This window comes from Hoplias malabaricus, chromosome 15 (genome assembly GCF_029633855.1).
Source record: "Hoplias malabaricus isolate fHopMal1 chromosome 15, fHopMal1.hap1, whole genome shotgun sequence".
Lineage (NCBI taxonomy): Eukaryota > Metazoa > Chordata > Actinopteri > Characiformes > Erythrinidae > Hoplias > Hoplias malabaricus.
Genome location: NC_089814.1, coordinates 34,480,134 through 34,624,312, shown reverse-complemented (window position 1 = coordinate 34,624,312; position 144,179 = coordinate 34,480,134). Strand labels below are relative to the sequence as shown.

The 144,179-nt window shown below is 38.9% G+C and overlaps 3 protein-coding genes and 2 pseudogenes across 4 annotated transcripts; 3 read left to right on the top strand and 2 right to left on the bottom strand.

The window, feature by feature from the left end:
• The first annotated feature begins 19,523 nt into the window (after positions 1-19,523).
• LOC136668072 (proteinase-activated receptor 2-like) lies at positions 19,524-22,373 on the top strand (annotated as a pseudogene).
• A 3,548-nt stretch (positions 22,374-25,921) lies between these two features.
• Positions 25,922-42,592, top strand: LOC136668071 (uncharacterized). Its single transcript, XM_066645318.1, has 11 exons — positions 25,922-26,091; positions 27,187-27,315; positions 27,495-27,569; positions 33,637-33,747; positions 33,909-34,019; positions 35,720-35,830; positions 36,224-36,334; positions 38,637-38,729; positions 39,240-39,332; positions 40,420-40,519; positions 42,353-42,592. Exons 2-11 carry the CDS (start codon positions 27,245-27,247, stop codon positions 42,590-42,592), a joined length of 1,116 nt encoding a protein of 371 aa, XP_066501415.1. The 5' UTR covers positions 25,922-26,091; positions 27,187-27,244.
• A 722-nt stretch (positions 42,593-43,314) lies between these two features.
• Positions 43,315-98,754, top strand: LOC136668358 (uncharacterized). Its single transcript, XM_066645837.1, has 64 exons — positions 43,315-44,834; positions 49,330-49,506; positions 49,830-50,003; positions 50,418-50,579; positions 50,760-50,933; positions 51,115-51,282; positions 51,526-51,702; positions 52,458-52,631; positions 53,794-53,967; positions 54,399-54,575; positions 54,894-55,067; positions 55,654-55,827; positions 55,956-56,132; positions 56,313-56,486; positions 56,643-56,810; positions 57,053-57,229; positions 57,985-58,158; positions 59,438-59,611; positions 60,043-60,219; positions 60,538-60,711; positions 61,281-61,454; positions 61,583-61,759; positions 61,940-62,113; positions 62,270-62,437; positions 62,680-62,856; positions 63,612-63,785; positions 65,065-65,238; positions 65,670-65,846; positions 66,165-66,338; positions 66,908-67,081; positions 67,210-67,386; positions 67,567-67,740; positions 67,897-68,064; positions 68,307-68,483; positions 69,239-69,412; positions 70,691-70,864; positions 71,296-71,472; positions 71,791-71,964; positions 72,551-72,724; positions 72,853-73,029; positions 73,210-73,383; positions 73,540-73,707; positions 73,950-74,126; positions 74,882-75,055; positions 77,542-77,715; positions 78,146-78,322; positions 78,655-78,828; positions 79,403-79,576; positions 79,689-79,862; positions 80,344-80,517; positions 80,917-81,093; positions 81,671-81,844; positions 82,711-82,884; positions 83,049-83,225; positions 84,027-84,200; positions 85,504-85,677; positions 85,838-86,014; positions 88,343-88,516; positions 89,812-89,985; positions 90,144-90,311; positions 90,656-90,826; positions 91,150-91,320; positions 93,765-93,926; positions 94,700-98,754. Exons 1-64 carry the CDS (start codon positions 43,357-43,359, stop codon positions 97,038-97,040), a joined length of 14,595 nt encoding a protein of 4,864 aa, XP_066501934.1. The 5' UTR covers positions 43,315-43,356; the 3' UTR covers positions 97,041-98,754.
• A 12,347-nt stretch (positions 98,755-111,101) lies between these two features.
• On the bottom strand, positions 111,102-122,760 carry LOC136668541 (olfactomedin-like protein 2A). 2 transcript variants are annotated; one of them, XM_066646127.1, is made up of 8 exons: positions 122,580-122,760; positions 119,251-119,511; positions 117,814-117,921; positions 117,326-117,505; positions 116,797-117,040; positions 114,474-114,728; positions 113,776-113,961; positions 111,102-113,649 (listed from the first exon to the last, which is right to left on the bottom strand). In XM_066646127.1, the coding sequence occupies exons 1-8, from the start codon at positions 122,643-122,645 to the stop codon at positions 113,036-113,038; spliced, it is 1,914 nt and encodes a 637-aa protein (XP_066502224.1). In that variant the 5' UTR covers positions 122,646-122,760; the 3' UTR covers positions 111,102-113,035. The 2 variants fall into 2 exon arrangements, with proteins under 2 accessions (XP_066502224.1, XP_066502225.1); XM_066646128.1 differs by having other exon boundaries at positions 117,332-117,505.
• A 17,275-nt stretch (positions 122,761-140,035) lies between these two features.
• Positions 140,036-144,179, bottom strand: part of LOC136668198 (nuclear receptor subfamily 5 group A member 2-like) — a 13,324-nt pseudogene continuing 9,180 nt past the window's right edge.

The window sequence follows — 144,179 nt, the reverse complement described above, 5'->3', positions numbered from 1 at the left end:
GAGGGCTTTAAATGGCCCACCACATCCTCCAAGTGCGACAGAGTCACCGGCTCAAACCTATCAAACACAGCCAAGCAAGGGGCAGAGTCAGAGGGGTCAACAGCAGGAGCTGTGATAAGAGCTCTTGCAGTAACAATCTTATCAATAAAAAAGTGCAGAAAGTCATTACACATGTCAGGAGAAGCTTCCAAACAGACAGGCTGAGGGGCCTTAAGAACAGAGTCAATGGTTTTAAATAGCACACGTGGCTTATGACAATTTGCCATAATAATATTTGACAAGTGTTCTCTCTTAACCTCTTTGATGGTGCTCTGGTAATGTCAGGGTGGTGTGATGAGTAGATTCAGGGAGGCGGACACACTCGCTATAACACGGAAGGTTTAATAAAGAGGAATAACAAAACAAACGGACTTGAAGTTAAACACGAAAACACGAAATAACACTAAACTGGACTGGGGCATGAAACAGGCAGGAGACAACGAACGAGGCACGAGAAACATGAAACCCAATACACAAAGAAACAAAACGAGCAAGAGAAACAACAGAATCCACAAAGAGACAAACAAACTCAAACTCAAAATGACCGATACCAGGAAGTGAGGGAAGAGGGCTTAAATACATGAACTAACTAGACACACCTGACACAGATAACGAGGGACAATGACAAAAGAGGCGGAGGTTAAAGTGAAACGAGGGCGGGGCTAGGAATGACAACAAACAGACAGAGCCACATGGAAGAGGAAAACAAAGCAGACAGTGTCAAGATGTGACAGACGGCCCCCCCAAGACGCGCAACTCCCGGAGCGCGAAAAACGAGACTCTCCAGGAGCTGGCGCAGGAGGGGGCCAGAAGAACAAGACAAAAAAAAAAACGAAACTAGAAAAGACTCAGGATGGAAAAAAGGGAACAAGGAACTAGACTTTAAACGGACATCGGACAGAAGTAGAAAGAGGAGACGGGACTCGTGATAATACAGGGAACTGGACATGAGGCAAGGGAACAGGGACCATTACATTAACAGGAACTGAGACAAACACGGTGACTGGGACCGGAATAGAAACAAAAACAGACAAAGGCACAGGGACAAGGACAGAGACAGGAACCAGAACAGGAACAGATACAGGAACAAAAATCACAGGTGGGTGGTACCCAGGACTGGCATGTGTCTGTGGGACTGTCCAAGGTGCCAGCCTGGGTACAGTTCTGGGGATTGGCCTCGAAGTCCTTGGGGCCGGAGCTCTCCTCATCCACGGAGGCAGACGGAACTGCGACGACGTCATCCACGGAGGCAGACGGAACTGCGACGACGTCCACGGAGGCAGACGGAACTGCGACGACGTCCACGGAGGCAGACGGAACTGCGACGACGACGTCCACGGAGGCAGACGGAACTGCGACGACGTCATCCACGGAAGCAGACGGAACTGCGACGACGTCATCCACCGAGGCAGATGATTCTACGACGTCGTCCATGGAGACAGGCGCGGCCGGAGGCGCCGCGCTGAGGAAGACAGGCGCGGCCGTAGGCACCGCACTCAGGGAAACAGGCGCGGCCGGAGGCGCTGCGCTCAAGGAGACAGGCGCAGCCGGAGGCACCGCGCTCAGGGAGACAGGCGCGACCGTAGGCGTTGCGCTCAGGGAGACAGGCGCGGCCGTAGGCACCGCGCTCAGGGAGACAGGTGCGGCCGGAGGTGCCGCGGGCACGAAGACAGGTGCGGCCGGAGGTGCCGCGGGCATGAAGAGAGGCGCTACCGGAGGTGCAGCTCTTACAGGAACCGGAGCGGCCGTAGATGCCGCTTTTATGGAAGCAGGAATTGAAACGCCCAGCGTGGCAGGTGCTCGTGCTGCTCGCCGAGCACGAGTTGAGGATTTAGCGGGTTTGGGCGCACTCTCGAGGGACTTCTTTGAACTTAGTTCCCCCGGAGATGCGCCCCTGTTAGCCTCATTTCCCATGTCCTGTGATCTGAGGCTAACAGCCCTTGTCCATAACGCCCCCCCAAAAATCTCCCCGGACCTGAGGGGGTAATTCTCTGGAGCTGGGGTTTCAGCCTGCTTTCTCCTCCGGCTCCGTCGATTCCCCCTGGAGGAATCACTCGATTCCTGAATCGAGTCTTCTGTTCGGGGGAAAGGAACCACACCGGACATGCGCTGAAGCCGTTGACTCCAATCCGAAGCCGCTCTCAACGCTTCCTCCACGGGATCTTTGCGGAACGGAGTCCGGCGAATTACACCTCTTCTAAAGGGGTAGTCCGTGTTAGCTGTGTCCATTTTTTGATCGGTCATTCTGTCAGGGTGGTGTGATGAGTAGATTCAGGGAGGCGGACACACTCGCTATAACACGGAAGGTTTAATAAAGAGGAATAACAAAACAAACGGACTTGAAGTTAAACACGAAAACACGAAATAACACTAAACTGGACTGGGGCATGAAACAGGCAGGAGACAACGAACGAGGCACGAGAAACATGAAACCCAATACACAAAGAAACAAAACGAGCAAGAGAAACAACAGAATCCACAAAGAGACAAACAAACTCAAACTCAAACTCAAAATGACTGATACCAGGAAGTGAGGGAAGAGGGCTTAAATACATGAACTAACTAGACACACCTGACACAGATAACGAGGGACAATGACAAAAGAGGCGGAGGTTAAAGTGAAACGAGGGCGGGGCTAGGAATGACAACAAACAGACAGAGCCACATGGAAGAGGAAAACAAAGCAGACAGTGTCAAGATGTGACAGGTAAGAACGCCAGCAGTCTTTTAACATTTGAAATGAAACCTGCAGCTTATCCTTTTTCCATCGGCGTTCAGCTCTGCGACACTTCTGCTTTGCTGCACGCGCTCGGTCATTGAACCAGGGCTCAGGAAGTTCAAATCCCCCCTCTGCCAAAAGTGCCTGTAGCTTGTTCACCAGCTGTTTAGCCTCAGTCAATGAGGGCACACTTCTAAGACAGTTGTCCACATAAAAACATTTTTCTACTGCCACCCGTACATCTTCCCCTGGCTTGCTGTGGTCAGAAACATGCCTCTGCAAGGCAAATGTTGCGCAGCAGAGGCTACAGGTAGTTCCGAATGGCAAGACTTGCCATTCATAAATAGCCGGTGGTGCATCCCTCTGTAAGTCTCTCCACAAGAAACGAAGGAGGCACCTATCTTCAGGCAGCAGTCGAACCTGATGGAACATTCCTTTAATATTACTACTTATAGTTATGGGATGCTCTCGAAAGCGCAACAATACACCAAGTAGGCTTGATGTTAGGGTGGGACCAGGAAGAAGCAGATTATTCAAATTAAGCCCGTTATAGGAGAAGGAGCAGTTTAAAACTTTACGGTTCTTTCCATTATGTGTTACCATATGGTGAGGGATATACCAGGACTCACCACCTTTCTGAATCTCCTCCTCTTTCACCCTTGTGACGTATCTCGCTTGTTCCAGCTTCTGCATTTCTATACAGTAAGCTGTTGCCCACTCTGGGTCCTTTGCTAGACGCCTCTCAGTACTGCGGAGGTGCATTAAGACCGCATCCTTTGGTGCTTGTAACTTTGGCATGTTCTTTACCCGCAGTAATGGGGTGGCATAGCATTGAATCCCTTCTATGTCCATCCGCAAAGTTCTCTCTTCCAACTGGGCAATGGCCTCTTTGTCTTGCCTGGAGCGGGACACAATTGTCTCACTTTTATAAGGCAGAATATCCAGCTGCCAGAGCTTCTCAACTTGCTGGAATAACTCTGCAGAAGGGGAGGAAGTAGAGACATGCAAACACTGGCTTGGTTGGAGATTATGCATTACATATCTAGTAGGCCCCTGAAGAGTCCAGCCTAGCCTAGTCTTTACTGCTGCTGGCCCACCAGGAGGACCAAGGCGCACTGGCTCAATTGAGGTGATAAGATGTGGATAATCTGAACCAATCAGAATGACAGGGTGTACTTTGCTGAATTTTTGCAATGGTAGCCCTTTTAGGTGCTTGTATTTTCTCTGTAGCATCTTCACTGGATAGGTGTGCTCGGCCAAACCTAGCTGATCTGCTGTGAAGACACCACTTATCTTAAAAGTCTTGTGTGGCTGGGAAGCAGGAGATACGGAGAAAGACACAGAGGCTCCATTAATGACTCTCATGTCTTGGTGCACTGTTCTCAGTGTAAGGTCTTCTGGCTTTCCCTGCAATTGCAGAGTCTGTGCAGCGGTGGCAAGCAAGATTGTGCGCTCAGAACCATCATCCAAGATGGCATATGTCTCCATACAGTGCTTCCCATTGTGTAAGATCACCTTGCTGACCTTTAACATAACTGAACTGCCACCTGATCGTCGATCCAGGTATAGCACATCATTGGTGTTGCTTACAGGGCTTGAAGTGGTATTAGCGGCTGGCTTAACATTAACATCATGGAGTGCGTCTAGATGTTTCCCTTTACATTGCTTACATGTAGTCTTAAGTCGACACTCAGCTGCCCGATGGGCACGTCCACAATGCCAACACTTCTTGTTAATTTTCACCCATGCTGTCCTTTGCTCTGTAGTCAGCTGATTGAAGTTGGAACACTGATTTAAATAGTGCCCTGAATTGGAACAGTATGGGCAATAAACCTGTCTTTCTCCTGATCTGATGGGTGATGACCGGAGTGGCTTACTTACAACATTGCCTTCAGGCTTTTCTATTCCATGGAGGATACTGGTAGGCCGATTAAATTTCAGATCCCTGCGATTTTCTTTCTTTGAGTCTCCATCCATTTTTCCAATCCCACTGAGTGTGTCAAACACGGTCTCCTGCATTTTTAGCTCATACTCTAACCACTCAGCAAAATGCAGTAGGTTGGGAATGCGGATACGCTGTGGGTACAGGTATCTTTTAAACTCTGCTCTCATATCCTGTGAGAGTTTCAACAGCAGCCGTGTCACGTGTGACCCACAATTAAGCTCAACACCAACACTCTCACCGATCTGGGCAAGCATCCCTACCAGCGCCCGCACTCTTAGAGCAAACCCCTTGAAGGCACCAGTGTCATTAGTGCGGATGTTGGGGGCTTCCATCAGTTCAGCGATGCGTCTAAGGGCCAGTTAGTGTGGTTGTCCATAGTGGTCAGTGAGGGATGCCATAGTGTCAGAATACGGCTGACTGGAGTTAGTATAGGAATCCGCAATTAGAAGAGCCTCCTCAAACTTAAGATGATCAACCAATACTTGGTATTTAAAGCGCTCAGTTGCGTCAGCAGGTAACAAGTTGTCCAGTGCTATCTTTAGCCTGGCAAACTCTCTTGGATCCCCTTTTGTGAACAATGGAATGCTGGGCTTAGGGCCACGATACACCCTCTCTTGTTGATAATGGACATCTCTGGGATGATGCCTGTGAACTACTGGTCCTTGGCCTTCTCCAGGGTGACCATTGAGTCACATTCAGAGCATGAGTCTGGCTCACAGTACTCAGGTGTTGGCACTGAAGGGTATTGTGGTGCCTTTTTTAATCTCTTAAAATGTTCTGTCAGTTCCTCCACAACGTTACTATGTGTAGTTGTAACAGGCTTGTGGGCTACTGTTTCTCCTGGAGGTGGTGGCAATGGCCAGTCATCCTCTTCGTCTTTCAGGGCACCATAATGGGGATCTGAGTACTGCATCAAAGGTGGAGGAGGTGGTGGAAGACTACTGTCTATTTTCTGCCTTAATGAAGTAAATTGGTGTAACACTACTGGATCGGAGTGGGGGGGGGGGGGCATGATGACTTGTCCTGTAGCATGAGCATCAATCTGTCTCTGCATCTGTGTAACTCTGTAGTGTAGTTGCTGGTTATCTTCCTGCAGCTGCTTGAGTGCCTCCAAGATCATGGACGTAGCTTCTGATGCTGTTCTATTCGGGGGAGCAGGGGTACTCTGATATTGAGGTCTGAGTAGCACAGGCGGACTAAGGTTCCGTGGCTTGACACTACCTTCTTCAGACAACTGTTTCATTTGTGATGGAAAGCAAGTGGCTCCATCTCAGCTACCCTTTCTCCGCCATAAGGGGGCTCCTGAATTCCAGTAGGATGAGGCATAGCATGTACAGATGAAGGACGTTGCTCAAGTCTGGGGTATGAGAATGCATAGTCATCTAACCAGGCGGGTGGTCTCCTATCACGTCTAGGACGAGCATCGTCCATGTGACTGGACTTATCTGTGTACATCATCAGCTTGATCCACAGTAATTTCTCTGCCGGGTTTCGGCACCAATTTGTTTTGAAGGGCTAGTTGTCTGGTAAGAAATTGTTAGAAACCGCTGTGCTGCATCTGATTAAAATGCCTTAGATGATGTAATCCAATAATTCTCTTTATTACAGCAGGTGGAATGATGGAGCATACAGAATAAATTGTGGATACTGTCGTAATGTAGTCCTGGTACACTTTTGTAGTGGCGGGTGTATGTGTGGTTCTTAAAGAAACACATACAGACAATACTTAATATCAACAAGGAACATATACATTTTCAGTCACTCAAACTAAACGGCTAATTATGGTACACACTACAATGAGAGATTTCTTAACAATTATAGGCATTAAAACAATGATGTAGCTGAAGGGGCACCGGCCCTATTTCACTTATGCCTTTTAACTGCTTTCATTATAACAACTTACTAATTATTATACAAGTTACATGTCAACTAAACGATACCTAATATACATACAATAAACATTATAACAAATATAGGTAATACTAAATGACTAGTATAACATTAAGCACACACTAATTGTTTTTTTCTTTACCAATTCAGTTACAGAGTTAAATACTACTGATAACATTTGGACATTATCTAAATGAGCTGGATGACAACAGTAATAATACTTACAGGTATATGAACGCACACAGTTAGAGAAAAAGTGTCCACAAATATTCCACACAACGATAAAGTCCTTTTCAGTCCACCAACATAGGTCCACTCCTTGACTTATTAAAACCGCTACTGAGCCCTCTCAGCTAGCATCCCTAAACTAGCACTCTGATTGGCTAAACAAGTGGAGCCATGAAGGGTGCATGCACTGAGAATGTGATTTCGGGGCAGCAGCCAATCAGCTCTTAAATTTGAGCCAAATCTTTAACCCTTTGTAACATGTACGCTTAGTTATTCACCTCAATTTAAGTACAGTTCTACACATTCCTGTATGAATGGTATAAACAGAGATTGAGTTTCAGTTTGATAAAACTCCATAATTAGTATTTCATTTTTTATTTCCCCTTTGTGAACTGCTCTTGTTCTTTTTTTCTTTTTTTTTTTGGCTTTTCCTTTCTGTGTCTTGTCAGATTTTCTACCAGTCTGACCCCCTGCACCTCTCTGTCTCTGTTTACACCTTTGCTCATAATTTGAATGTCCTCTCTGTTCCTCTGCATCCTGGGTTACTGGCCCATATTCCAAATTTCCTGTTCTCAGTCCCACTGCACCCTGGCTTACTGGCCCATATTCCGAATTTCCTGTTCTCAGTCCCTCTGCACCCTGGGTTACTGGCCCATATCCCGAATTTCCTATTCTCAGTCCCTCTGCACCGTAGGTTACTGGCCCATATTCCAAACTTACTATTCTCAGTCCCTCTGCACCCTGGGTTACTGGCCCATATCCCGAATTTCCTATTATCGGTCCCTCTGCAACCTGGGTTACTGGCCCATATCCCGGATTTCCTATTATCAGTCCCTCTCCACTCTGAGTTTCTGGCCCATATCCCGAATTTCCCATTCTCAGTCCCTTTGCACTCTGGGTTCCTGGCTCATAACCCAAATGTCCTCTTCTCTGTTCCTCTTCACCCTGCAATGTTTCTGTCAGGAGCGAGGGGCGGATTGAGGGAGGCGGACGCACTCGCTAAAACACAGCTTTTTAATAAAGGGAGATAACAAAACAAAGAACGAAAACATACAGGGAAACAAGGCAGGCTAAATTAAACAAGGGGAACTAAATAGGGCAAACCGGACTGACAGACTAAAGAGAAAACGAAGGAACGAGAGAGGAAAAGAAACTACGACACGAAACAACGACTAGGGAAACAAACACGGAGAAACTGTGGAGACAGATGGACAGATTCGAAAACACGACCGACTAGACATGAGAAATGAGGATGTGAAATGAGAAATGTACGACAAACAGGACGTGACACAAGAGGGCTTAAATACAGACACAAACGAGACACACCTGGACAGATAACAAGGACGGGTTAACACATGACACGGACGAGGGCGGAGACAAGGATATAAACAAAACATAGCCATGTGCTAAAAGCACATGGCCGGGGACAACAGACATGACGAGACGAAGGCGTGACAGTTTCTCCTTTTTGCTTTGTATTTCCACACTTGTGAGATGTATCTGACTTTCCCAAAATAACTGTCTTTCCCCAATTCCACAATGACTTTCCCCAAGCCTTAAGTAGAGACTCGTCCAATCTGTAAGAAAATCAAGAAAACACATTACTTGTGTTGTTTGCTGCTCAGTTATGAATATCAGAGGGGGTGACTGATATGTGAACCTTGAAATGTTGTAGCGATGTGTTACAGCTATGATCTCTAGGGTAAGAGCTACTTATTAATATAATCTTTGGTGTTGTACCATAAACATTGTTTAACGCATCTGTTTAGAGTGTAAAAAAGCAGATAACAGTGACTACATATTTATATTGTGATAATTTTACTTACATTAGTTTGCATCCTGATGTGTTCAGCAGATCTGAGAGTGCTTTCACTGACTCTCCTAGATTATTCTCACGGAGATCCAGCTCGCTCAGGCATGAAAGGTTTGAAGTTAGATTTCAGAGCAGTAGTATCTGTTATACTGCATTTCTTCAGCCTGCAAAGAGACATTTCATAAATCATGAACACTACATAAATTACTCAGCATCAACTTAACCTCAAACATTTACATTTATCCTGTAGCATTTGTGTTTCACAGAAAATGATAAAATTGACCAAAAGCTCTGCTGAGTAGGTCCTTTTACCTGATGTTGGAGTTACTTACAGTAGTTTCTGGAGTTTACACTCAGGATTCTTAATGAAAGTACAGAGCTCCTTCAGTCCTGAATCTCCTAGTGTATTCTCACTCAGATCCAGCTCTCTTAGGTGTGAGGGATTTGTACACAGAGCTAAGGCCAGATCAGCACAGGATTCCACCATTAAACTGTTAGCTAGGCTGTATAGGGAGGAATAAGGCAGAAGGATTAGAAAAACAAAACTACATATGGTGTATGAGATACAAAAAAATAAAACATGTACAATAACAGTGAATAATATCAAGTAATACAATTCCAAAAATATTAATGGCCTTTTCTTATTTAAATAATATATTAAGCATAATGTTAATATTACAGCCACACGGACCGTTGTAAATATCATAAATTAACATCTTAATAAATATTTGAGAAATTAACATTAATATAAAGATTCACTATTTTATATTCTGCTACAACTTTATTAGTTCCATACCAGCAGTAGTCTACTATATATATTTTACTTGCTTGTCTAAAACACATGTAGTTAATCTCTTTAATGAGAGAGTATTACTCACTTCAGTTTCTCCAGTTTACTGTGAGGATTCTTCAGTAAATTGCAGAGCTCTTTCAGTCCTGACATGTCTAGTTTATTCTTGTTCAGATCCAGCTCTCTCAGTTGTGAGGGGTTTAAATTCAGTGCAGAAACCAGGGCCTTAGAGTCTTCAGCTTTAATACTGTCTGACTTATACAGCCTAAAGAGGGCAAATAAAAACAGAGGACATCAGGAATATTGCAATGTGAAATGACTCAAACATATTCTTAAAATAATGACTCACAATTCAAGTCTTCTGCTCACTGACCCAATGCGACCAGGACCATGGGGGTGAGCTGTTATGCTTTGTCTCTGGCCTTTTGATTTCTGTCCTTGTGCTTTGTCTTGTTCTTTCCCCCATGTGCTCTGTGTTTATGTCAATCATGTGCTTGTGACTCCTCATGTGATCGCTTGCTACACCCCCTTCTGTCATGTGACTGATGTTATAGGTGTTTCTCCTGATCTCTTGCCACGTCCCCTTGTGTCACATGACCATTCACAGGCGTTTCTCACTGTGTGTATAAAAGCCCTGTTCCTTTGTCTTGTCTATCATTTTATGTGTATTTCTTAGTCGTGATGTTTCTTGCTTAGTTTTTTTGTAGTTTAGTCTTAGTTCTGTGCTAGTTTCTAGGTTCTCCTCTGTCTCTATTAATTCATTAGTTCTTTATCTCTGTTTAGTATTAGTTTATTCTGATTCATCACTGTGTATGTTATTAAACTCCACCTTGTACCTGCATCCTCCTTCTCCTTCATTTCGTCCCACATCCCAGCTCTGACACGTGACACATTTGACCCATCACTTTTGGATCTGTTTATGTGGGTCATTAGGAAAAGAAAAAATCTATTGAACCACTCCAGACCCGCTCCTAGCTCTGGCCTATAGACACAAACCATGATTCTGAGGCAATTAAAATGTGTATTTCAGTTTGGGGGCAGGACATTGGAGGTACATTTCTAAAAACTGCACAGTTGCAGCATCAGTGAGAGGATGGCTGCTGCTCACACTAATCTCAATTCTACATAAATGTGAAGCACAAACACGGTCACGGTTTATGTTCAAACTCGTTATATTTGCTAAATGTCTGGTCTAGAGCATTTCTTACTGCTGCTAGGAGACCGTTTACAGGTTGAAATCTGAATAGATTTTATAATTTTAAGGTGAGAAATGGCAGGTAAAAACACTTTTATCATACACTGGTCAATGTTGAGATTTTGTGCACTGTTGAATGTTGTGCACTTTTGCTTCCGTTGTTGCTTGCGTTGTTAGATTGTGCCCGTAGTTTTCTCCTAAATTTACAAAAGGTGAAAATTCAGCAGTGCAGCACTGTGACTGCCATCTGCAATCTCTTGCTCTCTCCTGGAGGGTTATCTGATCCAAATATTGCAGTGTCTTTGTATTAGCAACAAATCATGAAAGAGGAAAGGAGGATTTAAACCTAAACATGAAATCTCATTGGATGATATTGATTTCTGACGTGATTCATTCAGATGCATCATGTGGCCTGCTCTAGCATTACGTGCCTTCATTAAATGCATCAATGCCTAAGCAGTAATTCATAAGAGTGTTCAGATTGTGGGGGAAACTAATGCAGCACAGAGCTGTGGCTGATAGTTCATGTATGAATCAATTTATCAGTGGGTTCATTTGTCATAGTTGTACAGGAATAGGCATTATATATATATATATATATATATATATATATATATATATATATATATATATATATATATATATATCAGTTATTTTTTTTGTTTTACAAATTTTTCTCAAATCTGCAAATGAACTATCATCTAAATATCTGCGGTACCCCTTTAAAATAAGACTAAGATATAAGATATAATGTTTAAAAATGGTGTCAAAATCTGTTTATTATATTATTATATATTAGATTGTAAACACATTAGTAATCTTAACACAGACAGAGGAAAAACAACAGTGACATCTTTATTGCCTCACACTGAAAGTGTCGGAGAACTTACTGAAAATGTTGAGGTAAAAAATAAGCTCAGACCTGAGAATGTGAATTTAGTCATTTCACAGGTTAAGGTGCACACCACATTATAATCAATGTCTAAAAAGGCATTCCATCGTTGGTTAATTGATAAAACCTGGTGGTTAAATAATTCATCTCAAACATATATGTACCAGAGCTGACAGGGTTAATGTCGAAAGATGGAGGAGACAAAGTAAGGTTAGTATTCAGCGAGATCTGATGTTTAGTGTAGATAGATGAAGGGTCACTATTTGGCAAACAACAGGTCACTGTCACCTTTCTGTGTGTTATACACTTATCTGTGTGCTATAACAGATTATTAATTATTTTAATGTGTTTAAAACCTAATTAGTAACCATTAATTAACATTGTAAACCATTTATAATCCTTTATAAGTGTAGCCTTATTCTAAAGTGGTATTGAATTTATTTTAACAACAGAAATCTGAAAAGTGCGGAGCCCCTAAAGGGACTGGGGGAAAAATAAAAAAAGACTATTGATTTTGCGTTCCCTCGCAAATACTTTGTGGGCTCCGTAGTACTGTGCTTGCTGTTGATTATGTGCTTGCTGTGCGTGTCAGGTGAACTATGGAGCAGCTTGCTGAATGTTACTTTGATTTTGGGCTGAAATATAAAAGACATAACATCTCTTCTCAGCAAAAAACATGGATATGTTGAAACGTTTGTTGCTGTGTTGTTAATTGCTATGAAATGAGGATGAGAGAATTTAAAGTGCAAGCGCATGGACAAAGGTTACATGAACAGTATAGAGATACAGACAATGAACACAGTTTTCAAACAGTGGGAGAGAATGGAGCGTGAACACCTGAATAAATGTGTAGCTATTGGTAGTGTATTGGAGTAATGTGGGTATGTGTGTAAAAGTCAGTTCTGGCAGAAAATGGTATCCTGTTTTTACTGCAGCTTTTAAAAACACTGAATTCCCAGATAAAACGAAATGCATGGTGTAGCGACCGGCGCTGTGCCAAGTCTCTGTAAAAATCAGTCTCCAACGTGCCCTGCGATCTCTGTGTGTTGTGCCACTGCCTTACACCCTCCATCTTGTTATTGAATAACCGGATTTTTGTGAGAGATTTTGCTTGGTAAAGGTTTTTCCTTAAGATTTCTTAGCTTGACCCCTACCCCAGTCAATAACACTATTAATAAAAAAAGCAGCCATCCACACTTTTACTTGTTATTCACAACTTCCTCTGATGTTAAGCAGTTCCTTACAGATGTATGTACGATTCACACTGGCAACGAAACCCTGTGTTAGTAGAGATAAATAAATACATATATAATATCTGTTTCAAGTGGCTGGATTTCCCTGGAAACTGCAGTGTCCTGATGTGTTGACTAAGCCACAAAGACAATTGTGTATCATAAAACATTTGCAAAGGAGCGCAATGTATTTGAGAGGGAATGCAATTGTATTTGCGAGGGAACGCAAAACTATCTGCGAGGGAACGCAATTATGTTTGCCAGGGAACACAAAATCAATGGTCCTTTTTTATTTCCCCCCCCAGTCCCTTTAGGGGCTCTGTAGTAAAGGGGATTAAGTCAGATTCAAAATTCTTGTATCATTTTGTTTGTATATTAGAATAACAAGTTCAATATTATTATTATATTCATAATATGACATATTTAATATTCATTGTAATTAATGCAGCTCCACAGAATCATGAGTTCTGCAGCAGTGTGTTTATAGAGTGCAGTCTGAGTGAAGGAGTATCTACATGTAAAAGTGTATCTACATGTTCTTCAAGACACAACCAAAAATTATGTTACGTTTGATGTGAATGTGTGAATGGTGTTTTTAGCACTTATTTTAGTTATTGCATGTTATAACATTACTTTATATGACTGCTGTTTAATAGTGTTATTACATGTATTCTATATTGATGTTGTTAAGGATAGATGAGATATTATGTCTGTAAAGAATGTTTTCCAATACAAATGTATGTAATTTTATAAATTTCTTTCAAGGATGTTTAAGTCCCAGTGGAGGAAAACAGTTTGGAAAACCAAATGAATGAATTTCACAATGGTGTGTTTAAACCAGAGGATTATGTAGTGGAGGAAGGCCCGGGTATGCTGAACATTTTTAAAACTATGGATCCAGATCAAGTGATGGATGAAGTCCTCTGACTTTCCATTTTTATAATAAAAGAAAAAAAGTGGGGGGGCACCCTACATTCCACAGCAGTGAGATGTGACACACACACACACACACACACACACACACACACACATAGTCTGTTGGAGATCAAAAGGTCGCAAGACCCCTTTCCAGTTGAACCCAGGAGGTGCACAGAAGGGTTCATACTGACACTGGACCAACAGTGCCTCCAAGTGGACATTTGGGAAATAATATGTCACTAAAAGCTCCCCGTTGTGTCTCTCCCTCTCTCCCCCTCTCTCTCTCTCCCTCTCTCATTTATCGCAGTACCAAAAGAGTTATCTTGGACACTTACACTTTTCTTAATTCAGTTATACATTATCCAATGTATTATTATTATTGTTTAATCATGTGATATCATATGTCATTCCCAGGTGAATGTACACTAACATGAATTGATTTGACGTGAATTGATGTGTATTTCGAAATTACGAAGAAGACCAATTCCTTTGCATCAGTATACTCAATGTATTAACATTCAATTATACACGAGGTATTAACTCAAGAATGTTTTATCCGCCTAAGTAGAGTTAAACATTTTCTCTCTGAGGAATTTGAGACGGTCACGTGTACTTCCCAAGCCCAGTAGCCAATCAGAAAATGGCTACCTCTTAAGTGGGCTTAACGGGGCCACATAGAAAACAGTAAGACGACCAAAAGGACGTGAGTCGCAAAAAGTCAGAAAAGAAAAAAGTGTTGCTTAGAGAGTTGAGTTGCTGAACGGAGTCGATTTTAGCAGAGAGTCACTGAAAATATTTGCTTGTCTGGGATCAATGGAATAAAGAATGAGCTCTGACTCCGCACATTCTGGAAAAGACTCTGAAAACAAGAACTAACTTTAGGACTGGACAGGGGACGCTCTGGTCAGTTAGCCTTGGGTAATCTCAGATATTTGAGCCTTTAGAAATAACTCCTTCAGCACCAGCCTCAATTTACTATTGTTTGTTGTTTTCTTGTATCGCCCAGTCAAAGTGTTTTTACAAACAGCTGATCAAAGCAGGTGAAACCTTTTCGACGCCCCCTCGTTTTGGAGAATTCCCAATCAGGCCAGCAGTTCTTCAGAAGGAAATCCAAACTGACGTCACACCGTCCAAGGACACCGGAAGTGGCCTATTCACCCTGGAGGGGATTCCTCCATAGCAGGCCCACCTTCTGCCGTTTACACGAGGAGGACAGGACAGCCGAGAACCGGAGTGGAGATTGAATTTGCTGGACCCATTGGTTTGGTCGACCTGTGTCCACAGTAAGCTCCAAAAATATCATTTTCAGAGCTGATGTCTAATTAAGTCTCTTGGTAAATTTACATATTAATCATTGGTTTTATTTCATTTAGCGCAAACCATATTATTCACACAAGCCCGATAGCCTAGCCACTCATTAGACTCATAAGGGTTTCATCTGCATTGATCCTGTTTGTGAGATTATAATAATAGTGCTATGTTTATTAAATTATTATTATACCTTTCCAATAAAGTGTTCTTTGATTTGAAATAATACTGTGTAGAGAGTTTGTCCATTAAGTCTGAAGATCCTGAAAACTCACACCCTAGTGTGAATAGTATCCAAATTTCTGATAAATTATTAATATCGTTATTATCTAAAATTAATAATAGTAATAATAATTTATAATTAATAACCACAATTAAGCAGAAATAATTCAAATACTGTTACCATGCTACAATTATGTAATAAGAAAGAAAGTAACACAAGAGGTAAACTTCAACAAGAGCAACAACAAAAAAGCAAATTTTTTTCCTTTATTGTGTGGAGCTGTGTTATTTTTCTTTTTTTTTTTTTAGCTGCTTTTCCTTTTCCCAAACTTAGTGTATGTATTGAATTATGTACTTACGTAAACTTTTCTAGTCTGTAGTGTGGATCCTGCAGTAGAGCTGAAAGCTGCTTCACTTTAATATCTCCTGTTTGTCTTTCACTGAGATCCAACACCCTCTGTAGTAAGGGGTTACTGTCTAGAATGTGTTTAAGACACCCGCAGGCTTCCTCTGCCACATTTTCCAGCAGTCTATACTATAAAGAAGAGAACATTAATGACTTTATAGTGTTTGTATAGTTTTAGAACTGTCACCTCTTCATTATCTAACCACAAACAAACAGACATTTATTCTCCGTACACAGTACAAGAAGGTATACAGCATTTCTATAGTCCTCCCCTTTAGTCCACATCCCTGACAGTCTGGAATCATATAGTTGTCAATATTAACCTGGGCCAGTAAACCATGATCTATAAAGTGTATGAGCTAAATGAATGTTAAATTACGACATTATAAAATACTATTTAATAAGGGCCATAACTAATGGAATTGATTTTTAATTTTACATTTCTCACCTCAGTTTTTTTGTTTTCCCCTTAAATGTGTCAGTGAGTGCCTTCACTCCTTTGTCTCCAGGATCATTCCCTCTGAGATCCAGTTCTATTAATTGTGATGAGGGGTTTGATTTTAAAGCTGAAGCCAGAGCAGTATATCCTCCTTCTGTTACATTGCAGTATTGAAGACTAGAAAAAAAATATTTGTTGCACTTAATATAAGGTTACTGTGCTTTATCAAATAAACTTATGTTGTAATTTTGTATATGATGTGCAGTCCACTCATGCAGTCACATAATCACCAGAGGTTGCAACTGAACCCCGAAACCCAGGATCCTGGAGCTGTGTGTCAGTGTCACTACCTGCAGCACCACTGTGCAGTCCTGGTTTAAATATATATATATATATATACATTTTAAACCAAATTTGAATTTGAATGTGGAGATTTCTAACATTGGTTTGTTATCCTCTACTGCTATATTTACAGGAAAATAAATTATTCATTCATTTTCATTAACCAATTAATCCTCTACTGGGACATGGTGGGCCAGAGTGTACCAAGAATCACCGGGTGTAAGTCACAAACACACATGTGGACACCCACCCAAAAAATACCCATGTAGACACTGGGAAAACAGCCCACACACTGCACTGAGCAACCTGAAGCAGGACTTTAGCCCACAACCTCAGGAGCCTGGAGCTGTGTGACAATGGCAGGACCTGTTGCACTATTGTGCTTTTTAATGTGCTATTATATTTACAAGAAAATAAATTTAAAAATTACTATAGAGTAAAATACACTTAAAATACAATACCATGGCCTCTCTAAACTCCTCCCATGCTCTAGATTTAGCTTCTGCTGCTGGCTAATGGGAATTATTGCAGTGTGTAAATAAAATATTTACAAATAAAATTTTTACACTGTGGCATCCAATCCCATGAGAACTGCTCCTAAACATTTCAGATGTTCTGTGGTAAATTATATATATATCTCCTATGTACAACAAATTAAGTAAAAAAAATCACCTTATTTTATTGAGTGTAGACTCTGGATGGTTCATTCCAGAGGAGAGCTGCTCTACTCCAGAGTCCTGCAGATTATTGTGGCTCAGATCCAGCTCTTTCAGTTTTGAGTTCTTTGAGCGGAGAACTTCAGCTACAGATGAACAGCTATCCTTCGTTAATTCACAAGTGTTAAGCCTAAATATAAAATCAGATAAACAGTAATTCACATTTACGTACTGAACTGTAACTGAAAATAATTTAAACAAAAAATAACATGTAAATGATGCCTTATAAAATATAAAATTACATCAGAATCTCCAGTTTACACGTGGGAGACTTTAGTGCAGTGTCAAACTTCTGCAATCCTGAAACGTGCAGACTGTTGTTACTCAGATCCAGTTTTTTGAAACTGCAGGAATCCAAGTGCAGAACTTTGACTAGATATTTGCTGCTTTCCAAAGTTATGTTACAACTGCTCAGCCTAAAAGAGGACTTTATAATTAAAAAATAATTTTCAACTCACCTCAGTGTCTGCAATTTACAGACGTTTAGTATTGGACAAAGCTGCTTGACTCCAGATTTCCCGAAGTTATTCTCACTCAGATCAAGCTCGGTTAATGATGAAGAATTTAATTTAAGTGCTGACACCAGAGCAGTACAGCTTTTCCCTGTAATATTGTTTTTGTTTATTCTGCAAAATAAAAAGTAGAATTTATTTTAAGAATGAAACTGATTCAAAGAAATAATCACAATATGCAAACTTGTTATATTTCCACTGGATAATAGCATTATAAATGTTCATATTAATTTTTATAAAGAGAGCTGAAATATAGATTGGTATACACACTTAATTGTAACAGGTCTGCAGTGTAAATCCTCCAGAAGGGCAGTAAGCTGCTTCAATCCTGAATCTCCTTGTATTTTACCACTTAGATCCAGCTCTTTCCGATGTAGGGGGTTTGCTCCTAGGGTTTCAGTCAGACGAGCACAGACTTCCTCTGCAGCAGAAGTTTTCAACAGTCTGCAGAAAGTAAGACCAAAGACATCAACATCAGTTTAATATTGACTTAATTTCTCACTCATATTAACTTCCAGTCCAATGTAAATATGTGTATCAGTTTGTGATTTTGTGTTTTATAATAATCTTAACAATAATTCAACATCAAACAATTTTTATTTTGTTATATATATGTTCTGGTTTAGAAAATCACCTGATTGTTTTCAGTTTAGAGTTTGGATCCTTTTTTAGATCAGTAAGCTTCCTCACTCCTGATTCTCCAGGATCATTTCCTCTGAGATCCAGCTCTTTCAGCTGAGAAGAAGAGTTTGATCTCAGAGCTGAAGCCAGAGTGGAATAACCTTCCTCTTCCAGACTGCAGCTTGAATGTCTGGACAGAAAAGAAATGTTGAATATAGGAAAAAAGCTGATTCAACTGTATCATGTATATAAACGTGTTTGTATATGCTTCATGCACAGTCCTTGAGCGCAGCGCCTATGGCCGCGCCTGTCTCCTTGAGCGCAGCGCCTACGGCCGCGCCTGTCTCCATGGACGACGTCGCAGATTCCTCTGTTACCATGGATCTCGTCGCTAGGCCCCCAGTTCCTAAGCACCGCTCTGCGCTCACTCCTGACCTCCAGGAAAAGCTTACAGGCCTAATGGCACGCCTGGAGCTCTCCTTGAAGGCGGCGTCCGCCTCTCCAGTCTTCGTGAGCGCGACGCCCACCTCTCCTGCCTCCGTGGACGACGTCGCAGATTCCTCTGCCTCTGTGGACGTCGTCGCACATCCTCCTGACTCCATGGACGTCGTCGCAGATCCCTCTGCCTCCGTGGACGTCGTCGCAGATCCCTCTGCCTCCGTGGACGCCGTCGCAGATCCCTCTGCCTCCGTGGACGACGTCGCAGATTCCTCTGCCTCCGTGAACGTCATCGCACATCCTTCTGTTTCCGTGGACGACGTCGCAGCTTCTTCTGTTTCCGTGGACAACGTCGCAGATCCTTCTGTCTCCATGGACGACGTCGCAGATCCTTCTGTCTCCATGGACGACGTCGCAGATCCTTCTGCCTCCGTGGACGTCGTCGCAGATCCCTCTGCCTCCGTGAATGACGTCGCAGTTCCGTCTGCCTCCGTGAACGTCGTCACAGATCCTTCTGCTTCCGTGGACGACGTCGCAGATCCCTCTGCCTCCGTGGACGATGTCGCAGATCCTTCTGCCTCCGTGGACGTCGTCGCAGTTCCGCCTGCCTCCGTGGACGTCGTCGCAGTTCCGCCTGCCTCCGTGGACGTCGTCGCAGTTCCGCCTGCCTCCGTGGATGTCGCCGCAGTTCCGCCTGACTCCGTGGACGTCACAGCAGGTTCTCCTGTCTCCGTGGACGTCGCCGCAGGTTCTCCTGTCTCCGTGGACGTCGCCGCAGGTTCTCCTGTCTCCGTGGACGTCGCCGCAGGACCTCCGGTCTCTGTGGACGTCGCCGCAGGGCCTCCTGTCTCCATGAGTATGGCTCCCTCAGCCACTCCTACTCCTGTGACTTTGGCTTCGGCCGCTTTTGAGCCTGAGACTTTGGCTATGGCCGTTTCTGCCCCTGAGACTGTGGCTACGGCCCTTTCTGCCTCCGAGACTGTGGGTACGGCCGCTCCCGGTCATAACGTTAGGACGGCCCAAAGGACTTCGGGGTCGACCCCCAGAACTGTGCCCAGGCTGGTACCTCAGACATTTCCTCGGACATTTGCCAGCCCTGGGCACCCACATGTTGTTTTTGTTCCTGTATCTGTCCCTGTTCTGGTTCCTGTCTCTGTCCTTGTTCCTGTATCTGTGTCTGCTTTTCTTTCACTTCCAGTCCCTGTCACTGTACTCGTGTCAGTCCCTGTTAAGATTATGGTCCCTATTCCCCTGCCTAGTCCTGTCCCAGTTCCCTTGCCTCAAGTCCAGTCCCCTGTTAGTTCTGTCCAGTCTCATGTCCAATTCCCTTTTAGTCCTGTCCAGTCTACAGTTAAACCCTCTGTCCAAACCCATGTCCAGCTCCCAGTCCCATCACGTGTATCTGCTCCTGTTTTGTCTCAGTCCCCGTTCAGTGTTCAGCCAAAGGTCCAGTCACGTGTGTTTTCTCCTGCCTTGTCTTCTGTCTTCTCTCGTTCTCCGTCTCTTTTCTCTAGTTATGTCCAGTGTCCGTTTAACTCTAGTTACTTGTTCCCTTTTCCATCTTGAATCTTTTGGTTTCATCTTTGTTTTGGTTCTTCTGGCCCCCTCCTGCGCCAGCTCCTGGAGAGTCTAGTTTTTCGCGCTCCGGGAGTTGCGCGTCTTGGGGGGGGGCGTCTGTCACATCCTGGCACTTTCTTGTTTATTTTCTCCTTCTATGTGGCTCTTTCTGTCTATCATTGTTCCTAGCTCTGCCTTCGTTTCACTCTAGCTCCACCTTTTGTTCCGCCTCTTTGTCATTGTCCCTCGTTATCCGTGTCAGGTGTGTCTAGTTTGTTCTGTTATTTAAGCCCTCTTCCCTCACTTCCTGGTATCGGTCATTTTGTTTGCTTGTTTGTTTTCGTTTGTTTTCGTTGTCGTTTGTTTCCTGTTTCTCGTTTCTGGATTCTCGTTCCTCGTTTGCTCTCTTACTCCTTTCATGACCCTCTAGTTCATTTGTGTTTGTTTCTCTAGCTTGTTTTCTCGTTTCTCGCCCCGCTCTTACCCGTCTCTCTTGCTTGTTTCATTGCCCCAGTCCTATAGTGTTGTTTCGTGCTCTTTTTCTATGATTTTTTATGTTTCTTGTCAAGTTCGTTTGTTGTGTTTCCTCTTTATTAAATCATCTGTGTTGTAGCGAGTGTGTCCGCCTCCCGTAAATCTACTCCTCACGTCCCCCCCGTGACACACAGTATGAAAGCCTAAAGAAAGAACAAACATTTATACCTCGTTGCATACTGCACATTTGAACCGTTTCCTCTATAAAACCTGCACTATTTCTAAACTTGTGATGTATATTTGTATATAATTATTATATAAATATTGTATATAATTAGTATATAAATATTGCTAACCATATAATGCCAACTACTAAAGGGTTTGTAAACATTTTCATTACACATAAGTGCAAACACTCTAAATTATCAAAATGTAGCCTTCTTAAATTATTTGTTTGGTCTTAAGCTGTGGACCAGGGATGCACATATCCTGTCCTGGAGTTGAGCTAATTTACATAATTTATTTATCATGTTATTCCATTATTCACCATCAATTATTTTAAATCTACATATACAACTCTGTGTAAGACCTCATTTATCCTTCTGTCACTCTCAGACAATCAAGAATCCTGGAGCTTGGATTCCATGTGCTGGCAGAGAATAAACAGGATGTGAGTGTGAACAGCGCCTCCATAAGTGTTTTAAAAGGCAGTCTCAGCAGTGTCTTCCTCCCTGTGGTTTACATCATCATCTTCATAGTGGGTTTACCCACCAACGCCATGGCCATCTGGGTCTTCTTCTTCAGGAAGAAGAAGCATCCAGCGTCCATCCAGATGGTCAACCTCACCCTGGCTTCCCACTGAAGATCTCCTACCACTTCATTGGGAACAACTGGATCTTCAGAGAGGCACTGTGTAAAGTCCTAGTGGATTTTTTCTATGGAAATGTATGTATTGCTCCACAATCTTCATTGCGTGCATCAGTGTGCAGAGATACTGGGCCATTGCCCATCCACTGTCTGAGAAAATCAGTAACCGGATGATGGTGTGTGTGTGTGTTAGTGTGTGGATTTTGGTGTGGCTCTTTAATACCCCTCTGTATGTGCATGACCAGACTGTTAAAGTCCTTAATATTGACATCTTCACTTGGCACAACATGACATGCCCAAGTCAAACATTTCCATTGGATATTTTCTCACCATGGGCATTGTGGGATATATAATACACTGTGCTGTGTGTAGTAGTGTATTTGTTGATCAGGAGATCTATATGCCAGCAATTTGAAGAAGAAATAGTAGGCTATATTCCTCATGATCATGGTGCTGGTGATGTTCCTGGTGTGTTTCAATCCCAGTAACATCATGCTTATTGTGCACTACTCTTTCTTGGCTGCTAACGTTCCCAACAATGGTTATAGCTTCTACATCATCACTATGTGTCTGTCCAGTCTCAACAGCTGCCTGGATCCGTTTGTGTATTATTTTATCTCGGAAGAGTTTAGACAGAATGTGAAAAATACACTGATGTGTTGTAGTGAACACACAAAATTTTCAAAAACGAGCAGTACCTACACTTCTGACTCTGCCCATTCTCAGAGCACAACCTACACTTCAGAATCCCACCACAATCGGAGCACCACCTACACCTCTCAATCAATCAATCAAATTTTATTTATATAGCGCTTTTCACAACAAAAAGTCGTCACAAAGCAGCTTTACAGAGATCCGGGTCCAAGCCTCCTATGAGCAAGCCAGGGGCAACAGTGGCAAGGAAAAACTCCCTCAGCACATGAGGAAGAAACCTTGGAAGGAACCAAGACTCATACGGGGAACCCATCCTCCTCGGGTCGACACCGGAGACACAACAGAGAACAGAACAGAAGTAAAAGTGAAATGATGACAGATGAAGGGGTTATAGGGGTTATATTCAACATAAGGAAGATTAGGCCATACCTAACTCAACATACAACACAGCTCCTCGTTCAGACGTTAGTAATCTCCCATCTAGACTATTGCAATGCCCTCCTGACAGGTCTTCCGGCCTGTGCTGTGAGACTGCTACAGATGATCCAGAATGCGGCAGCACGCCTGGTCTTCAACCAACCAAAAAGAGCACATGTCACGCCCCTATTAGTTGAGCTGCATTGGCTACCCTTAGCTGCTCGCATCAAATTCAAATCACTAATGATGGCCTTCAAAGTATTCACTGGTTCTGCTCCCATCTACCTCAATAGACTCTTAAAACCATACGTTAGCACCCGCCCTCTCCGTTCCTCAAAGGAGTGCCTACTAACATGACCAACCCCCCGTACAGGTCAGTTGAGGCTATTCTCATCTCTGGTAACATGCTGGTGGAACGAGCTTCCAAGCACTATCAGAGCAACAGAAACCCTCTCTGCATTCAAGAAATCATTGAAAACCCAGCTCTTCCGAGAGTATCTTTTGCACTGAATGTCTTTCTTTAATGCACTTATTACTTCCTGGCATATTGCACTTAATGTAAGGTATTTTGTATAATTTGTGCTGTAGTTCGAATGTTAGATCCTCGTTTGTAAGTCGCTTTGAATAAAAGCGTCTGCCAAATGCATAAATGTAAATGTAAATGTTATAGTCTGGTGAAGGAGAAGGTGATCAGGGATTCTGTGTGAGTTAATATTAGGTGCAGAGTTAATCTGAGATAAAACAGCATGGCCAAGCATGATAGTGTAGATGAGCCAAGGCCAGAGTCTTGTACAGGATACACAGGGGCTTGATCAGGGCAACACGTGGAGAGCAGCAGGACATCTCAAAGCATGAGAGAGACGGGAGAAAGAAAACCAGACAAAGGGAACAAATAAAAATACAGAGGTTAGTAGGGTCATGGTAAAGAACGGGCAAATTTGTCCTGCGAAAAAAAGCTTCCACGGGTCAGGCAAGAGAACCCAGCGACAGACAGCGTGTTGGCGGTTACTAGAGAGCTAACTAAAAATGCTGTAGCTATGGTGATATGACAGGGTTAATACAGAACAGTGATAATATGAAAACCAGCCCGAACACCAATAGAGAAGGAGTAACCTGAAAGTGAATGATTACCCAAAAGCTTGTTTGAAAAGGTAGGTTTTTAGTCTAGATTTAAAGACTGAGAGTGTGTCTGAGCCCCGAACAGTAACCGGAAGGCTATTCCAGAGTTGAGGAGCTTTGTGAGAAAAGGCTCTTCCTCCTGCAGTGTTTTTCTTAAAGCGAGGAACAAAGAGTAGATGGGCATCCTGTGAACGAAGTGTACGTGACGGGCGATAAGGTATGAGAAGTTCAGTAAGATACTGCGGGCCTAAACCATTTAGAGATTTATAAGTTAAGAGGAGTATTTTATAGTCAATGCGAAATTTTACAGGTGGCCAGTGTAGAGACGAGAGAACTGGGGTGATATGTTTGAATTTTCTAGCTCTAGTGAGCACCCTGGCTGCTGCATTTTGAGCTAACTGAAGCTTGTGGACTCCTCCCACAATCAGAGTGACACCTGTTAAGAGCACAATGAAAAATGTGCATGCTATGTCATCTTATTTAGTGTATGGGACTGTCAATAGCATGTGACCAGTAATGTTCCTTTGTATATCAGTGACTTAGACATAGATATATGTTTCTTTAGGCAAGTGATAAAAGTGGGTAGACCTTGTTTTTCAGGTCCATTCTTCAAGCCCATTGGAAATGCTGCAATGTTATATCCCCTTGCTTTAGCCTATAGACTGACTCTGTATTTTATTTTGTAAAGTTCACTTGAGTTCCTATTTCACTGAGGTACAAAGGTGAGTTGACTCATAGGTCAAAACCTTAGCTATCCATCACTTTGGGAAATACAGAGAGTACAGCCCTGATGGGCAACACACAGGAACTGACTATGAAACTGTAGCCAGACATTTGAAAACCAGAGGTATTGGCTGGTTTGATTATCATTACCGGCAAGAAAATTGGGGTTGGTGGAAGTGAAGGAACATTACTGTTCTCCTTCCTCTATCAACAGCTGAAGTGCCCTTGAGCAAGGCAACAGTAGTGGATGAAGTACACAAACCATGTAGGCTACTTAAAGAAGAGATACTCAAGGTAAAATATTCCTCCAGTAACAGTAGAAGTCCTCATTGGAATGGAAGTTCTCAAATGAGTAAAAGTACAAAAGTATTTGACTTCAATTGCACTTAAGTATTTAAGATAAAATGACCATGATTTATTTTTACTCTAATGTCATATTATCCTTTTTGCAACAAGACTCTTGCTTAATCAACACACTGTAGATGAAAAGACTGAAGTGTCAGTCTTGGTTCATGAATGTCATTAATGAGCCTGACACTGGTTTTTATAAAAAATATTGTAAGCACAAAACACTGAAGGCAAATCATTTCCATTACGTAAAACAAAGTGGCTGAAATAATGATTAGCCAAGAAGCCAAGTTTTGATTTTAAGAGTTATTTATAATTTTGTTTAATAAAAACGTACTTTACACACAGGTTCGCAAATGTGTGTGTACTTTACCCTAATTGGCTGCTTTTGTTGTTACTTGGTTAAAAGGGAAACACATTAATTGATGTGAAAATAAGTGAACACATCTTCTACTAGTGAACAACATTGCACTATTTCTGCTAATTTACACATTTTTTAGTCTTTTCTATTATAATAGATTTCAGTTTCCCTCTGAGCCGTGTTTTCTAAAAGATCTAGCTGGACTTTTTTATTGGTAATGGATGAGTGTACAACATAGTAAAAAATACTATGGCACCTGGACTGACACTTTTTTTCTAAAGAATTAATTATGTAACATGACGAGGACGCTAGTAACAGGAACCTCTGTATAATCTGTGCTTTATTGGGTCCAAGTTCTTGTTATTGGTGCTTGTAGAATGTAAACAACAGTTTTATCCTAATCCAAGAAACCTCCCAAGTTTGTTGTTTTTCATATTTAACTCTGAGTGTGAGGGAGAACTCAGAGTTAAATATGAAAAACAATCAAATTCTAGTGGGTTGTACATCTCAGATGCACTTGGATCCACTCACTGTATGCTTGTAAACGTAATACTAATATTTAACTGATATAAAAACTTGCTGGTACCATGTTGGCTGAGGTGGACCAGTGTAAATTTACTATAGAACTCTGAAAGTGAGGAAGTGGGGGAGGGACTCCTGAGATGTGCTTTATGAGAAAACAAAACTGAAAGAGTGAAGGTAGAGTAGCATGGTGGAAATCTAACCTCGAAATAGAGTTTGCTTGGGTTTGTTTGTTTGTTTGTTTAAAAAAATTACTTAGTTTATCTTTTTATGAACTCCAAACCATCTGTAGACGTGATGTGCTCTACACAGAATCTTCAGAACCAAAAAGAGAAGTAAGGACCACAGCAGTGATATAGGATCTACCTACATTACACAAAACGTGTAAGGTTACTTTGTTTAAGATTGAGATGTAAATTGCTGGTAAATATGTGTGTTTTATACTAATTATCAGTTTATCAATTATAATAGTCTTGGAAATCTGCTATTTTCCTAGATTTAAAAGATGTGGCAAAAAATTTAATATAAAATAAATAAATAAATAAATGAAAATGAAATTTTATGTATGTTGTGCAAATGTTATATATTTTGGGTTGTTTAAATAAAACAGTTTAAGATAAACTGCAGGTTTAACTAAGTCATGAATTATTTTCACATAAGGGGCAAGAAGGGAAAGTTAATGGTTTTCTGCCTTTCTTTCTGGCTCACTGTCTGAAAATGTCGCCTTTCCTGATTATCACCAGCGCTGTCTCTGCCTTTCTCATTACTTCCTAAACTATTCACTTTATAGTGCACTATTATAATGAATCAAGATCAGGAGGGCTCTGATTGATTTGATGTGTTTTTACCAAACATCAATTGTATTATGGGTATCCTTTATCTAGTAAGGTACATTGATTGTACACATTGCGGTGCATGGGATAGTTTGAGTGCACTGAAAGTGCGCACTATTTTTTCAGACACCTCTACAAAATGGCGGAACCTCAAAATAGTGCCCTAAGGAGTAAGCCACCATTTCTGACACAACACAGGAGTAAAAATGTCGAGTAAATCAGATTCATAAAGATATTTTTTTCTGGAAATAACTGGATCTTGTGCATCAAATAATCCAAAGGGACTGAAAGGTACTGAAAATGTGCCTGGAGGGTACATTTATCTCAGAAAGATATCTAAGTGACCTAAGTGAAGGGTAGAAGCTGTTATGGCACCAAAGATTAGAAAGCTATTTTTCTCATGGTGACCTTAAAGACCCCACAGCAACAATATGGAAACCAATTTTGTCATCATCTGGAACACCATAGCAATGGATTAGGAACACCATAGCAACCACCTGTGATAGCAATTGCCTAGAAACAAATGCTTAGTTTGCTTTTTTCTTTAAGCCAATTTCAAAGTTTCAAATACTAATTAAAATATTAATTGTAGGTATGGTAGTTTTATGATCAAGTCTATGACAAGTTCCTTTTATTTTCTCTCCAGATGTGACTGTTAGTACCAAGCCAGAGGTGTTTTTATATACACTTTTTTCTGTGAAATAATGTCGGGGGAGTACAGGATAATTGAAGCCTCTGAAATGAGTCAACAGAAGGAGCACTGTCAGAGTCAAAGGTGGGTATCATGAATGATAAAGACTTTTGTCCTCGTCATCTTTAGTTTTAATGTTTGGTACAATGTATGTCTACAGTAATCAATCAGAATAAGATATTAGCTATAAAGCATTTAACATATTATTGCACATAGAACTACTAAGCCTTTCATTTGCCAATGTCAACTACTGCTCTTTTCAGATGTGGAGGCTCCAAAAATGACCTGTCAGTGCCAGAAGAAGACAATGTTAAAGAAGAATCAGCACCTCATGAAAGGTAAATATGGATATTTGATTCATTTGTATATTTTTACAGGGAATATTGTTTAGAACAAGTATCTTTTGTGTTTAAAGTGGAATGTATACAAGTGACCAAAACTTGTATCAAACCATAAAGAACATATAGAATATACCAGTATCTTACAGTATTATCAGACTTGTAAATTGGCAGTCTTGTTGTCACGGGGGTGTGTTGAGTGGATATACGGAGGTGGACACACTCGCTACAACACAGAGTTTAATAATGAAACTAGACGAGAAACACGAAATAACATGACTTATAAACATAGAAAAGAGAAGGAAACAACACTAGAGGACTCGGGCAGGAAACAGGCAAGAGAGACGGGTAAGAGTGAGGACGAAAACACAACACACGACAACAAACGACAAAGAAACAACGAAAACAAACGACAACGAAAACAAACAAACAAAATGACCGATAACAGGAAGTGAGGGAAGAGGGCTTAAATAAACGAACTTAACACGAAACACCTGACACAGATAACGAAGGTAAAGAAGGCGGAACATAGGCGGGACAAAGGCGGAGAATGAACATAATCAAAGCCATGTGCAGGGATAGGAAAACAACAAAGAGAGAGCCACATAGAAAGGGAAAACAAACAAGAAAGTGCCAGGATGTGACACTTGTACATTAACCACAATAATTATTGGGACTCTTAGCTAAAACATCATCACTGAGAAAGAAATTTCAATTTTCCTGTTCTACCTCTATTTTTTTTACTGCACTATCTTTGTAAAAAATAAAGAATCATTAGAACTGTCAAATGATTGGTGGCAACAACTGCCAAAGAAAAACTTATTTTACACATTCTCTCTGAATTTTATGATCAAACATCTTTTTGGAGGAAAGGAAAAATTAATTTTACTAATTATTATAGTAAATAGTTAATAGTCAAATAGCTTCAATCAAGTGATGGTGAAATTTTCAAGAGCAACTTATACATTTTTTTCCTGCTCTATAACAATGAAACACCTTTAATAAATTGATGAGGTTTTGCACAGTAACAATGTGATTTAATTTTTTTTTTACAAACATCCAATGTGGTTTCACATTTCTTAAATAAAATATCTTTGAACACAGAGTTCACAGAACACAGTGGTTATATCTTTTACAATCTACACTCTACTACATTTTTAAATGGTTTAAATCAAATCCTGGCCCATTGTCAATACCTAGTTGTGTATTTGGAAACACAAACTATTCTTATATTTCTCTCTCACCTCAGCACCCATCAGGTCATACCAGGTGTTCTTCTGCCAGTCGTTTAGTGCTAAATCCTGTATCACGTACCCCTACAAATATCTGTGGTTAGGTCCCATAGGTGCAGGTGTGCCCAATCCTCCTAAGCTGTCTTCTGTCTCAGTAGGCATCATTTATTGCCAGACGTCTTAGGCACCTGTAGGACGTGGACACTTATGATGATGCTAAGAAGTGCTAGGATACACATATCCTGTCTTAATGAATGGACTTGTAAGATTAAGTGGAAGTTAGTTGCATAGTTAGTCCTGTGACTAGGGATGCACCAATATGGGAATTCTGGGCCGATGCTGATATCTAATGTGTGTACATATCTGCCAATGTCAATACCTATGCCAATGTACACATTTATAAAATACAGAAAGATTAGATACTCCAGATTAACATTATTGATGAATGCAACCTTTATTTGCAGAACATTTTAGCTTTCGACTAATTGTATGCATACCATAAGAACCATTTTTATCTTGCATCTTATTTAACAGGTACACAGTTACGAGTCTTATTTGTAAAATATTTTTAAGATACCCAGTAGTAGCATACATCTAATATCAAACAGTTTATTTACACTGTGTGATGTAGTTCTGACTGAGGGTTCTGGAGGTTCCACCACAAAAGCTTATGATATTCTATATATATCAGCGTTCATTCTATATATATCAAAGTTCATTCTATATATATCAGCGTTCATTCTATATATATCAAAGTTCATTCTATATATATCAGCGTTCATTCTATATATATCAGCGTTCATTCTATATATATCAAAGTTCATTCTATATATATCAGCGTTCATTCTATATATATCAAAGTTCATTCTATATATATCAAAGTTCATTCTATATATATCAGCGTTCATTCTATATATATAAAAGTTCATTCTATATATATCAGCGTTCATTCTATATATATCAAAGTTCATTCTATATATATCAGCGTTCATTCTATATATATCAAAGTTCATTCTATATATATCAGCGTTCATTCTATATATATATATCACAGTTCATTCTATATATATCAAAGTTCATTCTATATATATCAAAGTCCATTCTATATATATCAGCGTTCATTCTATATATATCAAAGTTCATTCTATATATATCAAAGTTCATTCTATATATATCAGCGTTCATTCTATATATATATATCAAAGTTCATTCTATATATATCAGCGTTCATTCTATATATATCAGCGTTCATTCTATATATATCAAAGTTCATTCTATATATATCAGCATTCATTCTATATATATCAGCTTTCATTCTATATATATCAAAGTTCATTCTATATATATCAAAGTTCATTCTATATATATCAGCATTCATTCTATATATATATCAGCTTTCATTCTATATATATCAAAGTTCATTCTATATATATCAGCATTCATTCTATATATATCAGCTTTCATTCTATATATATCAAAGTTCATTCTATATATATCAAAGTTCATTCTATATATATCAGCTTTCATTCTATATATATCAAAGTTCATTCTATATATATCAGCGTTCATTGTATATATATCAAAGTTCATTAAATATTTCCTGTTTGGCTTGCCATAGAAAGCTGATATATATAGAATGAATGCTGATATATAAATAGAATGAACTTGATATATATAGAATGAATGCTGATATATATATAGAATGAACGCTGATATATATAGAATGAATGCTGATATATATAGAATGAACTTTGATATATATAAAATGAACGCTGATATATATATAGAATGAACTTTGATATATATAGAATGAAAGTTGATATATATAGAATGAACTTTGATATATATAGAATGAACTTTGATATATATAGAATGAACGCTGATATATATAGAATGAACTTTGATATATATAGAATGAACGCTGATATATATAGAATGAACTTTGATATATATAGAATGAATGCTGATATATATAGAATGAACTTTGATATATATAGAATGAACGCTGATATATATAGAATGAATGCTGATATATACGTGTTGCTGCTGCTGAGCGAGAGATTGACTGTCTCATTTCCGAAGGCTTTACTGCGATCTGTTTATTGTTGCCATGGAGGCAATCACCAGCCTTGCCTTGAGATCGCGGTGTGCGATTTCAAAATAAGAGCGGACAGCGTGATTGAAAAAAAGAAATCATAATTAAAAAATAAAACTTTTCAAAACAGCTCGCAGGCCAGAAATAGGTGCCCAATGGGCCTAAAAAGGCCCGGAGGCCGCTATTTGAGTATGGGGGATATAGAATGAACACTGATATTTATAGAATGAACTTTGATATATATAGAATGATCATGGCATTCCCTTGGCCCAATACTTGTGCTAGATGGCGAGTCACTGCCAAGGACTTCCGAAACATTCTGGAGGACCATGTGCATTCAATGGTTCAAACATTGGATCCTGAAGGTGATTCAGTGTATCAGGATGACAATGCACGAATAAACACAGCAAGACTGGTGAAAGATTGGTTTGATGAACATGAAAGTGAAGTTGAACATCTCCCATGGCCTGCACAGTCACCAGATATAAATATTATTGAGCCACTTTGGGGTGTTTTGGAGGAGCGAGTCAGGAAACGATTTCCTCCACCAGCATCATGTAGTGACCTGGCCACTATCCTGCAAGAAGAATGGCTTAAAATCCCTCTGACCACTGTGCAGGACTATGTCATGCCCAAGATGAATTGACACTGTATTGGCCGCAAAAGGAGGCCCTACACCACACTAATACATTATTGTTGTCTAAAACCAGGTGTTTTAGTTTCATTGTCCAACCCCTGTATGTCAGCTTTCATTCTATATATATCAGAGTTCATTCTATAAATATCAGCTTTCATTCTATATATCAGCATTCATTCTATATATATCAGCGTTCATTCTATATATATATCAAAGTTCATTCTATATATATCAGTGTTCATTCTATATATATCAGCTTTCATTCTATATATATCAAAGTTCATTCTATATATATCAGCGTTCATTCTATATATATCAGCGTTCATTCTATATATATCAGCGTTCATTCTATATATATATCAGCGTTCATTCTATATATATCAAAGTTCATTCTATATATATCAGCGTTCATTCTATATATATCAAAGTTCATTCTATATATATCAGCGTTCATTCTAAATATATCAAAGTTCATTCTATATATATCAGCGTTCATTCTATATATATCAGCGTTCATTCTATATATATCAGCGTTCATTCTATATATATCAAAGTTCATTCTATATATATCAGCGTTCATTCTATATATATCAAAGTTCATACTATATATATCAGCGTTCATTCTATATATATCAAAGTTCATTCTATATATATCAGCGTTCATTCTATATATATCAGCGTTCATTCTATATATATCAAAGTTCATTCTATATATATCAGCGTTCATTCTATATATATCAGTGTTCATTCTATATATATCAAAGTTCATTCTATATATATCAGCGTTCGTTCTATATATATCAAAGTTCATTCTATATATATCAGCGTTCATTCTATATATATCAAAGTTCATTCTATATATATCAGCGTTCATTCTATATATATCAAAGTTCATTCTATATATATCAAAGTTCATTCTATATATATCAGCGTTCATTCTATATATATCAAAGTTCATTCTATATATATCAGCGTTCATTCTATATATATCAAAGTTCATTCTATATATATCAGCGTTCATTCTATATATATCAAAGTTCATTCTATATATATCAAACTTCATTAAATATTTCCTGTTTGGCTTGCCATACTTGCCATAATATGTATATATATATATATATATATATATATATATATATATAAAATGAAAAGCATAATTAAATAAATAAAATACATAGGGAGCTTACTGCTTTTATTAGATCTAATGCCTAACACAATAACCCGGTTTAACCCTACTGAGAGAAGGTCAAACTTCCCTGTATCTGGCTCTATGATTTTCAAGAATATCCACACAATGGCCAAAGCTTTTAACCTGAAAGGGGTATCAGTGCGGCTAGGAACGGCCTACTTTCACAGGAGAGAGACATTAACATAAGAAAGGGTGTCAATACAGTTGTCATGGATAGTTGTCCTGTGTTTTTTGGTCCCTCATGTCTTGTAGCCATGTCCTACACCTGTGAACTTTTAGGGATCAGGTGACCTATAGCTCACAGGTGTTTCTTGTCATATTAGCTCTTATAAGCCCTGTGTTTGTATCCCTTGGGGTTGTTTTTGTAGTGTCCTACACTCTAAAAAGAACCAACTTAATTGAATTGCTTCAATTGGTAACAAGTAATTCAATTAAGTTTATCCAACTTAATTTTTTAAGTTTTTGAAGGTTGAACTTAAAAAATTAAGTTGGATAAACTTAATTGAATTACTTGTTACCAATTGAAGCAATTCAATTAAGTTGGATCAACTCTTCTCTTTTTAGAGTGTATGTATGTGTAACAGTGGTCTTAGTCTATACATTGTCTCTTCTTGTTTTGAATTAATTATTCGTTCTCATTTATTTTTAATGAAATTCACTTCACATGTGCATCCCAGCCTCCTCATCTCTATGGTGTTACAACAGTGCAACATCAAAAAATACTCCCATGTGAAACAATGTGATATGTCTGTCTGCATACACACAATTAGATGTCCTTTACTTCCTACTATCGTTTCAGAAAATAATGGAACCACAGTTATTACACAGAGTTATGTGTTTACACAAGTATCTTATGATGGGAATAAATGTGTTTTATATGATATGATGCCTAACACTTCTCTGTCTGATTTTAGTGGAACTGAGAAAAGATCAAACTCCCCTCCATCCAGCTGTGTGTCTTTCAAGAGTGACCAGTCAATGCCAGAACCTCCCAACTTTAAGGGGGAATCAGATCCTCAGGAAAGGTATTCATTGTATTTAACTTGTATGTCTTTATCTCATCCAAAGATGCATATATAAAAATACCACTTTCTTGTCTGTTCTGCATTAACACAAGTAGCCTATGATGGGAATAAATGCTTATTATTTGATGTGATGATTAACACACTTCTCTATCTGGTTTTAGTGGAACTGAGGGAAGGTCAAAATCCCCTCCATCCAGCTGTGTGTCTTTTAAGAGTGACAGGTCAATGCCAGAACCTCTCAACTTTAAGGGGGGACCTGCCTTCCAGGAAAGGTATTCTTTTATGTTTTATTTGCCCTGTCCGATCCCATCCCATGGGGGACAACTATGGCCTAATTGACACCCTCAACATCCACAGCTGAGGTGCTCTTGAGCAAGGCATCTAACGCCCAAAATGCTCCTCAGGCACTGAAGTGGCTGCCTGCTGCTCAAGGTGTGTGTGTGTGTGTTTGTGTGTGTGTGTGTGTGTGTGTGTGTGTGTGTGTGTGTGTGTGTGTGTGTGTGTGTGTGTTTTCTCTGACATGGATGAGTTAAAGGAGTAATCTGTAATATATTTATCATACTAAATCATAAAATGGGCGGCAAGGTGGCGCAGCAGGTAGTATCGCAGTCACACAGCTCCAGGGACCTGGAGGTTTGGGTTCGAGCCCCACTCCGGGTGACTGTCTGTGAGGAGTTTGGTGTGTTCTCCCCGTGTCCGCGTGGGTTTCCTCCGGGTGCTCCGGTTTCCTCCCACAGTCCAAAAAACACACATTGGTAGGTGGATTGGCGACTCAAAAGTGGCCGTAGGTGTGTGTATGTGAGTGAATGTGTGTGTGTGTGTGTGTGTGTGTGTGTGTGTGTTGCCCTGTGACTGGCGCCCCCTCCAGGGTGTATTCCCGCCTTGCGCCCAATGATTCCAGGTAGGCTCTGTACCCACCGCGACCCTGAACTGGATAAGCGGTTACAGATAATGAATGAATGAATGAATGAATGAATAAATCATAAAACGACCATGGTGTTTCATCAGAGATTAAGGAAATATGTGAAGTTGAAGCACCAGTGTTTACGGAGCAGACTCTGTAGGTATTTCTGCTTATGATCCTGCCTTCTGTCCAATCCTCAGTACTGTTTCCACACACCGGGTTTCCATGTATGAAACAGAATAGCAGGCAGAATACACAGCATGCTGAAGCCATGGAAGAGAGCATGTGAACAGAGGAATTGTGGGAAAAGGCTTGCATTTTTCTTGCGCTCATTTGTGGGGTTTCAGTGCCCTCAACCTGGCAACCAGCATGAGCTTTACATCTGGGGAGGAGGTCAGACAACTCTTCACAGAGTTTGGACGACTTACACATTAGTTGTCAGTATTACAGACGGCACCTGTACATGCAGAGGTCAGATTTCATTGTAATTCTGTACAATAACAATAAAACACATTAAAATAAAATAAAACTCGAATATGCACATTCAAAATTCCTTTCTTTTGTCTATTTTTATTCTTACTGTTTTATGCAAATCTGAGAAATGTCATACACTGTGGCCAAGTAGATAGGTAGATGACAGAACAGCAACATGAACACAACAGAACAGAACAGTAATCCACCAAATAAACACCATGAGAACAAATGTAATGCCTGTCTGCAAACACACGATGAGGTGTCATTTAATTGTTATTATTTGCTTCAGTCATATTTAAATTCATATTCATATTCATATTCATATTTAAACATCAGCCATGAAAGTAACAGTCTTTTTTCAGTCCAGCGAATCTTTTTTCTCAGAGAGTAAAGTACTCATTGCTATTGTTGAATGTAGAGATTGCAATTGTTAAATGTAATTAGCATTTAGCATTTTTGATGTAGGATATAGAGTATATATATATTAAACATAAATATTGTAGATGATAATTCTAAGTTTGAGAATTATCTTACGATGGGAAAACAGCATTGTATTATATATTACGTCTAACACACTTCTCTGTCTGATTTTAGTTTTATAGAGAGAAGGTCAATCTCTCCTCCATCAAGCTGTGAGTCTTTGAAGAGTGAAGAGTCAATGCATGAACCTCCTATGTTTAAGGAGGAATCAGATCCTCTGGAAAGGTACTCATTATATTTTACATGTATTTCTTTATCTCATCCAAATACGCATATATAAAAGTACCCCTTTCTTGTCTGTTCTTTCCTGAAAGCTATTAGAAATCTAAGGTCTTGTCATTCAGCTTGGACAAGAAAGGCCTACTTTGACAGAACAGGGACATTAACATAAGAAGAGATATCAGTACAGTGCTGCACCAGAAATACACCCATGTGAAACAAAGTGATATATCTGTCTGTAAACACACAACTAGGTGTCCTTTACATTTTACAAGGTTTTTCAGGAAATATTGGAACTGCAGTTATTACAGTGTTATGTGTTTACACAAGTATTCTATGATGGGAATAAATGCTTTTTGTTTGATATAATGATTAACACACTTCTCTGTCTGATTTTAGTGGAAATGAGAGAAGGTCAAACTCCTCTTCATCCGGCCATGAGTCTTTCAAGAGTGACCAGTCAATGGAACTACCTTTCACATTTAAGGGGGAACCAGCCTCCGAGGAATGGTAATCTTTAATCTTTTCTTTGACGTTTCCGATCCCATCCCATGGGGAACAACTATGGCCTAATTGACACCCTCAACATCCACAGCTGAGGTGCCCTCAAGCAAGGCATGTAAACCCCATAATGCTCCTCAGGTGAAGTGAACAGAGATATTGTGACATTCTACTGGCCTAATGCTTCATGACCAGAGATGAACTAAAATGAGGGTAAACATTGGAAATGCATTTGAAAGATGAAGACAGCTTAACCAGCTGACTACAAGAAGGGGTCAGAAATAATTAATTTCCTCCTGAATATGTAAACAATAATCTGAGAAACACTATAAAATTACAGAAGCCTATGTACAAATACAAGATTTAAATGCCATGGTTTGTGTGTTTTATGCTAAGAAAGCGAACATCCAAATTATTCTTGCGCTCTTTCATGTAGTTTCAGTGTCTTCAGCTTGGCAACCCTCATGAGTTTAATCTGGGGAGGAGGAGGGGTCAGACAACTCTCTTCAGTGTTTTGAATTTGCACTGCAGTAGGCATTTTAAACACTTACTCTTAGTGTTGGACTGCTCCTGTACATGAAGAGGTCAGATGTCATTGTACTGCTGTAAAGTAAAAATAAAGCACAAATTAAAAATTAAAACATCAAAGATGTATGTTTAAGATTCCTGTCTTGTCTATTTTGATCTTATTTTACATAGGAATCTAAGATTTATTGGGTAATCCAGCCAATCCAATATCAATCCATATCTTTTGTTTACTGGTGAGAAACGTATTGAAAAAGTAGGAATTATGGACTAAAATGCTATATTTGTTAAATTTTCAGACACTATTAGAGTGATTTACTGTCTAAACACATTACAGATGAGTGAATATTAAGGGTCTTTCTGGAGGGACCCTGATAGAAACGAGACGGCGGACCACTGTTGACCCACTAAGGGGGCAAAATTGGAGGTCCACTAGTGTTTTGCACAGCGTTTTCTGGGTGGACTGCTGGTGATTAGACAGAATTTTAGACAAAATGCCACATTTTAGCACTTTTCCATTCACAGTTTAATTTACAATTTTTTTCCTTCATTGGGTTCTTTTGTTATTCTTTATACATAAGATTAGTAAATAATTTTAATCCAGCACAGTGTCAACATTTTTAGCATAATCATTTTATATCAGGCTTATACTCATTATTATATCTCTCATAGTTGTTTTGTATTGTATTTGTATTAGTTTGTTTTCCAGAATAAAAGTCTCTGTGAATTTAAAATCTGTTTGAAAATATTATAAATGAGTTATATCCTTTAGAGGACAGTAATCTGAGTGGTCCAATGGTGGACCAGCAGTGGCCTACAGTCAGTGGTGTGCCAGCCTTTTTATGCCAGTGGACCGATATATGCTTGCTGTCTGGGCAGTTGAAGTGTGGTGAGATGACTCAGACAGAGAGTTTAATCCAATTCGTATTCTACACTGTGTGCAAAATAGCTCACTATTCCCTATTCCCTATATTAATCACTAAACAGTGCACTATTATAGGTAACTAGGTTCAGGAGGGTAGTTAGTGATTTCGGACTTCATGTGGATATTTACCAGTACAGAGCATTATGGGTATCCTATCTACTATTGTCAGTTAGTGTACATGTATTGTACACTACCTTTTGCTGTGATTGTTTGTGTGCACTGGAAATTGTCCAATTTGTTTTCAGACGCTACTAAAAATGGTGGACCCCAAATTAGTGCACAATAAAGTGACTAGGGCAGACACTGTGTTTCAGACACAGAATTAATGTTACAACAGCACTATATCCACCACAACTGCATCCCTGAAATAGATTAAGCAGAAAAGATGATGATGATTTGCATTAGTGACACTACATATCACTTTTTACATAAAATCACAAATGAAGATTCAGATTTTTTAAATTTTGAGTCATGAATGTTAAAAATTGGAATACTACATACGGATTAATGGCACAAATTATCATGTGCGATGTCGAAACTGTATACCACCAGAGGGCAGTATACCATGTATACCACTCATACCACAGTGGCACGAGCTCTCACCTTCAGCATGTTTACAGTCATGAATTATATCCATGTTCAGTAATATTTTCAGTTTGCACTCAGTTGAACTGTAATGTCTTGGAAAGGTGGTATTGGCTGAATTACAGTATACTGTAAAATAATGTTTGATGTGAGAAACTGAACAGCAGTCATTAAGATCAAAATATATTAAACCATAAGGACTTATGAAACTTATGAACCATAAAGGTTCATAAGAATAACTGCATTTTGTAACACACATGTTTCTGTGTATTTTAGGGGACCTGAGGATAGGTCAGACTCTTCTGTATCTGAATGTATGTCTGTGCCAGAACCTCCCACCAACAAAGGAGGATTAGATCCTCAGGAAAGGTATAAACCATGTAATGGTTTCAGAAGGTACATCATTTGCAGTGGGGACTATATTTTATACATAGACCTTTTTTTGTGGGATCTGTAGATCCCTACAGTTTTTTTTTTAATTTTGAGTCATGAAAGTACAAAATGGGAACACTACATATGGATTAACAGCACAAATTATCATGTGCGATGTCGAAACTCCATACTGTACACCACCAGAGGGCGGTATACCATGTATAGCACTCATACCACAGTGGCACGAGCTCTCACCTTGTGCATGTTTACAGTCATGAATTAGGTCCACGTTCAGTAATATTTTCAGTTTTTACTTTTTTGAATTGTAATGGCTTGGAAAGATGTCATTGGCTGAATGACATTGGTATTCTGTTAGTAATGTTTGATGTGAGAAACTGAACAGCAGTCATTAAGGTCAAAATTTATTAAATCATAAGGACTTATGAATCATAAAGTTTCATAAGTATAACTGCATTTTGTAACAAACATGTTTCTGTGTGATTTTAGGGGACCTGAGGAAAGGTCAAATTCTTTTGTAACTGGATGTGGGTCTGTGCCAGAACATTCCACCAACAAAGGAGGATCAGCTTCTCAGGAAAGGTATAAACCATGGAATGGTTTCAGAAGGTACATCATTTGCAGTGGGGTCTGCATTTATTCATAGACGTTTTTTGTGTAACACCTTTTCTATCACCTATTTTATAGTAGAACTGATGAAATTTCACCCTCACATGTGTCCAGATGTTCATCCACAAGGAGTGATCATTTAAAAAAAGAACTTCACACCTCGCCAGGACCAGCTCCTCAGAAAGGGTATTCCTTTATTTGCTTCTTAGAAAAGTCCTAACACGAATGCACTTTAACAACTATTACTCAGAGAGGATCTGTATATAAACAAACACAGATATTGTGTGTTAGCACCAATGTAAATGTTCCATTTTGTGCTGAATAAAACTAATTATAATAGGCATTTAATAAGTGTATGTTTCCCTGGACGTTCCTATTATAATTCAGATTATTTTAAGGCTGATTTGAAACAGCAAATTTGGTTCTGTTATTATATTTGTAATTTAGTTTGTAAATAGATGATGTTAAATAAGAGTTCAGAAAATATGGCGGCTTTTAATGGTTTCCTGGAGTGCTTTTTGTTACATACACTTTCTAACACTTTTTTACACTTTCCCTGGTAGAACTGACAAAAAAAGTTCACTCTCCCGTGCGTCCAGCACTTGTTCCTTGAATACTGACCACTCAAAGACAGACTCCATCAGAAGAGGATCAGTATTTCTGATGAGGTATTGCTTTCATTTCATTGCTCATACTTATACTCATACTTAGTTATATCCTCTTTCTGCCAGTTTTTAATATCTTAGATTACAATGCCATGTTTTTACTAAAATCTTCAAATGTGCAAATTATATTAGATTCACAAAATAAGAAACAACCACACAGCTCCACAAACTGTGTCTTTAGGCAATCACTATATATGCTTTAAATATGTTTTACATTTAAATTGGATGTATTCAATATTCTCTGCCATGGATGAGTTAGTTAAAGGAGCAATTTGTAATATAATTATACTAATAAATCATAAAATGACCATGGTGTGTCATCAGAGATTGAGGAAACATGCAGACTCTGGAGTAGGGATTTCTCTGTGTTATTCCACTCTCTGTCCAATCTTCAGTACTGTTTCCACACTCTGGATTGCCAGATATGAAACACAAAGGCAGCTGGAAAATACAGCATGCTGCTGCCAGGGAAGAGAGCAAGAGAAGGGAGATACTGTGAGATTCTACTTGTCTTAAGACGTCTCGGCATCATTCTATCTCCATGACCAGAGATGAACTAAAACAAGAGTAAATATTTGTGATGCATTTAAAAGATGGAGACTTTACAGGAGAAGGAAAAAAACCTTCTTAAATTTCAATGGAATTCAATGACTCAGACAGAGAGCTAAATTCAATTCTGAACCTACACTGTGGCCGAAATGACCCCCTATTCACTATTCTCTATATTTCTCACTATACAGTGCACTATTATAAGGAACAGGAGAGTAGAGAATGATTTCAGACTTGACTCTATGTGGGGTTTTACAAAACATCGCAGAGCATTATCTCTTGTAAACTACATTGTTTGAGTGCACTGATAAGGGTCCAATATGTTTTCAGACATTATTGCAAAAGACAATCCCCAAAAGAGTGCACTATATAGTGACTAGGGCATAGTTTCAGTCACAGTGTAAATATTACACACAGTGCTATGTCCTCCGCAATTTCCTGCAGGACACATACTTATTCTCACTCAGAAACAAAACCTTTAATTTGACCAGTGGTGATTTGCATTAACTGTGACCCTGAAAAGGATTAAGCAGAAAAGATGATGATGATGATGATGATGATGATGATGATGATGATGATTTGCATTAGCGACACTACATATCACTTTTGAATTCAGAAATGAAGATTCAGAATTTTAAAATTTTGGGTCATGAAAGTAACAAATTGGAATATTACATATGGATTAATTTAATAACAGCAATGTCTGGTGTAATGATGTCACATTATTAATGGAGCTCATTATTATTCTGTACAAATATGAAATTAAATTTTCATATTTTATTTGCCATAAGAATTAGCATCCATCATTCTCTTAAGGGCCTCTGGCCATTCCAGAACTCAAAAGGATGTGGAGATCCTTTATTGTATTCAGGACTTTCACAAAGATGCTCTCCCATAAACTTCCCAAATACAGACAACATATTGCTATTCCGATGCAGAAGAGTAATCCCATAAATTACAACTAAACACATGTAGCACTGAGTCTGCTGAGTCGGCCTTGTTGAGTTTATTCTGAGGTAGAGCCAATAATCTGCTCTGGTCATTATTGTGAATAAATTGAACTAGGTATTGAATAAGTCAATAAATAATAAACACCCACTCAAAGAAAAGGAATGAAGAGATTTCTTAATGATCTCCTTCTGAATTTTATTTGTATATCGACTGATCCATAATTTTTTTGTGATTGCAGCGACAATAAAGATACAAAGTCTCCTGTGATTGGTGACAAACTGCAAAAAAAATGTACAGACTATCTCTTCAATATCTTTGATGTAAGTTTTTTTTTTTTGAATGAATATATATAAGTCATTCATCTCTATATGCCCTGCAATGTTTTTAAAATAAATTACAACTTGTTATTCTTCCTTATTATATATATATATATATATATATATATATATATATATATATATATATATATATATATATGAATTCTCCTGGGCAGATCAGGGAAACACTGAAACACTGGCCTAGTTTGAATGACGTATATTAGCCATCGTGGTTGCAGACAAAGTTCAGAAAGCCAGTTTTGCCAGCCGTCTTCACTGATAGTCAGTTACGGTTCAGCTGAGCAACAATAAAAGGACTAGTGCTAGAAAGCCCCAGTGTCAGCTTCCCTTTTTTTTTTTTTATGAAATACTAACATGTTGTTCAGGGTAAATTAAATTTTTTTTAAATATAAATTTAATAATAAGTTTAGATTTATTTAGTTTTATAACAATATATATCATTTAAATTAATGTCTTTGATATTTTATTCTCTTTACCTGTATTACTTAAGGATGTTCAGAAAAAAATCTTTGTGTTTGTACAACACGAGTTGGAAATGTACAAGAAAATTCTGAGAAAAGAAAACACAAATTATTACAAGGACATGAAGGAAGAGATGTGGGACCTGCGAGAGGGTGTTCTTAAAATGACGCTGTCCTTTCTGAAGATGATGAACCATGTGGACCTCGCTGAAACCCTGCAAGGTGAGAAGGCAACAGATGTCAACATATGCACAGAATGTTCAGACTGAATAAGGACAGAATAAGGACTTCTTATAATAATGAATTTAGCTTCTTTTAGCTAGACATGACACAGTGGAACTGTTAACTGGAGTGAAGAAGCAATGTACCTCCACTGAAATATCTGTGGGATCAAGATCCCATCTAGATCTGATCATCAAACATTTACCACATTAATGCTGTCATTAAAGATTATTTCCAGAAGAGTATAAATTACTGTTATACTTACTGAAGCAAAAAGGAATAAATTCTATGTTAGCACTCTTGGTTTCAGGAAAAATATTAAATGAACAGGTGTCTAAAAATATATGACCACACAGTATATTTCCTAACTGTATATTCAAAGATCTATAGATTTGTAAATACATAATATATTTTAATGTTTTTCAATTTTAAACTTTAACTTTGAGTTCAGATTCTTGTACATAGTCTCTATTCTATTTCACAGTATTGAAAAACATTTTATTTCTGATCGTCTCTGTCCTGTTTTAAAATTCTTCACGTAGACACCCTCATTGGATTTCAGCAACGAAACCTCAAACTGAAACTAAGGAAAAAGTGTCAACTAGTGCATGAAGGAATTGCAAAACAAGGAGAGTCCAACATACTAAACAACATCTACACAGATCTGTACATCACTGAAGGACGGGGAAACAAAGAACATGAAATGAGGAATGTTGAAAAAAATGCAAATCAAACTGATGAAGAGACACCAATCAAAATTAAAAACATGTTTGAACCTCGACCTGAACAAGACAAACCTATCAGAACTGTGATGACCCAAGGGATTGCAGGAATTGGAAAATCAGTCTGTCTGCAGAAGTTTATTTTGGACTGGGCTGAAGGTGAAGCATATGAAGACATCAAGTTCATATTCCCACTACCTTTCAGAGAACTGAATCTGAAGAAGGGAAATCAGAGCTTGATGGACATCATCTACTTTTTCTTCCCAGAGACGAAAGGCATGAGATTCACAAATCAGGTTAATGTCATGTTTATCTTTGATGGTTTGGATGAATGTCAGCTTTCTCTGAATTTCCATGAAAATGAGACATTGTATGATGTCTCAACCTCAGCCCCATTGGACGTTGTGCTGACAAACCTCATCAAGGGAAATCTGCTTCCATCTGCTCTTTTATGGATAACCACTAGACCAGCAGCAGCCAGTAAGATCCCTGCTGAGTTTTTTGACCAGGTGACTGAGTTGCGTGGCTTTAACGATGAGCAGAAAGAGGAATATTTCAGAAAGAGAATCAGTGATGAGACAGTGGCCGACAAAGTAGTTGACCACATTAAAAAATCAAGAAGCCTCCACATCATGTGCCATATCCCCGTCTTCTGCTGGATCTCAGCCACTGTACTTCAGAAATTTTTAGAAGCACCAGAGGGTAGAGAAACACCAAAGACACTGACGGAAATGTACATGTACTTTCTGATATTTCAGACAATACAGGGGAACCTGAAGTACTCTGGAAAGAATACCTTGGATGTCCCCTGGGATAAAGAGGGCATTCTCTCTCTGGGAAAGTTGGCTTTTCAGCACTTGAAAAAAAACAGCCTGATTTTCTACACAGAAGATCTAGAAGAATGTGAAATTGACCTCAGTAAGATATCAGTGTACTCAGGATTGTGCACTCAGGAGACAGTCCGGTTTCATGGCACAATTTTCAGCTTTGTGCATCTGAGCATTCAAGAGTTTCTTGCTGCCTTATTTGCATACACATGCCTCAGAAATGATGACATGAATGTTTTTGACACTGGGTCCACATCACAAGAAAATAAAAAACCAATGGTCATTGATTTGCTCAAGGCTGCAGTGGACAAGGCTTTGAAGAGTGAACATGGACACCTGGACCTTTTCCTTCGCTTTCTTCTGGGTCTCTCGCTGGAGTCTAATGAAATACTCATCCGAGGTCTGTTGAAACACACAAGAGATAAGACTGACCCCAAGCAAGGCATAGTCGAGTACATCAAGTCTTTGTTTGAAAACAGTCTTTGTCCAGAGAGATCGATCAATCTGTTCTACTGTCTGAATGAACTAAATGATGATTCTCTAGTGAAGGAGGTCCAGAAACTCATGAGCTCAGGAGGTCTCTCTGAAGCTGAACTCTCACCTGCGCAGTGGTCAGCTCTGGTCTTTGTGCTGCGGACATCAAAAGAAAAGCTGGAAGTGTTTGATTTACAGAAGTTCATCAGATCAGATGAGTGTCTTCAAAGACTGATGCCAGTGGTCAAAGATGCCACAACTGCTTTGTAAGTGAGACTTATTTCTCCACACACATTATTAATGCATTGTATGGCATTTAAATCTCTGAACTGTCTTTCACCAGCTATGTCTGTAATTTTAATTATATTAATGCATTTTCAGTGACTCTTTTAAACAGGTTCAGTTTATTAAGATTTCAATGTGAAATAGTAAATAGTTTTAGTTTTAGAATAGTGAAGGCACATATGGCATTGTGCAGCTGTCAAAATGTGTGCCAAATGCAGCATTCCACTTTCTTAATCTCTTAATTAGTTAAGCATTTATAGACCTACTGAATATGAGACATAAAACATTATTTGTTTTATGTTACATTATTGCAATTAATGGAAATTTAATTGAAATCAACATTAATAACTTCTAATCACAATAATCTTGCCTATATGAATTAAATAATTGATTTAAAATACGGTTAATATTTTTCTGTTAATTGTGTTAATGTCCCCAATGTGTGTTCATGTACCGTTGTTGTCTGTAGCATTAGAAGCATACATTTAGTAGTAAGATGAGTGAATTAATTTGTAAGTAGTTAATTATCAATTTGTTATATATTAATTATTATTTAATCCGCTGTTCGTGGATACAACTTTATACAAGTATGACTATGTAATTTCCAGAGATTAAAAGGTGAGTTCCTGGATCTGGATTTACACTTGATCTTTATGAGCAAATTCAAAAATCATGTTATGAAAACAGCTAGGATCCTCATCTCGCTGTTTTCAACCAAACATCGCTTGTGAAAATAGAAATAAGATTGGTTCATTTTTATAAATAAAGGTTAAGTTATATCAGGGGTTTTAAGAACATAAGTATGTTTATAAAATTTTACCACTGAGATTGAATTGTAAGAATGAATTGTCACAGACTAGACAAAGGACTTGATGTTGCGTGGCGCTGTATCTTAAGGCGGCCACTGGAAGGCGCGTTCGTTCCACATGGTTGCAGTTGTCCTGAATGCTTTTTTTTAGAATGCATTTCTGGTATCAGTTTAATTGTCATGCTAAGTCTCAGTGTCTGGTTGTAGTGTCCATTCCATAATGGACAGAGGAATATAGATTTCTTTCCTTTAATATTGGAAAGTATGGATCATGGTTTGATTCACTCAGAGGAGACAGATGTTGAGAGAGATTAAACATTTTAATAAAATTCCGGGCCTGAGTCCACTACACTGTCCTCTTAAAACCACACGCAGTGTCATGTGATTATGCCCCACCCAATCTGACACTTAGAAGCAACATAGAGGAGAACATAATCACAGAGGACAACTGAGCAATTTGAGCATCTTGTAGGAAAATGCTGTGTCTTTTATTTGGACATGTTTTGACTTTAGTGAAGACAACATTGAACATAAAGAAAAAAAATTAAACACAGAAATGTTTTGTTGACCAAAGTTAATACCACCAACAGACATCAATCAAATCATGGAATGTAAGAACCTATAAATAAATTCATTACTAGCATAATATTGTTATATACTAATATTATTGTTTATAAATAGGAATTAAGAGCTAATCCCTGAGTATTAGAAATCTGTAAAATGGAATTCAGACCAGACCTAATGTGAACAGTGTTTAAAACCTCAAAAGGCAGAGGTTTGTACAGGTGTTATATGTTTTCTTTATATCTTGTTTTTAGGATTGATATTTTAAGACATGAAACGGTATGAAAATTTAATATCATGATTCTCTTGGACAACATTATCAGAGTTATTAGTATTATATATATATTTTACCATTTTACCACAAATTGAATAACAACAATTGAGCAGCAATTAACAGCTATGTATACTCCTTTAAATAAACTTTGAACAAAAATACATCTATATGTTTAATAAATTCTGCAGTTTTATTTTTCTTTTGCCTTATGTAAAGCTGTAAAATCTTTTGTGATTAAGATTGATCACTGTATTATGTTTTGATTAACAGGTAATGAATTACGTCAACCTCAGTCTTATTTATTTTAGGAAATACAGCGGGTGAAATAAGTATTGAATGCGTCACCATTTTTCTTAGTAAATATATTTCTATACATCAAATCTACACATGCAAAGAAATCAAACCATAGATGTCCATATTTAGTTATGGGATATAATGAGAAATGACAGAAAAAATATTGAACACTCTTACTGAAATTTATTTAATATGTGGTACAAAAGACTTTGTTGGTGATGAGAGCTTTAAGACACCTCCTGTATGAAGAAACCAGTCGCATAAATTGCACAGGTGTGATTTTGGCCCATTCTTCCACATAAACACTCTTCAAACATTGAAGTTTCTGTGGGCTCTTTCTATAAACTCTGAGATTTTGTTCCTTCCATAGATTTTCATTTGGATTCAGGTCAAGGGATTGGCTGGGCCATTCTAGGAGCTTTATCTTCCTTTCTCTGAAACTCTAGGTTTGGGATCTTTGTCTTGCTGAAATGTCCACCCTTGTTTCATCTTCATCATCCAGGTAGAGGGCAGCAGATTTTTATCAAGAATGTCTCTATACATTTGTCCATTCATCCTTCCTTCAGTTATATGAAGCATGCCAGAAGTGTGTTGTATGCTGAAAAACAGCCCCACACCATGATGTTCCCACCTCACTCTTGGTATGGTGTATTTGGGGTGAAATGCAGTGCCTTTTGACCTCCAAACACGGTGTGTATAGGCATTCAAAGAGTTAAATTGTGGCCTCATCTGACCAGATTTTATTCTCCCAGTATTTCACAGGCTTGTCTAAATGTTGTTGCGCAAACATTAAACACACTTCAACATGCTTTTTTTCTTCAGAAATAGAGTAATGCGTGGTGGGTGTGCAAAAAGGCCATAGCGCTTGAGTGCATTACTTATTGTTTTCTTTAAAACAATTGTATATACTGATTCTAGGTTTCTCTGTAGCTCTCCACAAGTGGCCCTTGGCTCTTCTACAAATTCTTTTCATGTCTCTGTCTGAAATTTTGCGGAGAGCACCTGGTGGTGTCTGGTTTATTGTGAAATTATGTTCTTTCTGCTTCCAGATTATGGCCCCAATAGTGCTCACTGGAACCTTCAAAATAGTATAGAAATTATTATACATAATTTACGGACATCTATGGTTTGATTTCTTTGCATGTGTGTTGTTACCGACGTCCGGTGAGAATTTCATGTCAATAGAACCTTTATTTACTTAGCAAATTGGTGACATGTTAGAAAATTTTCACCCGCTGTATGTTTACTACTGAGACGAAACCAAGGCTCCATTTCATAAGGCATGTTTATTTCAAACAGCTTCTAGAGCACAAAGAGAATGGATTGAAATGATTTTAGGTGTTACTTAATGTTAGCAGCAGAATATTATCAAGAACCATTTAATGCAGAAAGAGTCTAAGAAATTTGTTCTCAATTTATTGTGTGGAAAAAAAAGTATGTGAATATAATTATAGTGCCATTTAAGGTGGAACAGTGCAGAGTTTGTAATTCTGGTTACAATGCGTTCTAATTTACAGGAGATTTTTTTGTCATTAAAAATAAAATGACTAAATCAGTATGTTTCAACAGCCACCCTTGTTTTTACAAACATTAGTAGCCCATTAGCTTACTTTTCAATATTCAGGAGTGCTGATGTCATTCAAAATCTCACCTCTCCATCCTGATTTCACCTTCCCTGGTTTGGAGGGGTATTGGAGAGTGAAATCAGTACAGGGTGGTGAGACACATGTTATATGTAACGCACCTGGGTGACTATTCCCAAATTTGGTTAATGCTGTAACTTATGTGAGGTTTTTAAACTGCAGTAAATACATTGAATTAACATTAAAATATCACTTGCATTTTCACCATGCTTTATCTTGAAACCGGCAACTGTTTCATTTCTAGATGTTTTATTTATCAAACTCACCTCTTTCATATATTGTGCTTTCAGGCTCTGTAACTGTAACCTGACAGAGAGAAGCTGCTCAAATCTGTGTAAAATTCTCAGCTCAGACTCATGCATGCTGACTGTGCTAGATTTGAGTCATAATACTTTACATGATAAAGGAGTACAGCTGCTTTCTGCTGCACTGCAGAGACCACAATGTAAACTGGAGACACTCAGGTGAGTTCAGCCAGTTTTTCTGAGGTGAATTCAACAAGATTATGTAAATTTTAAGATAGAGTGGAACTAACACTAGACCAGCAGCAGGACTGGAGTTGTGCAGCACTGGTCCATAGCTTAAGCCCAAGCAACAATAAGGGTTCATACTGATTAGTAAAAGTGTTTAGGAAACATCGGAAGTGAGAAATGCTCTAACAAGATTACTTTTTGTATGTACATTTTTTTGTATTTCTGTAATGTAAAATCTTAGAAACACTTTAGTAGAGGTTTGCATCCCAGTTTATATGGTCTGCTATATTATTTAAAAACGGACTGCATCGCCATATATCCATCAGAGTGTAGGTGTTAAAATGTGCAGATTTCATAGAAGAAACTGACCTATTCAACAGTGCAGAATGCAAATGATTATACATTTCTGTCTTTCTTTAGGCTTTCATGCTGTGGTATATCAGAGGAAGGATATGCTGCTCTGGTTTCAGATCTGAAATCAAACCCCTCATCAAACCTAGTAGAATTGGATCTCAGAGGAAATGATCCTGGAGAAACAGGAGTGAAACTTCTCACTGATCTACAAATGGACCAAAAATACAGACTGGAGTTACTAAGGTAGATATTTGGCTAAAACACATTCAATTGATTATTTAAAGTGTACTCATTATAACAGATATTATTTAAACCAAATTATTATAATTTATAATTCATTGCAAATTGCTTTTTTTAAATGCATTATTTTTGGAGTTATGTTCTTAAATTGTAAATATTCCATGTTCGTTTTTTAGTGTATTTGATGTATTAGGCATTTGAATGTGTGTGTACACAGACTGAGATTGTAATACAGTGTTGTAAACAAACAGCTGAAATATAATTCATCTTTTAAAAAATCAGCACATTTAACTTCTCCATAATTTGCATGTGTTCTCCTTTGGCAGACTTTTGAAAAGTGATGATGCAGAGAAAGCCTTTGATTTTTTGACTAAGGTTTTGGAAACAAACCCATTACTGCTGAAAGAGCTGGAACTAAGTAGCAAAAAACAAGGAGGATCTGCATTGAATGAAATCTCTGCTCTGATTGGGGATTTACACTGCAAACCAAATACACCTAGGTGTGTACTATTAATGTGATTAGACTTTAAGTTTTACTTAGAACAGTGGCAGTTTTTTACTGTATCAGGGTACTTAACAGACTCATCAATACTCAATACACAATACACAAACTGAGATTGTAATACACTTTTGTAAACAAAGAACTGAAAAAGGAGTTTAGGAGTGCAGAAGCTTCCTGATCTACAAGAGGATCCAAAGTGTATACTGAAAACAATTAGGTGATTTAATAAACCAGAACATTTATGTAACAAAATAAATAAGTTTGAGGTTGAATTAGTGTAAAGATTATTATAAAATACAGACAGACACACATATTTACATTGGACTAGAAACTTACTATGAGGTAGAAGATTAAGTAAATGTTAAACTGATATTGATGGCTTTGATCTTATTTTCTACACACTGTTGAACAGTTCTACTGCAGAGCAAGTCTGTGCTCATCTGACTGAAAGTCTACTAGCAAACCCCCTACTTCTGAAAGAGCTGGATCTCAGAGGAAATGATCCTGGAGAATCAGGAGTGCAGAAGATTACTGATCTACAAGAAGATCCAAACTGTAAACTGAAAACAATTAGGTGATTTACTAAACCAGGACATTTTTTAAAAGAGTTTGATGTTGAATTATTGTAAAGATTATTATAAAACACACAAACACAGACTGATACACATATTTATATTGGTCTGGAACTTAATATGAGTGGGAGACGAAGTCAATATTAAAGTTATGTTGATGTCTTTGGTCTTATTTTCTGCAGATTGTTGAACAGTTCTACTGCAGAGGAAGTCTGTGCTCGTCTGACTAAAACCCTAGGAGCAAACCCCCTACTTCTGAAAGAGCTGGATCTAAGTGGTAAATTACATGGAGATTCAGAAATGAAGCAGCTTACTGCTCTTCTGGAGGATTTACACTGCAGACCTGTAACAATTAAGTATGTATACAAATCTATATTTCAGCTATTGTTTTAAAAATTAATATGAAACTCTAAAATGTCATTATCCAGTGCAAATATAACAATTTGGAATAGTTTGTCTTTTTACTATATTCACTTTTTCTGATTATTTGTTTAAATTAAATTCATTCTTAAAATAAATTCCACTTTTAATTTGCAGAATAAACAGGAACAATATTACAGGGGAAAGCTGTCCTGATCTGGTTTCAGCACTTAAATTAAATTCTCCAGCATTAACAGAGCTTGATCTGAGTGAGAATAACCTCGGGAACGCTGGAGTGAAGCAGATTTGTCCTCTACTAAACGTCTGTAAATTACAAACACTGAGGTGAGTTGAAAATTCTTTAAAGTCCTATTTGACATATTTGAATTAACATATTTCAATGTTCTTGGTTTAAACTGTGGCTGGAACTTTAGCTGTCACATAATCTTCTAAATCTCTGATTTACATAATAATACATAATAAACAGTAAAAAGTACTATTATAGTAGGAATTTTTGGCTTCAACAAGATTTGTTTGTATCATTTTTGTCTGTTTATTGATAAAGAACTAATTTTATTTTCTGTGAAGACTTTCATTTTGCAGTGTAAAAGAAGAAGGATATGCTGATCTGGCTTTAGCTCTGAAATCAAAGCCCTCATCACACCTGACAGAACTGGATCTCAGAGGGAATGATCCTGGAGAATCAGGAGTGGAGAAGCTCAGTCAGGTCTTAGATGATCAGTGCTGTAAACTGAAAAAACTTAAGTAAGTCATTACTTTATAAAATCAATTACTCTCTATACTCAGCCAGTGGTTCCCCTTAAACTCATCACTAAGTTGTGTTCTGGACATGAAGTATTGTCTTACTCTTGTTTGAAGCATGTTCACAATCACATTCTTGCTTTCCTCTGTATGGTCTTCCCACAACCCCCTCCCATCTGCCCACCACAGACTAATTTCTGCCAGTGTGACAGGGCCCCTGACATCATTGGTTACAAGGCTTGAAAAAGCTTAGCCTTTTTTATTAATCAACACACATAATAGAGTTCTTGGTGTCTATGATATTAAGTCTACAGAGATGGAAAATCTCTGATCATGAGCAGTGGCAAATAATTCAGTCACGAGGTTTTAATATCTATGTGAACCTAATCTTAATAGATAATGTCCTAAAAGTCGGCAAATAAATCGTTTTGATTGAACAGTAAGATTTATGTACATCTATAACTATCCAAAGATGATTATAACTTATTTCTTGAAGAAAATTACATTTCTTTGCATTTGGGTATTAATTTTGAGATGAGCTTTTCTTACCTGTCTGTGTTTGAATTCTAATTCCATTTTTTTAAACTAAAGTGGAGTTCTTACCTCTGGCCCATCTAATCCAATTTCCACCAAATTTCTGCACACCACAGTTAATGCCTCATTAGTTGTTTAAGGTCTGGTACATATACCCAGTTTCTTTCAAAAATACTTACTGTGACAGAGTCCATTGTGGAAAATATAATTTTTTGTCTCTGAAGGCTGTTAACGACTCCGGCTGCAGAAGAAGCATGTGCTTTCCTGAAAGAAAAACTGAATAAAAATCCTTTATTACTGAAAGTTCTGGATCTGAGTGGGAAAATACAAGGAGACACAGAAGTGGAGCAGCTATGTCCTTTATTTAAAGATTCACACTGCAAAATAAAGGAGCTCAGGTTTGTACTACTCTTAATTCTGTTTTTGTATAAAATGGTTTCCATGTTACAGGGTCAGATTAAGGGTACATGTGTTACAATATCAATTTATGAAGACCAGGTTTAAAATATGTAGTGTGGCACAGTGGTGCAGCTGGTAGTGTTGCTGTCACACAGCTCCAGGGACCTAGAGGTTGTGGGCTCAAATCCCGCTTAGACCAAATCCAATTAAACTAAAGTATATAAATATATGAAAGTGAAGAAACAGAAAGTGAGTTTCTGCCGATATCAAGCATGGATTCACGGCTGTGTGTGTGTTTCACGACATTAACATGCATCGGAGAAGTACAAAAACACTGCGATTTACAAAACAAAACACGCGAAAACGCTGTTTTCTCAGAAGAGAGAGAAGCCGCTGTGTGTGCACGCACCAATCAATCTGACTGGATTCAATCTGACTGGTTTAGGCTCCGGACCCACCGCGACCCTGAACTGGATAAGTGGTTACTGACGATGGATGGATGGATGTTTAAAATACTGTCTGAGGTTATGATAAATGCTAAAATGAATGCAGTCACTTCCACATTGCTCATATTGTTAAACATCTGTGAACATCAGTTTTTGTATGAACACAGAGAAAGTTTCATCACCATTGCAAGTTTTTATTCATTATTTACCATACCCAGGTATTTCACAAACTGATGCAGTCAAAGTGCAACCTTTTGTGTAAGAAATCAATAACATAAAGCTTTTGACCATTTTACACATGATTATGCTGGATTTTTATGTCATTAATGTTGACTTTAAGAAAACCAAATCGACAATTTGGTTTTTATAAAATAATTTGTAATCATTTTGGAGGAAATTTTAAGAATGGCAGTCATTCTCCATGGTCTCCCCTGGTTTAGAGGGTCCTTGGGGAGTGAAACTAGAAAGGTGAGGAGAGGTTGGGCATCGCACTGTGTACACATTAAGTGCAATGCAGCAGAGCTTCACCTGAGGGACTGTTCCCACTTTGGTTAAAGCTGTATCTTTCTTCAGGTTTTAAATTTATGTATTTAACATTCAAATGATATCACGAAAAAACAGAAATTTTCACTGTGGTTTACTGTGACACTGGTGACTATTTCATGTCTAGATTGTTATTTACTAAACTCTTCTCTCTCACATATTGTGCTTTCAGGCTCTGTGACTGTAACCTGACAGAGAGAAGCTGCTCAAATCTGTGTAAAACTCTCAGCTCAGACTCCTGCATACTGACTGTGCTGGATTTCAGTCGTAATACTTTACATGACAAAGGAGTACAGCTGCTCTCTGCTGCACTGCAGGGACCACAATGTAAACTGGAGACACTGAGGTGAGTTCAGCCAGTTTTAGTATATTTTAAAATACAGTGGATTAATTGAATAATGAAATAGTGCAGAAAACTAGCGCAGCTCCAGGCCTGGTGTTGTGCAGCACCAGTCCACAGATTAAGCCCAAACAACTCATTTAATAAATCTGCATATTGACCATTTTCAGTGTTTTAAATGAAACATAGGAAATGCAAAATACTCTAAGAAGTCTGTTTTTTTATGTAAAAATTTTACACTTTTATTTGTTTAATGTAAAATCTTACCAACACTTGACTAGAGGTTTGCATTCCAGCTTGATATGGTCTGCTATATAATTTAAAACTGTGTCTTGAAATATCAGTCAAAGGGAAGGTTTTGAAAGGTTTTATAGGGGATTTTGAGGTATTCAGCAATACAGAAAGCAAAGAATTATAAATATTTGACCTTCCTTTAGGCTTTCATACTGTGGTGTATCAGAGGAAGGTTATACAGCTCTGGCTTCAGCTCTGAAATCAAACCCCTCATCAAACCTAGTAGAACTGGATCTCAGAGGAAATGATCCTGGAGAAACAGGAGTGAAGCTTCTCACCAATCTACAGATGGACCAAAAATACAGACTGAAAACACTAAGGTAGATATTTTGCTAAAACACATTCATTACATTATTTTAAAGTTATGGCATATAACAGATGTTACAAAAATATAATAACTAAACTATTGTAATTCATTGCTTACAGACTTATTGTCAGACTCCTGTTTTTAACATTTTATTTTTGTAGCTGTGTTGTTAACATTTTAAATATTGCCTGTTGTAAGGCATTGGATGTATTAGGCATTTGAATGTGTGTACACAGACTGAGATTGTAATACAGTGTTATAAACAAACAGCTGAAATAGAATGCATATTTTAAAAAAATCAGCAGATTTGCATGTGTTTCTCTTTTGGCAGACTTTTGAAAAGTGATGGTGCAGAGAAAGCCTTTGATTTTTTGACTAAAACTTTGGAAACAAACCCATTACTGCTGAAAGAGCTGGATCTGAGTGGGAAAATACAAGGAGGCTTTGCATTGAATGAAATCTCTCCTCTGCTTGGGGATTTACACTGCAGACCAAATACACTTAGGTGTGTACTTTTAACGTGTTTAGACTTTAAATTTTACTTAGAACAGTGGCAGTTGTTTCTTTATCAGGGGACTTCACAGACTCATCAATACTCACCAATATAAGCAGAGGTCATAACAGAGGCAGGCAAGTGAACAGAGAGAATTATCCTGACAATGAAGTCAGAGCAGGGACCAGGCTGGAGAATACAATGACCACATACAGGATGGCATATGTATTCATTACATTTCTCATTCTCCCACTGTCAGGAATTGCACCACACAGAAGCACTATTTCTCACATACATATAAAGACTGCACCACATGGATGTACTTTTGTGTTTCACATACTTTGTGTACTTGTAAATACAGTCTCCCCACATGGTGGAGAAAACATGTAGAATATTTAGTGTATTTGGTGAGTGCAATGACATTGCTGAAACTAGAGTCCCTACTTTTACTATGTTGGTGTTTTCACAGTATATTTTGACAAAAACACACAAAAATCAAGAGAGCCTGGGACTACTGGTGTTTTTCAGATCATTTTAACTCCATTTAATTGGAAAACACTTGCATTACATATCTTCCCCAAAATTTGTTTGATTGCAGGTTGGTTAAAAGCAGTGTTACAGACAAAGACTGTGGAGATCTGGCTTCAGCCCTTTGTTCAAATCCCACACATTTAATAGAGCTGGATCTGAGTGAGAATAAACTAAGTAACTCTGGAGTGCAGGAGCTTTGTAAACTGTTGGCCAATCACGATTGTAAACTGCAGAAATTGGGGTGAGTTTTCACTGTTTTATTCATTTGTAATGCTAGGACTATACATGAAGCATATACAAACACATCTATATGCATGATACAGATGAATCTATTGCTTTTTTCTTAATTCAACATTTTTTTCTCTCCAGACTTTCAAGCTGCAGTCTGGAAGAGGAAGGTTATTCCACTCTGGCTTCAGCTCTGAAATCAAACTCTTCTTCTCAGCTGAAAGAGCTGGATCTCAGAGGAAATGATCCTGGAGAATCAGGAGTGAGGAAGCTTGTTGATCTACAAGAGGATCCAAACTGTAAACTGAAAACAATTAGGTGATTTACTGAATCAGAACATTTTTTAAAAGAGTTTGATGTTGAATTATTGTAAAGATTATTATAAAACACACAAACACAGACTGATACACGTATTTACATTGGACTGGAAGTTAATATGAGTGAGAGATTAAGTCAATTTTAAAGTTATGTTGATGTCTTTGGTCTTATTTTCTGCAGACTGTTGAACAGTTCTACTGCAGAGGAAGTCTGTGCTCGTCTGACTAAAACCCTAGGAGCAAATCCCCTACTTCTGAAAGAGTTGGATCTAAGTGGTAAAATACAAGGAGATTCAGAAATGAAGCAGTTTACTGCTCTTCTGGAGGATTTACACTGCAGACCTTTAACAATTAAGTATGTATACAAATCTATATTTCAGCTATCGTTTTAAAAATTAATATGAACATTTATAATGCTATTATCCAGTGGAAATATAACAATTTTGCATATTGTGATTATTTCTTTCAATTAATTTCATTCTTATAATAAATTCTACTTTTTATTTTGCAGAGTAAACAAAAACAATATTACAGGGAAAAGCTGCACTGCTCTGGTTTCAGCACTTAAATTAAATTCTCCAGCATTAATAGAGCTTGAGCTGAGTGAGAATAACCTCGGGAACTCTGGAGTGAAATATCTTTGTCCTCTACTAAACGTCTGTAAATTGCACACACTGAAGTGAGTTGAAAATTATTTAAAGTCCTATTTGACATATTTGAATTAACATATTTCAATGTTCTTGGTTTAAACTGTGGCTGGAACTTTAGCTGTCACATAATCTTCTAAATCTCTGATTTACATAATAATACATAATAAACAGTAAAAAGTACTTTTACAGTAGGATTTTTTAGGCTTCACCAAGATTTGTTTGTATCATTTTTGTCTGTTTAATGCAAGAACTAATTTTATTTTCCATGAAGACTTTCATTCTGCAGTGTAAAAGAAGAAGGATATGCTGATCTGGCTTTAGCTCTGAAATCAAAGCCCTCATTACACCTGAGAGAACTGGATCTCAGAGGGAATGATCCTGGAGAATCAGGAGTGGAGAAGCTCAGTCAGGTCTTGGATGATCAGTGCTGTAAACTGAAAAAACTTAAGTAAGTCATTACTTTATAAAATCAATTACTCTCTATACTCAGCCAGTGGTTCCCCTTAAACTCATCACTAAGTTGTGTTCTGGACATGAAGTATTGTCTTACTCTTGTTTGAAGCATGTTCACAATCACATTCTTGCTTTCCTCTGTATGGTCTTCCCACAACCCCCTCCCATCTGCCCACCACAGACTAATTTCTGCCAGTGTGACAGGGCCCCTGACATCATTGGTTACAAGGCTTGATAAAGCTTAGCCATTTTTATTAATCAACACACATATTATAGTTCTTGGTGTCTATGATATTAAGTCTACAGAGATGGAAAATCTCTGATCATGAGCAGTGGCAAATAATTCAGTCACGAGGTTTTAATATCTATGTGAACCTAATCTTAATAGATAATGTCCTAAAAGTCGGCAAAGAAATCGTTTTGATTGAACAGTAAGATTTATGTACATCTATAACTATCCAAAGATGATTATAACTTATTTCTTGAAGAAAATTACATTTCTTTGCATTTGGGTATTAATTTTGAGATGAGCTTTTCTTACCTGTCTGTGTTTGAATTCTAATTCCATTTTTTTAAACTAAAGTGGAGTTCTTACCTCTGGCCCATCTAATCCAATTTCCACCAAATTTCTGCACACCACAGTTAATGCCTCATTAGTTGTTTAAGGTCTGGTACATATACCCAGTTTCTTTCAAAAATACTTACTGTGACAGAGTCCATTGTGGAAAATATAATTTTTTGTCTCTGAAGGCTGTTAACGACTCCGGCTGCAGAAGAAGCATGTGCTTTCCTGAAAGAAAAACTGAATAAAAATCCTTTATTACTGAAAGTTCTGGATCTGAGTGGGAAAATACAAGGAGACACAGAAGTGGAGCAGCTATGTCCTTTATTTAAAGATTCACACTGCAAAATAAAGGAGCTCAGGTTTGTACTACTCTTAATTCTGTTTTTGTATAAAATGGTTTCCATGTTACAGGGTCAGATTAAGGGTACATGTGTTACAATATCAATTTATGAAGACCAGGTTTAAAATATGTAGTGTGGCACAGTGATGCAGCTGGTAGTGTTGCTGTCACACAGCTCCAGGGACCTAGAGGTTGTGGGCTCAAATCCCGCTTCGGGTGACTGTCTGTGAGGAGTTTGGTGTGTTCTCCCAGCGTTCGTGTGGGTTTCCTCAGGGTGCTTCGGTTTTAATTTACGTTACTCTCCTCCCCAAGTTTTAACATTATCAAAATAGACCAAATCCAATTAAACTAAAGTATATAAATATATGAAAGTGAAGAAACAGAAAGTGAGTTTCTGCCGATATCAAGCATGGATTCACGGCTGTGTGTGTGTTTCACGACATTAACATGCATCGGAGAAGTACAAAAACACTGCGATTTACAAAACAAAACACGCGAAAACGCTGTTTTCTCAGAAGAGAGAGAAGCCGCTGTGTGTGCACGCACCAATCAATCTGACTGGATTCAATCTGACTGGTTTAGGCTCCGGACCCACCGCGACCCTGAACTGGATAAGTGGTTACTGACGATGGATGGATGGATGTTTAAAATACTGTCTGAGGTTATGATAAATGCTAAAATGAATGCAGTCACTTCCACATTGCTCATATTGTTAAACATCTGTGAACATCAGTTTTTGTATGAACACAGAGAAAGTTTCATCACCATTGCAAGTTTTTATTCATTATTTACCATACCCAGGTATTTCACAAACTGATGCAGTCAAAGTGCAACCTTTTGTGTAAGAAATCAATAACATAAAGCTTTTGACCATTTTACACATGATTATGCTGGATTTTTATGTCATTAATGTTGACTTTAAGAAAACCAAATCGACAATTTGGTTTTTATAAAATAATTTGTAATCATTTTGGAGGAAATTTTAAGAATGGCAGTCATTCTCCATGGTCTCCCCTGGTTTAGAGGGTCCTTGGGGAGTGAAACTAGAAAGGTGAGGAGAGGTTGGGCATCGCACTGTGTACACATTAAGTGCAATGCAGCAGAGCTTCACCTGAGGGACTGTTCCCACTTTGGTTAAAGCTGTATCTTTCTTCAGGTTTTAAATTTATGTATTTAACATTCAAATGATATCACGAAAAAACAGAAATTTTCACTGTGGTTTACTGTGACACTGGTGACTATTTCATGTCTAGATTGTTATTTACTAAACTCTTCTCTCTCACATATTGTGCTTTCAGGCTCTGTGACTGTAACCTGACAGAGAGAAGCTGCTCAAATCTGTGTAAAACTCTCAGCTCAGACTCCTGCATACTGACTGTGCTGGATTTCAGTCGTAATACTTTACATGACAAAGGAGTACAGCTGCTCTCTGCTGCACTGCAGGGACCACAATGTAAACTGGAGACACTGAGGTGAGTTCAGCCAGTTTTAGTATATTTTAAAATACAGTGGATTAATTGAATAACGAAATAGTGCAGAAAACTAGTGCAGCTCCAGGCCTGGTGTTGTGCAGCACCAGTCCACAGATTAAGCCCAAACAACTCATTTAATAAATCTGCATATTGACCATTTTCAGTGTTTTAAATGAAACATAGGAAATGCAAAATACTCTAAGAAGTCTGTTTTTTTATGTAAAAATTTTACACTTTTATTTGTTTAATGCAAAATCTTACCAACACTTGACTAGAGGTTTGCATTCCAGCTTGATATGGTCTGCTATATAATTTAAAACTGTGTCTTGAAATATCAGTCAAAGGGAAGGTTTTGAAAGGTTTTATAGGGGATTTTGAGGTATTCAGCAATACAGAAAGCAAAGAATTATAAATATTTGACCTTTCTTTAGGCTTTCATACTGTGGTGTATCAGAGGAAGGTTATACAGCTCTGGCTTCAGCTCTGAAATCAAACCCCTCATCAAACCTAGTAGAACTGGATCTCAGAGGAAATGATCCTGGAGAAACAGGAGTGAAGCTTCTCACCAATCTACAGATGGACCAAAAATACAGACTGAAAACACTAAGGTAGATATTTTGCTAAAACACATTCATTACATTATTTTAAAGTTATGACATATAACAGATGTTACAAAAATATAATAACTAAACTATTGTAATTCATTGCTTACAGACTTATTGTCAGACTCCTGTTTTTAACATTTTATTTTTGGAGCTGTGTTGTTAATATTTTAAATATTGCCTGTTGTAAGGCATTGGATGTATTAGGCATTTGAATGTGTGTACACAGACTGAGATTGTAATACAGTGTTATAAACAAACAGTTGAAATAGAATGCATCTTTAAAAAAAATCAGCAGATTTGCATGTGTTTCTCTTTTGGCAGACTTTTGAAAAGTGATGGTGCAGAGAAAGCCTTTGATTTTTTTACTAAAACTTTGGAAACAAACCCATTACTGCTGAAAGAGCTGGATCTGAGTGGGAAAATACAAGGAGGCTTTGCATTGAATGAAATCTCTCCTCTGCTTGGGGATTTACACTGCAGACCAAATACACTTAGGTGTGTACTTTTAACGTGTTTAGACTTTAAATTTTACTTAGAACAGTGGCAGTTGTTTCATTATCAGGGGACTTCACAGACTCAACAATACTCACCAATATAAGCAGAGGTCACAACAGAGGTAGGCAAGTGAACAGAGAGAATTATCCTGACAATGAAGTTGGAGATTACAATGACCACATACAGGATGGCATATGTATTCATTACATTTCTCATTCTCCCACTGTCAGGAATTGCACCACACAGAAGCACTATTTCTCACATACATATAAAGACTGCACCACATGGATGTACTTTTGTGTTTCACATACTTTGTGTACTTGTAAATACAGTCTCCCCACACGGTGGAGAAAACATGTAGAATATTTAGTGTATTTGGTGAGTGCAATGACATTGCTGAAACTAGAGTCCCTACTTTTACTATGTTGGTGTTTTCACAGTATATTTTGACAAAAACACACAAAAATCAAGAGAGCCTGGGACTACTGGTGTTTTTCAGATCATTTTAACTCCATTTAATTGGAAAACACTTGCATTACATATCTTCCCCAAAATTTGTTTGATTGCAGGTTGGTTAAAAGCAGTGTTACAGACAAAGACTGTGGAGATCTGGCTTCAGCCCTTTGTTCAAATCCAACACATTTAATAGAGCTGGATCTGAGTGAGAATAAACTAAGTAACTCTGGAGTGCAGGAGCTTTGTAAACTGTTGGCCAATCACGATTGTAAACTGCAGAAATTGGGGTGAGTTTTCACTGTTTTATTCATTTGTAATGCTAGGACTATACATGAAGCATATACAAACACATCTATATGCATGATACAGATGAATCTATTGCTTTTTTCTTAATTCAACATTTTTTTCTCTCCAGACTTTCAAGCTGCAGTCTGGAAGAGGAAGGTTATTCCACTCTGGCTTCAGCTCTGAAATCAAACTCTTCTTCTCAGCTGAAAGAGCTGGATCTCAGAGGAAATGATCCTGGAGAATCAGGAGTGAGGAAGCTTGTTGATCTACAAGAGGATCCAAACTGTAAACTGAAAACAATTAGGTGATTTACTGAATCAGAACATTTTTTAAAAGAGTTTGATGTTGAATTATTGTAAAGATTATTATAAAACACACAAACACAGACTGATACACGTATTTACATTGGACTGGAAGTTAATATGAGTGAGAGATTAAGTCAATATTAAAGTTATGTTGATGTCTTTGGTCTTATTTTCTGCAGACTGTTGAACAGTTCTACTGCAGAGGAAGTCTGTGCTCGTCTGACTAAAACCCTAGGAGCAAATCCCCTACTTCTGAAAGAGTTGGATCTAAGTGGTAAAATACAAGGAGATTCAGAAATGAAGCAGTTTACTGCTCTTCTGGAGGATTTACACTGCAGACCTTTAACAATTAAGTATGTATACAAATCTATATTTCAGCTATCGTTTTAAAAATTAATATGAACATTTATAATGCTATTATCCAGTGGAAATATAACAATTTTGCATATTGTGATTATTTCTTTCAATTAATTTCATTCTTATAATAAATTCTACTTTTTATTTTGCAGAGTAAACAAAAACAATATTACAGGGAAAAGCTGCACTGCTCTGGTTTCAGCACTTAAATTAAATTCTCCAGCATTAATAGAGCTTGAGCTGAGTGAGAATAACCTCGGGAACTCTGGAGTGAAATATCTTTGTCCTCTACTAAACGTCTGTAAATTGCACACACTGAAGTGAGTTGAAAATTATTTAAAGTCCTATTTGACATATTTGAATTAACATATTTCAATGTTCTTGGTTTAAACTGTGGCTGGAACTTTAGCTGTCACATAATCTTCTAAATCTCTGATTTACATAATAATACATAATAAACAGTAAAAAGTACTTTTACAGTAGGATTTTTTAGGCTTCACCAAGATTTGTTTGTATCATTTTTGTCTGTTTAATGCAAGAACTAATTTTATTTTCCATGAAGACTTTCATTCTGCAGTGTAAAAGAAGAAGGATATGCTGATCTGGCTTTAGCTCTGAAATCAAAGCCCTCATTACACCTGAGAGAACTGGATCTCAGAGGGAATGATCCTGGAGAATCAGGAGTGGAGAAGCTCAGTCAGGTCTTGGATGATCAGTGCTGTAAACTGAAAAAACTTAAGTAAGTCATTACTTTATAAAATCAATTACTCTCTATACTCAGCCAGTGGTTCCCCTTAAACTCATCACTAAGTTGTGTTCTGGACATGAAGTATTGTCTTACTCTTGTTTGAAGCATGTTCACAATCACATTCTTGCTTTCCTCTGTATGGTCTTCCCACAACCCCCTCCCATCTGCCCACCACAGACTAATTTCTGCCAGTGTGACAGGGCCCCTGACATCATTGGTTACAAGGCTTGATAAAGCTTAGCCATTTTTATTAATCAACACACATATTATAGTTCTTGGTGTCTATGATATTAAGTCTACAGAGATGGAAAATCTCTGATCATGAGCAGTGGCAAATAATTCAGTCACGAGGTTTTAATATCTATGTGAACCTAATCTTAATAGATAATGTCCTAAAAGTCGGCAAAGAAATCGTTTTGATTGAACAGTAAGATTTATGTACATCTATAACTATCCAAAGATGATTATAACTTATTTCTTGAAGAAAATTACATTTCTTTGCATTTGGGTATTAATTTTGAGATGAGCTTTTCTTACCTGTCTGTGTTTGAATTCTAATTCCATTTTTTTAAACTAAAGTGGAGTTCTTACCTCTGGCCCATCTAATCCAATTTCCACCAAATTTCTGCACACCACAGTTAATGCCTCATTAGTTGTTTAAGGTCTGGTACATATACCCAGTTTCTTTCAAAAATACTTACTGTGACAGAGTCCATTGTGGAAAATATAATTTTTTGTCTCTGAAGGCTGTTAACGACTCCGGCTGCAGAAGAAGCATGTGCTTTCCTGAAAGAAAAACTGAATAAAAATCCTTTATTACTGAAAGTTCTGGATCTGAGTGGGAAAATACAAGGAGACACAGAAGTGGAGCAGCTATGTCCTTTATTTAAAGATTCACACTGCAAAATAAAGGAGCTCAGGTTTGTACTACTCTTAATTCTGTTTTTGTATAAAATGGTTTCCATGTTACAGGGTCAGATTAAGGGTACATGTGTTACAATATCAATTTATGAAGACCAGGTTTAAAATATGTAGTGTGGCACAGTGATGCAGCTGGTAGTGTTGCTGTCACACAGCTCCAGGGACCTAGAGGTTGTGGGCTCAAATCCCGCTTCGGGTGACTGTCTGTGAGGAGTTTGGTGTGTTCTCCCAGCGTTCGTGTGGGTTTCCTCAGGGTGCTTCGGTTTTAATTTACGTTACTCTCCTCCCCAAGTTTTAACATTATCAAAATAGACCAAATCCAATTAAACTAAAGTATATAAATATATGAAAGTGAAGAAACAGAAAGTGAGTTTCTGCCGATATCAAGCATGGATTCACGGCTGTGTGTGTGTTTCACGACATTAACATGCATCGGAGAAGTACAAAAACACTGCGATTTACAAAACAAAACACGCGAAAACGCTGTTTTCTCAGAAGAGAGAGAAGCCGCTGTGTGTGCACGCACCAATCAATCTGACTGGATTCAATCTGACTGGTTTAGGCTCCGGACCCACCGCGACCCTGAACTGGATAAGTGGTTACTGACGATGGATGGATGGATGTTTAAAATACTGTCTGAGGTTATGATAAATGCTAAAATGAATGCAGTCACTTCCACATTGCTCATATTGTTAAACATCTGTGAACATCAGTTTTTGTATGAACACAGAGAAAGTTTCATCACCATTGCAAGTTTTTATTCATTATTTACCATACCCAGGTATTTCACAAACTGATGCAGTCAAAGTGCAACCTTTTGTGTAAGAAATCAATAACATAAAGCTTTTGACCATTTTACACATGATTATGCTGGATTTTTATGTCATTAATGTTGACTTTAAGAAAACCAAATCGACAATTTGGTTTTTATAAAATAATTTGTAATCATTTTGGAGGAAATTTTAAGAATGGCAGTCATTCTCCATGGTCTCCCCTGGTTTAGAGGGTCCTTGGGGAGTGAAACTAGAAAGGTGAGGAGAGGTTGGGCATCGCACTGTGTACACATTAAGTGCAATGCAGCAGAGCTTCACCTGAGGGACTGTTCCCACTTTGGTTAAAGCTGTATCTTTCTTCAGGTTTTAAATTTATGTATTTAACATTCAAATGATATCACGAAAAAACAGAAATTTTCACTGTGGTTTACTGTGACACTGGTGACTATTTCATGTCTAGATTGTTATTTACTAAACTCTTCTCTCTCACATATTGTGCTTTCAGGCTCTGTGACTGTAACCTGACAGAGAGAAGCTGCTCAAATCTGTGTAAAACTCTCAGCTCAGACTCCTGCATACTGACTGTGCTGGATTTCAGTCGTAATACTTTACATGACAAAGGAGTACAGCTGCTCTCTGCTGCACTGCAGGGACCACAATGTAAACTGGAGACACTGAGGTGAGTTCAGCCAGTTTTAGTATATTTTAAAATACAGTGGATTAATTGAATAACGAAATAGTGCAGAAAACTAGTGCAGCTCCAGGCCTGGTGTTGTGCAGCACCAGTCCACAGATTAAGCCCAAACAACTCATTTAATAAATCTGCATATTGACCATTTTCAGTGTTTTAAATGAAACATAGGAAATGCAAAATACTCTAAGAAGTCTGTTTTTTTATGTAAAAATTTTACACTTTTATTTGTTTAATGCAAAATCTTACCAACACTTGACTAGAGGTTTGCATTCCAGCTTGATATGGTCTGCTATATAATTTAAAACTGTGTCTTGAAATATCAGTCAAAGGGAAGGTTTTGAAAGGTTTTATAGGGGATTTTGAGGTATTCAGCAATACAGAAAGCAAAGAATTATAAATATTTGACCTTTCTTTAGGCTTTCATACTGTGGTGTATCAGAGGAAGGTTATACAGCTCTGGCTTCAGCTCTGAAATCAAACCCCTCATCAAACCTAGTAGAACTGGATCTCAGAGGAAATGATCCTGGAGAAACAGGAGTGAAGCTTCTCACCAATCTACAGATGGACCAAAAATACAGACTGAAAACACTAAGGTAGATATTTTGCTAAAACACATTCATTACATTATTTTAAAGTTATGACATATAACAGATGTTACAAAAATATAATAACTAAACTATTGTAATTCATTGCTTACAGACTTATTGTCAGACTCCTGTTTTTAACATTTTATTTTTGGAGCTGTGTTGTTAATATTTTAAATATTGCCTGTTGTAAGGCATTGGATGTATTAGGCATTTGAATGTGTGTACACAGACTGAGATTGTAATACAGTGTTATAAACAAACAGTTGAAATAGAATGCATCTTTAAAAAAAATCAGCAGATTTGCATGTGTTTCTCTTTTGGCAGACTTTTGAAAAGTGATGGTGCAGAGAAAGCCTTTGATTTTTTTACTAAAACTTTGGAAACAAACCCATTACTGCTGAAAGAGCTGGATCTGAGTGGGAAAATACAAGGAGGCTTTGCATTGAATGAAATCTCTCCTCTGCTTGGGGATTTACACTGCAGACCAAATACACTTAGGTGTGTACTTTTAACGTGTTTAGACTTTAAATTTTACTTAGAACAGTGGCAGTTGTTTCATTATCAGGGGACTTCACAGACTCAACAATACTCACCAATATAAGCAGAGGTCACAACAGAGGTAGGCAAGTGAACAGAGAGAATTATCCTGACAATGAAGTTGGAGATTACAATGACCACATACAGGATGGCATATGTATTCATTACATTTCTCATTCTCCCACTGTCAGGAATTGCACCACACAGAAGCACTATTTCTCACATACATATAAAGACTGCACCACATGGATGTACTTTTGTGTTTCACATACTTTGTGTACTTGTAAATACAGTCTCCCCACACGGTGGAGAAAACATGTAGAATATTTAGTGTATTTGGTGAGTGCAATGACATTGCTGAAACTAGAGTCCCTACTTTTACTATGTTGGTGTTTTCACAGTATATTTTGACAAAAACACACAAAAATCAAGAGAGCCTGGGACTACTGGTGTTTTTCAGATCATTTTAACTCCATTTAATTGGAAAACACTTGCATTACATATCTTCCCCAAAATTTGTTTGATTGCAGGTTGGTTAAAAGCAGTGTTACAGACAAAGACTGTGGAGATCTGGCTTCAGCCCTTTGTTCAAATCCAACACATTTAATAGAGCTGGATCTGAGTGAGAATAAACTAAGTAACTCTGGAGTGCAGGAGCTTTGTAAACTGTTGGCCAATCACGATTGTAAACTGCAGAAATTGGGGTGAGTTTTCACTGTTTTATTCATTTGTAATGCTAGGACTATACATGAAGCATATACAAACACATCTATATGCATGATACAGATGAATCTATTGCTTTTTTCTTAATTCAACATTTTTTTCTCTCCAGACTTTCAAGCTGCAGTCTGGAAGAGGAAGGTTATTCCACTCTGGCTTCAGCTCTGAAATCAAACTCTTCTTCTCAGCTGAAAGAGCTGGATCTCAGAGGAAATGATCCTGGAGAATCAGGAGTGAGGAAGCTTGTTGATCTACAAGAGGATCCAAACTGTAAACTGAAAACAATTAGGTGATTTACTGAATCAGAACATTTTTTAAAAGAGTTTGATGTTGAATTATTGTAAAGATTATTATAAAACACACAAACACAGACTGATACACGTATTTACATTGGACTGGAAGTTAATATGAGTGAGAGATTAAGTCAATATTAAAGTTATGTTGATGTCTTTGGTCTTATTTTCTGCAGACTGTTGAACAGTTCTACTGCAGAGGAAGTCTGTGCTCGTCTGACTAAAACCCTAGGAGCAAATCCCCTACTTCTGAAAGAGTTGGATCTAAGTGGTAAAATACAAGGAGATTCAGAAATGAAGCAGTTTACTGCTCTTCTGGAGGATTTACACTGCAGACCTTTAACAATTAAGTATGTATACAAATCTATATTTCAGCTATCGTTTTAAAAATTAATATGAACATTTATAATGCTATTATCCAGTGGAAATATAACAATTTTGCATATTGTGATTATTTCTTTCAATTAATTTCATTCTTATAATAAATTCTACTTTTTATTTTGCAGAATAAACAAAAACAATATTACAGGGAAAAGCTGCACTGCTCTGGTTTCAGCACTTAAATTAAATTCTCCAGCATTAATAGAGCTTGAGCTGAGTGAGAATAACCTCGGGAACTCTGGAGTGAAATATCTTTGTCCTCTACTAAACGTCTGTAAATTGCACACACTGAAGTGAGTTGAAAATTATTTAAAGTCCTATTTGACATATTTGAATTAACATATTTCAATGTTCTTGGTTTAAACTGTGGCTGGAACTTTAGCTGTCACATAATCTTCTAAATCTCTGATTTACATAATAATACATAATAAACAGTAAAAAGTACTTTTACAGTAGGATTTTTTAGGCTTCACCAAGATTTGTTTGTATCATTTTTGTCTGTTTAATGCAAGAACTAATTTTATTTTCCATGAAGACTTTCATTCTGCAGTGTAAAAGAAGAAGGATATGCTGATCTGGCTTTAGCTCTGAAATCAAAGCCCTCATTACACCTGAGAGAACTGGATCTCAGAGGGAATGATCCTGGAGAATCAGGAGTGGAGAAGCTCAGTCAGGTCTTGGATGATCAGTGCTGTAAACTGAAAAAACTTAAGTAAGTCATTACTTTATAAAATCAATTACTCTCTATACTCAGCCAGTGGTTCCCCTTAAACTCATCACTAAGTTGTGTTCTGGACATGAAGTATTGTCTTACTCTTGTTTGAAGCATGTTCACAATCACATTCTTGCTTTCCTCTGTATGGTCTTCCCACAACCCCCTCCCATCTGCCCACCACAGACTAATTTCTGCCAGTGTGACAGGGCCCCTGACATCATTGGTTACAAGGCTTGAAAAAGCTTAGCCTTTTTTATTAATCAACACACATATTAGAGTTCTTGGTGTCTATGATATTAAGTCTACAGAGATGGAAAATCTCTGATCATGAGCAGTGGCAAATAATTCAGTCATGAGGTTTTAATATCTATGTGAACCTAATCTTAATAGATAATGTCCTAAAAGTCGGCAAAGAAATCGTTTTGATTGAACAGTAAGATTTATGTACATCTATAACTATCCAAAGATGATTATAACTTATTTCTTGAAGAAAATTACATTTCTTTGCATTTGGGTATTAATTTTGAGATGAGCTTTTCTTACCTGTCTGTGTTTGAATTCTAATTCCATTTTTTTAAACTAAAGTGGAGTTCTTACCTCTGGCCCATCTAATCCAATTTCCACCAAATTTCTGCACACCACAGTTAATGCCTCATTAGTTGTTTAAGGTCTGGTACATATACCCAGTTTCTTTCAAAAATACTTACTGTGACAGAGTCCATTGTGGAAAATATAATTTTTTGTCTCTGAAGGCTGTTAACGACTCCGGCTGCAGAAGAAGCATGTGCTTTCCTGAAAGAAAAACTGAATAAAAATCCTTTATTACTGAAAGTTCTGGATCTGAGTGGGAAAATACAAGGAGACACAGAAGTGGAGCAGCTATGTCCTTTATTTAAAGATTCACACTGCAAAATAAAGGAGCTCAGGTTTGTACTACTCTTAATTCTGTTTTTGTATAAAATGGTTTCCATGTTACAGGGTCAGATTAAGGGTACATGTGTTACAATATCAATTTATGAAAACCAGGTTTAAAATATGTAGTGTGGCACAGTGGTGCAGCTGGTAGTGTTGCTGTCACACAGCTCCAGGGACCTAGAGGTTGTGGGCTCAAATCCCGCTTCGGGTGACTGTCTGTGAGGAGTTTGGTGTGTTCTCCCAGCGTTCGTGTGGGTTTCCTCCGGGTGCTTCGGTTTTAATTTACGTTACTCTCCTCCCCAAGTTTTAACATTATCAAAATAGACCAAATCCAATTAAACTAAAGTATATAAATATATGAAAGTGAAGAAACAGAAAGTGAGTTTCTGCCGATATCAAGCATGGATTCACGGCTGTGTGTGTGTTTCACGACATTAACATGCATCGGAGAAGTACAAAAACACTGCGATTTACAAAACAAAACACGCGAAAACGCTGTTTTCTCAGAAGAGAGAGAAGCCGCTGTGTGTGCACGCACCAATCAATCTGACTGGATTCAATCTGACTGGTTTAGGCTCCGGACCCACCGCGACCCTGAACTGGATAAGTGGTTACTGACGATGGATGGATGGATGTTTAAAATACTGTCTGAGGTTATGATAAATGCTAAAATGAATGCAGTCACTTCCACATTGCTCATATTGTTAAACATCTGTGAACATCAGTTTTTGTATGAACACAGAGAAAGTTTCATCACCATTGCAAATTTTATTCATTATTTACCATACCCAGGTATTTCACAAACTGATGCAGTCAAAGTGCAACCTTTTGTGTAAGAAATCAATAACATAAAGCTTTTGACCATTTTACACATGATTATGCTGGATTTTTATGTCATTAATGTTGACTTTAAGAAAACCAAATCGACAATTTGGTTTTTATAAAATAATTTGTAATCATTTTGGAGGAAATTTTAAGAATGGCAGTCATTCTCCATGGTCTCCCCTGGTTTAGAGGGTCCTTGGGGAGTGAAACTAGAAAGGTGAGGAGAGGTTGGGCATCGCACTGTGTACACATTAAGTGCAATGCAGCAGAGCTTCACCTGAGGGACTGTTCCCACTTTGGTTAAAGCTGTATCTTTCTTCAGGTTTTAAATTTATGTATTTAACATTCAAATGATATCACGAAAAAACAGAAATTTTCACTGTGGTTTACTGTGACACTGGTGACTATTTCATGTCTAGATTGTTATTTACTAAACTCTTCTCTCTCACATATTGTGCTTTCAGGCTCTGTGACTGTAACCTGACAGAGAGAAGCTGCTCAAATCTGTGTAAAACTCTCAGCTCAGACTCCTGCATACTGACTGTGCTGGATTTCAGTCGTAATACTTTACATGACAAAGGAGTACAGCTGCTCTCTGCTGCACTGCAGGGACCACAATGTAAACTGGAGACACTGAGGTGAGTTCAGCCAGTTTTAGTATATTTTAAAATACAGTGGATTAATTGAATAACGAAATAGTGCAGAAAACTAGTGCAGCTCCAGGCCTGGTGTTGTGCAGCACCAGTCCACAGATTAAGCCCAAACAACTCATTTAATAAATCTGCATATTGACCATTTTCAGTGTTTTAAATGAAACATAGGAAATGCAAAATACTCTAAGAAGTCTGTTTTTTTATGTAAAAATTTTACACTTTTATTTGTTTAATGTAAAATCTTACCAACACTTGACTAGAGGTTTGCATTCCAGCTTGATATGGTCTGCTATATAATTTAAAACTGTGTCTTGAAATATCAGTCAAAGGGAAGGTTTTGAAAGGTTTTATAGGGGATTTTGAGGTATTCAGCAATACAGAAAGCAAAGAATTATAAATATTTGACCTTTCTTTAGGCTTTCATACTGTGGTGTATCAGAGGAAGGTTATACAGCTCTGGCTTCAGCTCTGAAATCAAACCCCTCATCAAACCTAGTAGAACTGGATCTCAGAGGAAATGATCCTGGAGAAACAGGAGTGAAGCTTCTCACCAATCTACAGATGGACCAAAAATACAGACTGAAAACACTAAGGTAGATATTTTGCTAAAACACATTCATTACATTATTTTAAAGTTATGACATATAACAGATGTTACAAAAATATAATAACTAAACTATTGTAATTCATTGCTTACAGACTTATTGTCAGACTCCTGTTTTTAACATTTTATTTTTGGAGCTGTGTTGTTAATATTTTAAATATTGCCTGTTGTAAGGCATTGGATGTATTAGGCATTTGAATGTGTGTACACAGACTGAGATTGTAATACAGTGTTATAAACAAACAGTTGAAATAGAATGCATCTTTAAAAAAAATCAGCAGATTTGCATGTGTTTCTCTTTTGGCAGACTTTTGAAAAGTGATGGTGCAGAGAAAGCCTTTGATTTTTTGACTAAAACTTTGGAAACAAACCCATTACTGCTGAAAGAGCTGGATCTGAGTGGGAAAATACAAGGAGGCTTTGCATTGAATGAAATCTCTCCTCTGCTTGGGGATTTACACTGCAGACCAAATACACTTAGGTGTGTACTTTTAACGTGTTTAGACTTTAAATTTTACTTAGAACAGTGGCAGTTGTTTCATTATCAGGGGACTTCACAGACTCATCAATACTCACCATTATAAGCAGAGGTCACAACAGAGGTAGGCAAGTGAACAGAGAGAATTATCCTGACAATGAAGTCAGAGCAGGGACCAGGCTGGAGATTACAATGACCACATACAGGATGGCATATGTATTCATTACATTTCTCATTCTCCCACTGTCAGGAATTGCACCACACAGAAGCACTATTTCTCACATACATATAAAGACTGCACCACATGGATGTACTTTTGTGTTTCACATACTTTGTGTACTTGTAAATATAGTCTCCCCACACGGTGGAGAAAACATGTAGAATATTTAGTGTATTTGGTGAGTGCAATGACATTGCTGAAACTAGAGTCCCTACTTTTACTATGTTGGTGTTTTCACAGTATATTTTGACAAAAACACACAAAAATCAAGAGAGCCTGGGACTACTGGTGTTTTTCAGATCATTTTAACTCCATTTAATTGGAAAACACTTGCATTACATATCTTCCCCAAAATTTGTTTGATTGCAGGTTGGTTAAAAGCAGTGTTACAGACAAAGACTGTGGAGATCTGGCTTCAGCCCTTTGTTCAAATCCAACACATTTAATAGAGCTGGATCTGAGTGAGAATAAACTAAGTAACTCTGGAGTGCAGGAGCTTTGTAAACTGTTGGCCAATCACGATTGTAAACTGCAGAAATTGGGGTGAGTTTTCACTGTTTTATTCATTTGTAATGCTAGGACTATACATGAAGCATATACAAACACATCTATATGCATGATACAGATGAATCTATTGCTTTTTTCTTAATTCAACATTTTTTTCTCTCCAGACTTTCAAGCTGCAGTCTGGAAGAGGAAGGTTATTCCACTCTGGCTTCAGCTCTGAAATCAAACTCTTCTTCTCAGCTGAAAGAGCTGGATCTCAGAGGAAATGATCCTGGAGAATCAGGAGTGAGGAAGCTTGTTGATCTACAAGAGGATCCAAACTGTAAACTGAAAACAATTAGGTGATTTACTGAATCAGAACATTTTTTAAAAGAGTTTGATGTTGAATTATTGTAAAGATTATTATAAAACACACAAACACAGACTGATACACGTATTTACATTGGACTGGAAGTTAATATGAGTGAGAGATTAAGTCAATATTAAAGTTATGTTGATGTCTTTGGTCTTATTTTCTGCAGACTGTTGAACAGTTCTACTGCAGAGGAAGTCTGTGCTCGTCTGACTAAAACCCTAGGAGCAAATCCCCTACTTCTGAAAGAGTTGGATCTAAGTGGTAAAATACAAGGAGATTCAGAAATGAAGCAGTTTACTGCTCTTCTGGAGGATTTACACTGCAGACCTTTAACAATTAAGTATGTATACAAATCTATATTTCAGCTATCGTTTTAAAAATTAATATGAACATTTATAATGCTATTATCCAGTGGAAATATAACAATTTTGCATATTGTGATTATTTCTTTCAATTAATTTCATTCTTATAATAAATTCTACTTTTTATTTTGCAGAATAAACAAAAACAATATTACAGGGAAAAGCTGCACTGCTCTGGTTTCAGCACTTAAATTAAATTCTCCAGCATTAATAGAGCTTGAGCTGAGTGAGAATAACCTCGGGAACTCTGGAGTGAAATATCTTTGTCCTCTACTAAACGTCTGTAAATTGCACACACTGAAGTGAGTTGAAAATTATTTAAAGTCCTATTTGACATATTTGAATTAACATATTTCAATGTTCTTGGTTTAAACTGTGGCTGGAACTTTAGCTGTCACATAATCTTCTAAATCTCTGATTTACATAATAATACATAATAAACAGTAAAAAGTACTTTTACAGTAGGATTTTTTAGGCTTCACCAAGATTTGTTTGTATCATTTTTGTCTGTTTAATGCAAGAACTAATTTTATTTTCCATGAAGACTTTCATTCTGCAGTGTAAAAGAAGAAGGATATGCTGATCTGGCTTTAGCTCTGAAATCAAAGCCCTCATTACACCTGAGAGAACTGGATCTCAGAGGGAATGATCCTGGAGAATCAGGAGTGGAGAAGCTCAGTCAGGTCTTGGATGATCAGTGCTGTAAACTGAAAAAACTTAAGTAAGTCATTACTTTATAAAATCAATTACTCTCTATACTCAGCCAGTGGTTCCCCTTAAACTCATCACTAAGTTGTGTTCTGGACATGAAGTATTGTCTTACTCTTGTTTGAAGCATGTTCACAATCACATTCTTGCTTTCCTCTGTATGGTCTTCCCACAACCCCCTCCCATCTGCCCACCACAGACTAATTTCTGCCAGTGTGACAGGGCCCCTGACATCATTGGTTACAAGGCTTGAAAAAGCTTAGCCTTTTTTATTAATCAACACACATATTAGAGTTCTTGGTGTCTATGATATTAAGTCTACAGAGATGGAAAATCTCTGATCATGAGCAGTGGCAAATAATTCAGTCATGAGGTTTTAATATCTATGTGAACCTAATCTTAATAGATAATGTCCTAAAAGTCGGCAAAGAAATCGTTTTGATTGAACAGTAAGATTTATGTACATCTATAACTATCCAAAGATGATTATAACTTATTTCTTGAAGAAAATTACATTTCTTTGCATTTGGGTATTAATTTTGAGATGAGCTTTTCTTACCTGTCTGTGTTTGAATTCTAATTCCATTTTTTTAAACTAAAGTGGAGTTCTTACCTCTGGCCCATCTAATCCAATTTCCACCAAATTTCTGCACACCACAGTTAATGCCTCATTAGTTGTTTAAGGTCTGGTACATATACCCAGTTTCTTTCAAAAATACTTACTGTGACAGAGTCCATTGTGGAAAATATAATTTTTTGTCTCTGAAGGCTGTTAACGACTCCGGCTGCAGAAGAAGCATGTGCTTTCCTGAAAGAAAAACTGAATAAAAATCCTTTATTACTGAAAGTTCTGGATCTGAGTGGGAAAATACAAGGAGACACAGAAGTGGAGCAGCTATGTCCTTTATTTAAAGATTCACACTGCAAAATAAAGGAGCTCAGGTTTGTACTACTCTTAATTCTGTTTTTGTATAAAATGGTTTCCATGTTACAGGGTCAGATTAAGGGTACATGTGTTACAATATCAATTTATGAAAACCAGGTTTAAAATATGTAGTGTGGCACAGTGGTGCAGCTGGTAGTGTTGCTGTCACACAGCTCCAGGGACCTAGAGGTTGTGGGCTCAAATCCCGCTTCGGGTGACTGTCTGTGAGGAGTTTGGTGTGTTCTCCCAGTGTTCGTGTGGGTTTCCTCCGGGTGCTTCAGTTTCCTCCCACAGTCCAAAAACACATGTTGGTAGGTGGACTGGTGAATGAAAAGTGCCCATAGGTGTGAGTGTGTGTGTCACCCCCTCCAGGGTGTGTTCCTGCCTTGCGCCCAGTGATTCCAGGTAGTAGTAGTGTTTTTTTATTGTCAATTCTGCATATGTACAGGACATACAGAGGATCAAAATTACGTTCCTCTCCTGCAGCTCTCTGCAGCTAACATTGACAAAACAGACCAAATCCAATTAAACTGAAGTATATAAATATATGAAAGTGAACAAACAGAAGACCAATACAGTACATACGATACAAGCAAACTCACTGATAGACATACATGAGACAATGGGACACTGACTAAACACAATAACCTGACTGGGAGGTAGGATAGTTGATGTAGAAGGCAATGTATACAATAGTGCAATATAATAACAAATGAATAAAGTGTACGAGTGCATACCGGTTCTATTAAAGAGACACAGTTAGGTACTGATAAAGAGTTTAAGTAACAGTACCAATATAAACAGGACCGGTGTAAACAGTAGTGCAAACATAGAGGTATGGATCCTGGAGGTTTGTTAAAGTGGTAAAGACCTGGTCCAGAGTGTTGTTGCCCTGTTTTGGAATGTCTATGTCTTTATAAAGTCCAGAAAACATGGCCCTTGGGTCCGCATGGTTGAAGTCCCCAGCCAGGATGGGAAAAGCAGCCGGGTGGGCTGTCTGCTGCTCACTGATGTACTGATACAATTCATTCAGGGCTTAACTCCTGATGTTGTTGGAGCCTGGAGGCAGATATACAGCAGCTAACAGCACAACTGAGAAATCCCTCGGTTGGTAGAATGGTCGGCACTTAATAACCATCAGTTCCATTACCGGTGAGCAGTATTGGCAGACCACAGCAGCTTAACGACACCAAGCATCGATAATGTAAACAGAGAGCCCATCGCCACACGTGATTTACCTTCTGTGAAAACTCGGTCCGCCAGGTAGCATGTTAGCCGCTCAAGCTGAACGGCATGGTCTGGGACGCTGTTGTTAAGCCAAGTTTCTGTGAACACATAAACACAACAGTCTCTCACGATCTTCTGAGTTGACTGAAGTAAGCGGATATCATCCAGTTTATTGTCCAACGAGCATACGTTGGCCAGTATCATGGTGGGGAATTTCTGGCTTGTGTGGGCTAGCTGCCAACCTCACTCTGATACCTGCGTGTTTACCCCTCTTCTGCAGCCTCTTGCCATGCTTGTGGCACTTCCATTGTGGGCGAGACGCAGCAGTGGGGTCGGTGAGTTCGGAGTTTCTGCTGACATCAAGCAGGGATTCACGGCTGTATGTGCATTTAACGATATGAACACATGTTGGAGAAGTACAAAAACACAGCAATTGACAAGACAAAACACACAAAAATGCTGTTTTCTCGGAAGAGAGAGAAGCCATTGTGTGCACACGTGCCAATCAATCTGACTGGATTCAATCGGACTGGTTTAGGCCCTGGACCCACCCCGACCCTGAAATGGATAAGCGGTTACTGACGATGGATGGATGGATGTTTAAAATACTGTCTGAGGTTATGATAAAGGCTAAAATGAATGCAGTCACTTCCACATTGCTCATATTGTTAAACATCTGTTACCATCAGTATTTGTATTTGTAATTGTATGGAAGTTTTTATTCATTATTTACCATATCGAGGTATTTCACAAACTGATGCAGTCAAAGTGCAACATTTTGTGTAAGAGATAAATAACAAAGCTTTTGATCATTTTACACATGATTATGCTGAATTTTATGTGATTAATGTTGACTTTAAGAAATGCAAATCAACAGTTTGGCTTTTATAAAATAATTTGTAATCATTTTGGAAGAAATTTTAAGAACATGAGACATTCTCCATGGTCTCCGCTGGTTTAGAGGGTCCTTGGGGAGTGAAACTAGAAAGGTGAGGAGAGGTTGGGCATCGCACTGTGACTCTGCCACTGCACCATGTTTCCCCTGACACTGATCAATCGCACATTAAATGCAATGCAGCAGAGCTTCACCTGAGGGACTGTTCCCACTTTGGTTAAAGCTGTATCTTTCTTCAGGTTTTAAATTTATGTATTTAACATTCAAATGATATCACGAAAAAACAGAAATTTTCACTGTGGTTTTCTGTGACACTGGTGACTATTTCATGTCTAGATTGTTATTTACTAAACTCTTCTCTCTCACATATTGTGCTTTCAGGCTCTGTGACTGTAACATGACAGAGAGAAGCTGCTCAAATCTGTGTAAAACTCTCAGCTCAGACTCCTGCATGCTGACTGTGCTGGATTTCAGTCGTAATACTTTACATGACAAAGGAGTACAGCTGCTCTCTGCTGCACTGCAGAGACCACAATGTAAACTGGAGACACTGAGGTGAGTTCAGCCAGTTTTAGTATATTTTAAAATACAGTGGATTAATTGAATAACGAAATAGTGCAGAAAACTAGTGCAGCTCCAGGCCTGGTGTTGTGCAGCACCAGTCCACAGATTAAGCCCAAACAACTCATTTAATAAATCTGCATATTGACCATTTTCAGTGTTTTAAATGAAACATAGGAAATGCAAAATACTCTAAGAAGTCTGTTTTTTATGTAAAAATGTTACACTTTTATTTGTTTAATGTAAAATCTTACCAACACTTGACTAGAGGTTTGCATTCCAGCTTGATATGGTCTGCTATATAATTTAAAACTGTGTCTTGAAATATCAGTCAAAGGGAAGGTTTTGAAAGGTTTTATAGGGGATTTTGAGGTATTCAGCAATACAGAAAGCAAAGAATTATAAATATTTGACCTTCCTTTAGGCTTTCATACTGTGGTGTATCAGAGGAAGGTTATACAGCTCTGGCTTCAGCTCTGAAATCAAACCCCTCATCAAACTTAGTAGAACTGGATCTCAGAGGAAATGATCCTGGAGAAACAGGAGTGAAGCTTCTCACTGATCTAAAAATGGACCAGAAATACAGACTGAAGATACTAAGGTAGATATTTGGCTAAAACTCATTCATTAGATTATTTAAAGTGTACAGTTTATAACCAATATTATAAAAATATAATAACAAAACTATTGTTAGTTGCTTACAGAATTAATGTCAGACTGCTGTTGTTAATGTTTTATCTTTGGAGCTATTTTGTTAAAATTGTAAATATTGCCTCTTGTAGTGTATTTGATGTATTAGGCATTTGAATGTGTGTGTACACAGACTGAGACTGTAATACAGTATTGTAAACAAACAGGTGAAATAGAATAATTCTTTAAAAAAATCAGTAGATTTAACTTCTCCATAATTTGCATCTGTTTCTCTTTTGACAGACTTTTGAAAAGTGATGATGCAGTGAAAGCCTTTGATTTTTTGATAAAAACTTTGGGAACAAATCCTTTACTACTGAAAGTTCTGGATCTGAGTGGGAAAATCCAAGGAGACACAGAAGTGGAGCAGCTATGTCCTTTATTTAAAGATTCACACTGCAAAATAAAGGAGCTCATGTTAGTACTACTTTTAATTCTGTTAATGTATATTAATGTTTTCATGTTACGGACTAAGACTCAGCATATAAGCATTACAGTGTTATTATGTTATTATGAAGACCAGGTTTAAAATACTGTCTGAGGTTATTGATAGATGATAAAAAGAATGCAGTCACTCCCTAACTACTCATATTATTAAGTGCAACATTTTGTGAGATCAATAACAAAGCTTTTGAACATTTTACACATGATTATGTTGGAAGTTATGCAATCAATGTGATTAATGTTGACTTTCAGACAAACAAATAAAAATATATAATTAAAAATATTATAACACAGAAAGCACAGAGAACCAAATAAAAACACCAAAAGACAAACAAACACAGCCAAAGGGACACAGTCAGTGGTGATAAGGCAGTCAGACAAGAAAAGAGCACCATTACACAGGACCAAAACAGGCTCCCAAAATTGTCACTCTAATACCAGCAGTACAGTAGTCACTGACATTATCTTCATATAATAACAAATGGACAATAACCAGGCTGTTGTGATCTTATTTGTACAATGAATTAATTTTGATAATTTCTTTTAGGCTGAGCTGTTGCAACATAACTATGGAAAGCAGTGAAGATCTAGTCAAAGTTCTGTACTTGGACTCCTGCAGTTTGAGAAAGATGGACCTCAGTAACAACAGTCTGCATGATTCAGGATTGCAGAAGTTGGCCACTGCACTAAAGTCTCCCAAGTGTAAACTGGAGATTCTGATGTAATTTTATCTTTTATAAGGCATCATTTACATGTTATTTTTTGTTTCAATTATTTTCAGTTACAGTTCAGTTTGTAAATGTGAATGACTGTTTATCTGATTTTATATTTAGGCTTAACACATGTGAATTAACAAAGAATAGCTGTTCATCTGTAGCTGAAGTTCTCAGCTCAAAGCACTCAAAACTGAAAGAGCTGGATCTGAGCAACAATAATCTTCAGGACTTTGGAGTAGTGCAACTCTCCTCTGGAATGAACCATCCAGGGTCTACACTCAATAAAATAAGGTGATTTGTTTTTTATTTTGTTGTACATAGGAGATATATCTGAAAAGGAGAGTTTATCTAATTGTCGATCCTCAGATAAGGGAGGAGCAATGTAGATTTCATTGTGGCTGTGGAATTGCAGATAAAGTGCTCCCATCACGGGGTTTGTGAGGTGTCATCTTTACTATTTGCGTATGTTGTTTTCTTTCTGTACGGAAGCCAAAATCATGCAGATGAGCAGTTTGTTCCTTTGCATTGAGAGGTGCAAACCTGACACTAATTAAAGGAATGTCGATGAAGATGAGTCAACTTTGAAACAGTAATTTAAAGGTTAAAGAAAAGTTTTAAATACGACTGAATATATATTTTAGTGGACAGTCTGATTTTAGTCTTGCCAGAATCATGTCGGCCATTTTACATGGATAAACCTATAATAACAACATTACTCCAAAGGCATATGTAATATTCCTTTTTAACCAATATCAATTTAATTTTTCTGTAGTCTGAGTAACTGCAGTATAAGAGAGGAAGGATCTTCTGCTCTGGCTTCTGTTCTGGGAACACACCCCTCAAACCTAATAGAGCTAGATTTGAGTGGAAATAATATAGGACCCTCTGGAGTACATCATCTTTCTGAACTACTAAAGAATTCAAATTGCAGGCTACAAAAACTGAAGTGAGTATTTCTTCTGACAAATACATGTTAGTAGTCTCAGCTAGAACTGCATAAAAATATATAATTACTCAAATCATCTAGGATTATTAGACATCTTTATATGCTTTTTGCAATACGTTGAAATTTCTTTTAAATTAGATTTTTATGTCAGACCTTTTTAAATTTTAGATTCAGTGCATTGTGTACATTACACAGTATCTACTTGACATTTCATATGAATTTTATTAAATGTATCTTAGCAGTTAAAGGACACATGAATGAAGCAAAAAATAATTATTGCCTGGCTTTGCCCACAGTAGCAGTTAATGCAAAATTAGATTTTACCCAACAGTATATGGATGATTTTTTTTTCAAATGTATGCAACATTGTCAAGATTATTTGTTTTTATTTTTATCAAGGATCATGTACTGTAACAACACAGAAGAAGGATACGTTGCTCTGGCTTCAGCTCTGAAATCAAACCCATTATCACAGTTGATAGAGCTGGATCTCAGAGGGAATGATCCAGGAGAATCAGGAGTTAAACTGCTCAATAATCAACTAGAAAATTCAGGTTGTAAACTAAAGACACTGAGGTAAAGTACATTTATACCAATATATTGAATTTCAGAATTGTATGAGGTCCAATTACTTCTGACTGGTATATCAGTCATGTAACATATCATAAATATGAAAACAAATAAAGACCTGACTATAAGTGACTAGCAGTAATAGATGTTTCCAGGAATGAGAATGGTTTTGTTATAATCACAAACGTGCATTAATCTGCTAAAACATATTCCATGTACCAGTATGTTTTTTTTAGGTACAAAGTCTATAAACATATGTTCAAATCTTCAACAATGGTCTTAAAATCCAATTTTGAATCCTGAATACTTTCCCAGGAAAAGGGGTATAATCTTTTACCTTAACAAATGGAAAATGAAAAGACCTGGTGTGAAAAATATTTTAAAAGGAACGTGTTGTATAGCTGCAATGTGATACAATTAATTTCTACCTTAATGCACTAACTAGGGACCCACGCCACCTGAGGGTACCACCCCAGTGAGACTTTAGTTTTCCAAAGAGTGTGGTGTTCAGAATAGAATTAGACTTAAAACTAACCAATGGTAAATTGTTATGGATTTCTGTGTTTTTTTCCTGTCTCTGAAGGCTGGTAAAAAGTTCTGCTGGAGAGACATTCTGCATTCGTCTGACTGAAACTCTAAAACACAACCCCTTATTGATGAGTGAGCTGGATCTGAATGGGAAAGTAAAAGGAGACTCAGAAGTGACTCAGCTGTGTGCTCTACTGCAGGATTCACACTGCAGAACTAAGATACTCAGGTATGGAATTTAACAAACTTGAATTTAAAGTATCGTTGAATACAAATAAAAAATGAATATCGCAGTTTTTGTCACTTGGGAAATTCATGCTGTCAGTATATTTTATGCTAATGTAATTTCTTAATTTCTTTTGCTGTAAATATATTGTCATATTAAAAAGCACAATAATGCAATGGGCCCTGCTATTGTCACACAGCTCCAGGGTCCTGAGGTTGTGGGTTCAAGCCTCACTTCAGGTCGCTCATTGCAGAGTAGGCTGTTTTCCCAGTGTCTGCATGGGTATCCTTTGGGTGTCCACATGTGTTTTTGTGCCTTGCACCCAATAATTCTTGATACACTCTGGCGCAACATGTGGAAGATTAATTAGTTGCAGAAAACTAATTAATAATTTGTTTTCATGTAAACATAGTGGTAGAGGATAACAAACCAATATTAGAAATCTCCAAATTCAAATTCAAATTTGGTGTAAAATGTGAATATACATATATTTAAACCAGGGCTGCACAGTGGTGTTACTGGTAGAGACACTGACAAACAGCTCCAGAATCCTGGGTTTCAGGGTTCAGTTGCCACCTCTGGTGACTGTGTGTGTCATCCCCATGTGTGTGTAGGTTTTCTCCAGGTGCTCCCTCCCCCAGTCTAAAAACAGTTGTTGATAGGTGGATTGGCTATGCAAAGTGTCCAAAGGTGTGTTCGTGTGACTGCACGAGTGGTGCCTTGTCCATGGTGTATTCCCACCTTGCCTCCAATGATTCTGGGTAGACTCCTGACCCACTGCAATATTGAACTGGATGAAGCAGTTACAGAAAATGTATGAGTAAATATTTTGGCTTAGTCTTAACTCCAGTATTACTCTCTATTTATAGGTTACAGAACAGCAGTATTACAGAGGGAGGATGTGCTGGTCTCTCAAAAGCTTTGTGCTCAAACCCTTCACATTTGGAAGAACTAGATCTGAGTAACAATATAGTAGGAAACTCTGGGGTACAGCAGCTTTGTTCACTACTAACAAATCAGAACTTTAAACTGAGAGCATTGAGGTGAGACCTAATTTAAGAAAAAAAAAGTATTGTAAATTCACAATATGGACATATTATACAGAACTTCATGACAGACATGATACATCATATATAACATTCCAACATAAGTTTATTTCATAAAGCACAATAACCTCACATTAAATGCAACAATCTTTTTTTTCTAGACTTTCATACTGCAGTGTAACAGAAAGAGGATATAAAGCTCTGGCTTCAGCTCTGAAATCAAACCCATCATCACCCATGACTGAACTGGATCTCAGAGGAAACCATCCTGGAGAATCAGGAGTCAGACATCTCACTGATTTACAGAAAGATCCAATATACAATTTGAAGACTCTGAGGTAGTGTGAAAATATGAAAATATGGTGTAACTAATGAAAAGCACTGCTTCCACATACCACCTCTGATGCTTTTCTCTGATTGCTCTAAAGAATAGTATTTGTGTTCTGATGAAGTAAACATTTTGCTTTACTATTTTAAAACAGATCATAAATCCAACTATAAATGAATGGATCAGAGTAATTTTATTAAAATTTTTTCAGAAATTACCCTGAAAAAATCCATGAAAATGAAAAGAAAAATTAACATATCAAGAATATGAAAAACAAAGTAAACTCTCACTTATTAGTGACTAGCAGTGATAGATGCTTTCAGGAATGAGAATGTTTTTGTTACAATCACAAACGTGCATTAATCTGCTAAAACATATGCCCTTCCTTCACTTCTGTCAGTAAAATATATCAGTTACCGGTACGTTGTGGTTCAGTAAGGTACACATTATGTAAATATCTTTTTAAAGCTACAAAAATGGTCTTATAATCAATTTTTGAACCCTGCAAACTTTCCATGGAAAAGTGGTATATTTATACTTTATTTACATAGATATTTATAACCCGAAAATTAAAGACGTGGTGTGAAAAGGAGCTCTATAAAACCATCTTTTAAAAGGCACATAAGCTATAGCTGCCAGGTAATACAATTGTTTCTACCATAATGCACTAATCCAGGACCGCAGCCACCTGGGGGTACCACCCCAGTGAGACTTTACTTTTCATAAGAGTTTAGTGTTCAGAAAAGAATTAGACTTAAAACTGTCCAGTGTTAAATAGTAGAAATGTCAGTGTTTTGTTGTGTCTCTGTAGGCTGCTAAAAAGTTCTGCTGGAGAGACATTCTGTGTTCGTCTGACTGAAACTCTAAAACAAAACCCCTTACTGATGACTGAGCTGGATCTGAGTGGGAAAGTAAAAGGAGACACAGAAGTGACTCAGCTGTGCGCTCTACTGGAGGATTCACACTGCAGAACTAAGATACTCAGGTATGTAGTTTAACAAACTTGAATTTAAAGTATTGTGTAATACAAATTAAAAATTAAAAAAATGGCTGTTGTTTTGTCACTTGGGAAATCCATGCTGTCAGTGTATTTTACTATATTGTAAATTCTTAATTACTTTTTATGTAAAAATTATGACACTTTAAAAACTACAATATTGCCACTGGTCCTGCCATTGTCACACAGTTGTGCGGTCCTGAGGTTGTGGGTTCAACCCCACCTCAGTTTACTGTATGCAGAGTCTTGGCTGTTTTCCCAGTGTCTACATGTGTATGCTTTGGGTGCTCTGGTTTCCTCCAACAACCCAAAAATCCATTTTGGTAGGTGGACTGTCGATTCAGAAGTGTCCACATGTGTGAGCATGCGATGGGCTGTGATGGAGTGTCACCATGTTCAAGGTGTTTGTGCCTTGTACCCAGTGATTCTTAATATACTCTGCCCCACCATGACCCAGTAGAGCAGGGGTGTCCAAAGTCTGGCCTCCAGGCCAAATGAGGTCCGCTGTAAGATTTTAATTGGCCTGCGGCTTCACTTAAAGAATGCATCATTAGTGGCTCGCTGGCACCTGGCATTTTTAATGAACCAAGCTAAACTTAAACGCCACTCAATTCTATGGGCCAGCAAAGTAATTCACAGAACAGCATTTGATGATGGCTGGAGCATAAAATTCAGTAGTTTATAAATATAAACTGTTTTGTAAATGTGTGTTTGTCATATTTTGAATACACTGCTATAAATAATTTATGAATAATATATTTGGAAAGAGAGACTGGCCCTTAAGAGTTTTGATATGATCCAGTTCAACCCACTTTGAACAACAGTTGGACACATCTGCAGTAGAGAATTAAATGGTTACAGAAAATTAATGAATAATTATTTTCCTGTAAAGATAGTGGTAGAGGATAACAGACGAGGGCTGCACAGTGGTGCTGCAGGTAGTGACACTGACACACAGCTCCAGGATCCTGTGTTTCAGGGTTCTGTTGCCACCTCTGGTGACTGTGTGTGTCATCCCCATGTGTGTGTGGGTTTCGTCCAGGTGCTCTGTTTTCCTCTCACAGTCTAAAAACAGTTGTTGGTAGTGGTTTGACTGTGCAAAGTGTCCATAGGTGTGTTCGTGTGACTGCACGAGTGGTGCCTTGTCCATGGTGTATACCCACCTTGCATCCAATGATTCTGGGTAGGCTCCTGACCCACTGTAATATTGAACTGGATGAAGCAGTTACAGGAAATAAATGAATACATATTTTGGCTTAGTCTTAACTCCAGTATTATTCTCTATTTACAGGTTACAGAACAGCAGTATTACAGAGGGAGGATGTTCTGGTCTCTCAAAAGCTTTGTGCTCAAACCCTTCACATTTGGAAGAACTAGATCTGAGTAAAAATACAGTTGGAGACTCTGGGGTACAGCAGCTTTGTTCACTACTAACAAATCAGAACTTTAAACTGAGAGTATTGAGGTGAGGATTGATTTAAGAAAAAGTATTGTAAATGCACAATATGGACAAATTATACAGAATTTCATGACACACATGATACATCATATACAAACATCCAACATAACTTTATTTGATAAAGCACAATAACCTTACATTAAATACAACAAACCTTTTTTTCTAGACTTCCATACTGCAATGTAACAGAAAGAGCATATACTGCTCTGGCTTCAGCTCTGAAATCAAACCCATCATCACCCATGACTGAACTGGATCTCAGAGGAAACGATCCTGGAGAATCAGGAGTAAGACTTCTCACTGATTTACAGAAGGATCCAACATATCATTTGAAGACTCTGAGGTAGTGTGAAAATATGGAAACATGGTGTAACTAATGAAAAGCACTGCTCCCACGTAGCACCTCTGATGCTTCTCTGATTGCTCTAAAGAATAGTATTTGTGTTCTGATGAAGTAAACATTTTGATTTACTATTTTAAAACAGATCATAAATCCAACTATTTGGTAACTTTTCACGTAATATACAGTGGGTATGGAAAGTATTCAGACCTCTTTACATTTTTTGCTCTTTTTTCCTTGCAGCTTTTTGCTTAAATCAAAAAATTTAATTTTATTTCTCATTAATGTACACTCACCACCCCATCTTGACAGGAAGAAAACAGAAATGTAGAAATTTTTGCAAATTTATTAAAAAAGAAAAACTGAAATTTCACATGATCATAAGTATACAGACCCTTTGCTCTGACACTCATATTTAACCCACATGCTGTCCGTTTCTACTGATCCTCCTTGAGATGGTTCTACTCTTTCATTGGAGTCCAGCTGTGCTTAATTAAACTGATTGAACTTGATTAGGAAAGGCACACACCTGTCTATATAAGACCTCACAGTTCATGGTGCATGTCGGAGCAAATGAGAATCATGAGGTCAAAAGAACTGCCCAAGGAGCTCAGAGACAGAAATGTGGCAAGGCACAGATGTGGGCAAGGTTACAAAAGAATTTCTGCAGCAGCCAATTTTCCTAAGAGCACAGTGGCCTCCATAATCCTTAAATGAAAGAAGTTTGGGACGACCAGAAATCTTCCTAGATCTGGCCGTCTAACCAAACTGAGCAATCATGAGAGAAGAGCTTTGGTGAGAGAGGTAAAGAAGAACCCATAGATCACTGTGGCTGGGTTCTAGAGATACAGTAGGGAGATAGGTGAAAGTTCCACAAAGTCAACTATCACTGCAGCTCTCCATCAGTCGGGGCTTAATGGCAAAGTGGCCCGACAGAAGCCTCTCCTCAGTGCATAACATATGAAAGCCCACATGGAGTTTGCCAAAAAAACACATGAAGGGCTCTCAGACTATGAGAAATAAGATTCTCTGGTCTGATGAGATGAAGATTGAGCTTTTTGCTGTTAATTCTAAACGGTATGTGTGGAGAAAATCAGGCATGGCTCATAAACTGCCCAATACAATCCCAACAGTGAAGCATGGTGGTGGCAGCATCATGCTATGGTACCCCACAATTCATGTTTCCACATATTCTCTCATATCACATGCTATGTTCACAGGGAAATTACAATAAAATTCCACAGTAATTTTTTTTCATTTGCAGGATATCAAGAGTCTGTTGTATTGTGTGTTTAGTGAGCCTTTCAGATTTTGAGACACTTTGAAAATAAAGAGATAATATCGGTGGAAGGAAGCTAAATGTGTAGTTTTTCCACGGTATGGAAGTTGTGTTTGTATGTCGCCATCTAGCGGCGACAGAATGGAACTAGTACAGCATTTAAGGTGAAAGAGAAAATCCAAATGAATTGATTGCTCATCCTTGGTGTCCGGGATGTTTATCTGAATTTTTTGTAACTCGTATTTTGGTATCTGAATGTCGTCTACTGAATTTGAGCAACTTCAAAATATATTTGAATTTTTTAAGCTTGAATTTTTTTTATCTGAATTTGTTAACCTTGAATAATAACACGAGTTCTATTCAAGAGCCATTATATTCAGATGCATAATTTCAAAGCGAAATATTCAGAGGTGTAAATCTGAAGACTTAAATTCAAAACAGCAAAATTCAGATGCATAATTTCAGTGCAAAAAAAAATCAGTGCCACAAATTCAAAGGTGGTAATATTTCAAAGTCTGATGAGACAGATTTGCTTCCATAATGTTAGTGACTAGCAGTGATAGATGCTTTCAGGAATGAGAATGTTTTTGTTATAATCACAAACGTGCATTAATCTGCTAAAGCATATGCCCTTCCTTCACTGCTGTCAGTAAAATATATCAGTTACCAGTACGTTTTTGTTCAATAAGGTACACATTATGTAAATATATGTTCAAAGCTACAACAATGGCCTTATAATCCATTTTTGAACCCTGAATACTTTCCCAGGAAAAGGGGTATATTTTTCTTTTTCTTATGCAGATGTATGTAAACCAAAATATAAAAGACCTGGTGTGAAAATACACTCTATATAACCATCTTTTAAAAGGCACATAAGCTATAGCTGCAATGTGATACAACTCATTTCTACCTTAATGCACTAACTAAAGACCCCAGCCACCTGAGGGTACCACCCCAGTGAGACTTTACTTTTCATAAGGGTTTAGTGTTCAGAAGAAAAACTGTCCAGTGTTAAATTGTAGAAATGTCAGTTTTTTTTCCTGTCTCTGTAGGCTGGTAAAAAGTTCTGCTGCAGAGACATTCTGTGTTCGTCTGACTGAAACTCTAAAACAAAACCCCTTACTGATGAATGAGCTGGATCTGAGTGGGAAAGTAAAAGGAGACTCAGAAGTGAATCAGCTGTGTGCTCTACTGGAGGATTCACACTGCAGAACTAAGATACTCAGGTATGTAGTTTAACAAACTTGAATTTAAAGTATTGTTTATTACAAATTAAAAATGAAAATGACAGGTTTTTGTCACTTGGGAAATTCATGCTGTCAGTATATTTTATGCTATTGTAATTTCTTAATTCAATTTGATGTAAATATTGGCATATCAAATGCATGGTAGGGCAGCAGGTCCTGCCATTGTCACACAGCTCCAGGGTCCTGAGGTGTGCAGAGTCTCAGCTGTTTTCTCAGTGTCTGCATGGGTATCCTTTGGGTGCTCTGGTTTCCTCCCACAGCCAAAAATGCATTTTGATAGGTGGACTGTTTATTCAGAAGTGTGGTGCCCTGTGATGTATGGCACTATGTTCAAGGTGTTTGTGGCTTGTACCCAGTGATTATTGGTACACTCTGGCCCACCATGACTCAGTAGAGCAGGGGTGTCCAAAGTCCAGCCCCCAGGCCAAATGTGACCTGCTGTAAGATGATGATAAGGTGATGGTTGCAGGAAAAAAAAAGCAAAGTTGAGAGAAAGAACTGATTATTTCAAGAGAGAGGGAAGCATCTTCAGTAAAATGTTGGATTTTACACTCTTTTGATTTCCTGCAGCAATTAATGCTCTAAAATGAAACTCAGTATTTAATAAATATAAACTATTTTGTAAATTTGTGTTGGTCATATTTTGACTACACAGTTGTAAATAATTTATGAATAATATATTTGGAAAGAGACTGGCCCTTAAAAATTTTGATTTGATCCAGTTTGGCACCCTTTGAAAAATGTTTGGACACCCCTGCAGTAGAGGATTAAGTGGTTACAGAAAATGAATGAATAATTATTTTAAACATAGTGGTAGAGGATAACAAACCAATGTTAAATATCTCCACATTCAAGTTCAAATTTGGTTTAAAATGTACATATGAATATATATATTTAAACCAGGGCTGCGCAGTGGTGCTGCAGGTAGTGACACTGACACACAGCTCCAGGATCCTGGGTTTCAGGGTTCAGTTGCTACCTCTGGTGACTGTGTCATCCCTATGTGTGTGTGGGTTTCCTCCAGGTGCTCTATTTTCCTCCCCCGGTCTAAAAACAGTTGTTGGTAGGTGGATTGGCTGTGCAAAGTGTCCATAGGTGTGTTTGTGTGACTGCACGAGTGATGCCTTGTCCATGGTGTATTCCCACCTTACATCCAATGATTCTGGGTAGACTCCTGACCCACTGTAATGTTGAACTGGATGAAGCAGTTACAGGAAATGAATGAATACATATATTGGCTTAGTCTTAACTTCTGTATTACTCTCTCTTTACAGGTTACAGAACAGCAGTATTACAGAGAGAGGATGTGCTGCTCTCTCAAAAGCTTTTTGCTCAAAACCTTCACATTTGGAAGAACTAGATCTGAGTAACAATATAGTAGGAGACTCTGGGGTAGAGCAGCTTTGTTCACTACTAACAAATCAGAACTTTAAACTGAGAGTATTGAGGTGAGACCTTATTTAAGAAAAAAAGTATTTTAAATGTACAATATGGAGAAATTATACAGAATTTCCAGACACACATGATACATCATATATAACATTCCAACATAAATTTGATAAAGTAAAATAACCTTACATTACATCTCCCAATACATTTTCCCTAGAGTTCGATACTGCAGTGTAAAAGAAGGAGGATATACTGCTCTGGCTTCAGCTCTAAAATTAAACCCCTCATCACAATTAATAGAACTGGATCTCAGAGGGAATGATCCTGGAGACAAAGGAGTGAAGGCACTCACTGACACATTTAAGGGGAAAACGAAAAAACTGAGGTGGAAAAATATAAAAATTTAACATTAATTCCATTAGCTGTGACCCTTATTAAACAGTATTTTATAATGTTGTAATTTAACATTTATTTAACTCATACACTCTAAAGATCATGGTTTACTGACCCAGTTTTGTATTGACAACTATATGATTCCAGACTGTCAGGGATGTTACAAAGTGGAGGACTATAGAAATGCTACATACATTCTTGTACTGTGATGGAGAATAGATGTCAGTTTGTCTGTGGTTAGATAATGAAGAGGCAATTGTTCTAAAATGGGGGAAGTCTTTTTTCACATTATAAAAACATTATACAATCATTAAAGTTCTCTTCTTCATGCTACAGACTGTTGGAAAAGGAGGCAGAGGAAGCCTGCAGATGTCTTAAAACCATTCTAGGTGAAAACCCCTTACTACAGAGGGAGTTGGATCTTAGTGAAAGACAAACAGGAGATATTAAAGTGAAGCAGCTTTCAGCTCTACTGCAGGATCCACACTACAGACTAGAAAAGTTTACGTAAGTAAATAATCACATAAATACAATAAGTGCACAATATTCTCTGTCTTGACAAAAGAGCTAGCAAAAGATTAAAAAAAAGAAAAATAACTGCTCCACACAATAAAAAGGCAAAAAAAATCTGCTCCAATAAATAAAGAAGAAAGAAAGGAATTCTGAATGTTAAGTATCATCAAAGACTATGCATGCACACAGATTGAATGACAGGTCAATGAATAAATAACTTTGAGTTGTGAGTCATTTTTTCTAAGAATATTTTTAAGAATCTTTATATATTGCAGTACCCCTGATGTCCTCTCTTTTTTATTTGCCCTCTTCTTCAGGCTGTATACATTGGGCAGTATTCAAGACTGTGGCACTCTAGTTTCTGCACTGAATTTAAACCCCTCACACTTGAAAGAGCTGGATCTGAACAAGAATAAACTAGACGTGTCAGGACTGAAAGAGCTCTGTAATTTACTGAAGAATCCTCTCAGTAAACTGGAGAAACTGAAGTGAGTAATACTCTCTCATTAAAGGGATTAACTACATGTGTTCTACAGGAGCAGGTCTAATCAGATCTAGATCTGTCAGTAGGATAATTCTGGTATGGAAGTGATTATGTTGTAGCAGAATATAAAATTTAGCATTTTCAAATTAATATTAATCATTCATTTGTTAAGATGTATATGTTCAATCTATATTCAATCTATTATATATATATATATATATATATATATATATATATATATATATATATATATAATCTACATATATATATATATATATAATCTACATATAGTCCATGTAGCTATATGTATTAGCTACAAACCGGATTCCAAAAAAGTTGGGACACTAAACAAATTGTGAATAAAAACTGAATGCAATTATGTGGAGGTGCCAACATCTAATATTTTATTCAGAATAGAACACAAATCACAGATCAAAAGTTTAAACTGAGAGAATGTATCATTTTAAGGGAAAAATATGTTGTTTCAAAATTTCATGGTGTCAACAAATCCCAAAAAAGTTGGGACAAGGCCATTTTTTACCACTGTGTGGCATCCCCCCCCTTCTTCTTACAACACTCAACAGACATCTGGGGACAGAGGAGACCAGTTTCTCAAGTTTAGAAATAGGACTGCTCTCCCATTCATGTCTAATACAGGCCTCTAACTGTTCAATCGTCTTGGGCCTTCTTTGTTGCACCTTCCTCTTTTTGATGCGCCAAATGTTCTCTATAGGTGAAAGATTTGGACTGCAGGCTGGCAATTTCAGTACCCGGATCCTTCTCCTACGTAGCCATGATGTTGTGATTGCTGCAGAATGTGGTCTGGCATTATCTTGTTGAAAAATGCAGGGTCTTCCCTGAAAGAGATGACATCTAGATGGGAGCATATGTTGTTCTAGAACCTGAACATAGTTCTTTGCATTGATGGTGCCTTTCCAGACATGCAAGCTGCCCATGCCACAAGCACTCATGCAACCCCATACCATCAGTGATGCAGGCTTCTGAATGGAGCGTTGATAACAACTTGGGTTATCCTTGTCTTCTCTGGTCCGGATGACGTGGCATCCCAGTGTTCCATAAAGAAATTCAAATCGTGACTCATGTGACCACAGAACAGTCTTCCATTTTGCCACACACCATTTTAAAAGACCCCTGGCCCAGTGCAAACGTCTGAGCTTGTGGAGCTTGCTTAGAAATGGCTTCCTCTTTGCACTGTAGAGTTTCAGCTGGCAACGGCGGATGGCATGGTGGATTGTGTTCACTGACAATGCTTTCTGGAAGTATTCCTGAGCCCATTATGTTATTTTCTTGACAGTGGCATTCCTGTTTGAGGTGCAGTGACATTTAAGGGCCCAGAGATCACGAGCATCCAGTAGGGTTTTACGGCCTTGACCCTTACGCACAGCAATTGTTCCAGATTCTCTGAATCTTTTGATGATGCTATGCACGGTTGATGATGATAACTTAAAAGTCTTTGCTATTTTACGCTGGGTAACACCATTCTGGTATTGCTATCTTTCTGCGCAACAATGGTGGAATTGGTGATCCTCTTACCATCTTGACTTCAGAGAGATACTGACACTCTGAGAAGCTCTTTTTATACCCAATCATGTTGTCAGTTGACCTAGTTAGTTTTAATTCGTCTTCCAGCTGTTCGTTATATGCTCAATTTCCTTTTTTCCAGCCAACTTTTTTGGGATTTGTTGACACTGTGAAATTTTGAATCAACATATTTTTCCTTTAAAATGTTACATTTACTCAGATTAAACTTTTGATCCATCATCTATGTTCTATTACGAATAAAATATTGACATTTGCCATTTCCACATCATTGTATTCAGTTTTTATTCACAATTTGTTTAGTGTCCCAACTTTTTTGGAATCCGGTTTGTGTATATATATAGTGCTTCTTAATACGTGACTTGAATAAAACTGCATTAATATTTGTGGAATATTATTATTTATTAGAAAATATTCACTTCTCTTATTCATTTTCTAGCACATGTTCACCACATTTAGTTTCATTTTCTATTATCCCTCTACCTTCTTCCACAAACTCTGCAGGCTAGTCAACAGCTTAATGGAAGAATCCTGTGCTGCTTTGGCCTCAGCTCTTTGTACAAATCCATCACACATAACAGAGCTGGCTTTGAGTGAGAATAAACTAGGAAAGTCAGGAATTAGGGCGCTCTGTGTTTTCCTGGAGAATCCTGAGTGTAAACTCCAGACACTGCTCCAAGTAACTCCAAAATAAAGAAATGTATACTACAAACAAGTGCTTTTGATCAGCTGAATAGACTGAACATCCAATGTTAAAGTGTTGTTTTCTGTATATCTCAGATTTCTACTGTTACATAATAACACAGATACATGTGTTATAACGTTAGCCTAGGTAAAATGTGTTTGTAGAGTTTGAGGATAACGAGAAAAATGTCTTTCTGTTGACAGGCTCAATAATTGTAATATAACAGAATCTGGAGTTAATGCTCTGACTTTAGCTTTAACTCAAAACCCCTCACGCCTGAAAAATCTGGACCTGCGTGGAAATAAACTAGGAAGGTCAAAAGACAAGTTATCTGAACTACTGAAGAAAACAGGATGCTATCTACAGTAAGTAAATAACAGGTCACAACATCAACACATTAATTGTGGGGCCAATGATTTTCTGGGTGTGTTTTTTGTTTGTTTGTTTTTTTTTATTAATATTTCCCTTGTTAGTGTTTGTGATATTGGTAATCATTGGTAACGGTGACCAAAGTTTTCATCAATTAGTAACCAGTTTAGTTTAAATATATTATATGAGTTGATACAGAAGAGAGTATGTTACTGTGTTTTGTTTAGCATTTAATACTGTGTATATTTTATTACATTTGGTGTAATAAAACCCCTCCACGTTCTTGCCACTGAGCAGCGGCAATGAAGACATTTTTGGTTAATATTAGCAGCAGTGATAGAAGGCTGCTAGCCACAGGGCAGAAGCAATAATTACAGGCTTGCTCAGTCAATATTAATCACAGCTAGCAGTAGTGTTAACTTGCTGCTTGCTGCTGAGCACTGCCAATGAAAATGTGCTCCCTTCATTGAAATTAGCAGCAGCTTGCAGCCATGATAGAAAGTAGTTAATAGTCACAGCAGAGGACTCACAGCCCTTGGATATTTGACTGAAAATAATTAAATAAATTTAACAGAATAAACAGGAATAACTGAACATAAAAACTAAGGGAAAAGACACAGAAGAGAAGTGGCAATCAAACAGAGGGATGCCAGCATGCTCTTGCCCAGTACTGACAGACAGTGTGGCAAAGCTATTCACTCAAGCTGTTCACTCAAATGGTTGAGTGCATGGACAACACAGTCTTACATTTATGCTTTTACATTTACAGGTTGGATAGGCCAACGACAACTGTTTCAGCTGCTTGGTCAGCTGCTACTTCATTCACCTCTTCAGCTGTTTCAGGTTTCACTTCATTATTTCATGGCCAATCTGACTCAAGTCAAGAAAAAACACCATCAAAATATAGCAATGTTCATAAGACTTGTGCAGGGGTTCTGAGCACAGAGCATCTTTCTGAGCAGGAAAATAACCATGCAGAAGTGACTGAAGACAGAATGAATTTGGGTGACAATGCAATGTTCCAAAATGCAGGAGGTCTGAGTAACCAGACAGGGGTCCAGAGTATGGTGGGTCAGAGTACAGGGAATCTGAATAACCAGACACTGTACCAGAATACAGTAGGTCAAAATACAGGGAGTCAGAATAGCCAGACACCATACCAGAGTACTTTAGATCAGAGTACAGTGATTCAGAGTAACCCGAAACCGAGCCAGAGTACGGTAGATCAGAGTACAGTGAATCAGAGTAACTTGTCACCGAGCCAGATTAAGGTAGGTCAGAGTAAAGGGAATCAGAATAACCAGACACAGAGCCAGAGTAAGGTAGGTCAGACTACAGGGAATCAGAATAACAAGACACCATACAAGAGTACAGTAGATCAGAGTACAGCGAATCAGAATAACCTGACACTGAGCCAGAGTACGGTAGATCAGAGTACAGTGAATCAGAGAAACCTGCCACAGAGCCAGAGTATGGTGGATCAGAGTACAGTGAATCAGAATAACCAGACACCACACCAGAGTATGGTAGACCAGAGTACAACGAATCAGAGTAACCTGACACAAAGCCAGAGGACGGTAGATCAGAGTACAGGGAATCAGAATAACTTGACACAGAGCCAGAATAAAGTAGATCAGAGTACAGGGAATCAGAATAACCAGACACAGAGCCAGAGTATGGTAGATCAAAGTACAGTGAATCAGAGTATCCTGACACAAAGCCAGACTACGGTAGATCAGAGTGCAGCGAATCAGAGAAACCTGACACAGAGCCAGAGTACGTTGGATCAGAGTACAGGAAATCAGAATAACCAGACACCATACAAGAGTACAGTAGATCAGAGTACAGGAAATCAGAATAACCAGACATCGTACCAGAGTACGGTAGATCAGAGTAACCCGACACAGAGCCAAAGTACGGTAGATCAGATTACAGAGAATCAGAGTAACCTGACACAGAGCCAGAGTACGGTAGATCTGAGTACATTGAATCAGAGTAACCCGACACAGAGCCAGAGTATGTTGGATCAGAGTACAGGAAATCAGAATAACCAGACATCGTACCTGAGTATGGTAGATCAAAGTATAGTGAATCAGAGTAACCTGACACAGAGCCAGAGTACGGTAGATCAGACTACAGCAAATCAGAGTAACATGACACAGAGCCAGAGTATGATAGATCACAGGACAGAGAATCAGAGTAACCCGACACAGAGCCAGAGTACGGTAGATCAGAGTACAAGAAATCAGAATAACCTGACACCGAGCCAGAGTACGTTAAATCAGAGTACAGGGAATCAGAGTAACCTGACACAGAGCAAGAGTACGGTAGATCTGAGTACAATGAATCAGAGTAACCTGACACAGAACCAGAGTACGATAGATCAGAACACAGCGAATCAGAGTAACCCGACACAGAGCCAGAGTATGGTAGATCAGAGTACAAGAAATCAGAATAACCAGACATCGTACCAGAGTATGGTAGTTCAGAATACAGTCAATCAGAGTAACCCGACACAGGACCAGAGTACAATAGATCAGAGTATAGCGAATCAGAGTAACCTGACACAGAGCCAGAGTACGGTAGATCAGAGTATAGCGGATCAGAGTAACCTGACACAGAGACAGAGTACGTTGGATCAGAGTACAGCGAATCAAAGTAACCCGACACAGAGCCAGAGTACGGTAGATCAGAGTACAGAGAATCAGAGTAACCTGACACAAAGCCAGAGTACGATAGATCAGAGTACAGCGAATCAGAATAACCCGACACAGAGCCAGAGTATGGTAGATCAGAGTACAGCGAATCAGAGTAAACCGACACAGAGCCAGAGTATGATAGATCAGAGTACAGTGAATGAGAGTAACCTGACACAGAGCCAGAGTACGGTAGATCAGAGTACAGGGAATCAGAATAACCAGACACCTTACCAGAGTACGGTAGGCCAGATGACAGCAAATCAGAGTAACCCGATACAGAGCCTGAGTACGGTAGATCAGAGTACAGGGAATCCGAGTAACCAGACAACATACCAGAGTACAGTAGGTCAGAGTACAGGGAATCAGAGTAACCAGACACCTTACCAGAGTACAGGAAAGTACAGTAACTAGATACCATAGCAGAGTACGGTAGGTCAGCATAGAGGGAATCAAAGTAAGCAGACACTGTACCAGAGTATAGTGGGTCAGAGTACAGTGAATCAGAGTAACCTGACACAGAGCAAGAGTATGGTAGATCAGAGTACAGTGAATCAGAATAAACCAGACACCGTACCAGATTATGGTAGATCAGAGTACAGCAAATCAGAGTAACCTGACACAGAGCCAGAATACGATAGATCACAGGAGAGCGAATGAGAGTAACCTGACACAGAGCCAGAGTATGGTAGATCAGAGTACAGGGAATCAGAGTAACCAGACACTGTACCAGAGTAAAGTAGATCAGATGACAGCAAATCAGAATAACCCGATACAGAGCCAGAGTACGGTAGATCAGAGTACAGGGAATCAGAGTAACCAGACACCATACCAGAGTACAGTAGGTCAGAGTACAGGGAATCAGAGTAACCAGACACCGTACCAGAATACAGTAGGTCAAAGTACAGGGAATCAGAGTAACCAGACACCTTACCAGAGTACAGGGAATTAGAGTAACTAGATACCATAGCAGAGTACGGTAGGTCAGCATAGAAGGAATCTGAGTAACCAGACACTGTACCAGAGTATGGTGGGTCAGAGTAGTTGGAATCAGAGTAACCAGACACCGTACCAGAGTACAGCAGGTCAGAGTAGAGGGAGCGTGAGTGACCAGGCATCATTCCAGAATTCAGGAGGTCAGGCTACACAGAATCTGAGTGGATCGAAAAGAAGTGTGCCTGGCCAAAGTGGATGGAATCAGCAGGACAGGTTAGAGACCTCCAGTAGAAAGTCAGAAATGAACAGCACTAAAGAATTCCCACCTACTTACAGCTTGTCATCTTGTCGAAAACATTCAGGAAGAAATTTAATATGTTAATTAAATTTTATTTAAGAATATGTGAAATATGTTGTAAATTCATCATCTGCAGAGAACCAAATGCTGTGTTCAGATGTGTGGTAGGTAGTTGACTGTTCTGTTAACCAATGTTCTCATTATTTTGATGCAGACTTTCTTATTTTTCATGGTGTCATATTATAAAATGTCTATTTGTACTTTATTTTATCATTTGAGTTATTATTTCACATCAAAGATGGAAAAATCTGACATGATTTATCTTGTTTTAATGTTTATACATAAAAACCTGCCAGGTTTGTATGTGGTATGTGGATTTGTTAATTTCACTGTATTTCTGGATCACTCCTAAATGGTTTCTGAATTCAAGTGATAACATCAGTGATGAGAAATGCAATTATATGTAGGTCAAAATAGTTTTGCTTCATCTGTTGAAATTTAGCTACATGTTGTAGAGAAACCTTTCCCTCATCTTTTTTAATAAATTGTAAATAGTTTACACATTTCACATTTTACCAGATCTGTGGGGTCACCAGAGACTGCACAATGCTTTATGTGTTAAGTCTGTAATTATTGTTCGCATTCTTATCTCAGGATGAAATTTCACGAGTCTTGAGTCTTGAGCGTCAACGTCATAGAATGGAGTCCCAATCACTGTTTTAAAATCTATCTATTAAATTCTGTTGGAAATAGACCTAAAGGAGAGTGTAAGCAGTGGTGTTCATGTCCATTATTTTCAGAAAGCTCTGTCACAAGCTCACTGATGTAAAAAATGTAAAAGCAAGCAAATAAAACAGTCTACAGGGGCAAAAAGGACAATAACCAAATTCATCCAACTCACTGCATAAAATGGCAATTGAATAAGACCAACCCCATGTTAGATTAAACATTTCAAAGTCTGATCCAGGCGTGCTCAACTGTGAACTGGAATTTTTTAGCTGCTCAGTTGTGTCCACACCTTTAAATAACTCTGGACAAATGTTTTGCTGATTTTCACTAAAAACATGTTAAAAACCATCCACAGGGAAAAATCTTGCAAATTAAGTTTAATATAAACTGATCAGCCATGACAGTATGACTACCTCCATGTTTCTACACACACATGACTACCTCCATGTTTAACAGACCACAAAATTGTATAATAGAAACATTTTTTGGGGTGTAAGTGATCTATTCTGTCCTGCTTCATATCCAACTAAACTGATAAAAATAATTTTAGAAGAAATTTGTTTATATAACTAATACCAGATTTATGTAAGGTGCGCCTTACAGTTCTATCCTAGGCCAACTTACATTTCCTTTATGTAAAGTACTAGGTGTGTACAATGAAATCTTGTCGTAAAAAGAATGAATAGAAATGTCCACCATTTTGTTACTGCATCATTTCTGAATGTGTACACTCAAAATCACCTCAGCAAATGAGCAACTTCTGAGTAATAAGATCTTCCTCTAGTTCAGGGTGTGTAGATTACTAACCACTGTTATATCATCCTGCTGATTTCAATCTGGACAACAGCTTTCACTCTTAAAGCAGTGCTGTCTGGAATAGATACATTTAATTTACTTACAGCTATGTTTTTTAAGATCTATTTATATATCTGTCCACACCTTGGAATCACATAATTTGTCTGATAACCACATGTGTTAACCACACACACACACACACACACACATAACTGATACCTAGTTAGGATTAAGTCCTGATGGCAACCCTTGGCACTACAATTAATCTTCAAGAATACAACTCTGAATGTTCAGCTAAATGTAGGTTATTAATTCTAATTTATTTGACATTAATGTGGAAGCATTTGGCCTTGAGCTTCAACTAAACTAACTCATTTTAGCAGTTCTGATTGCAATTGTGTGTGTGTGTAAGCTCTGGTTCCCTGCTGTTCTCTATCAACCTGGTTTGATTTATTATCTCTCAGTTATCAACTCTGTTTTTTGTCATTAACAGCTGAGGAATATTATTTCTCTGGCTTTGTTGCTTGTGCATACAGCCAAATAATGTATGTTTGTGTTTTAGTTGTTTTTCAACACTGGGAAAAGATTTATCATTTTATTTATATTTCATTTCTTAATTTTAGAAGTTGGTTACATTTTCTCCTTCTTCCAATCCAAGAAAATCCCTAAACTATTCAGTGATACTAAGTTCTTTTTCTAACTTCGCTTGGCATTTCACTATGGGAATCGCCTTGGGCGTGACCAACTACGGAAGCTCCAATTGCATCAAGCCTGTGCATGACAGACAGGTCGACATGTGACGAGGTTCCGCCTCTGCCCCTTAGCCACAGTCGGCCTCCTTGAGAGGGTTATTTGCGCTTTCTTACCATGATGGACTACAAGCTCCCTCAGCACTCTAGGCAAGGCTGTGCTCGCTAAACAGTTCTTAGACGGTCCGTCATTGGAGCCCGTTGCTGAACGTGACCGGAGCTTAGCATTAGAAGTGCTGAATAAGTCCCTTCATCAAGAAGTGCATTTTAGCAACCGCGTCGAGGCGAGCTGTTCCCTGGCTAACACGGTAGCTTTCATATTAAATTACTGGAGCTACTATTGTGCTATCCGTACTTAGCATTAAGGCAAGGCAAGGCAAGGCAAGTTTATTTATAGAGCACCTTTCATACAGAAGCAATTCAAAGTGGTTTACAGATAAAGAAACAATTAAATTAAAAGCCAGAATAAATCATACATTTCCAATAAGACAATTACTTAAAAATTAAAATGATTAAAATGATTAAAACAATTTAAAATGACAATAAATGAAAAGAAATAAAATGCCGTTACAGAAAAGTGCAGAATTTTTTAGACTGAACTGTAAGCCTGCTCAAACAGTAGTGTTTTAAGTCTTGATTTAAAAGTGTCTAACGTTGGGGCTCTTCTAATATTCTCAGACAGCTGCTTCCATTTAAAAACGGCATAGTAGCTAAACGCTGCCTGTCCATGTTTAGTTTTGACCTGAGGCAGGACTAACTGACTAGTTCCTAAACATCTAAGAGCTCTGCTCGGCTCATATCTCTATAGCTTGCCAAAGTAGGCTCACCATAGCTTGAGGCTAAACACATCAAGGTGGGCCTTCATTGTCAACTTGGCCAACAGGCTAGTTAGCTGGCCACCTAGATATCTCTAAGAATTTAGTTAACGTGTCACGTCGAGCTATATTTCATTTATCAGGCCTTGTTGATGTTAATTAAACTTAAGTTCTCTCCCCTCTCAACCATAATGTCCTCGGTTTCGACCCCCGCCAAAAGGAAGGAACCAGACGTTAAAGTGGCTGCATCCCACCCGTGTCCAGCGTCATGTGGAGCCACCATCTCGGGTAGGGACCCTCACCCACTGTGCATTGTTTGTATGGGCAATAAACATGCCCAAGCGTCACTGGTGGTCCCGCAAGCTTGCACTCACTGTGCTTTGATGCCACAGAAAGTAAGAGAGAGGAGGTTGAGAGTGGCTGTAGCAAACAAAAAGGACCCCTATCTGTTTGGGGCGGTACCCAAAGCTACATCAAGCGACCATCAGCCACGAGCCTCTATTAGCTGGGCGGACATGATGGAAGCTGAATCCCCCGAAATGCCTTCCCTTTTTAAGGATGTCCTCACATCCTTAGTGGAAGTGGAAGCAGGGGTGTGAGGACTCTGAGGGCGATGTCAACTCTGATCTCCTAGGTGTGGGAGACACGGAGGAGGACAAAGAGGATGACATCACCTTCCCGGCCCAACAGCCCAGACATCCAACAGTGGCTCTCAGGCTGACAATAACCTGTATGAGGTGTGTAAACAGGCTGCCGCTAAACTGGTTGAACGAAGAAGGAGCAGAAATGATGGGAAAAGGCTCTCTCCAGCACAGCCCTCAATTAGACAGCTTCTTCCTGCGGTCCCTGCCTGCATGAAGGAGATGGGTTGCTGCTGGTCCAGCCCTTTTAAGAGCAGGTTTTCCACAAAGGGGTGCTCTAAGCTGGAAATTCATGGGATGGCAGAGCTGGGGCTGACCGGACCCCCGATAGTAGAGTCTTCAGTGGCCTACCACCTCCATCCTAACCACCGCATCATCTCAGCCTCCTCCAACATTCCTCTACCCAGTAAAACAAATCGCCTCACAGCATCCATTTTTCAATGTGTGTACAAATATGCTGCCCAGTCAGTGTGCTCTCTGAATGCCATCACACTTCTGTCAGCGTATCAGGCAGAAATTCTGGAGGAAATGGGGCGGCATTTGGATTCAGTTGCACAGAATCCCGCTCTCTGGGATGAAATATGTGTTGTGAATGACCTGCTTCTTTGCTCTTCCCGTGGGGCAGTGCAGAGCTGCGAACGTGTCATGGGCCTGGCCATGTCAGGAGAGAGAGCCCTTTGGCTAAACCTGTCAGGCCTTGGTGGCAGCCAAAAGGCAGAGATCATGCACGCAGCTTATGACCCAACCAGAGGTCTTTTCGGACCAGCTCTGGAGAAAATGAGAGAAACTAGCACTCTCAGAAAGCAAGAAGATAAGGTGTTTAATCTATGTCTGCCACGCAGACAGGTGCCTCGCCCCCCTCCATCAGCTCAGCAAGGCTTTTCAGACACAGCTGTAAGAGCTAGGTATAGGGGGCAAAGCTCAGAGGCCAAACACGGGGGCTCAACAGGTCATTCAGCGACCTAGAGCAGTTAACCCCGGGCCGTGGGGAAAACAGTCCTTTGCAGCTGTAGCAGCTAAGAACCGTCCGCCTCCATCTCCTGCAGAAGGAAAGAAGTGGACTGCCTGACACCCCATCAGCTTCCTTCTTTAACCTCTCCTTCTCCCACCAAACGGAGAAAATTGGAGAGAAGCTGCAGCCCCAGTTTTCTGTGTTCAGAGGGCTCCCCAGTTATGGAACTTCTGGGAATCCCTATCCAACCCTCGTTTCCAGTTCTAGATAAATAGGAGATATAGGGGCTCGGCTTTCAATGTTCCGTGTGTCACCAAGCACTCAGTTTGATGGACAAAAATAAAGAAGGCACTATCGCAACCAGGCAGAAAGCAGAGGGCGATGTGCTCCCCACTTTTCAAAATACAAACAAAACAGAGTTTTCACTGTCTACAGCCATGAGAGGGGGCTCACGAGAGGGGGCCCTTCTTTGAGCGGAGACACCTGTCTCCCCATGAGACTGACGTCATCAATCCATGACAGGCTCATTTGCAGCTCAGGCAGCCAAGTGACGTGCATTTGCAATTCATCTATGGGTTCAGACCACAGTTTCTTGTGGGTACAGGCTACACTTTACTATGAAACTGCCAAAATTCAATGGTGTGTTGGTCTCTTTGGCCAGCGGGTATTCAGCTCACATCCTAAGGGACGAAATCACCTAAGTGGCGATCAAAGTGATTTCAGAAAAGGAAAGTCAGCAGGGTTTTTACTCCCGCTACTTTGTTGTTCCAAAGTAAGAGGGCACGGCATCCCGCCTTATCTTGGGTCTCTATGTGTTAAACAGACATCTACGCAAATACATGTTCAGGATGTTAACACACAAAGTGCTATGTCAGTCGATTTGTCAGCACGATTGGTTTGTGACAATTGAACTGTCAGATGCTTATTTTCACATAGATATTTACCCTGCATACAGAAAATATCTCAAGTTTGCATTTGAAGGCAAGGCCTACAAATATCAAATGGTCCTGTTCAGGCTGACTTTGGCACCATGGTTATTCAGCAAGTGTGTGGAAGCAGCACTTGCTCTGTTGAGAAACAAATGGGATCAGGATATTTTCTTACATAGACGATTACCTTGTTTGCTCCCGCACGAGTAAACAAGCGCTGAGAGATTCTAATACAGTGTTCAATCACTTAGAGAATCTGGAGTTCAAAATAAACTAGACCAAGAGTCATCTAGATCCCTCACAGGGCACAGATTATATAGGGCTGACTATAAACTCGCTCTCCTATCGAGTTCGGCTGTCAGAGAGGAGAGTAACATCATTCAAACAATGTCTTTACCGTTTTTGATTGGGGAAGGTGGTCTCGTTACATCTTTCTCTAAACATGCTGGGACTCATGGCTTCGGTGATTTCAGTGGTGTAGTGGGGACTTCTCATGATGAGAGATTTTCAGCGGTGGGTAGCGTCACTGTGGTTATGCACCCGCAGTCACCTCAACCATCCTGTCAAAGTGACAGCAGCTTGTATGACAGCATTCTGTCATTGGAGAAACTCCGTTGTCTTAACAATGGGGATTCCCCTTTGGGGCATGTCAGCGAGGATAACTCTAATGACGGATGCGTACCTGCTAGGCTGGGGAGCAATTCTGATGGGCAGAGCTGTGACTGGGTTGTGGCCACCCCAGCTCAGTCTGGCTCACATAAATTATCTGGAGCTTCTCACAGTGGTGTTGGCACTGAGACACTTTGAGGATTTTCTCCAAGGTCTGCATGTTTTGGTGAAAACGGAAAACTCTACTGTGGTGGCTTATATAAACCGCCAGGGTGGGACATGCTCACTACAGCTACACAAGCTGGCTCGAAGGCTTCTCCTGTGGAGCAGCACCCGGTTTTTGTCCATTCGTGCGACACATGTACTGAACAGAGAGGCAAATCTTCTGTCAAGGGGAAATCCTCTGTACGGAGATTGGAGACTTCACCCGCAAGTGGTGATGGCAGAGATACGGATAGGCAGCCGTAGATCTCTTCGCCTCGCAGGAAAACAGGCAATGCCTTCTGTATTTTTCCCTGTGGGATGAAAATGCACCTCTGGGTGTGGATGCCCTAGCCCATCCATGGCCAAACGTCCTTCTATATTCGTTTCCTCCCTTAATCCTGATTTCTCCCACACTGACGTGAGTGAGGGAACAGGGCCTGTCTCTCATTGTAATAGCTCCACACTGGCTATCGAAGCTGGGTGGCACAGATTGAGGAGGGACCTATTGTCACAGGCGAACAGGGAAATGTATCATCCCCACCCAGACAAGATGGCTCTTTGGGCCTGACCCGTGAGAGGTGGAATCTGAATGTGATAGGTCTGCCACCTGCTGTCACTGATACAATTCAAAGCGCCAGGGATATTTCTACACGCACATTATATGAGCACAAATGGTGAGGTTTTGAAAATTGGTGTGCCCTAAGAAATGGTCTCTCGGTTTATGAAAGGGGCATGCTGTAAACGGCCTGTCTGCAGACCTTTGGTTCTGCTGTGGGACTTGTCCTTGGTGCTTGATGGACTCTGTTGTCACCCTTTTGAACCTTTAGAGGGAGTGGGGCTGAAGTTTCTTTCCATTAAAAGAGCTTTGCTCTTGGCACTGACCACAGCAAAGCGAGTTGGTGTATTACAGGCATTAGCCATCTGCCCTTCATGTTTGCAATTTGACCCAGGCTACACTAAGGTGCATCTGCGTCCTAATCCTGTATTTGTGTCAAAAGTGATAGGCTCGGCTTACAGCCTACATGATCAGCTATTGGTATCAGGGGCCACTCCTCATAAAGGAAAACCCTTGTCTCGTCAACGGTTGTCACATTGGATTGTAGAGGCTATAGCAGTGGCATATAGATGTAAGGGCTCACAACCACCAGAGGGTCTACGAGCCCATTCAACTAGAGGTATGGCAACATCCTGGGCATTGTTTAAGGGTGTGTCAGTACTGGACTTATGCGCTGCTGCGAGCTGGGCCTCAGGGAAAACAGTTGCACAGTTCTATAGGCTAGATGTTTCAGGTCCATCTTTAGCACATGTAGTACTATAGGCTGGTGTGTCTGATTCATGCTGACGGGACATTTATCCAGAACCTTCTCTCTATTGTCTACAGAGTGCAGTCCGGGGGTAGTCTCTATCTCCCATAGTGAGACACCGAGCGAATTTAGAAAAAGAATGGTGGGTTACTTGACGTAATCACTTGTTCTTTGATAACAGGGTGAGGTGTTTCACCAACTTTTCCCTCCCTGCACTGGGACGGGAAGAAATCTCTCTAGAATAACCCTCTCAAGGAGGCAGACTGTGGCTAAGAGGCAGAGGCGGAGCCTCATCACAAGTCGACCTGTCTGTCATGGACAGACGTGATGCAATTGGTGCTTCCGTATTTGGTCACGCCCAAGGCAATTCCCATAGTGAAACACCTCACTCTGTAATCAAAGAACCAGGGATTATGTCATGTAACCCAATGGTCTGGGCTCTGATGTGGACAGTCTATTGTTCTGAGAAACACCAGCAGCTTTTTGTTCTTCTTTTCAGTGTTTCCTATTCTCCATGCAGGTTTCCTTTCTCCACCTTCACAGTCTTTCAGACCCATAGTGTTATGTTTTTCAACTCACAGTGGAACAAAGGATGGACACAAACAGCAGTTTCAGTTTCAGCAGTTCAACTCTGAAGCGAGAGTGGAGTTTGATTTTCTCCTCCCTCAGAAAGATGAGTTTTAAATGTTATTTATGTGATCAGGACAATTTTGGTGAATGACTCCAGGTCCTGAGCTGTTGTTATTGGTCTGATTTTTCTGTCTTTATCCTTTTAATGTTTTTTAGGTTCCAGTTTTGGAAACTCACTTATATTACTTATATAACATGACTTACATAAAGAAAAATCTAACACATTCCTAAGAAATTGCAACAAAATATGAACAAATATAAACAACAGAGAGAGTAGATAATAAGAAAACTCTGTCTCAAAGTCAGTTAATGACTAATATTCTCTTCACAGCGTAATGCACTAAAATGAACCATATTTAGCTGCTAACTACTTAGTGGTTAATTCATTAATTTTGAATTATTGGATATGAAAGTCATTGTTAAGCTGTAATGTAACTGACATCTTATGTCTTATAACTGTTTGTGTGTGTGTGTAATAGCATGCAAATGTCAACTTGATGTTTCTGCTTGATAGTTAGATTTCAGTGCTCACATTTTCCCAGCATGCAGTTGGACTACAGGGCATGAGGTCAGTGACCTTTGATGTGAAAATCAGCAGGTTTATGAGCTAATGAACATCATCACCTGATCTCTCTCTCTTTCACACACACACACACACACACACACACACACACACACAAGCTTGTAAGCACAACCACTGCACTTCTGGTCAGGTTTAATGATATGTGATGACCTTATCCTACCACAATATAATTTATTGCTCTGTCAGACCATGTTTAACTTCGATAGTAATAGCATTAGATGCATTCTTACCTTCATAATCTAATGAGGTATATGAACACCCTCAGAAAAAAAAATAGCCTTCCAGTGGCGTAACTTAAAGGGTCGACTTCAGTTCTGTGATGTGTATAAAGAATGTTTTCACAGTGTATAATTTTACACTGTTTAAAACGTTTGCACACACCTCTTAAAATAAGTGAATGCGGCAGCTTTAAACTGCAATGAATTTTAATTTAAAATGAGATGTCTGTCTTGGTGTTGCTTGGTACTGGATTGAAATCAGTGGTGTCAGCCGTCTGTACCAAAACTCATCTGATGTGGAAATATCTCTGATCTAATCTCCCTCTCTTACTTTCTTTCTCTTCTATGATTTTTCTCTCTCTGTCTCACGCAATCAAGCTGCCTTACACTCATCCGATGCAGGAAAGAGGAGATAAATAGACTGGGATGACTGGTAAATTCTGTGCCAAACCTGCATTTGGGTCAACACATGTGAAAAGTGTGTGTGGGTGTTTATATGAGTGTGTGTCCAAGTATGTGTCACAGCTAGCCGACTTCATCGTGATCAGGAGGAAGAGGAAGTCTGTCTCCTTCCACACTCTTTAACTTCACATGGTGCAGCAGATACACTGCATGTGTTTGAGTTGCCAGTTTATTAGGAATCACTCACCATTTTGTCAGAGACACTGGCCGTTTGCACAGCACAGCCCAAATTGTACAGCTCCTCCAGTATTCTTCTGAAATGATGGGTATTGATCAGGGAAGTGTTCCTCTTTGCTGCAGTAGCAGCTTTTACTTTTCTGGGAAGGATTAATACTACATGCATTCAGCCGCATAAACATTAGTTTAGTCAGGTATATAGCAGATGATTAGTTCTGGAAGACAAAGCAAAACACAAACCACTCCAAAACTATTGGAAGAAGATAATGATGAAGATGATAAAAGCCTGCTATCAGTAATGTGCCCATGCTGTTGCTAAGGGTTTGATTTGTTGTTGGCGTGCTGTTGCTCAGTAATGCAGCTGCTTGGTGTTGTGGCCCATTTACAGGAACAGCTCTTACACCAGGCGATAGAAAAAATTTCCTCCAGTTGTAGCTTTAGGAGCACTGTGTAATGATTGTGTGTGTTTTAGTGCTGATATCTGACTGGAATAACTTCCCGAGAGGTCTGCTCCTGCTTTAATATGGCAAAATTGTTCCTAACTGAAATAAAACTGAAAGTTTTATTAAGTATTATTAATAATAATAATAAAAATGCAATGTATTATTATAGCACATTTCAATAACTGAAAACACTTACCAAAAAAAATCTAAATACAAACAAGAACACAATACAGAGAGTACAAACAGCACACAGCAGTGGTGAGAGTACGTAACCAATCAGTGAGCAGCACAAAATCACAGGGCTAAAACAGGCTCCTGAAATTGACAGTCACTGTAAACACTATCAGTTTCAGAAGGCCAGAAGCTGGATACGGGTCCCCAGTTCAACGTCACAATCAGAGTCAGCAGGCCACCAACTACTGAGCAGCTGAAGTGAGCAGGTAGCAGCAGTGTTAGCAAACGTTACCCACCAAGCAAACATGAAAAAAACAGTGATAGTCAAAAAGGGACACCATAGCCCTTGCTGATTAATATATCAATAATTCATATTAAGTATCATAACTGTCTGCTTAAAATATAAATGTGTAAACTGAAGTCATAATAAACATAACCTTCTTATTAATGTCCACAGCTTTGGTGTGGCATGTCCAACAAACTCATAAAGGTAAAGTGGTCTGGTGTCTACATACATGTGAGCATATGAGGTTTGCCAAACTGATAATAGCATTGAATCTGAGAGAAAATTCTAGGGAATTCTTAGGAATGATAAAGTGTTTTCTCTTTGTCTCTTGCTGAGGGAAGCTCCATTAATTGATGAACGTGTTGAAAGTGATTGTGTGAAGGATCTGTGGGGGAGACTTTTAATTTAGCTAATGTTAATGTTTAATTTAGCTAACCCTGTCTGTGACTGCAGACCACATACTGGTGTACATAATGAATTAGAGAAGGTCTGTCTATGCTAACGTTGTCACCCTGAATAAAGGGAGTAAATATCATAGTAAACACATGCTTTTATCCTACAGGCTTCATCTGAAATTAATATTTATTAATAAATAAAAACAAGGCTTTCTTTTATAAAATATATAAACTAAAATGAATTCTGTATGAAGTAATTACATTACTTTTCACATATTAACACTTAAAAGGGATTACTCGAGCTCTTCAGACAGATTCTTTCCCCAAACAATCTGTCCTCCATTTTCTACTCTGCCGCATGTTTCACAGGACTATTTAAAATGGCAGCAAAGACTTTTAAATGTTTTTGAAATAAAAATGTAAATAATTAAATTTGTAAAAATATAAAATGCTAAATAAAAAATATATACAAAAATAAAACTTAAAACAATAATATAAATGTCATTTAAACACATATACTATAAAATTTTAAATAAAATAAGCACCTTAACAACAAGGAAAATATCTATTAAATGGATAACATCCTAATTCAAAACCATTTGCGCTTTTTGTGGCTATAAAAGGCTGTTAAAGATTATCCAGAGTTGAGATAAATACACTGTACATTAACCATGAAACTACAAAATTAATATTATTCAACACTAGATTACGCCTCTTTACAAGAGTTATTTTATATTTTATTTCTCTTTGTAACATATAAAATGTGCCATTTTTAATCACCTAATCATCAACATTTTATCTTGCCACTGTAGTGTGAGCACTGTTGTATAAATCAGTGGTTTTATGGATCAGTGGTTTTATGGATTGATTTCATGGCAGGCAATAAGCCTATTGAAGGCAGAAATCCCTCAGGACCCTGTAAGGGTAAGGTCAGCATTGGATTACCATAGTTTAAATTACATTCCATCTTTGTGTGTTTCTCCTTTATATGTGAACAGATGGTTAACAGATCTGTTAACAGATTGGTTAACAGATTGGTTAATACATTAAGACCACTTGCTGTTTACACTGTTTAGCATCCAGGTTTAGTTCCAACAGGTGTGGGCAAAAATCAAAACCTTCCCATTTCATTTTTTCCGTCTTTTTGTGTCATACATTTCTGCTGGGCGTCTACAACAAGAAAAAAATATCTTGGAGTGAATAGGGAATAGTCTCTTGGGTCAAACCTTTAATCTTTCAAAGCAAGGTAAACAAAAGCATTGGTTGGTCTCTCTCTCTCTCTCTCTCTCTCTCTCTCTCTCTCTCTCTCTCTCTTAGGGGGGAGAATGTTTTCTGTTATCAGGAAGAATAAAACTAATGCCAAACTCATAAATCACCCTTTCACTTTTCCTTCATCCTTCGTCACTCATCATAAACTCTCTCCATGTGTCTGAAAACCGTAAGGACTGGGCCTGTTAGTATTTCTTATGAACATATTTGATCAATTCAAGTTTGTTAGTGACCAAACAAAATGTCCTGGCATGCATCTTCACTGCTTTTAATAAAGACAACTGGGTCTCATACGAAACCAATACTCACAGTATTATGTGATCCTCAATGAATTAATATACACTTTGCAGATGCACATCTGCATCTGCCCCAGATTCCTGAATATCCTCCAGGCTTCAGCAGTAGCCACATTACTGATGACACACTGATAATGTAAACCACAAACACTCTGTGTGTTTAATTAAGTCACTGTGCAGGAAGGGCCTCACTAGGTCATGAACCGAGTTCTTATCAAGGACATGTTTTAGCAAAACACGAGACCAATATCTAATATGTCTTCTAAAATAAAGGGGATTCATCGGGGGTATAAGAGCTATTAGAGCTATAGCTATAGCTATAAGAGGTTTTTCCCCCATGTACTCGCCATGCCACAGGAGCTTCAGGTGGCTGAGCTGAGACTTACGAAAACAAATGGAGCAACCATGCAGTGCCTCATTCACAGAACACCAGCTGAATTTACAAACTATCACATACACATTTTTCACTGAGCTTCTGTGAGGTCAGTTTAGGGTGTCTGCACTCTCCTAGTTATCAGTGTATTTAGGTCTTTTAAGATGAGTACCATTAAGACACACAAGTAATTTCTCCTGTTGTCCATAAAAACTTTTTAATACACACATTTATATTTATTTACAGCAAGTTTCATATGTTTCAAAACTAAAAAAGAAATATAACCAAAGCCCCTCAAAGTCAGTAACAAATAGTAGAAGATATTTGTTTTCATTACAGGAAACTGGTAGGAAATATTACAGTATTTACAAAAGCCACATTTTATCTTTAGTTATTTCACCTCCTCTTCTGTTTTCCACCGGTTTTCATGAACCGTTTTATGTGTGTTACATAGTGAATAAAAGAAAACTTGGTGAAAATGTTAAAAATTAATATTAAACATTGTATAGCTTTTTGCTGGGAAAACAGTGTATAGAAATGTCATCATTTATAATAATTATAAATAAACATTTCTTCAGATATAGCCTAAAAGTTTCTCCTCCATTCCATCACTACACACCACAAACTGCACCTGGAAGCCACATCAGGCAAAAAAAATTTGTATTAGGAGCTTCAGGAAATGGTTTTCCATAGACTACCTGTTCATAAGCTCACAATGTGCAATGCCCAGTGTCAGATGGAGAAGTGTAAAACACTGACTCTGAAGCATCATCTCGAATCACACTTCATTATCTCATAGTCTGCTGAACGAATCTGGATTTGGAGAACTCCAGGAGGATACATGCCTCAGTGTAAAAGCCCAACAGTAAAGTTTGTTGCAGGACTTCTATATTAATGCACATTCACATGAGATGATCAGATGTCTGAATATTGGTTTTCATATAGTGTCTCCAAATGGACATGTAACCTTAACCTGAATTGATTCATAATCCAATTAACAAATGAAAATAAGAAATGCAACTAAATTTTGCACAGACACAGATCCAGTAGATCTTCTCTGGAAGTCAGGAATATTACAGGACAAATCTATAAGAGGGTAAAAACCTAAAGATCATTAACACATTTAATTCCAAATTTTGCTGTTAGAATCATTCATTCATTCGTCTGTAAGCGCTGATCCAGTTCAGGGTTGTGGTGGGTCCAGAACTTGCCCAGAATCACTGGGCGCAAGGCAGGAACACACCCTGGAGGGGGCACCAGTCCTTCACAGGGTGACACACACTATCACATTCACTCACACACTCACACCTGTGGACACTTTTGAGTTGCTAATCCACCTACCAACATTTTTTTTTGGAGCGTGGGAGGAAACCGGAGCACCCGAGGAAACCAACACAGATTATGTTTGAATCAGTTGGATACAACTATCATAACTGAAATCAGAAAAATATATAGAAGCTCTTGTATATAAATTAGCTGAAAAAATTTCTTTTTTTTTAGCTATGTTCCTTTAATATATGAATAGTTCCCCCTGACAAAAAAATAAAAAATAAATAAATAACCTGTGTTTTTAGTGAATAAATATATCCTCACAGATGCTGTGTTCAAATGATGTAGTAAACTAAACATCAAAAAAACATAAAAATGGAGATACATGTTTCTCTTTGAACAGTGACAATATTAAACCTCCAATGTATAACTAATTAGGAAATTATTGCAGCTGTGGGATCTTGGTAGAATAAGTCAGGCAAGTTCTCACATTGGTTAGGCCTTCAGAAGCTGAACTGAAGGCCTTAAGAATATTAATCACTAGCATAATTAGGAAATGGGAGAGAAAAATCAGTAAGAAACAAAGTCTCTACAGGAGTTCATACATAAGTCACGTACTGTGAATATGGTGAACATGAGCCGTAGCCTGACAAGGTTTCAGTTGCAATCCAAATGTCTGTGTATGTGCAGGTTTAGCACCAAAAATCATTCATGTATAGCAGTTTTAGGTTAGTGCTCACATTAGCACTGTCATAAATGGCTTCTATCAACTGGAATCATTGAGAAAATGGAGATATTATGATGCACCGCACTTTACACAGGAGCAGAATTCGCTTTGACCAGAGCTGAATTCTTCAGGTCGACTCAGAAGTGTCATTTGTGATCAAGCTCTAAGAACGTGACGTTGTAGGTGAGCTGGTGCCCATTGTCCCAGGCGTACAAAGCCTTCTCTTTCGGGTTGTAGTCAATCTGTGTGGTGAACGAGAATTTGTTAATAAACGGTAGCCCTGGTGACCTCTCTGCGCCGGTGTGTGTGTCGTACGCGTAGTACATTTCAGCATCTCTCTGGTCATTGGCATTGACAGCATACAGCACGCCACAGGCGATGAAGCAGTTTCCGAAAGCGTTTCTCCTCAGCCCTGTCCGCCAGGTGGTCTCCTTGCGGACAGACAGGTCGTTAGGGTCCAGTCTGGCCACGACGATGACCTCCGCCTGGGCGTATTCGTAGTCTGCCGATGGGTAGATCACCCAAAGCCCGCTCTCGTCCACAGCAAAGTCGATGTCAGAGTGACCCCTCCACTGCCAGGGCGTTGTGTCCTCGTATACGGCGTCATGCAGCTGAGCCCAGGCGGCCACATAGCGCTGCCGCAACTCATACTTGATGATGTTCTTGGTGAAGGCGCGGTTGTAATAGAATGCACCCCGGTACATGACATGGCCCGTTCCGATCCAGTTGTAGGGAAGTTTGTAAAGATTACTCCACCGACCTGCACCAGGAGAAACACTTTTGACTTCCAGATGTCTAGTCGTTGTTGATTTTTAGATCCGTCTTTAATATCTACCTCAAGATCTACATCACTTAAGCATGACAATGAAAAGTTGAACTCTCTTACCTTGTTTGAAGTTGTCCATGTTTCTGAACTCCACCAGGTTGTTGCCGTAGTAATAGTTAGTGATGTAGATTTTGGAGTCTCTAGCAGCTGGGTCTTTCATCCATGCTCCTTCGTTCCTTCCATAGCTGTGCTGCTTCACGGGTTCAGACACTAATGCAATCGTCCCCTCACACACTACCTCTTTATCTGCATAACACACACACACACATTTTAAAGTGTATTCTCTCGTCTTATGGTGATGGATTAATATGTATATTTGGCTTGTGTGTCATATTCACACATGCACACAAATATGTGTCGACAGCTGTAATTTTTTAAACATACTTTCTTGAAAATACAGTTTTAAAACTGTAAAAAGAGTATTTATTGAATCATTTTCTTGAGAATGAAATGCATTTTTGGCTGTGAAAACACAGTGTGTAAAAGACTCCAGTGGAACTAAACCTTTCTTTGAGAATTTTTACCTGCTGAGAAGTCAGGTTACATTATTATGACCTTTGTCTTGATTCTCATTATATTCTGACTATATTCTTGGAAGATTTTGACTCTAATCTCAAACCACTTGTAGCTGTATTTTTATCATAAGTTTTTATTTTATTGTCAGCAAGATCAGAATAGTTTTGACAGCACATCTGATGAAACCAAAGGGCACCTCAATAGAGAAAGGCTGCTGATTATTGTTAGTAAAATGAATGTACCTTCAGTCGAGTGTGTGAGGTTGATGGTGTTGTCCAGAGTTAACATGATGGTGGGAGCTGGACGCTCCTCTCTGAACAAAGCTCTGCTCTGTGTCATGCTTTGCGTTGTTGTTTTAGTTGTTGTGGAGCTGGAGGTTGTTGCTGTTGTTGATCTTATGGATGTGGTTTCATCACTGTGTAGTGCTGGTGTATAAGGCAGCGCAGTGACTCCCTCCATCTCCAGCACTGTGTCCGTCTCATCAGGCTCCTGATCTCCTGAACACACAAAAATATTGTGCAACAGGGTTGTCACAGAGATACAACCACAAACAATGTCCACCTCTGTTACCACGGAGACTGCATTTAGTCTTTGAAGCTTTAAAGAACACTATGTGTAATTTGACCAGTCATTAACACAGATTTAATCTTATAGTTGGACCCATATCAGCTGCAACCATTGTGCACACAGTGTGTATAACCTCTAGAGTAAAAACATGAAGTGATGTGCTGGAGGAGTTGCACAAAGCTAAAAGTAGGATATAGAGGTTTAAGGCCTCCCCCCTGGGGCAGCCATGGCCTGGTGGTAGCCGGAAGGTTGCTGGTTCGATCCCCAGAGCCGACAGGTCATGACTGATGTGCCCTTGAGCAAGGCACCTAACCCCCCAACTGCTCCCTGTGCTCACTGCTCCCTTAGTGTTCACTAGTGTGTGTGTGCAAATGTGTGTTTCACTGCATGGATTGGGCTAAATGCGAAGAACAAATTCCTCTGTGTGCAAGCTCTTACAAGACGAACACATTATTAACAACTTATTAATGCCTTTTGTTTTAGAGAGTGTCATATATTGCCAGTGTTTTGTATTTTTTCTGGAGGTTGGCTTTATATTTGTCTTTCTGAACTTACAACAGTGTACCACTCGCTCCCCCAAAACCCCCAACCCCACCCCTGACACAAACACACACACACACACACACACACACCATGCTTTAGTAAACTTCAGCGTTTGTCATGATTTAATTTGAACTGAGCTGAATGACTGTATCACTCTCAGTGTGTGAGTGAAAGGATGAAATTATTCAATTAAAGCTGGTTATCGCATGCATAGTGTATTCTTGGCCTGTGTTGTAAGACAGGAATTTGACTCAAGCCCCATTTGTGTGTGTGTGTGTGTGTGTGTGTGTGTGTGCGTGTGTGTGTGTGTGTGTGCGTGTGTAAGAGAGCTGGCACACACTCTGTGGAATATTTGGCTGAGGATGGATCACTATGGGCACAGCAGCTCTGTTTACAGTTGCTAGTGTGAGCTTGCTGAGTATGTGTGTGTGTGTGTGTGTGTGTGTGTGTATTATAATTTATCATGTGACAGATTTATTAACATGGAGAAAGAACAATGCATTCCTCTCTGGCTCTCATCTCTCTCTGACAAGGATCACAGTTATCAGCAGATGATTCACATCAGCCCTGAATCTGCTCACACAGCACACTCCTTTTCCAGGGAGGTGTGTGTGGGGAATTGACATGTGAACCCTTTTGGCTATTTAAAGATTTGAATCTGTAAATGAGCCATATACAGATATAAACTCAGTGTGAGACAGTATCTGTTATAGAGTATTTATGAATATCTAACACAGTTAATATGTAACCAGTTCATTGTTTGGTTGAACTGAAACCAAATTGAATTTTGTTTAAGGAGTATGTGATCAAACACAACCAGTAAACCTTACTTCAGCTACAATTAAACCTTAACTTAAGATAATGTTCTTACCGATGAGTACTCGATGAATTTATTTAAGCACACATGTCTGTTTTTGTTTAAATGTCATGGTCACTACAGGGGATCAACTGTTCCACACAGTCAACTTGTAGTCCAAAAAATCCAGCTGTAATGTGACACGTCTTCCAAACTGTAGCCAGTAAAGACAGCAAAAAAAAAAATAATTTTCCAAACCTGACTGTAGCTTCTAAGTTTCGTCACAATTTGATTGTAGCCCAAGGAAATTCTGTTCAAACCCAATTTATCCTCCTTTCTCAAAACATGACTGTAGTCTGAACCTGTGGACTTGTCCATCGGGAACGACTCCAGCATGACAGCTTAAAAATGTGATTTGAAAAGACTAAAGAATAAATAAATGGGAAAAAAAACAATTAAGGTGTGTAATAGGTGCTGAGAAACATTTGTATCAACCCCACTATGGAGCAGTTGCTAAACATGAGTGAGTGAATGACTGAGTGTGAGCGAGTGAATGAATTACCAGCCAGTTCAAAGAGGTGCTTCTCATCTAGAAATCACTTCTGAACCTCGACATGATGAGAGTAGGAGGGTCAGTTTTAAAAGTTTCCGCCACTCACCCGTGCTCAGTGGTCGCTGAGGTTTGTCTGATTTGTAGTACGTGATTCCAAGCACGTGTCCAGGCTGCTGCTGGCTGGGACGTGTTTTCCCGGCCACATCCCCTCGCTCAGACTTTGATTCATTGGACACTTCCTGCTTGGACTTGAGCGGCTTCTCTTTGGCTGCTTTGACTGACGCTTTCGCTTTTTCTGTTTTCTTAGTGACGAGTTGGTTGGTCTCTTTCAGTTTCCCACTGAGCACTTCCTGCCAATACAACACCAGGAGACAACACATAAAAAAGATATAAAGCTGTCACAACCTTTTCATTCCACCTAAACGCGTAACAGCAACATGAATATTTTACAGTCGGACTACATGTTTAGGTGTCTCTGGTCAAGTACGTGGTTTGTTAATATTATAATAATATTAAAATTGTACCATCAACCAATTACCACCTTCAACATATGAATATAAACAGGGTATGTATTATTTATTAATACTACTAATAATAAATTACTATTATTATTATTTGAATCAAGATGTAAGTACCTGTACCTTGGTGCCTGGACTGGACTCTTTCTGTTTCAGCTGAAGGCCCAGATTCGACAGCTCCTTCTTTATGCCAATCATGATATTTGTCTGGTTCTCATACTGACGTAGCTGATGGGTCAGAGTGGCTACGCTGTCCCGCACAAACACATTCTCCTGAGTAAGGTTGGTCTTGATGATCTGAGGACATTAAAGACAGAGATCTAGTTTCTCAGAGGGACAAAATTGGACACCCTACTCAATGATACCTACTTGGTACACCATAATCAAGCACTGAAACTTAACACTCAGCTCAACACAGTACAGTTTAACCCTCCATTTTACCCAATACATTGTACATCAACTACAGCTACACACAATGCACCCAACATTATTACTAACAACCCGCCAACCCGCCACCCCTCAGATAATATAACCCCCAACTCAACACTCCACTCAACAAAACAGCACTCTGCACATAATAACCAAACACATACACACACACACACCTCCTCCAGGTTGTTCATCTGAGATACCACTTTGTTGATGTAGGAGTGGATCTTCATGAGGTCCAGGCTGAACAGAGTTCCCTCCAGGAGGTCCACCATGGACTGCAGCTACAGCAGATGAAAAGAGTAAAAGGATGGAATTACATCAAGAAATTGAAAATTATATTTTGCATGTGTTTGCCCTGTTTCTGTGTTTGTTTCCTCCAGGTGTGTTTCCTCTCAAAAACAATAAACACGGGTTTGTGTAAGTGGATTGTCTGTAAGAAATGGTCCACAAGTGTGAGTGTGTGTAAGTGACTCGGTGAATGTGTGAAACTCTATAAGTGAGTGACTGGGTGAGTGTGTGAAACTGTCCACATGTGTGAGTGAGTGACTGTGTGGATGTTTGAAACTTTGCACAGGTGTGAGTGTGAGTGACATTGCCAAGGCTCTTTCTTCACAACAACAAGAAAAGAAAAGACACCTCTGTTAAGGTGGAGGTGCAGGTCAGAGCCTGCCTTCAGATATCTTCTTAATGCAGGAGTTATGACCTAATAATAAACGAAAACAACTGTGCCATTCCTTCTGATAACACAGTTGACTAACTACCAGCAATGTGATCCTGATCTCAGGCCAGTTCCTGTTCCCCAAATGTTGGCTCCAGAGATGGCAACCCTCCAGGGTCAGTGAAGGGACCAGGGCGGGTTACAGGGCCAACAAAACAATCTCTCTAAATGAAGACAGCACACTATAGGGGTCATGTGGGACCCATAGAGGGAAAGTTAGTTACCACTCCTCATTCTTTAAAATCTAAATATAATGGGGCTTTCTTTATAGCTGCTCTAAAACTATGGAATGAATGTCATCTGATGTCTTTAAGTCAAACTTGAAAACCTGTTTATATTCTCTGAATTTGTCCTCTTAAAGACAATATTCATTGTTTTATAAAAAGCTCCAGTGTCTGTACGCAGCCCTGTTTCAGTAAATGGGAAATAAACGAAGTGCCTTGGTTCAAACGTTCAAATGCTCAGGCATTTTCTTTCTCTCTGTCTCTCTCTCTCTGAATGGAGACTGTGAACGTTGAAAAGAAAGAAAAAAGAGGAGGATGTTGCTCTATTCCTGCTCCATGGGTGGGTAACACTGACTTATTTTTGCTGTTACTGCTACATTTATTAAGGTGGGACTGACTCTAAATTTAGGAGAGCACTAAGTGCATGAAACTAAACACAGAGCGAAAGTGCTGCAAAATTAAACAGCTATGTTGCCTTTAAACTGTTGTAGAGCTTTTAGTTCTATGTCCAGTTAATATTGCAATTTATATTAGTTATATTTTAATTTCAGTTTAATTTAATTAATTATTTAATTTATTTCAGTTGACTTGACATGACGTATATAGGCTCTCCACATGCCCACAATAAATAGCCCACCCAGACACCCTGCACTTGTGGGTGACTATACCTTGATGAGTTCTGGTGCTTGCTTCTTCAGCTTCTCCATCTTCCACTCGTTTTCACAAGGATTGAGGGATGAGGGAGGGGCTGTACAGGAGCACTTACAGTCTGCCCCTGAGCTGACTGTCTCCACGGTGTAAAAATCTTCCACCCTCGCACTTCCAGAGCGCAGCCGAGCACAGGCATCCCGCGGCAAAGGCCGCATCACACACTTACAGCGGCAATCAGAGCCCTCCGACGTCATTCTCACCTGATCTTCCCCAAAAATCTGAGGAGGAGAAAGGAGCAGAGGGCAGAAGGGTCTCAGTTACAGATACTCTTCAGGGGGTGGACCATTCTGTACTGAGGGTATAGGGTGTGTGGGGGTGGAGGTTTAGTTTTGTGTGTGTGAAATCAACTTAAATCTAGTTAATAGATCCGCCATAAGATTAAAATGACCCCATTGTTTTACACTCATTGTCCATTTTATCAGCTCTATTGACCATACATAGGCACTTTGTAGTTCTACAATTACAGACTGTAATCCATCATCTCTCTGCATACCCACCTTTCTCTCTGTCCTTCAACTGTCAGGACCTCCAGAGAGTAGTATGATGTGGGTGGTGGACCATTCTCAGGTGCAGTGACACACTGACATGGTGGTGTGTGTTGTGCTGGTACGAGTGGATCAGACACATGATCACATGAAGAACCGTGAGTGTAGAAACAAGGTCATTGTAATGTTTTGGTTGATCACTTTATGCCTAATATTCTTAATCCCCTTATTCCATTTTTTTTACATAAATGATGATTGAAAAATATATTGTGAAAAAATCCCCCTACAATTTAATCTCAAATGGTTAGCAATTAATTAGCAATTAGCTTCACCTCATTCTTAAGATCTGAGCAGCTGCACAGATTGGATTTACATTCCTGGAGCTTGAGAAACCACACACACACAAACACACACACATTCTTGTGTTCTTAGACATGTTTAATTGGACTGAACCCTCTCTCTCTCAAAGCTCCTAAACTCTGACGGTAAACACACTCCTCCTCAAAGCTACTGCAGTGTGTAGAGGAAAAACTTTATTGTATTGGTCTGCAGTGACAGTTAAGTGACAGTTAAAACATGTTTTTCATGTTTCACAAGTTAGGACTTCACTAATTACACCACGCCAACACTTCTTCTTAAACTGCAGATAATGCTAATCAGGGGAGAGCACAACACGCTAGTTAGTTCTGTTATGATGATTAATTGATTGTGTGGAGAGATGTAAGACAGTGTAGCAAAACTAAGAGTTATTATTATAATTTAAGCAGAAAAAAACAGAAATTTTGATATTTGACATAAAAATAAATAATGTTTTTTTTTCTTTATGTGCTGTGAATATGGATGAAATTATATGTATAAACCAGTCCTTGAATTTTTCCAGTATTAAAATGTACCGGTTCGGCAAACAAAGGATACCTTTTCCTGCCAAATCAAATATATACCTCTGTTTCTATTTCCATTCACATTATTTGGTGATGACTCTTATGCTGAACACCATACAATTTTAATCACCTTATTTTAGTGTAGTGTTAAGAATACTTCTCCAGGACTTTTACTGGTGTAGTGTAGTATTTCTGCCTAAGCTGGGAATCAAACCCTAGTCTTCCACATGGAGAGCACAGCTACTACCCACAACGCAACACCAACCACCAAAAAAATACATGACACAGCAGCCCCTCCCACAAAGGCAACAAACTGACCACCCCACGTCTCCCTGAGAAAAGGCCTCTCCATCCAGGGGGGCTTTAAGTCCTGATGCGTCCTGACGGGCGTTTTTGTTTCATCTCATTCAGGGCAAACCAACCGTTTTAGACGATGTGACTTTGGCTGAGGATTTTGAGGTTTTTTTTTTTTTTTTGATCACGTGACCAACCTCAAGGTCAGAGACGGTGCTCTGGAAAGCGGCAGTAAACACTGTCCAGTGAAGTGTTCCACCTCTCTGACAATAACTGCAGCAACGGCAGCTGAAATTTAGCAAGATTTAATTAAACGGTCCTTAAGAGCGAAGGTCAGTGCACAGCAAAATGGAATTAATTTAATCCACCTGATCAAACCTCTGGTGTAGCTCTGTGTGTTGACCCTGAAAAAGAGAAAGCAGCTCAGCGACCATTACAACTAATGAATGAGTTAATTAACCCGTGATCATGTGAAATCTTTGTCGGGGGAAAGCAGGCAGCCAGGGAACTCTGCAGAGCACAGTGACGTCCAGCGTGGAAACACAGAAAGTTTTTAATGATCTCAAACACAAATATTAAAGGAACACTATGTAAGATTTGTGATGTTGGCTCCTGAGCCCCCCCCCCCCCCCCCCCCCCCCCCCCTTAGTGTAATTCATTTTTACAGCACTGTCCTGAAATTGAGGGGGAGGGTTGGTGGTTTCTTACCCTCCTCCTAAAGTTACATAGTGCAGTTACTGCAGCGCTGGAGCCTGGAGTAGCAAACACAGAGGCTCTGTTCTTCCTGTTACAGCTGAGTCACAAATATATTTGTAGATGCCATTTTGAGGTCAAAAATACTACCTATTGTCACTTTAAATGTAAGTGGCAGTTATTGGATTATTGGAGAATGGGATCGTAAATCACAGGCACTGACCACAACCTTTTAAACTGATTTACTGACAGCCCCTGATTAACCCTTTAACCCTGCAGTCACACGGGGAGCAGGGGAGACAATCACTGTTTAGAAATGACCAGTGAAGTGTGTGCATATGTGTGTGTGTGTGTGTGTGTGTGTGTTGTGTTTATACCAGGTTTCACCCACATTGTGGGGACGAAAACGTATTTATAGAAACATTATATCCATCATCTAGTTTTAAGGCACAAAAGGAGGGTTTTATTTCAGGTAAAATTAGGGTAGGGATAAGATTAGTGTTAGGGTAAATGTCAAGGTAAAACAGCTAGTAGAAGTTAAATGGAATGTATGAACACAATCAGAAGACGTGTAATTCTTTACTGTGCTCAGTTTCTTTTTTATACTAATGTGTGTGCAAAAAATTTTTTATTTGGTCTGTGTTATTTAGTTTAATTTTTAATCCAAATAAAAAGCACATTCTTTATAGATAATGCATGTCAGTACATTTTAAAAACACTTACTATGTATTTACTGAACCATTACCATATTGGGGAAACCAGGGGTGTGGAGGCACATGCATTAAACTTTAAATTACGATAAGCACACTTCAGTGAATCAAGGGTAAATGTCCCATGTCCATGTTTCTGCAGGTTGCAGTAAGTTTCATTAGTAAAACAGTCACAGTGTCATATGATATACATAACTAAAGATTTCAGCCCAGAAGTCAGTACCTTGCTTGGAGAAGCCAGCTGTGTGAACATCAGGACTAAGCCCAGCAGTTCCACGAGGGTCCTCATGCTCACTCCCAGGAAACACAGGGTAAACAGGTCCAGTAAACAAGTAAATAATAAACAGTCCAAAAACCTTTAATACGAGTTTACAGATCCATCGGTTCAACACCTACAACTCTCTCTCTCTCTCTCTCTCTCTCTCTCTCTCTCTCTCTCTCTCTCTCTCTCTCTCTCTCGCCTCTCCTTCTCACCCTTTATCTCACCCTGTCATTCTTCCCTCCCTCTGTGTGTGTGCCTCATGCCTCTCTCTGGTCACTCCTTCTCCTCTGTCCCTCTCTTTCTCCTCCCACCCTTTCTCTCTTTGCCCTCCGCCCCTCCTTAGCTCAGTCACTGTAATATTAAAGTAGACTAAATATATATCTATAAACCATTTTTGACGTTTTAGATTAATTCCACCACTGGAGGGCAGCAGTGAGCTGTGTAACTATTTAAACATATTTATTAACACTTAATAATCGAGGCCAGGGTGCAGCTGCAGGTAGTGTCCTCCCATGTAAAGTTTGCCGTATTCTTCGTGTGTGTGGGTTTCCTCCGGCTGTTTGCAGGAGTGTGTGTGTGTGTGTGAGAGAGAGAGAGAGAGAGAGAGAGAGAGAGAGAGAGAGAGAGAGAGAGAGAAAGAGAGAGAGAATAGATGGTGGAGTGATGTCCTGTAAATGGACTGTAGCCCGTTCAGGGTTTTCATTTCTTCATTTCTACTCATTTGCACATTGTAGAAACATGTTTAAAAATATAAATCATCATTTTCAAATATAAATATACATTTCTGCTGCTTGGCCACCACAGGAGGGCAGCAGTGAGTTACAAGAGGCTCCGAAGCTGAGGAAGAGTGACACCTGAAGCTGTGTTTTCATTTCAGAGTTGGAGACTTGGCCTTGGGTCCGTAGTTGGGATGATCCCAGTGGAAGTGCACAGCGGGAATAAATCACTGTAAAGTGCAGAACTGAGGGAGAGATGTTTTTTAACATCTTTATAAATGTGTAGTGTGGGGTTACACAAGATAAACCTACACAGAAATCACTACATAAACACATTGACTAGTGCACACACACACACACACTGCAGCTAACTAACATTAATCCAAACCTAACTCTTAACCTCAGTAATCAACAATAAATAATGTCACTCTTCTAATATTTCACTTGTAAAACAAAAAGCATGAGAGGTTTTGGGGTCCAGCAAAATGGCCTTACAGTAACACAAAATGTGAGAAACTCTTATCCTTGTGAGGACATCCAAACGTCCTTCCCTGCTGACATCTCAAGGGCCTCGGAACCTCCTGTGGCCTGTGTGTGATATTTGTGGTCCTCAGGTTACACTCAACGGACGATGGTTTCTGATTCGACTCTAAACTCACCGACAGCGTTGAATGTTCCCTGAACACACCAGAACACCTTCCACTGTAGGAACCCTGTCTGGAAAAGTCTAAAAATGTATAAAGACTCTGCAAGAGTCAACCTGTGACACTGAACAGGAGATGAACAAGAACCGGAGCGTCATCCTCAAATAGAAAGGGACGAATCCTTCATGTATTTTAGGGGAGGAACCTGAATGAGAACCAAAATTAGTCAAGGCTGCAGCTCCAGATGGAGTGACCTGAGAGTTTTCAGAAGAGATGGTAAGAAGATGGTGAGGCTCCACAAATACCATGAGAATGAAGATAGAATGTAGTGAATGGAACCAGGCATCTCCAGGTCTACGACATAAACCCAGCATGTTATTCCCTCTACACCACCAGCAGTGACCAGATAGAGGTATATTTGAGGGTGATGATGATGATGATGATGACGATGATGATGGAAAAAAAAAATAGCATTTTGTATATAATATAAAGTCAGCTCATAAAAACCTTACAGAAAAATATAGTAATATATACTTTTTTAAATACTTTTAATGCTGTTCTTCACATATTTCTGTATCATTTGACAATTTGTTCATAATTTGAGCCATAAATCTCTATATCAAATATTTATATTTTAACCAGAGAGGTTTTTTGTTTTTTTAAATTTTGGAAATATATATGAAGTTCTACATTAAGAATATTTTCAATATAAGAGAATAATAAATATAATGAATAAGACAATGGTATTTTCACTATAAGATAATTTAATGGTAATTTAGATTCTTACCTCTCGTTCTGTTCTGCTTTGTGGAAGAGTGCCTCTCTTCACAAAATCTGTTCCATTTGAAGTGAATTATATAGGACTGGAAACTCTTGCCTCTGTATTGTTGGCGGCTGGGAGGATTCTGATTGGCTCTTGGGAGCTCAGGGAGCTCTGTGATTGGACAAGGCAAAGCTTATTAAAAGGGAAGAGTGACACTACAGTGGCAGGTGGCAGGTGGCATTTATTGGGCAACTTGTAGCCCAATTTTTCTTATTTATTAATGTTTAGTTCACTGAAAAATAGAAAACATCCATCCATCCATTATCTGTAACCGCTTATCCAAATTAGGGTCGCGGGGGGTCCAGAGCCTACCTGGAATCATTGGGCGCAAGGCGGGAATACACCCTGGAGGGGACGCCAGTCCTTCACAGGGCAACACAGACACACACACATTCACTCACACACACGGACACTTTCGAGTCACCAATCCACCTGCAACATGTGTTTTTGGACTGTGGGAGGAAACCGGAGCACCCGGAGGAAACCCACGCGGACACGGGGAGAACACACCAACTCCTCACAGACAGTCACCCGGAGCGGGAATCGAACCCACAACCTCCAGGCCCCTGGAGCTGTGTGACTGCGACACTACCTGCTGCGCCACCGTGCCGCCCTTAATAGAAAACATACTGCATGTAAAGTGGCTTTAAAGCTTTCATAAACCTAGGGTTGTATTTATTTATATGTTAAATCTGGTCATGACCCAGAGTTCAGAAATTAAACAAAGAAAATTTAAATATTTGAAAAGTGAAATTTAAATAAAATATATGGGTGATTTAATATGATTTGTGTGCCGCTGTAGTCTCACTGGAGCAATGATCAAACAATGACCAAAAAGAGACGAAGCATAGGGGATGCACACCTAGAATTAGTTTAAATTTACTATCCATGATGTCTCTCTCTGAGAACATTACTTAAAGTAGGTCAATATACACATGTACACACACACACACACACACACACACACTCTACAGCTCCAGGATACAGTTATGTGTTTCGCTGATATGAATCTGTGTTTATAATGCGATTTATTTCACAGTAGCACTGTGACGGAGTGTGTGTGTATGGGTGTTTGTGTGTGTGTATGGGTGTTTGTGTGTGTGTGAGTGTGTTGTGTTTGTGATGTGGATTGATGGTCATACTTTATATTGTAAAGAATGCCCTTTACTCAAAAACATGTATTTGTACATGGTAAAGATGTTTTACTTTTAGTTATTGATCTCCAGGCAGAACTGTTTTTAAAATATTTGCCCAAATTAAAGCAAAAAAAACTTCTTAACTTTCAATGGAATTCAATGGAAAAAAAATGGAGCATTTTTATTGGTCCATTTTCACAGCTGCTTTGTTCAAATGATGTAGTAAACTAAACATCCACAAACATAAAGATACATGATTTTGTTTGGACAGTAATGATACAGGAGGTACTTTTATTTTTCCCTCAGAAATGACATTAAAAAAGGTGTTTTATAGTTAACACCTTTATCATTCTGCGGTGTGGGCACAGACTGCGGCAGATTGACAGTGTTAAACTTTAATCAGTAGGGCGCAGGCTGGAAATTAGATCACATCCACATGGCCTTACTTGTATGAACCTGTAAGAAGGAAATTCAGAACAAGAACTCGAGCCTGAACATTAAAATCACAGACTTGTATCCTCTTCTAAGTTTCACTGTTTTATGAACAGATCCTGCTCTCTGTTTAATGGATTCCACTCTCCTTGACACAGGCAGTGTCTGGTGTGTTTAACAAAAAACAACAAACCAGAAGAGACCTTTGGGAATCAGTCATGTGTTTAAACTCCACACTGGACGTACAGTGCTGCATTTTGGTGAAAATAGCCAACATTTTCTAACTCACACCAGCCCTTAGAGAGCTCTGAGACACAGCTTGAGAAACTGATGCTAGCCGAATGCTAGCTTACCAAACACATGCTCGCTAAGCTACATTAATGTAGCCAGTGTGCTCTCAGTTTAAACATTCCTGACAGTCATATTACAATGATATGGCGTGATTCCTGGTGTGAATTAGCAGCTGTGTGCAGTAACTGGTGCTCCACAGCCATTGGAGAAAGTGTAAACAGCTTGAGAATGTTCAAAAATCCAGAAACAGTGAGAAAACCACAGTATCATTTCTCTTTTAGTTTCTCATGAACACTATGGTCATTCTCTGCTCTGAAGACTCCACTGAACTTCAGATTCACTCACTATTGTTCAAACTAGGCCAAACTCTTAAAGCTCTATGTGTGCACGCACACACACACACACACACATATGTTTGTGCATAAATCAAAAAGTGATAGTCTCAGTTGGGGATTTGTAGACTGTTTCTGATCCAGATTCACAGCTGCAGAAGCTTTAGGACAACTGTGCTGTGCAGGAGCTGATGGATAAAGATATTTCAGATTAGAATGTGGACTCTCTCTCTCTCTCTCTCTCTCTTTCTCTCTCTCTCTCTCTCTCTCTCTCTCTCTCTTTCTCTTTCTCTCTCTTTAAAGATGATTTATTAAAGTATTGGATTTATATATATATATATATATATATATATATATATATATATATATATATATATATATTGTATTATGTCAATGATACGTTGTAAGCCTTGATTTCCATTGTTTTTATGACACCTTTCCACATTAGGTTTGTGTTAGTTACATATTCTTCATGTGATTAGAAGCATGCACTACACTTGTACCTTAGTTGCATTCTTCTGAAGACTCTTCCCTTCATCTTTTCCCCAGGTTTTTGTTTCAGTTTTTATCTGATGGAGTCTCTTGTTTATCAGAAGTAAGATCAGTGTGTAAAAGTTCAGATAAAGATCTGTGTTTTGTTGTTTATGCCTGGAGATGATCGAGGGAGTGGCTTTATGCTGTTTCTGTGAGCTTCTCTCAGCTGGAACTGACCCAGTTAGCTCTCTTACACACACACACACACACACACACACACACACACACACCTATGCAGTATTTCTTTGAAATGAAGAGTAGTAATCAGGAGTGTGTTCCTCTTTATTGTAGTAACAATCTTTACATTTTCTTACACTAGAGATCTGAACATTGCTATGAAGAGTTGATGGCAGCCATGAGAGCATTCTGAAGGTCATGTAGTGATGCTGGACTATTAGTTCTTTTGGAAGTACCACATCCTCTGCAAAGTACACACATAAAAAAGACATTCTATGTAAAGCTCTGGGGCTAGATTTACAAAAGCTTTCCTTAGAATTTAACACTAAGAATTCCATAAGAATGTTCTTAGATGCAGTTCTCCAAACATCTAAAGAAGTTCTGAGGTAATTTGTAATGAAGAGTTTCAGGCTGAATTTTTGTTTCTAAATGCTGTGCAGCAGAGAGCATAATGGAAAAGTCATACTATGTCCTTAAAAAGATCAGTAAACAAAAACTAAAACTGATGGAGAAGTGATGGTGGAGAAAAATATCCAACAGGGAAAAGATTTAAGTTTGCCATTATGTTCCTTGTGTAGAAATTAACAGTATTTTAGGAATAATCACCATATTTAATCTTTTTTAATTGCATATTGTTTATAGTAATAGTATAGTAACAAGTTTATAGTATAGTGGCAAGTGTAAGGCTTTTGTAGGATTAAGGAAAAAATATAATAACGTATTTTTTAAAGAATAAAATATGTTCCTGGAATTTCTCTTATGAGAAAAGATTTTTGAAGAATGACTAATTATCTTAACATTTATTTAGTATGAATGTAAGGGGGAACATTTTTTTCTTAAGAAAGAACCTGGCCTCTGTTTATTTAAGTGGAACACGTTGGGAAAATAAGTATGTCTCGTGTTTACATTAATATCAGTTTAACCAGAGGTGCTCCAGCTTTGCCTGTGCTCATATCTACCTCTTTGGTAAAACATATTTAGGAAAGACTTCTGGCCTTTTTTGTGCTCGTTTCATTGCTTTGACGCTTGTGCCCTGGGCGTGTGTTATCCACTGTGGACACCAGAGGGCGCTGCTGTGCTACATAATAATGGGATGATAATAAGTGAGACGTCTACAGAGAAAAAGAAAACGCTTCTGCGCGTTTTAATCCACGGCCCTGGAGTCCTGGATTTTCTTTATTGACCTTTGTGCTTGACCTCATTCATGTTTTTGTGGCTGAATGACATCATATTTTCACAGCAATTTTCCAACATTGTGTGTGTGTGTGTGTGTGTGTGTGTGTGATGTTTTCTTTACGCAGCGTAGCTCTGTTTCAGTTTGTTTTACTCAATTCAACACACAGGAATATATGAACATTCAGTTTTATACCATGTGTGAGAGAATGTGTGTGTGTGTGTGTGTGTGTGTGTGTGTGTGTGTGTGTGTGTGTTTGCGTGTGTATTTTTGTGTGTATTCATCACCTGGTCAATAAAGACATCCTTTTTTGATGGTTGCCATGGAGACAGTATTCAATGAGCGGTACAACGCTCTATCTGCACGCACACACAGCGCATACATCTACATCTTCCGGAGGTTTACCTGCAAGTTATAATATTCTGCTCCAATAACACAATTATTACATAGTAATTTACAAATTATTTGTTTTCTTTATATATTTAACATATGTTATTTTTTTAAATACATTTTTGTATATTTATATTTGAGTTATACACTGTATCATCAGGTTCTACTCTTTTTTCTTCTCAGAAGAAATTTTAAATCTGTTAAAACATTTATGTCTAAAAGAGAATCTAAATTGAAAAAATGTCAGATGATAATGAAGTATCCTCCGTCATGTTTAAAGCCATGGCTGTAGCACCAACTGACAGTTTCTTTGTAGAGATTTTATTGGTGTCACTGAGCCCCTGAGTCAGGAACTATTTCAACTACACAGTGTTTTGATCAGAACTTTTAACCTTTTAATTGCCAGAGACGAGCGGACACCTTCAAAAGACTTTTGTATCCATGCCTTGATGGTCAGAGCTATTTTGGCAACATAAGGAGGGCCTACACAATATCTGTGTGTGTGTTGTGCTGGGGAGTGTAGTGTGAGAGTATGGAGGAGTGAGTGTGGTTTATCTGCTGAGAGTTGATCTGGAGAAAAGCTGCATATTCTTCACACTGGGTTCATTGTTTAGCGATGAAGCTGTAATTTTCCTTTGCTGTGTCCAAACAGTGTGTGTGTGTGTGTGTGTGTGTGTGTGTGTGTGTGTGTGAAACATCCTGTTGCTCTGGAGACTATGGGAGTGAAAGCATCCTCTGACCACTAGGAAGAGGAGTTTTCCTCTCGCGTGTGTGTCTGTGTTCATGCATACATGTGTGTGTGTGTGTGTGTGTGTAGGTACTGCAGGTGAGGTTGGGAGCAAGTGTGTGTGTGTGTGTGTGTGTGTGTTTCACAATAAATCTAAGGTCTGATCTTGTGTCAGATCAGTGTGATTGTGTTGCAGCTGTGTGGGATCAGAGTGACCACTGACCGTCTGGGATTTGTGTGTGTGTGTGTATGTGTTTGTGTGTATGATGAGGAGGGAAGATGAGGTTAGAGGCAGGCTATCTTCTTTCTACTATACAGCACAGACACACACACACACACACACACACACACACACACACACACACATACACACGTATTTGCAAAGCATTATTTCTGTCCTTGCTGATATGATCCTGAATCCCACCATTAGATCCGCTCTCCTCATTATTTCAGATTTACAACAGAGAGAGAGAGAGAGAGAGAGAGAGAGAGAGAGAGAGAGAGAGAGGAAGAGAGAGATTATTAATTTGAGGAATATGCTGAGGTAAAGCTAAAGTGTAAAGCAGTCTTGTTTCTTCCTGCTAAGATATATTTTAGCAAATAAAACCATAGCTGTGTTCTAATTGTACATTTAATACTAACTAGTGTTTAAGTGTGCAGTGTGTAGTGTTGTGACAAGTGAGAGAGTTGTGTATACTAAAATATCCACTTAGATATTTGAGGACGGTGATAATGGACACTGTCCCACAATCCAATGGGAAACGGAAAGGGAGAAGCTTCTCACGTCTGGAATGTTTAGTCTCTGTCCTTAACAGTGGCCTACTCCCTGCATAGTGGACATCACAGACTATTAATCGAATACTACTTCACCCAGACAGTGCACTAAATGTTACAAAGAGGTACTTGAAACTTATTTCAAATAGAAATGGATTTATCTGGCGTACAGTGCACTATTTTTAATGCAGAAACTGTTGCTTTATGACCTACACTGTGCACTACGCAGTGTGGAGGGAGATATTTGAGTTTCAGCCTTTGACAAAAAATAGTTGGTGATGCAGCTGCAGTTTGGTATGATGTGTTGTCATAGCAACAGTTTATCAAATCCTGTTAGTGTTCTGGCGACCAAACTCACACTTTAAGATTAGTACATAGTATATAGTCTCTGTCCAATAAAAAACATGGACCTCCAAAATAGTATCTTCACAGGAGAAGAACTTTCAATGCAAGTAAATGTAAAAAGATTTTATTCGGAGTAAACTTATTTTGGAGCATTTCTATTGGTCCATTCATCATGACAATGTGAAGGACAACTGCTGTGTTCCAATGATGTAGTAATCTAAACATGGAGATATGTGTTTTTCTTTGGACAGTGAGTAGAACGCAATTAGGATGCAGCCCAGGTTTGTGTGTGAGTGTGTTGTAGTGTGTGGAGAGGGTGATGATGGGCTGGGTTCCTTCTCTCCAGAGAAGGCAGTTCCACTGTTTCATGTTCGAGTGTCAGGGGACTTTATACCACTCTAACCCCCGCTTGGTATTGGGCATGGAGACTCGTCTGTGTCCTGTTGTCTATGCCATATTTTTTCTATGGTGATTAACAATGTTTACTGCATGGCTGGACGTCAGTGTACACTGTAGATTTTAACGCAGTTTAATTCTCTAATAAACGAGTGCCTGTGTTAGGCCAAACACTTATCTCTGATCTATCATAAAACAGTGCCTCAGGTTTCAGGCAGTGTGTTTGGGTTCGAGGATTGGGATAGAGTAATTGTCATGGCAATGATCTAAGTTTTCCTCTGCCCGGTCATCCTGAAGGACACTGGGTAATCGGATCTCATGACATCATCCATTAATCACAGCACAGGGCACGCAACTTCCAAGCCAGTCTCATCAAACATTAAAGGAGATTTTCATGATTTAATCCAACACACTTTTAAAAAATTTAGAGAATGTTTCCTCAACATTTGCTGCTCTCCGATCTGTTTGCACTGGAAAAAAGTTGGTGTTGGTACACAGCCCTGGCTCTGCTTCATAGCTGGGTAACACTGACTTATTTTTGCTGTTTGCTGTTAAGTTACATTACTTAAATTAAGGTGGAACTGACCCAAAATTTGGCAGAGTGCTAATTGCATGAAAGTAAACACAGAGTGAAAATGCTACGAATCTAAACAGCTCGAGTTACAAACTAGTGTCTGTGGTAAATCAAACAGTGAATAAAATCTTACAGATAAGTTACACTTCAGCCACCAACAAGATACAGTCATTTCTTACTCAAACACACCTTTACACTTTAAAAGACATGGAGCTTCTGAATGAACACAAACGGGAGGGGGAGTGTGTTTTGCTGTGACAACAGTAATTATCCAGAATTTTCTACGGTGTCTTTAAGTAAGAACCAAAAAGTAACAAAAGAACAGATTGTGGTTTCTCTGTCTGAGACCTAGATGAGTAGTATTATTAACATTTTTATTAATATTATATTAATATTATTCTTGTTACAGAATTCTTTTTATTTATAGAGGGACGACTTAACCCCTGAGGTCAAGGCCTCATTCCTAGTGTGTAAGACGTACAACATACAATACGACACAATCATATCAGTATACGACATAGAAATCAGTTAAGAACAAGTTGTTAAAAAATAACTGAAATATTTATTGAAATAAGCAGACGACATAAAATAAAAACACAGGTGGATCTCTCCAGTCAGGGGGTTATTTAGTTATACATTTCGGTTTTAGAGAAGGGAAGTGTTTTTGCGGGGGGTTTAAGTCCAGTATCAAACGCAGTGATCAGACACGTCTCTGTTGTTTTGGTAACTGGTGCCAGGCAGGTGGTATGTTAGTGCCAGCATTAAGCACATCGGCTCAAGTAGATCAACATACACACACACACACACACAGTGGAACAGAAAGAAACAAAAAGCACTGAGTTAAGTCTAAGAGAGCTGCAATAATGATTAATAAGCAATTCACTGCATGGAACTTCAGCCTGTAAATAATTTAGGACTCACTCACTCACCAGGCTTGATACCAAAAGTCTGACAATGGGGTATGAATCCTCACAGTACAGTTTTACACACTCACCCAGTCACTCACAAACACACCTGCTGCTCTCTAGTCGGTTTGCAATGTGTTTGCAAAGCCCCAGTGTCTATTAATGGATAAAAAACAAAGTGTCTCAGTCCGGTATGCTAGGCTTTCTCTCTCTCATCTGGAGGTTTTTAGACAACAGAGTAACTCCAAATGTTGAAAAGTAGGCATTGAGATGAGGATGTTGCTCTATTCCTGCTCCACAGGTGGGTAATATTAACTTATTTATCTATTTTTGGTCACTTAGAGTAGGGAGCAGCAGGTTCCCTACAAGTTAAAGCAAGTTAAAGTGGTGGAGCAGCAGGTTGTGTCGCAGTCACACAGCTCCAGGCACCTAGAGGTTGTGGGTTCGAGTCCTGCTCCAGGTGACTATTTACGAGGAGGTGTGTTTTCCCCGTGTCTGTGTGGCTCCTGTTTCCTCCCACGGTCCAAAAACACACATTGGTATGTGGATTGGCCACTCGGTAGTGTCCATAAGTGTGAGTGTGTTAGTGAATATGTGACCCTGAACTGGATAAGCGGTTACAGACAATGAATGAATGAGTGGATCACTTAAGGTGGTGATGTCTCCAAACTCAGCAGACTGAGAGTGAATAAATATGTAAGTTAAGTTATACTTAATTCACATGTTTTTTTTCCGCACACGTTCCACATTAAAAAACAAGAAGCTGAACGCAAACAAACCAGAGAGAACAGTGTTTCTCCACAATGGCAGACGTCCCCTTTAACAGCGCTGTTATACCATTGAAGATACATTTACACTGTTGATACATTTAGTGACAATAATGTATCTGTACATTACCCTTTTTTTTAAGTGTGCAGTAAACTAATCAGTGACCGTTATTGTACTGCCAGCTCCTAACATCTGCTGAGGTTCTTATGGGGATTGGAAAATTAGTGCGTCCACATATCGGAGACGTTCTGAACCCATTAACGGCTTGATACACATTAAACCTTGTTATATAAGACATGAGAGGGGGAAAGCAAAGAGTGCCGATATTCTGCTGAGAGCTGTGTGTGTGTGTGTGTGTTTGTGTGTGTGTGTGTGTGTGTGTGTGTGTGTGTGTGTGTGTGAAGGTGAAGGTTTTCGGGTCTTTTGGAGCGTGCTCTATTGAAAAGGTGGGATGAGTTCTTTCATGTCAAACGACCAATTAATGGAGCTGAAGAGGCTCTTCAGCTGTCCCTGTTTACACTCAGACTGAAAAGAGCCCCAACACACACACACACACACAAAGTTGGTCTGAAAAGACCAATTCTGCTCATCAGCATCAGCCTCTCACACACCTGCTCCCACACATATGTACCAAACTGCTCTAACTCTGACTTGCACCCTACTCCAGCACACACAGCTTCCATTAAAGACAAGGCTCCACTTCTCTCATCACACTTTTCTCTCTAACACACACAAACACACACACACACACACAAAGGCTGGCTTTGGTACACAACCATCTATGAATATCAAATGTACATAAAAACCAAATACATACTTCTACATACTCACAATTATGCACAGGAACTCACAGTCTGACACAAACACACACACACACACTTATTTCCTGGCACAAAACCAGGCGTTATCCCATTAATTGTGCCCTGACTCTCTCTCTCTCTCTCTCTCTCTCTCTCTCTCTCTCTCTCTCTCTCTCTCTCTCTCTCTCTCTCTCACACTCTCTCCCTCCCTTTCTTTCAGGTGCAATATTGAAGGCCAGTGAAAAGAAAAACACTCTTTTCTTTTTAATTTTGCTCTTTCAAAAGGACCCAGCTGTGCTTTCTCTCTCTCTCTCTCTCTCTCTCTCTCCTCTCTCTCTCACTGAGGATCTGTCTATTCTCCTCCTCCCTAAAGACACATCAGGGACTGAGAATGTAGGGATTCCTGGTGTTGCAGTTATCCAATGTCACAAACACTCGTAATCATCGTAACTGTGTACTTTATGCTTTCTTAATATTCCAAAACACTGTAGCTACCTTCGCCCCGCTGCCAGCCATTTTGTAGCATTGTTTGTGTTCTCTGTGATAAATGCATCACATGACACACTGCAAATTATAGCAGAATGTGTCTTAGGTGCACAAATACATTAGAAATATGTTTTTGTTTTAATAATTGTAATTAAATATTCAAACATTCTCCTGCACTTTTGTCATAATATTTAATATATATATATCCAAAAGTATGTGTGAGTTTGGGTTCAGATTTAAAGATTTCAATGTTATTCATTCATTCATTGTCTGTAAGCGCTTATCCAGTTCAGGGTCGTGGTGGGTCCGGAGCCTACCTGGAATCATTGGGCGAAAGGTGGGAATACACCCAGTCCTTCACAGGGCAACATATTCTCTCACACCTATGGACACTTTTGAGTCACTAAACCACTTTGGACCATGAGAGGAAACCAGAGCACCTGGAAGAAAACCCACGCAGACACAGGGAGAACACACCACACTCCTCACAGACAGTCACCCGGAGGAAACCCACACAGACACAGGGAGAACACACCACACTCCTCACAGACAGTCACCTGGAGGAAACCCACACAGACACAGGGAGAACACACCACACTCCTCACAGACAGTCACCCGGAGCGGGACTTGAACCCACAACCCCCATGTCCCTGGAGCTGTGTGACTGTGACACTACCTGCTTCAGTATATATTTTTATTTATACATATTTTATTTTGTATATTATATTCTTTATTTAATTCTTAAATATAAATTATATATTAAAGTATAAACATTTTTATAATTTTTAATACTACACAGGTTACTGCAACATGACAAAATAACAGGAGAATTTTTAAATTACACAAATTCATTATTAACTCATAATAATTCCTTTGAACCTGTACATCCCATAATTCAAGTGTTTTTTGATTGGCCTGCAATGAACTACATAAAACAGTTGTGGAGAGGTGGTGCAGGACACAGTTATTGATTGCAGATGTAAACATCTGTCATTTTAGCGTTTTAAAACTAATGGAATGTTGCTGATGTTAGAAAAAATTTCATTTAGAATATAAATTGTGTCCTTTTATCATTCATTTATTCATTCGTCTTCTGTATCTCCTTTATTCTTTACAGTCATCTGTGTTTTTTCATACAGCAACACATTAAAAAAAGTTTCAATCACAGGCTCTTGAGCCAATAGCTGTGCTTTAATGCGAAGTCCCACACCAAAAATAACTGCATCTGTTATACATCATTTTAAACTCAGATTTAACCCTTATTTGATGATTAAGTGTTGCATTTTTAAAACAAATAAAACCACTGCTAAAACCCAGCAGGTTTAAATAATAATGATTTATTTGTAACAGTACATTTCAACACATTCATAACATAACCGACCAACATACAAACAGCACACAGAGATACAAATAGATAACCGGAGCAATCACACGGTACTTACACGGGAACCAATCAGAACAGAAAATCAGTGTTAGCACAGGAGGGCGTGGCCTGAGCATTTCAGCAAGAGCACAGATACAAGCTGTTTATTCATTCTATCTCTCTCTCTCTCTCTCTCTCTCTCTCACACACACACACACACACACACACAAACACTAATTTACATACAGCCTTTAAAATAGTAATTTACAGTATATTATTATCTATAAATATATGCAGTTTGAGCCTCTCTTGGTTGAGACAGGGCTTTCACAGGATCAACAGTTTTAAGGCAGAGATGCACATTCTAGAAACCCCAGACATCCTCCCAAAACACATCCCTCACATAAACACTCATTCATAAGAGCACTAGACAAAAGTCAGAGCCCACCAGTAGTCATTTTTCCAGTCGTCCATTTTTTTAACCAGATTTCCTTTTTTCAGCTTCAGAAAAAAAAGGCAAAGAACAAAACAGAAACTTACACAGAAGCTTCAGCTAATACATGTAGTGAATTATTTTTCAGTGGTTCAGTGTTCAGGCGACTCACTTTCAGTCTCGGAATTTGGTGTTTACCCTTTCTGCTTCTAACAGTACAACTGCCAGTCCACTGTTCTGAGAATGGGTTTGTTAATGCTCCTCTTTTGTGGCTGTATATTTTTCTCAGTGTAGGTTTTTATGCTCCACGTCCTTTCAGACCCAGAGTGTGGATTTGTTCTCACAGTGGAAGGAAGGATGGACACAGGCAGCTGTTGATGTGCTTAGATCTGAGGCGAGAGGGGAGCTTCATTTTCAGATTCTCCGGGTTTTGCGTGGCTGATATGGTTCTTGTTTTTTTTTCTGTACGTTGTATATGCATCTATATCCTTTAAACCTTTTTTTTTAATCTCAGTTTTGGCACTCGTTGCACTTTACGTTATGGGTGTAATAGCTGTTGTTGGATCTGCTTAGATATATCTTACTGAAAGGTAAATGAATGGAGCCCTGACTTTACACAGTGCTGTAAACAGGAACAGGGAAAAAGACAGAAATCGTAAAGAAATCCATTAACGTCTGGCATGAGGTGTGTTTGTGTTTAGTGTGTGCATATGTATTTGTGTTTATGTGTCTGACTATTGTATTCAGTGTTTTCATGGGGAATGTGAGTGTGACATTGTGCTGACAGAGCGATTGTGTGTAGGAGGTAAACACCCCCCACCCATTTCTCTCTTTCTCTCTCTCTCTGTCTCTCAATCGCTCTTCTTTAAATGATTGCTGTCTGCATTGAGACCTTTCGAAGAGGAATTCATCATGTTCTCCTGCACTCTCACAATCCCAGAACCTTCCAGCAGGAACAGACTTCATGAGTAACATATTGAATCTACTGTGTTATAGCTCCATAGCAGATCTGCTACATTAATGATAACTATATTGATAAGATTAAAGCTAGGGTTAGAGCTAGGGTCAGAAAAGCTAGGGTCAGAAAAGTAAATGTTGTGGGTCTCTTGAGTGGCTCAGCAGTCTTAAGCCTCGTCCACATGTACCTGGATATTTTTAAAAGCAGTGATGTCCTCCATCCATTTTTTTCAATATTGTTTTCCAGGCAAATATGAAAACGGCTGCATTACCATGCAAGTCCAGCAGGGGGCTATAGTAACAGTTAAAGAGAGACATCAAAACACCGCACAGTGTGTAAGAGATTTAATCCCAAATTACTCCATACTCCCTATGTAGTGCACTACACAAGTCAGGCCATTAGTGCATCTAGATCTTAATTGTGCATTATATTCTTCTAATACAATACGTTGTTTGAGATATATGTGAGAATCTGAAATCTGTGTGTGTACTTTGAAGTTTTATATCTTGTCTAAACCACTAGAGACTGAGGAGCTATTTGAATTTCAGCCAGAAACAGACCCACTGTGTAGCATTAGCATTTTTCAAAATCTCTGTTTTGCCGTAAACACGATGCCACTGTCAATGGTGATTTCAATAACCTTGGTTTTTCAAAAACCTCTGTTTGCAGTGACTTAAAATGCTGTTTTTGTGGATGGGAGGCCACAACACTGACAAAAACCTGTTCTCAAAATATCTGGACACGTGTGGACTTGGCTGTGTCATTGGATATTGCTGGCATCAGTGTGGAAAGAAAACGGTGGCTGACACGATGTGTCCCAAGTCACTTTCGTGACGGTAATCCCAAAATGTTCCAGAGTTTACCAGGAGGAATTGTATGTGTCAGCGCAACCACCTGCAACATTCGCCCCGGACATTACCCAGAGTCAGCACATGTGAGAGCATCATGGGAAATGTTCTGGATGCACCACACCTAAAGCACGTTTCAATTCTCACTGAGAGAACGTGCCTGACGCAGAAAATCTCCCGCTGTGTGCTGCACGTGTGAACAACCGCTCCAGGACATCTCCAGACCCGATACTCCAGAGTTTCTCTAGTTTGTGAAAGAGGCATCCAGTGTTGTGCCATTTCGTGTTTTCAAGTTCATGTAACACCTAATTGGTTGGAACTGGAAACTATTTTTCATATTTCTGAGATTGTGCGTGTGTGTGTGTGTGTGTGTGTGTGTAAGAGAGAGATAGATAGAGAGAGAGAGAACTCTGACAGTAATGAGAGATTGAAGGCACATCAAAACAAATGCTGCTATTTCTGTAACTTTATCTAAACCCTGACCGCATTCATTCAAGAATAAGGAGAGTCACAGTGGTGAGGGCTGGCTCTTAAACAGGTTTGGGGTTAAGGTTATCGCAGAATTAATTCAGCGATCTTTACCAACCCCAGCTAATGCCCCAGCTGTGGGGGTGTAGGCAAATGTCTGTGAGCTGTGAATGCATAAGAACAGTAAAACATCGCCTTCCTTCAGACTTCATTTGAACACAGCAGCTGCCCTTTACATCGTATGGTTATATCATGATGAATGGACCAATAGAAATGCTCCAAATGCCTTGCCACACAATCTCCATCCATTGATGTCCATTAAAAATGAAGATTGCTTTTGCCTTCTACTTTGCCATCTCCGTTGTGGAGATAATGTGATGGTGTTTTTGGACAGTAATGATATTTGTGAGTTTGGGAGTGAGGGTTTTCATTTGTTTGTGTTCACAAAAGCATATCATGAATGTAATAACGCATGGAACTGGCTTGTACTGAATCATTCACTCACTCACTGAACTACATACGCATGCAAGGGAGGCCTAAAATTCTCTATAAGGAGGAGCCACTGAATTATTCAGGAGCTGCTCCACAAGGTGTGCTGCAGTGCTTAAATTAAATTAATTCTGTCTTTGTTTCCATTGTTTATCTATTTTCCCCGGCAGTCCATCACATTGTATTAGCTCGTGTGCAAAATCACTTGTTCAAAATAGTTCTGAAGGCAGCACTATGTTCAAGGAAGAACATATGTTATTGGTTGCAGCGCACAGGCTGAGATGAGTTTGATTGGTTAGCTCACATTGGGATTTTCAAATAACGTGCCGGAATCAGATGATGTTTTAGAAGTTAACTGACTCTCCAGGCAATTTATTGAGAGCCTAATATCATGAAAATGTATGATTTATTGCATACAAAAAATGCCGTTTATACAATGTATCCCATATAAAGCATAAGGGAAAAGACACGTTTCCAAAGATAAGTTCCGCCTCTTGTTTATTTTAATTAGTTATTCTCTGAACCATTTCTGCCCGCTTAGCCTCGAAGCCAGCACTGCTTTCAGACCCATTTTGAGTAGTGATTTTGCACACAGGCTAGCATTAAGAGAAGAATGGACCAGGGGAGATGTTTCAGTTCGGCCAAATGTCATGGTCAATAAGCCAGGACTGGACTATTTGGTGACAGAAATGTGTTGTTTGCTGATATTTCAAGACGCTAATGTAGCTAAGAATAATAGAAACTCAAAGATGCTGTTGGTTAGCATTGTGGAATGTACATACCTCAGTACTTTCTTATGTCATGGTGTCAATCAACAGATTTTTTAAGTGTATTCTGACACCGTTCTTAAATGGAGAAATATACGACCAAATTTAGGCTTCCACATGAATTAGCTGCTACTGTTAGCCCTGTGTGTGTGTGTGTGTGTAGGTGAGTGTGTGTGTGTGTCAGACACAGGCTCTCTTGGCATGCAGCATCTCTATGAGCAGGTTGTTGCAGGGCACCTGTCCACTAAGGTGCTTGGAGCACAGGTAATCCTCGGCCTGGACGCTGAGAGCCCGGAGCTCCGGGAGCCGCAGTAGCAGTTGACTGAAGCGCTCCACATGCTGCGGATACACACACACAGTGTACTCCAGCAGAGCTGCGCTCACCTGCTCGTACACACTCTCAACATACACTGGGTTCTCAAGCAGCTTCACGTCTACAGAGAGAGAGAGAGAGCGAGAGCGAGAGAGAGAGAGAGAGAGAGAGAGAGAGAGAGAGAGAGAATACATACCAGATATTACCATGTTGTTAAGTCACTTTGGTGCAACTGTCTTAAAGGAACACAAGGTAAGATTTGGTCATTTTGTTCCTGTGATCCCCAAAAGGATTGCCCATCCTCCACCAAAAGATACATAGTGCAATTTCTGCATTGCTGAGCCCAGAGTAGCGAAGACAGAGAGTCTGTTCTCCCTAATATAGCTTAGGGAGCATAATGCATCTTAAAGAAGCTAATTCTACTCCTTGGCAGTGGTGTCTGGATACTTTTAGACATAAAGCACATGTAGCAAAAGAGAAATAGATTCAAAGGCTTGTGCTAATAAGGATTACATATTCCAGCTTGAGACTAGAGAGAGCTAGAAGCACACAAAAAGGAAAGGGGATAGAGGGCTGAGACGAGAGAGAAGGAGAGAGGTGTATGGAGATAGAATCTCACTATTGACAGAATGAGTGGAAAGTGGAGGCTTGAGCACTTCCACATATGTGCACACACATGTTCCATCACACACACACACAGGGCCTTACTACATTGCGGCTGAGGTCCTTAAGCACTCGTTACCGAATGCAGCCTTTGTTGACTGCGGCTGACGCTAAATTGCTCTCACTTAAAGGGAATGTGAGGAATAAAGGGCCATTTTCCCCATTGGAGCCACACACACCAACATGGGGTCAGTCCATTAAACCTCTATTGAACACAAGTGTGCCCAAGAGTGTGTGTGTGTATGTGCCAGCATATGTTTGTGTGTGTATTTGAGTGAGAGAGAGAGAAAGAGAGAGGCAGCACGTCTGTACACTATTGTAAACACAGCTTTATTTTTAATTAAGCCCATTACCGCTTCATGAATGGCACACCGAGCAACATGGTGCTCAAACACACACACACATTCATACACACAGAGACAAACAGCCAATATCTATCACCGTGTCCTTATTAGCAGCAAAGGAAATCAATTCAATATACTTCTTTTGACAAGTTAATTAGCCCGGGTCAAATCCCAGGCGAAGAGAAATGTAGCAGCGCTGAATGTGAGGAGGAGGAGGAGGATGAGAGGGTCAGAGGATCCTCCACTCTCAAAACATCATCACAGAATAAGGAAACTATTAAAACATAAGTAAATACCTTAAATAACTTATTCATCCAAAGCAGGAGGGAGCGTGTGCTGAAGTACAGGACCCAGCACAGAAGAGGGAAGGTAGGGAAAGTACATACAAAGATGGAGAGAGAAGTTTCATCTAAACTCAGTTCACCTCAGCTATAATCAGAAAAGCTCAGTGAGCTAGGCCCCAAAACTAGCCTTGACATAAACCAACAATCTGACCCTATTCATACACCAGCAGCCAAAGCACCTGAACTCCAGAACATGTAAATCCATTGATGCTAAATGTAAGCAGGCTGAGAAAGCTTTTTTATTTATTTATTTATTTTATGAACCTCACCTTCTGCACAGGGACACCAAGCTGCTGGAAACTAGACATCTGACCAAAAGTTGGAAGCATAATTGTCTTATGTCTTTGTGTGCTGTAGCTTTAGCTTTAACCTGTCGTGGCCTAAGGATTATGTTGGCCCCACGTTGGGCACCATTTAAGTCTTCACAGGAAATTAACCCTGAATAACAGCCCAACAAACTTTACTGGCATCTGCTAAACACAATGTGTGTGTGTGTGTGTGTGTGTGCTCTCACCAGGGTTGAATAGAATGAGGTATTTGAAGCAGGCAATCTCTCTGCGGTCCAGTTGTAAATCCTGAAGATGCTGCACTAGTTCCTGACTTAACCGAACCAGCTCGGCCAGAGTAACACCAGCCTGAGCCAGCAGAGGTACCAGCTCTACCTAACAGAGACACACACACACAAAGAGAGAGAAAGAGAATTTAGTCAGATAAATATTTGGATATTATACAGTACTGTAACAGTAGGATCATTATTAATATATGAAATATTTTATCTTCTCAATAAGTGTGGTGCATGTATAAAAATATATATATAATTACCATAAATACACACAATATCACACTCATTGCAATAATGGGGTTGGGTTTTATTCTATTTTTTTATCAAATAAACTGCATAGGTAAAGAAATGTTTTTCACACAGTACTGTACAGGCACCTCACCCATATGTTATAAAATGAATGTACATCATTTTCAGCATCAGCAAGAGCAGATATAGGGCTCTGGAAAGGCCAGTTCTTTCTTCTGTGCACACTGCAACATCATCTGACACTCCACTCAGAGTGTATAAATATTTCTTTTTACCTCTTGGCCAGTGATGAGCAATATGCTGTCCTGTTTCCCATGAAGCACCTGTCTTGAGATGTAATCAAGCACCAGCAGCTCGCTCCAGCAGTTATGGAGCAACTTCATCTGATCACCCACCTGAAGAGAAAGAGGGAAGAATCAGGAATATAGTAAGTGTGTGTGGATAAGTAAGCAGTGGAGAGTAGAAGTATGAGAAGACTTTCTCATGTTGTCCTGCTTAAAGACAAACACCTGGTGTTAAATCAGTCTGCCAAACGCCGCTCTTAACATCCACAGTCCCCTCAATACACACTATAGAAAACCCAAACCCAGACAAGGAACGTGATGTAAGATTTGTTTTTTTCATTATTTTATTTCCTCTTTTTTGTCCCTTTTCACCCTTTAATCATTCTTTGACAACCACTGCTGCGCACACCACAGGATTTACTCATAACGCACAACCAGCATAATTTCTCTGACATTAAAGCACTGCACTAGAAAACTTATTATTGGAATTTTCCTTTCCACCTTAAATGCATCATTAGTAACACTCCAATATCTGAGCTAACACAGAGAAAGCCAGTATCAGCTGTGTTCTTTTTTATTATTAATTATATAATTTTTGTTTACATTTCTTTCTCCTGGTTTTGGCTCAGAACCATCATATCAGACCAAAACATGTCACGAGTTGTTTGTCACTCTACATCCTTTCAGACCCAGAGTGTTGAGTTGCTTTTCACACCATCAAAGAATTGACACAGAGCTGTGAATGTGTTCAGATGTAAGCTGTTTATGGGATGGGGCAGTTTGGGTGAGTGCAAGGTTTGGGTCCTGCATGGTCAGTGTGGGTTTCATTTTCTCTGTGCTTTTGAATAATATTTTGAATTCCAGTTTAGGAAGAATTTGTTTTGGTCTCAGATTCTTGTACAGAACTGTAGACACTACATTTTGATACCGAGTGACTCAGAACTCTGTGGCAATGAAGTAATTTGGTTTTTATCGTAAAAAAGAAGTTCTGAATTTCGATACTCAGTCCTAGATCATCATCAACAATATGACACAGTCACAGCTGGTAAAGT

What these genes read in the sequence shown, in the direction of transcription:
- LOC136668071 (XM_066645318.1), top strand. Translation starts at nt 27,245, where the DNA reads ATGTCGGGGGAGTACAGGATAATTGAAGCCTCTGAAATGAGTCAACAG. An exon ending in GAGCACTGTCAGAGTCAAAG is followed by an intron (nt 27,316 to 27,494) that starts GTGGGTATCATG and finishes TGCTCTTTTCAG; the next exon opens with ATGTGGAGGCTCCAAAAATG. An exon ending in GGATTAGATCCTCAGGAAAG is followed by an intron (nt 38,730 to 39,239) that starts GTATAAACCATG and finishes GTGTGATTTTAG; the next exon opens with GGGACCTGAGGAAAGGTCAA.
- LOC136668358 (XM_066645837.1), top strand. Translation starts at nt 43,357, where the DNA reads ATGACCCAAGGGATTGCAGGAATTGGAAAATCAGTCTGTCTGCAGAAG. An exon ending in TGTAAACTGAAAACAATTAG is followed by an intron (nt 56,133 to 56,312) that starts GTGATTTACTGA and finishes TATTTTCTGCAG; the next exon opens with ACTGTTGAACAGTTCTACTG. An exon ending in TGTAAACTGGAGACACTGAG is followed by an intron (nt 65,239 to 65,669) that starts GTGAGTTCAGCC and finishes ACCTTTCTTTAG; the next exon opens with GCTTTCATACTGTGGTGTAT.
- LOC136668541 (XM_066646127.1), bottom strand. Translation starts at nt 122,645, where the DNA reads ATGAGGACCCTCGTGGAACTGCTGGGCTTAGTCCTGATGTTCACACAG. An exon ending in AGATGAACAACCTGGAGGAG is followed by an intron (nt 117,506 to 117,813) that starts GTGTGTGTGTGT and finishes TAATGTCCTCAG; the next exon opens with ATCATCAAGACCAACCTTAC. An exon ending in GTCCAGGCACCAAGGTACAG is followed by an intron (nt 117,041 to 117,325) that starts GTACTTACATCT and finishes TTGTATTGGCAG; the next exon opens with GAAGTGCTCAGTGGGAAACT.